Source organism: Prionailurus viverrinus, chromosome E2 (genome assembly GCF_022837055.1).
Source record: "Prionailurus viverrinus isolate Anna chromosome E2, UM_Priviv_1.0, whole genome shotgun sequence".
NCBI lineage: Eukaryota > Metazoa > Chordata > Mammalia > Carnivora > Felidae > Prionailurus > Prionailurus viverrinus.
In genome coordinates, this window is record NC_062575.1 from 2,310,120 (window position 1) to 2,452,607 (window position 142,488).

The 142,488-nt window shown below is 47.4% G+C and overlaps 4 protein-coding genes, 1 long non-coding RNA gene, 1 other non-coding gene and 1 pseudogene across 25 annotated transcripts; 4 read left to right on the forward strand and 3 right to left on the reverse strand.

Annotated features, from left to right (window-relative positions):
- The first annotated feature begins 4,856 nt into the window (after positions 1 to 4,856).
- ZNF835 (zinc finger protein 835) lies at positions 4,857 to 20,655 on the forward strand. 6 transcript variants are annotated; one of them, XR_007147218.1, is made up of 6 exons: positions 4,857 to 5,056; positions 5,970 to 6,060; positions 8,520 to 10,730; positions 13,752 to 13,858; positions 14,315 to 14,357; positions 20,609 to 20,642. XR_007147218.1 is itself a non-coding variant. In XM_047834477.1 (3 exons), exon 3 carries the CDS (start codon positions 8,568 to 8,570, stop codon positions 10,209 to 10,211), a length of 1,644 nt encoding a protein of 547 aa, XP_047690433.1. In that variant the 5' UTR covers positions 4,857 to 5,056; positions 5,970 to 6,060; positions 8,520 to 8,567; the 3' UTR covers positions 10,212 to 11,892. The 6 variants fall into 6 exon arrangements, 1 of the variants encoding a protein (XP_047690433.1); XR_007147215.1 differs by lacking the exon at positions 13,752 to 13,858 and having other exon boundaries at positions 20,609 to 20,655; XR_007147217.1 differs by having other exon boundaries at positions 13,752 to 14,357.
- SMIM17 (small integral membrane protein 17) lies at positions 17,320 to 53,879 on the reverse strand. 2 transcript variants are annotated; one of them, XM_047834533.1, is made up of 5 exons: positions 53,852 to 53,879; positions 39,725 to 39,795; positions 26,027 to 26,262; positions 24,408 to 24,484; positions 17,320 to 17,430 (listed from the first exon to the last, which is right to left on the reverse strand). In XM_047834533.1, exons 3-5 carry the CDS (start codon positions 26,187 to 26,189, stop codon positions 17,320 to 17,322), a joined length of 351 nt encoding a protein of 116 aa, XP_047690489.1. In that variant the 5' UTR covers positions 26,190 to 26,262; positions 39,725 to 39,795; positions 53,852 to 53,879. The 2 variants fall into 2 exon arrangements, with proteins under 2 accessions (XP_047690489.1, XP_047690488.1); XM_047834532.1 differs by lacking the exon at positions 53,852 to 53,879 and adding an exon at positions 44,110 to 44,163.
- Positions 27,765 to 27,837, forward strand: TRNAE-CUC (transfer RNA glutamic acid (anticodon CUC)). Its single transcript has one exon. It is a non-coding gene; the product is annotated as a tRNA-Glu (tRNA).
- An 887-nt stretch (positions 53,880 to 54,766) lies between the features above and the next one.
- Positions 54,767 to 54,921, forward strand: LOC125153843 (uncharacterized; annotated as a pseudogene).
- An 8,664-nt stretch (positions 54,922 to 63,585) lies between these two features.
- On the reverse strand, positions 63,586 to 88,139 carry ZNF71 (zinc finger protein 71). 6 transcript variants are annotated; one of them, XM_047834478.1, is made up of 4 exons: positions 85,762 to 85,908; positions 81,698 to 81,764; positions 72,526 to 72,652; positions 63,586 to 66,285 (listed from the first exon to the last, which is right to left on the reverse strand). In XM_047834478.1, exons 2-4 carry the CDS (start codon positions 81,728 to 81,730, stop codon positions 64,829 to 64,831), a joined length of 1,617 nt encoding a protein of 538 aa, XP_047690434.1. In that variant the 5' UTR covers positions 81,731 to 81,764; positions 85,762 to 85,908; the 3' UTR covers positions 63,586 to 64,828. The 6 variants fall into 6 exon arrangements, with proteins under 6 accessions (XP_047690434.1, XP_047690435.1, XP_047690436.1 ...); XM_047834479.1 differs by lacking the exon at positions 85,762 to 85,908 and adding an exon at positions 85,639 to 85,701; XM_047834480.1 differs by lacking the exon at positions 85,762 to 85,908 and adding an exon at positions 71,173 to 71,703 and having other exon boundaries at positions 81,698 to 81,710.
- Positions 88,140 to 95,540: 7,401 nt separating this feature from the next.
- Positions 95,541 to 142,460, reverse strand: LOC125152479 (zinc finger protein 470). 9 transcript variants are annotated; one of them, XM_047834438.1, is made up of 10 exons: positions 142,210 to 142,250; positions 141,611 to 141,702; positions 141,477 to 141,530; positions 141,145 to 141,275; positions 132,732 to 132,858; positions 132,455 to 132,550; positions 130,496 to 130,659; positions 129,756 to 129,870; positions 128,865 to 128,960; positions 117,798 to 121,988 (listed from the first exon to the last, which is right to left on the reverse strand). In XM_047834438.1, the coding sequence occupies exons 4-10, from the start codon at positions 141,247 to 141,249 to the stop codon at positions 120,286 to 120,288; spliced, it is 2,406 nt and encodes an 801-aa protein (XP_047690394.1). In that variant the 5' UTR covers positions 141,250 to 141,275; positions 141,477 to 141,530; positions 141,611 to 141,702; positions 142,210 to 142,250; the 3' UTR covers positions 117,798 to 120,285. The 9 variants fall into 9 exon arrangements, with proteins under 9 accessions (XP_047690401.1, XP_047690398.1, XP_047690399.1 ...); XM_047834439.1 differs by having other exon boundaries at positions 141,169 to 141,530; XM_047834441.1 differs by lacking the exon at positions 141,145 to 141,275 and having other exon boundaries at positions 117,799 to 121,988.
- LOC125152511 (uncharacterized) lies at positions 109,687 to 113,483 on the forward strand. The gene is made up of 3 exons (XR_007147229.1): positions 109,687 to 109,836; positions 110,682 to 110,761; positions 113,225 to 113,483. It is a non-coding gene; the product is annotated as an uncharacterized LOC125152511 (long non-coding RNA).
- Positions 142,461 to 142,488: the final 28 nt, after the last annotated feature.

The following is a 142,488-nucleotide window of genomic DNA, read 5'->3' on the forward strand; positions in this document are numbered from 1 at the left end:
GTGGGGACCAGCAGTGGGAATTAGATGGGTTTTTCTGGTTTGTAACTCAAATGTCTGTGGTGATCCTTTTGAACGGCCCGTAGAGCAACAGGCACAAAGACTGTCTCTACAGGAGTTTTATGATGTTTACCTCCAGTTGTCTAGTTTGGGCAAACAACAAATATTTCTGGTTAAATATCAGAACTAAAACTTAACATCCAGGGGCGCCTGGGTGGCTTGGTCGGTTAAGCGTCCAACTTCGGCTCAGGTCATAATCTCACGGGCTGTGAGTTCGAGCCCCGCGTCGGACTCTGTGCTGACAGCTCAGAGCCTGGAGCCTGTTTCAGATTCTGTGTCTCCCTCTCTCTCTGCCCCTCCCCTGTTCATGCTCTGTCTCTCTCTGTCTCAAAAATAAATAAACGTTAAAAAAAAATTTAAAAAAATTTGCTACCCTGGAACTTTTTATAAGGAATCTAGATTAAATGTTTAGTAGCCTCTCCAGGCCAGAAGCCAAGCCAGGTACTTACCATCAGACATGCCTGCAATATCTATAGATATGGGGGAATGCCTCTTCACGAGGTCCCCAAGATATCCTGAGGTTCCTGCACCTGCCAGGAAAGAACATTCTTTACTCACCTGGTAAGACTGCTGGGAACTCTGTAAGCAAGGTATCCGGGCAACATTTCCAATGGGCTTTATGGCTCCATGTTTCATAAAGCCAACCTTAGTTCCTCAGAGCTGTGAGGTCATATCTGAGTCTATGCATGGCTCTCAAGTAGGACATTTGAGTCAAAACTTTGATAAATTATCCAGTATTTCTAATGGTGTCCTGTTACCAGATGAGCAGATTCTTGCTGGATGCATGTAACTGTCATGAAAGAAAGAATACTCACTGAGTTTTTGAATTCCAGAGAGTTCAAATGGAGAGGAAAGGTAAATGCTTCTGTGTGTTTACCAGTGAATACTCTATCACATTTCTGTATGTCATAGATATCTTGAAAGAAAGTTTCCTTAATCTGGGAGAGCAAGCATTAGAGACCCAACAATATTTCCAACAAGAGTCACAAAACTATAATCTTCCTCCGTTTATTTAGCCCCATGTTACTAATTCTTGTTCAGTTTGAATGCAGCTTTTTGGTTCTGGAGATTTTTACACATTTGTTTTATGATCTTGAAGACGTCAAATGCCTGTTTGTCCTAAAAGTCATTTTTGTAAATCTCTTTGAAGATGAAACATGTTTTGTGAGAGCATGAGAACAGTAACTATAAGTGACAAAAGGCTCAAAAATGGACATGGTAACAGTCTGATAGGAGTTCATTATGATGCAATTCGCAAGGAAATTCAGTCATTTCTGTGACACATGACACTTTGATAATCAGAGTATCAAGTGAGGACCTTATACCAAACACATGAAATTTTAGGAATTTTATATACATACCCTCTTCCCCACCAGGCCCAGAGCAGCGAGGGGGCAGGAACATATCACACCCCTCTTCACTCTAACAAAACTGCCCTCCGGAAAACATGTCTGTTTCAGTGTATTCCTTACCTCCAGGAGTCTGTGGGGAAGGAATTTTCCTAGGGAAAGGGACCTAAAAACTGCATTTCCTGGGCGGATAGAATAGGACCCCAACCCGGCTAGAGCGACTTCTTGGCTTTCCCCACGCTCCACCTGGCTGTCCCCCACCCCCCCCCATCTTGTCCCGTATTGTTTTAGGGAAAGTCTTTGTTTGAGCAGATTTGATCCTTCTGTGAGGAAACAGTGCCCCCAAGTGATCAGTCTTCAGAGGGGACAGAGGAACATGATTAGATTCACCATGGTTTACACTTGCCCTGTTTCTTTTTTATCTTTTTGGGAATAAGACGTATTGGTGCTTTCTCCAATTATGCTGAGAGCTAACATTGGATATCTGCACCCCACTATTCTAACCCACTTACCCTGGAGGCCCCTGCAAATGCTTGGTTTCACGTGTGGGCCTGGCCAGCCTCCAGCCCCTGTGATTGAATCACATGCTAATCCAGGTGTTTCTGTCCAGGTGTCCTGTCCTTATGGGTGACACCTGCAATCTGCCCCCTATGTGTGTGCCTGCCTGTGAGGTCAAACTCCCCCCCCCCCCCCAGGAAGGACACCGGTCAAATTGCATTAGGACCCACCCTAATGACCTCATTTTTACTTAATTACCTCTGTAATGACCCTGTCTCCAAATAAGGTCTTCTGAGATATTGAGGGTTTGGACTCCCATGCAACTTTCTTTTCTTGGGAGTGCGGGGCACAATTCAGCCGCAAACAGGTAAACATAGCTTTCTAAAGAAAACGGCTTTAAAAAATATGTAGGGGCACCTGGGTGGCTCAGTCGGTTAAACCTCCGACTTCAGCCCAGGTCATGATCTCACGGTCTGTGAGTTCGAGCCCCGCATCAGGCTCTGCGCTGACAGCTCAGAGCCTGGAGCCTGCTTCGGATTCTGTGTCTCCCTCTCTCTCTCCCTCTCCCCCGCTCATGCTCTGTCTCTCAAAAATAAACATTAAAAAATTATTAAAAAAAAAAAAGAACATAGCATCGACTTCTGCTACGGCCAAGATGCAGTAACAGGGAGCAGATTTTCTCTCTCTAAAACAACCATAAAAGGGGCAAAAACTTAGTTTTTAAGCCATTGGAGCTCAGGCCATGAAGGATGGTGATTCCTGGCACGTGGGAAGAGAATAAGGTAAGCCCTATGATTGCCCCAATTTACTGTCTTAGGAGAGTTTCCAGGTCATGGTCCAGGGCGACGAATCCTGGCAGAGCCCTGTAAACACCCTGAGTTAAAGAGATTGAGCTGGGGGCGCCTGGGGGGCTCAGTCGGTTAAGCATCCGACTCTTGGTTTCATCTCAGGTCGTGATCTCATGGTTCATGAGTTCGAGTCCCGTGTTGGGCTCTACACTGCCGGTGTGAAGCCTGCTTGGGATTCTCTCTCTCTGCCTCTCTCTCTCTCTCTCAACATAATTAAATAAGCTAAACAGAGAGAGAGAGAGAGAGAGAGAGAGAGAGAGAGAGATGGAACTGAGTTTCCAGGAAGACCAATGTGGCCAGAGTTTATGGGAAAGAGCACTCGATAGGCCGCACAGAGAAAGAAGTTGGAAAACCCCCAGAGGGTCCCACTTGAGCACTTAGTGGAACAATGACCTGCGACGAGGGCAAGAACCACCAAAAGGATTAGAATGAGTGGTGCCCAGCACTCACACTGGGCAGGGACACATATTATCATAAATGCAGACTCCTCCAGCGTTGAAAGAAGAAAAAACACAACAGTGACTCCCAACTGCTCTCAGGAAATGTTCTTAGTATGGCCCACAAGAAACTGAATCCCTACATCTTCAGCCTCATCTCTTGGCCCTGCCTCTGTCTCAGTCAGCTATGCCACTAAACTGCTGTGTAACAAATAGCCCCCCATTCAGTGGCTTGCTCCTGGATTACTCCTATTGAAGCCCTGAACCACCATATAAGAATTTCTACTATTCTGTGTCCACCATGCTGTGAGAAGGCCAAGCTAGCCACAAGGGGTGTCTGGTCAGCCCCAAAAGACACCACATGGAGAAAAACCCAGGCCCCAGATGGATGGCCCCAAGTGACTCATCCCCAGCAACTGTTCGAGCCACCCCTGGTCCATTGTGGAGCAGAGATGAAGCCCTCCATGCTGTGCCCTGCCTACTTTCTATACCACAAAATAATGAAATGAGCCTAATAAAATGTTGTTCCTCATGATATACATCAGTAGAAAGGTTCTTTTGTATTTGAATAATTCCTGCTTGTTTCTACACCCCCCCACCCCCACAGAGGGGATTTAAAAAAAATCTTTTTAGTGATTAAGAGAATATGCTGCAGACTTATGAGCTCTCAACGTGGTTTATAAAGAATATGTGAGAGGTATTTTTTTAAATATCCAAATATAAAACTAAGCCAGAAAAAAAAAAAAGCCCACCCTTCATGACTCAAAACCACAATCCTTTATTCTCAAGCTCGCAGGTCGGTGGACTAGGTGGGAGACCCTGCTCCACGAGTCCCCCGCTTGAAAGGACCCTGGGCATGTTCTTATTACCGCAAGGCCAGAAGCTTCCAGAAGGATAAGGGAAAACACAAAATGCCTCTTGAAGTCTACATATAAAATGAAAATTTCAAGTGTGAAGAAAGAGTGTGTGATGGTGTAATAGCAGCCTTGGGGGGTGGGGGTGTCCATGAAATAATGTAGTGTCTCACAATCAATGGCATGTCAATTTTGGTGAAATCCATTAGTGTTCCCACCCTACGTTCACCCATTTCTTTGCATTCCCAGGTCAGTAAGTTCTGAATGCTAACAGAGTTCCTACATAGGAAGCACTTCACAATCCTGGCTGGCCAGTGCGTGGCTGTACGCGCTCGCGGTTATCATCACTTGCACAGTCGGTAGGTTGTCAACTTCTTTGCTTTGTAGGGGAATTAGATCAAACTCCCGAGAGAAAGAATAGCTTTCCATGACTTCGTGGTGAGCTGTGGGTGGTCAGCGCCAGCTTCCGCCCTCGCTATGCTGTTCGGCCTGCGTTAAGTGACTTAACCTCTCTGATCCTCAGTTGGTTTTTGTTCCCCTAAGCCTGCGGACTGTGCCCCTCCCCTGAGGAGGCGGAGTTCCAACCCCATATCTCTGGCTCCGCCCCCCACCCTGAGTTCCGACCCCGTCGGGCGGAGCTCGGTCTGAGCACCGACGCCGCACCGACCCCTGAGCATCGACCCCGCAGGCGTCCCCGGGACTGGTTCTTCCAGGACGCCGGCGCAGCGGCGCGGTGCCTTCTGGGAGTTGTAGTTCGCGGGAAGCGGCGCGCGGGATGTAGCTGTGCCGGTGCGCAAGCGCAGTCCGCTCGGGCCTGGCGCTCTGGCCCACCCGCGGAGGTCGCCGTGGTCACCTGTGAGGCCTGCTCGTCCACTCCACCGTGGGACCTGGGGTTACTGGGGTCCGCCTCGGCCGGGTAGGGCCGGAGACTGAGGAGAACCTGACCCAAACCCACCGAGCTCGCGGGGAGCCTCCGAGGCCTTCGAAGGCGGTGCCGGGAGTCGAGGACACTGGTGCGTGGTTTGCGCGAGCGCGAGTGGTTGTGCGCGCGGGTGTCCGTGTCGCTCTGTCGCTGTGTGTTCGTGACTCCAGCGCTGTGTGTATGCGAATCCCGCCCCGCCTGTGCACTTGCCTTTGCACGTGTGTCACTACTGAACTTTGTGTCAGTGCAGGTGTGTGGCCTTGTGCGTGTCCCTGTGCATGTGAGTCCCGCCCCGCATGTCCCTGCGTTTGCCCGTGCGCGACTCCACAACTTTGTGCGCATGCAGCTGTGCGTGACTCTCCGTGTGAGTCCGCCCCTCATGCAACGTGTTTGTACCTGTGTGCCTAGGCAGGTTTGAGCCGTGCGTGTGAGTCCGGCCCTTGTGTGTTTGCATGTGGGTGACTACATCAGTTTGTGCCCTTGTGAGTATGTAACTGTGCGTGTGACTCTGCATGTGAGTACGTCCCCCATGTCACCGTGTGTCTGCACATGACTGAGCCTGCCGGCTGTGCCTGTACAGGGGCCGCAGCACGCATAATTGTGTGTCTGCATTTGGAGACCTGTGCCCATGGGTAACTTTAGGCACATGTGGAATGTGTTCTCCTAGGTGCGAAGTGTGTGATTCTACGTGTGTCTCGGTGTGCAGCTGAATGCAGCGTTTCGATGGGTGTGTCTGCCATCCCGGAGCTGGCCATTCTGTGTGCCTGAACATGACTGTGCGTGTGGAGGTCTGTGCAGGTGTCACGGGATGTGTTTAGGAGACACTGGGCAACCTTGGGGTCACTGCGTTTCTGCACGTGGGGGAGACCCAGCACACATGACTTTGGGCACGTGTGATGCTCTGCCCACTTATGACATACACTTATGACTGTGCATGTGTCTGTGGTGACACACGCCTCGGCCCCAGAATCTTCCTTCATGGTTCCCATTTCTTTCTCTCACAGATGTGGTCTGGACCCACTGATGCATGGTGGCCAGAGCAGGGGCCACAACTTGAGTGACACACACAGGATCTGATGCTCTGAAGACCACAAGGTGGGTACCACGGCCCTGTGTGGAGGCCTGTCTGGGCCTGACAGCCGCCTGTGGAGACGGTTCTGGAACTGGGCCAGGCCTAGCCCGGCTCCCACCAGCCAAGTTCTCACCGCTGCACACAGACCCTGCTTCATGTGACCCTCACCACTGCCATCCGTAATCCCACCTGCCGGCTGCCTCAGTTGTTCTCCACCCCTCCCCCACTGCCCTGCCCCTCTGCTTTTCCTCTGTCGCCCCAGCCATGGTCCTGCTCGGGACCCTCGCCCCTGCTGCTCTCACAGCCCAGATCACTCACTCCTTCATTTCTGGATCTAGTCTCTCTTCTCCACGAGGCCTCGCCTCAGGGGATGAAGGTTCCAGGCAAATGGAACGGCCAGTCAGACTCAGCTCCTGAGTCAGGAGCATGCCTGGAATGTTTGAGGAGCAGCAGGGAGGCCTATATTGGAGAGTATGAGCCCGGGGCAGGCAAGGGTGTTGGAGAGGATAAGCCCCGTAGCCAGGTGGCCCAGGCATGGGCTCTAGCTTTGCCAGTTCTGGGAGCTTTACTGAGGAGCAGGTGAGCTAGTTCGTGGCAAGAGCTTAAAGAAGGCTTGGGGCGCCTGGGTGGCTCAGTCGGTTGGGCGGCCGACTTCGGCTCAGGTCACGATCTCGCGGTCCATGAGTTCGAGCCCTGCGTCAGCTCTGGGCTGATGGCTCAGAGCCTGGAGCCTGCTTCCGGTTCTGTGTCTCCCTCTCTCTCTGGGAGCCCTCTCTCTGTGTCTCCCTCTCTCTCTGGAGCCTGCTTCCGATTCTGTGTCTCCCTCTCTCTCTCTCCCCTCCCCCGTTCATGCTCTGTCTCTCTCTGTCTCAAAAATAAATAAGCGTTAAAAAAAATTTTTTTTAAGAAGAAGGCTGGGCATACGGCTCTGTGCTCAGCGGAGGCTGGTTGTTACCGCTGTAACAGTACTCCCGAGTCGGTGTCAGAGGGGCCAAGACCAGCACCTCTCAGACGTTCCCATGCCCACGAATCACGTGGGGCTCCCATAAAAAGCAGATTTTGAGTCGCTAGGCCTGCAGAGGGGCCTAAGCTCTGAGTCTGTCACCAGCAGTGCCGCTGGGCCCCAGGGCCAGGGTGTAGCAATGAACCTTTGCCACGTGTTCATAATCCCTAAAACGTAGATGGCTGTGTTTGCCTGTTTTTCAGCCTAAATAACATCCTACTTGATACAGCCTGTGCATCTTAACTGTTTGCCAACACTGTATTTGAGGTTCTGAGCCGTTGGGCAGCTGGCGGTCACTCATGTTTATGCCGTGCGATACTCCGCTGTATAAATATATGCCTGTTCGTTCCCTTGTTAATGGACAGGGAGACTGTTTTCTAGCATTTGGCTGTTACACACAACCTTGGACGGGCTTCCTGGTACACGTGTGCACATTTCTCTTGCTTACGTTCCAGAAAATGTAAATTACTGGGGGACTGGGGACATGTGTCTCCAGCTTTCCTAGAAAATGCCAGTGGTTTTTCCAGTGCATGCTCCTACCGGCAGTATATTATGCATAGAGTTTGGGAGCTAGCTGTTCCTTTGTGTACGATTTTTCTCCAGAAAAGAAAAAACCCTCAGCTCAGAGACCCATGACAAAGTACTGCAGACTGGGTGTCTTCAACAGAAATTCATTTCCTCATAGTTCTGGAGGCTGGGAGTCTAGGATTAGGGCATCAGCCTGGCCTGGGTTCTGGTGAGAACCGTCTTCCTGGCTTGCAAATAATCTCCTCCTCACTCTGTCCCCACATGGTGGAGAGAGGGAGCTCTGGTCTCTTCCTCTTATGAGGACACCAATCCCATGGTGGAGGCAGGCATTTAACCTCATTATCTCCCAAAGGCCCAACCTCCAGACATTATCACGTTAGGGCTCTGATCTATGAATTTGGAGGGGACATGATTTGGTCCAGAGCACCAAGTTGCAAGGCTATATTTAAGAGCTGTCAGGTTCATGTTTTTGCAAAGATCTTTTAAAATTGTTTGCAGGGGCGCCTGGGTGGCTCAGGGAGTTAAGCCTCGGACTCTTGATTTCAGTTCAGGTCATGATCTCACAGTTCGTGAGTTCAAGCCCCATGTCAGGCTCTGTGCTGACCATTTGGAGCCTGCTTGGGATTCTCTCTTTCTCTCTCTGCTCCTCCTGCTTGTGCTCGCTCTCAAAATAAATAAACTTAAAAAAAAATTTTTTTTTAATACAATTGCTTTCAGTTAAGTCTGTGATCTTCAGTCAGGGGACACTTGGAAATGTCCAGAGACATTTCTGGTGGTCACAACTTGGGGCAGTGCTACTGGCATCCAGTGGGTAGAGGCCAGGGATGCTGCTAAGTACCCTCCAGTGCATAGGACAGCCCCCCCAACAAACCATCAGCAGTGTGGAGGCTGAGACCCTGCACTAAGCCTTGTCCAACCCATCTGGTTGGTTTTTCTCCTCTTTTCCTTCAGATCCAGGGACAAAGGTGTGAAAACAAGGCAGTGGCTCAGAAAGCAGCGATGGAAGGACTCTCGAGCGTGGCCACCCCCCAGGGCCCCGAGGTGGGGGAATCCCGGGAACAAGAGGGTCGGTTCAAGGACCGGCAGGAGAACCAGAAAAGCTGTTTGAAGCAAGAGGCCACGGCCCCCGGGGAAGAGCCCGCCAGGGACGGTGTGCAGGAGCCGGGCGAGCTCGGCGGGGTGCCGGGAACCGGCCGGAGTCCTCCCCTGCCCCAAGCCGGCGGCCGGCCCCGGAGGCGCGGCGCGCCCAGGAAGAACCCGAAGCAGAAGAGGGCAGGCTCCGGCGAGGAGGAGCGAGGAGGGGGCGGCCCCCGGAAGCCGTGGACGTGCGGGGACTGCGGCAAGGCCTTCAGCTACTGCTCGGCCTTCACCCTGCACCAGAGAACCCACACCGGCGAGAGGCCGTTCGCGTGCGCCGACTGCGGCAAGGCCTTCAGCCAGAGCGTCCACCTGACGCTCCACCGGCGCACGCACACGGGCGAGCGGCCGTACGCGTGCCCCGAGTGCGGCAAGGCCTTCAGCCAGGGCTCCTACCTGGCGTCGCACTGGCGCACGCACACGGGCGAGCGGCCGCACCGCTGCGCAGACTGCGGCAAGGCCTTCGCGCGCCCCACGCACCTGGCGCAGCACCGGCGCGTGCACACGGGCGAGCGGCCGTACGCGTGTGGCCAGTGCGCCAAGGCCTTCCGCAACCGCTCGTCCCTGCTGGAGCACCAGCGCGTGCACACGGGCGAGAAGCCGTACGCGTGCGCGCGCTGCCAGAAGGCCTTCCGCTTCTCCTCGGCGCTCATCCGCCACCGGCGCACGCACACGGCCGAGCGGCCGTACGCCTGCGGCCAGTGCGCCAAGGCCTTCACGCAGCTCGCGCACCTGGCGCAGCACCGGCGCGTGCACACGGGCGAGAAGCCGTACGCGTGCCCCGAGTGCGGCGCGCCTTTCAGCCAGAGCGCCTCGCTGGCCGAGCACCGGCGCATCCACACGGGCGAGAAGCCGTACGCGTGCGCGCAGTGCGGCAAGGCCTTCACGCAGGTGTCGCACCTGGCGCAGCACCGCCGCGTGCACACCGGTGAGCGGCCGTACGCGTGCGCCGACTGTGGCCGCGCCTTCAGCAACCGCTCGCACCTGGCGCAGCACCGCCTCGTACATACGGGCGCGCGGCCCTACCGGTGCCCGGAGTGCGGGGCGGCCTTCGGGCACGTGTCGTCCCTCCTCGAGCACCAGAAGATCCACACGGGCGAGAAGCCCTACCGCTGCGGGGACTGCGGCAAGGCCTTCAGCCAGGGCTCGTCGCTGACGCTGCACCGGCGCACGCACACGGGCGAGCGGCCCTACGCGTGCCCCGAGTGCGGCAAGGCCTTCAGCAACCGCTCCTACCTGATCCAGCACCACATCGTGCACACGGGCGAGAAGCCCTACGAGTGCGGCGGCTGCGGCAAGGCCTTCAGCTTCTCCTCCGCGCTCATTCGGCACCAGCGGACGCACGCCGACGGGAGGCCCTGTCCGCGCGCCCGCTGCGGCCACCCCGCCACCCCCGCTGCCGCACCCGACGGGGCCCCCGGGCTCCCCCCGGGAGGAGGAGCCAGGCGGCGGCAGCGACCCCAAACAGAGTGCCACAGACCGGCAGAAGGACGAGCTGATGCCTAACGGGGACCTCTGACCCGGCACCGCGCCCGGCACTGTTCCACCCCGCTTCCGAACGCTCGGCACCAAGGGGAGGCACCTTCTCCTCCCCGACTCGTCCGTGAGAAAACTGAGGCTCAGGGAGGCCCGGGGACTTGCCCAAGGTCACACAGGGAGGAGGTCACAGGGCCGGGACTGGACTCCGCATCTGCCGGACTGCCCCTCCTCCCAACACACACATTCTGCCTCCTGGTTCGGAACTATAAATGCGACCCACGAAAGTAGACCCAAAGAAGTGTCTGTGCGTCTCTAGCTAGCCTTTGAATGGTCGAAGATTTGATGATCACGTAGGCATTTGTTCAATAAATTTAATTGGATAAAAGGCTCGTCTCCTTTCAAGTTGGCATATTGACTAAGGAAGCGGGGTCTGAAGAAGTATGGATCCTAGGACTGAAACAGCGGTTCCAAAATTAGAACGAGCCAGAGACATCCAGAGAAGGAAAAGCTCTAGAAGAGACTTGCCTCTCCCCTGACCTGCAAAGGGTGAGTTTCAGAGTGCACCCCAGCCTTTTTTAGGATGAGGAAACACTTTCCCCTGCTCCAGCCTTGTGCCCCCCACCCACCCACCATCAAAATCCTGACTTTAATGGTTGTGTGCGTTAGCTGTTGCTGTGTAACGAAGCATCCAGACCTCAGTTGTCCATCTAATATATTTCCCATGGTGGGGGTTTCTGTTGGCCTGGACTAGGCCCAGTTGATCTTGGCTAGATTCAGTGGCGCGTCTGTGGTCAGCTGAGGGTTGGATGGGGGTGGCTGTTCAGGACGGCTCAGCTGGGCCATCTCTGCTGCCTTCCTCAAGACTCTAAGGGTGTGCACTCAGGACAGTAGCAGGGATTTGGAGAGAGTGGGCACACAAGCACAGTTTCAAGCCCCTGATTATGTCAAGTTTGTGTGTAGACCCACTAGCCAAAGCAAGAGTTATAGCCAAGCCCATGGGTAGTGTACAACCATGTGGTTAGAAGTGTGAAATGTGAGAATGATTAATGCAGTCACCTATCACCGTGAAATAAGTTATAGTTCTACAGCATGGTCTTTAGGAAATTTTGTTATGGATAACATTTGTTTGGTCCACAGTTAACAAAGTGAAAAAAAATCTTAGCCCTGTCCTCCTCCATCCCCCCTACCCACCAAGTTCCCCTCCCTAGAGGCAACCATTCTTGAGTTTCTTGGTATCTTTCCAACATAATCTATGCATATATAGCAAATAATATGGGTATTTGCTTATATGTATAAACATGCTATAAAGACGTACAGTATACCTTTCTACACAGATAGTAGCATACAACCCACAGCTTCTGTCCTTTTATTTATTTTATATTTGGAAGCACCGGATGTTATCATTTCACAAAGTTTGGGTGTAAGATTTCTTAGGTAGAGAATCACGTATGTTTGTTTTGATCTCACTGATTTGTTCAGGTCCAGGAAAAAAAAAATGACAAAAATATTTTTCAGTTACGAATGCCTTTTTTACAAGGTTGACCAACAAACGGTCCTGTGTCATGGAACAACATAACTGAACATAACATATCATAACAACATAACATAACCCCCCTCTGCATAAAAAGGAACCCCCTACATAAAGAATTTTTATGAGATTTTTTTCAATTATACAAAATGTACAATATATCCCCACATGCCCATCCACTTTGACTGCCTTAAAAAACAAAGAATTTTGGGGTGCCTGGGTGGCTCAGTCGGTTAAATGTCCAACTCTTGATTTTGGCTCAGGGCATGATCTCACAGTTCATGAGTTCGAGCCCCACATAGGGCTCTGTGATGACCGTGCAGAGCCTGCTTGGGATTCTCTCCCTCTGTTTCCCTTTCTGCTCCTCCCTCTCTCTCAAAACCAGAAAAGAAAAGAAACAATTTTAATAGAATAGGAATGCAATACCTAAAAGTGCTTTCATAACAAAATTTACCATATTTTATGATATATATTTGTTTTTAAAATAGTTCATGAAAATGCCTATTTTTTTTTTCCTGGTCTATTTTAAAGTAAATTACCGACAGGATCTCACTGCTAAATACCTTAGGCTGCATCTCTTAACAACAACAAAAGTACCTTCTATACAACCACAGTATCATTCACACCCAGTGAAACATTAATTTCTTGCTATCATCCAGTGTCCAGTCCATATTCAGATTTCCTTGGGCCCTGAAAAGGTGATGTAAATTATCAGAAAATAACGCCAAGCCCTGAAAATACCTCAAATGTAAATGATCTTTAATGTGTATAATTAAGGAGGAGAGAAATTAAAACAGCCACACAGACGTGTAAAGAGACATCTGTCTCCCTGCCCACCAGCTTCCTCAGCTCTTAGTCCTAGCAAGGAAGCTGGTGAGGGGCCTCGGAGGAGATGCGTGCCTTTCCTTTCGCTCTGGCGTTACCTGCACAGGCCTTGGCAGCAGTAGGTCCTCAGGGAATCTCATGTGAATAAATAAATAAGTGACAAATCCCTGGCCTGCCCTGCAGGGTCAAGACTTCCGGTGTTTGCGCTTCCTCTGTGCTGCAGACATCACTCAGGCCCCAGCATAGAGTAGGTACTCATGAAAGACTGGGTGACTAGTTGTACATCCCAGCATCAGCCCTGGCATCATTCAGGGTCAGAGGCCACACATTCGGTGCCCCCCTGTCTCCCAGGCATTAGCCAGCTCAAGCACCAGCACACAGTGGGTCTTCCGGAGATCTAAATTAATAGGCCAGGTAAATTAATGAATAAGTAAACATCCTCAGCACCAGTCCTGGATCAGAGAACATGCACACTGGTTCCTTCCTGTGACCCCAACTTTGCCTAGCCCAAGCCTTAGCACACAGTAGGTCCTTAAGTAGCTCCAGATAGCTGAATAGTTACACATCGCAGCATCAGGCCAGGAGTTATTCACGGTCAGGAGGGACGACACAGTCGGTTCATGGCTATGCCCCAGACATCTCCTACCTCAGGCCTCAGCGCACAGTAGGTCCTCAGGAAATACTGAGTGACTGAATGAATGGTTGACCATGTCCAGCTGCAACCCTAGAGCCATTCAGGGTCTTGCATGGACTGCACGGTCTGGCTCCTCCTTCCGACCTTCGCCCAGCCCAGGCGCTAGGCACACAGTAGGCCCTCAGGCAGTGCTGCGTGAAGGGATGAATGTGGAATGGGAGCCCAGTTTACAGACATAAGCCTGAGTTCAGTCACCCCAAAGACCGAGGGAAACTGCTCCTCCGCAACGCCAAGGCTGCGGATGCCCCGGCTCTGCGGGGGGAGAGGGGGGAGGGTGCGGGCGAGGTGTGGGCGGGGTCGGCGTCCCGCCTTTGAGCCCTTCTGCCAAGACTTCAACGAGAGCCGGCTAGGTGCAGTGCGCAGGCGCCGGGCGTAACGCCGCGAGCTGGCCCCGCCCGCGGGCGGTTGGTGGGCTGTGCTGCGGGGCCGACGCAGGAGGGTGGACGCAGGAGGGTGGGCGCGGGCGCGACGAGAGTCGTAGCCGGGAGGACGGGCGCGTCCGCGGTCCCTCCTGTTGCAGTGAGAGTGGCGCGCGCGAGCGGTGCCCTGAGTCCACAGCCGTGAAGGAGCTGAGCCCCGGGAGGGGGAGCTGCCGAAAATACCTGTTCAGAGCTTTCGGAATTACTGGTAAGGAAGAGGGAAGGGAGTTGGCATTCGGGAACACGGCAGCGCAGTCAGCCAGCCAGCCAGCCCGCCAGCCCCAAGCCGCTCCCACGGCTCCCGCAAGCCACGGGCGTGCCAGTGTTTGCCTTAGCGGTTTAGATTTGCCATAGTTGCCAACTTACCTGACATCCTCCGTCCCCCACTATGTTCCCCAGATACTGTATGCAGATGCTACCCTGGGGCCAGCGTGTCCTGTTCCAGGGGAGAACCCAGCAGCTTCAAGCGCATAGGGGAGGGGGTCGGAAGGGACCGGGGTCCCACAGGCTGGCGTGCAGGGAATTCCTGAGAAATGCAGGCTGAACTCTGCAGCCCCCCTCCCCCACTCAACCTTCCCAGAACTCAGTTCCTCCAGGGAGACCCGGCAGAGGAGGTGGACAGAGCAGAACCTCAATTAACCATCAATTAACCTGTAATTGTCAGGTGGTGATACAGGCGCTGAAGACCAGGAGAATCACCTGCGGAGGTAAGTGTTATTTGGGGACGGTGGGGGAAGATGTGGGAGCCGAGCACTGCAGGTGAGGGAGCCACGTGAGCGTCTGGGGGAAGAGCATTACAGGCAGAGGTCCATTCCACAGTCCGTGCCAAGGTCCCGAGGCAGGCACGTGGCAGGCACGTGATGGGCTTGTTCAAACAGCAAAGGCCGCGCGCCTGGAATGGAGGGTGCGAGCGCGAGCCCTTACTGCAGGGATGGACGGCCACTGTGAGGACTTTGGCTTTTACCTGCTGAAGTGGGTGGATTGTGAATGGTCTTAATTATGGTGTCATGGGATGTATCTGGCTGTCGAATGGAGAAGAGACCATCAGGGGTGCGAGTCGATATTTCTGTCATCAATGAAATGTGGTTCCTGGCACGTGATAGAACCCAAATGAAGGGCCATTGCTTTTATGGTTTATATTATCATGACTGTTTGCAATATCCCACAAATTTAAGGCACGTGGCACGGTCTGAGCGAATCTCAGCCCACAGCCCCCACAGCAGCCCCCCCGTTCGGGACATCTGGCACGGTCCCCGCAGGCATCTCCCGGTTTCTACCTTTGCCCTGCTGCAGTCCATTATGCTCTGCCCACTCCTGGGACAGCTAGTTCCTGCCTCCAGCTGCTGTTCTCTCCCTTATTTCAAGATTCCAGTTCCTGTGGCAGGGAAGGGCTGGGAGGTGAGGGTGTGAGGAGAATCTATCTCGTGTCCCCCACTGTGCCACGTAGAACAGGGTGGTGGTGGTAGCCATCCTCCCAGCTGAGTGGAGAAAAAGAAGGTCACCCCTGCAAGGGAGTGGAACTCTGAGGTCAGTGGAGAGGAAAGGTCCCAGTGATATTTTTAGGCCCCGGGAACCAGCTATAAATTGAGCCAATTTCATCCCAGGCTTTGGTGTAACATGAATCAGTAATTGATCATTAACAAACTTAAGCTCCTTTGAATCGGCTGCTGTTACTTGCAACTGATAAATCGTAATGAATGTAACAGCTGAGGCTTGTGTCTGTTTGAAGGGACGATTGTTGCTTGTTTTTTGATGCAGTCAGCTGGAGGGAACTATGGGGAGACAGAATCCCATACTTCTACCTGCCCAGATTTTTTTTTGGCAAACCTGGAGAGGCCATTGGAAATCCTATCAAAACGACATGAAGGGTCTAAATACACACACGTGTGCACACACACACAAATTTAAAAAGAGCAGGATGGAAATACCAACCACTAATAGACAAAGTAAAATTTAAGCCTCGGGATTAAATTGGTTTATACACCATCATTTTGTATTTCACAAAGGATTCAGAATCAGGTTTAAACTAGTGTTTATTGCATGGCTACTATTGCCCGGCATTGTGCTTGGTGGTGTACGTATACCCTTTAATTGGCAAAGACATAACCGTGCTGTACCTCATATGCGTCAAATTACATAGTGACTGAACACATAAAGCAAAGTTTATACAAAATATATTGACAAACATAGTCATACTAACAGATTTTCACATAACCTTATTGGTTTTTGACAGATAAGGTGAGCCAAAATTAACACATGAACCTACGCAATATCATTGATAAGACTGAATTCATTAACAGACATGTAGAATTCTGAATTCTACAGACTGAAAATACACATTCGTCTTAAATGTCCGTGAAACATGTACAAACACTGGACACGTTGTAGGCCACAATAAGAGCTTTTAAAAAGCTTTTGAAAGCATATATATTAGAGGCCACATTCTTTGTTCACAGTGCAGTAAATCAGTAAAACTATTTTTAAATAAACCTGATCAGAGTTTCAAAGCACTCTTTATAAACACTACAATATAACATTTAGACAACAACAAACAGGAACACAAATTATCAAATTAAAATGTGGCCAAGGCTATAATCAGAAGTATATTTATTATTAAGTATACTATTTTGGCAAATAATTTTGTAAAAAAAGATTATAAATGAATTATTCAACATAAAAACAGACAAGGTATAGAAATAAAAAATGAGCCTAATACATATTAATGAAAAACAAATTACAAACTAGAGAAATATGGATATACATGAATTCTAATGCTGGTTCTTTGGAAAAGCAATAGTAAACTGGATAAAACTTTGACAAAACTAATGGGTAAACCCACAAGCAGAAGTTGAAAGGAAAAAAGGAGATAGAACAAAATAAAGAGAAGATTTTCATTTAATTATAGAATGGTATTCATAATCTGAAAAGTTCAACGAAATGGAGAATTTTCTAAGCATAAAAAACACTATAAATCATCAAAATTAATGAAATATAATAAACTGGTAACATGAGAAGAAACTGAGAAAGCCGCCCAAGAATTCAGCTGAAACTTCCTCTCCATACCTCCAGGCCCTGATTGCCTTACTGGTGAATTTCTTCAAAATGTCAAGGAAGTGATACTTAAGTTACAGAAACTATTCTAAAGCTTAGAAGACAATAAAGGTTATGTCCTTCAATGATGCAAGCCTAGCCATGTTACCAAAACTTGACAAAGATAGCACCAATCTTACATGTGAAGATAGAGTGAAGAATCGTACATAAAATATCAAGAAATAAGATTCAGTATCTGAAAAGACTAGTGTACCACAACCCTAAGAATACAAAGAGGATTTCATATTAAGAAATCTACCAGATTTCATCAATCCTAAATTGCACATTTTTTCATCGTCTCTGAAGTCCGGATACATCTTCCAGCTGGTAGCATCTTACAATTAAGCATGTTTTTTCTTTCTCAGTGGTATATAAAGCAATATGTGTTTTACAATCAGTGATGTCTTAAGTTCAATGAAATAATGTAAAACCTCATAACAAAAGGGTAAATACAAAAAAAAAATCATCTTGATGGATGTTTAAAAGGCATTTGCTAATATTCAATACTATTCCTGATTTTTAACTATTTCCTTAACAAGAAGCAGGCCATTTATTTCAAAACAATAGCCACCATTATAGTTAAATGTGAAACATCATAGGCATCCCTGTTAAAACCAGGAACAAAAACAGGACACACACTACCAAGACTATGGTCGTTTGTTGTGGAGCTTTTGACCACTCCACAAAGCCCTGAAACAGAAGAAAAAAATAAGTATAAATATTAGAAATGGAGGGGCCACCATTGTTTCTTGCAGGAAAATGTGATTGCATGATTGGGAATGAAATGATATATCAACTGAAAAGCTGAATTCACAACTGTACAATGAAGTGACCAGATATAACATAAATATACAAAAATAAGTAATACACCTATGCTGTATCACAGGAAAGATCAGAATACATGTGATGAAAAATTTCAAGATGACATATACAGTTTCACAGTGTTAAATATCATCTATACACCAGTGACCTCAACTGTGTGTGTGTATGACCCAACCCGTCTCCTAAATTCCTAACTTATAAATCTCACCATCTGCTTGCCATCGCCACTTGGATATCTTTTTTTTTTTTTAATATTTCTTTTGGGGAGAGTGCAAGCAGGGGAGAGTCAGAAAGAAGGGGACAGGATCCAAAGCGGGCTCTGTGCTGACAGCAGTGAGCCCACTGTAGGGCTTGAAGTCACAAACTGTGAGATCATGACCTGAGCCAAAATCAGATGCTCAATTGACTGAGCGACCCAGGTGCCCCTCCACTCAGATATCTAATGGACATCTTAAACTTTACATATCCCAAATACCCTAATATCCCTCCTCCAACTAAAAAGAAAAAAATCTCATGCAGTTTTCCCCATATCTCTCCTTCCGGCCCCTCCAGGCCTCTAACTGTGGCCTTCTTGATGCTTCTTTCTTTGTCACCACACACATTTGAGCCATCAACAAATGCTGTTGGCTTTACCTTCAAAATACATCCAGAAGCTGACTGCTTCCACCCTGGTCACAGCCACCATCACTCTTGATGCTACCCCAACCCCCAATTTCTTCTCCATGGGGCAGCCAGAGTGCTCCTTCCAAAGCTGGAGTCATTCCATGCATTACTCACTCTTCCCCAGCCACTCTTGTCTCCATGCCTTTGCACTTAAGGTTTCTTCTTCCTGAAATGCTTTTTCCCCAAGTATCCGTGAGGCTTTCTCTGTCACATCTCCCATCACTCAGTTTTTGTCACTTCCTTAAAAAATGCTTCTCTCATCACTGTGTTCAGAACTGTACACCCCAATACCTTCCCACAGAAAACCACAGAACTACCCTTGCCCAGCTTTTCTTTTGCTCCACTCCCTATAAGGGCAAAGACTTTGGTTTGCTAATGACTGTAGCCCCAGTGCCTGAACAGTGCCGGACACAGAATATGAATTCTGTAAATATCTGTCAAATGAATACATGAATAGAAAGACCTACCATGATGAAGGATGGGAAGACAGAATGGTTAATGGTGACAATTCTTCTTCAAATTAGTGATGGGTTTAGTGCAACCACTATTAAAAATATCAGAGAATGGGGGCGCCTGGGTGGCGCAGTCGGTTAAGCGTCCAACTTCAGCCAGGTCACGATCTCGCGGTCCGTGAGTTCGAGCCCCGCGTCGAGCTCTGGGCTGATGGCTCAGAGCCTGGAGCCTGTTTCTGATTCTGTGTCTCCCTCTCTCTCTGCCCCTCCCCCGTTCATGCTCTGTCTCTCTCTGTCCCAAAAATAAATAAACGTTGAAAAAAAATTTTTTAAATAAAAATAAATAAAAAAATAAAAAATAAAAATATCAGAGAAGTCTGGGGAATGGATATGACATAATGAGTTATCTAGAAAGCTAGGCAGTGGGGACATGAAAAAAAAACCTGAAAAAGAAGAGAAACAGCATATACTATGAAATGTTACAACATATTAGAAATCATTGATGGAATTCACATCTCTAATCCTTGGAAAAGGACTAACTCTTCCTCTAGCCTGCTGTCTCCTGCTGGATGCCATCACATTTCAAAGCTCCCCTTTACATCCTGGAGAAAATAAACCACAGAAGCAGCTCCCAAGCCTGGCAGAGCATCAGAAAAACTTGGGTGACTTTTTCAAATAACTGGGCTCCACCCTCGGATTTTGTGATTCAGCAGATCTTGGATAGGCCCAGAGAATATGGGTTTTTATGAAGTTCCTCATAACCCATGCTATAGACTAGGAGGACAACTTGACAAATACATATTATTCAGTGGCGGCGGCGACAACCTGATCATTCATCAGTTGAGGAAATGGTCATGACAGAGCATACTACAGAATATTTGGCTGCTGTAAAAAGTAAATTTAAAAAAAACAGTGGCTCCTGGGTGGCTCAGTTAAGCATCCGACTTCAGCACAGGTCATGATTTCACAGCTCCTGAGTTCGAGCTCCATGTCGGGCTGTGTGCTGACAGCTCAGAGCCTGGAGCCTGGAGCCTGCTTCAGATTCTGTGTCTCCCTCTCTCTGTCCCTCCCCCCCTCAAAAATAAACAAACATTAAGTAAAATACAAAAGAACAAAGGACATCAATATGTATCCATATGGAAAGCTATTATATTATGAAAATACCAAATGGTAGGGTAAGCATTTTGCTATAATCTTTTTTGGGTTTTAAGAAATGTATGTGATTTCCTGTAGGATTCTATTTACATGAAGTTTAACCATAGGCAAAACTAATCTATATGAGGCAAAATCGGAAATGTGGTTGCCTCAGGGTGGGGGACAGAGATCAGAAAAGAAGATGAGGGTATCTTCTAAGATAATGGCAGTGCTCATTGGGATGTTACATGGGCATATATATGTGTGCACACTCCCTCATCTGTGCATTTTGTTGGAAATACGACAGTTTTTTTAAGCAGAGTACAAAGTTAAGAAAACGTAAGTACAGGTCATCTGAAGTGTAAAAATTTTAGACACACACACACACACCATACTACTGCTAATAGACCCACCAGTGCCTCACCTGGTTCTCTTTTGTTTCTCTTCCAGCTGCTGTGCATATGGGCTGCTAACTTTCTGGTTTATCACTTAGGTTTATGATTGCCCCCTTCTTAGAAATGCCCTTTGCTAATGGGATCCACCTCCCTAGAGAATTACACAGGCGGTTACGCTCACCCCCAACAGTCGTGCGCCCAGGGATAGAGTATAACAGACTCCCCACTGGCTCAGGGGACAACAAGGACTGTTGATGCTCCAGAGCTCCTTGTGGGACCAGGCCCAGGCTGGACCCCCAATCAAACCCAGCTTCCCCCTGAGAGCACACTCCCTCAATAAATCCCTTGCACAAAAATCCCAATTCAGTCTCAGCTTTTTTTTTTAATGTTTATTTTTGACAGAGCATGAGCGAGAAAGGGAGACACAGAATCCGAAGCAGGCTCCAGGCTCTGAGCTGTCAGCACAGAGCCCGAAGCGGGGCTCAAACTCACAGACCGCGAGATCATAACCTGAACCAAACAAAGTTGGACGCCCAACCGACTGAGCTACCCAGGTGCCCCTGTATTTATTTATTTTTGAGAGGGGGAGAGAGAGAGAGACAGAGTGCAAGCAGGGGAGGAGCAGAGAGAGAGGGAGACACAGAATCCGAAGCAGGCTCCAGGCTCTGAGCTGTCAGCACAGAGCCCGATGTGGGGCTTGAATCCACGAACCATGAGATCATGACCTGAGCCAAAGTTGGACACCTAACCAACTGAGCCACCCAGGTGCCTCCAGTCTCAGCTTCTAAGGGGAAGAATGTCTACTAGGATATATGGCAACTTAAAAAAAACATAAAAACCATTTTACTGAAGTACAATATGCAAAGAGAAAAGTGCACACATTCTAATGGTACAGCCTGATGAATCCTCGGAAGGTGAGTGGCCCATGTCACCAGCTCCCAGAACAAGAAGCACATCATCCTCTGTGCCCCAAATTCCTCCCCTCTCATACTCCCTCCCTCCTTCACCTAACCCCTCTCAAAGCTAACACTATTTAGACTTCTGATGGTGTAGACAAGTTCTGTCAGTACAGCAACTTTTACCCACTAGGAGTTATTTCTGGGGTTTGGCATTTCTCCCTTAACCTCACACACTTAGATGAGGTTTGCATTTGTGACAAATGCTTGCATTTTACAGGACAGAGTGATGGGACCATTTTCTCCTCCCTACTTTCCTGTGGGGCCGCAGAGGGGGAACTTCTGCCCTCTTGGAAATGTCAGGAAAGTAACTCTTCTCCTTCCTTCCCCTCCTTCACTCACTCCCCCTATGAGAGGTGGAGGACATCTGATTCGTGGGATGGACACAGGCCCTTATTCCTTATCCCTAGTCTTCCCTTGGGGGAGGGCCAAGTCCCAGACAGGTAGAGTACCTTAAAATGGTCAAGAGACATACTGGATGCAAATCCCAGCTCCATCATTTACAAGCTGGGTGACCTAGGGAAAGTTGCTTAACTTCTCTGTGCCTTAGTTTCCCCATATTTAAAACAGGACCATAATAGATCCTATCTCAAGGAACTGTTAAAAGATTATCAAACAAAGGGCGCCTGGGTGGCTCAGTCGGTTAAGCATCTGACTTCAGCTCAGGTCATGATCTCACGGTTCATGAGTTCAAGCCCCACGTCAGGCTCTGTGCTGACAGCTCTGAGCCTGGAGCATCTTCAGATTCTGTGTCTCCCTTTCTCTCTGCCCCTCCCCCGCTCAAGCTCTGTCTTGCTCTCTCAAAAATGAATAAATATTAAAAAATAAAAGATTATCAAATAGAGAAAGCTTCATGGGGAGGGCTGTGGAGCCTGACTACTGTTGTTATTATTATTAATGGTCTGTGGTCCCACAGGAGGGAGACTGTGTCCATGCAGGACCCACAGCCTGCCAATGAGAGGTGCCCCCCAGCATAATGCTCCATCAGTGCAGGTAAATGGGTCACGGCTCGGTGAATGAATGAATGAACAAACGAATGAATGTTATTGCAGAGGCCTCTAGGCACCTCCCCTGCCCTTACAGTGCCCTCTGAGAGTTTCCTTATCTTAAGCGAGAGGGGCCATTCTAACTACCTCACAGGGCCTGGGACTTGATAGCGAGAGATAGTGAAGGTTGGTGAATAAATGAATTAATGAGAAGCACTAAGAATCAAGTCAGGCTCACAACGCAACAAGGTGAATCATTCTCACCCATTTTGTTTCCTGCCTGGAGGTTCCTGACTGCTCCCACACCTATCCCTCCACCTCATCCAACCCCCTTCCTTCCACATGGGCTACCAGCGAGACTTCTGTGTATCCGCAAGTCCCTTGAATGGCTCCCCGCTGCCTGTAAGGCTCACCCAACCCCCGTGGCATGGAACCTGGCAGCAAGAGGGCTCCTGTTAAAACCTAAGCTGGAACAGTTCCCGCCTCTGTCCAGAGCTCTCCTATAGCTCTCGCTGCACTCAGAGTAAAAACCAAATATAATTCTTACCATGGTCGACAGACACTACATCATCCATCACCTCTAGGACCTTGTCTCCTCCTACTCTCCCACTCTTCTCCGGCCAACTGACCCCTACTGCTGTTCCGCACACGTGCCGGGCACACTCCTACACCAGGGCCTTTGCACTTGCTGTGCCCCTCGGCCTAGAACCTCTTCCCAGTGGACACCTGCCAGTCTCACTCTCCCACCTCCTTCATGCCTTTACTCCGGTATCTCTCTCTCAGGACTTCCCTGGACACCTTTCCTAAAATGGCAACTCCTACCCCACTCCGTACTCTTGAACCCTCTTCCTGCCTTATTTTTCTCGGTAGCACTTATTACCACCCAGCACGATTTGTAATTTAGCCACTCATTTTGCTTATTGTCTGTCTACCTCAGTGACTGTAAGTCCAATGAAGGGAGGTGCCATTTCTATCCGATCCACTGTTGTGCCTCAGTGTCTTGAACACTGCCTGGCACATAGTGTGTGCTCAAGAAACAGTTGTGGAATGAATGAATGATCTCATTGCAGGCAGATGTTCACCCACATCCCCCACTGCTCTCCCCTCAAGTCCAATACCCCCCCCCCCCCCCCGCCCAACTATGCCATGCTACATCATGCCTCTGTGCCTTTGCAAATGCTGTTCCCTCTGCCTGGTCGGAGGAAAATATGTTTCCTTCCCTGCTCTATAAATTCTTACCCCTAAAACCCGAGGTCTGTTGTTTCCCTATCTCCAGAATATTCTAGAATAAGCCTCTAGGCCCACATCGTTAACTTCTTCCTTTGAGCCTTCCACTGTAGCCAGTACTTGTTTCTGCCCTTTCATGGTTTCCTCCCTCCCCTCAGTGTGAGTCCGTAAATCGCTTTCCTGGCTTAAACTAATCTCAGTTGGATTTCTGACAGATGATTGGGAGATGGGACCCTCGTGTTGCTGAGAGTGGTTGTATGATTTTCCTAATGCATAAAATAAATGAATAAATAAAAGAACCATTGTTAATATTTAACATATTGATGTCTTATGTTCCCCAAAGAAAACATTAGGTGTTTCAATGAAGGAACGTGCTTGATAAATCTGCTTGGTTTCACGAATATTATTGGGATTAAAACCCAGGGAGTGGTTAGTGGATGGACGGGTATACGGACGGATGGCTGAGTGGATCGGTGAGTGGACAAGCGGATGGACAGAGATGAACAGACGAATGGGTAGGCATGTGGGTGGGTGAACAGTAACCAAATCCTGACCACGGCCAGCAGGCAGTGGATGGATACAATGGGTCCGTGAATCAATGGATGGGTGGCTGGACAGGTGGGAATGTGAACGGATAGGAGGATCAGTGAGTGGATGGATAAGTGGACAGACAGATGAGGTAGATGAATGGACGGGCGGATGGAGGCATGGGTGGAACGGGCAGATGTATGAGCGGGCAAATGAAAGGTTGGGTGGGTGAATGAGGGGACAGATGAATGAACGGTTTACTTTGAGTTTATGAGTGAAGGTTTTGGGGTATGTGTGGATGGAGCTACACATCACATGGAGACCCTCCGTGCCATGTCTGACTACCACAGGGATATGTCCTGTTTCCAGGGGGAGGCTTCTTGGGGGCTCACATTCCCCAAACAGACTTTCGGGAGGCAGAGGAATTCTGAGGCAAGGAACTGACGACCCACTGAGATCTGCAGGGCGGGGGTTTGCGAAAGAGGAAGGAACCGTCCAACATACCTGCGAGTCCTCTGACCCGTCATCTACATCCGCCGAGGTCCACTCCTGGGCCAGCCCGGTCTCTTGAGAGGACAGACCTGAGGGAAGGAGAAAGGAGCCAGGAGTGAGTGACCAGACTGGCTGGGGTGGGCTCTGTTTGCTCGCCCCACCTGGCGTCCTGTCCCTTTTCTCCTGACTTCCCACGGCACGTGGCGCATGCGCACACATTCTGGCCCACGTGGTTCAGGTAGGGCAGAGAGAACAGGAGACCTGAATTCCGGTCCTGTTTCTGTAATTACCTGGAAGATTTCAAGCGGGTCACCTGATGTGATCTGCCACCAGAACTTCTGTTCCTGCACCTGTCAAATGGGTAAAACGGTCCCTTCTCTCCAGGCCTCCCGCAAAACCCAGTGAGGTTTAATCCACGGAATGAAACCAGGATGAAGCAGGCTTCCCCAGCTTCCAGCCCCTGGTGGAGCAAACTCCCCACATGAGGACATCAACGTCCTTCTCACTCCTTAGCTGGTGAGAACTGGGGGTCAGGCCAAAGATCGACATTTTCCAGTGTTCCTGCACCCAGGCCCTGCTAGGAGCTCCCAACCCCCTCCCCACTACCAGGACGGACACCCATAGCATCCACGCCTCTGCCGGGCGGCTGTTCCTCCCCTCTGGGAGAAGGGAGGACCCTGCCCCAGTAGAAGGTCCAGTCCCCGTTCTGCTGCGGGGCTGCCTTTCGGGGGTCCGTGTCTCAGCAAATGGCACCACCCCTTGTCCGACAGTTTGAGCCCAAACCCCAGGCATTATCCTTGGTGTCTCTCTAGTCCACCCCTCCTCACCTCTATCAGCAAGAACTCACGTTCTCCCTCTGGTCACCATAACCTCCTGGAACACAGCAAGCTTGTCGCCACGGAGGGTCATTGCATGTGTGGCCCTGGCTTCTTATTTCAAAACTTGTTTGTTGTCGGTTTCTCCACTAAAATCTGAGCTCTACTGTGGCCATCTTGTTTGCCGCTAGATCCTGGCACACAGTGGGCATGCTTGTGGTAGATTTTCGTCCCCAAGGGCCTTCAACTTGTTCATTGATCCCCGCATCCACGCCCCTGGGCGGTCCCCTCCCTCAGTGATGCTGAACTTGACCAAGTAGCTTATTTTGAGCAACGGCCCCTAAGCAAGTGGGTTGCCAGCACAGCTTAAAAAACTGCTTGTGAATGGAGGCCCTTCCTCTCTCGCCCGCAATCAAGAGAAAACTCTCCTGAGACTGACCCCGAGCTGGCCCGGGCGACTCTCGTGAGAACCAGCCCGGGCTGGCCTGCAGGAAACAAGCGGCCTAAAGTCAGCACCGTCAAGCCAGCCAGACGCCCGGGGTCGACCAGCTGCCTCGCCAGCTCGCTGTGGCCACAGGTGCAGATGCAGGCTGGAGAAGCCAGCCAGCGGTCCCCTGAGCCCACATCATCCTGCTGACCTGCAGAAGCGTGAGCGGAGAAATGACTGTTGCCTTAAGCCACTGAGTTTTGGGGCGACTCGCTCCACAGCAAAAGCTGACGGACCCAAGGTCCATAAACATTTGTTGAATGAATGTTAAGGAATGTTGGGTCTTCCCCACCCCACCGCCAACCTCCCATGGGACCCCCGCCCCTCACCTTTCTCGTCACCATCACAGCCGGTGGCCCCGACCTCCACAGCCACCCAGTCTTTGGTGGGGGTGGCACGTTTCTCCCAGGCCCTGCTCTCCCGAGGCAGCAGCGTCTTGGCCCTCTCGGGCTCCAGCAGCCCCCGAATCTGCTCAGGCCTGAGGCTCTGCATCTTCCCGGGAGGCGGGGCGAGTTCGTCTTTCTCCTCTGGTTCCCGTTGGGTTCCTGGGCACAGGACTCAGAACCTGAGGACCGACAAACATTTAGTCATTCAGCAAACACTTAGAGTGTCACCTGTGTGCCAGGCACTATTTCTAGGTGCCAGAGACAGTGCAGTGATGGAAGCAAAGCCCACTGCTCTTGTGGGGCTCACATTCCAGCAGGGGTGGGGGTGGAGAGAGCCAGACAGCGCACCACACGATGGTACGTGCTCCAGAGACCAATGAAGCAAGAAAGGGAATAGCAGTTTCAAGGTGGGGGGCAGAGCGTGGTGCCTAAGTGGCCCAGGGGGTTAAGCCTCTGACCCTTGATTTCAGCTCAGGTCATGATCTCAAAGTTCCTGAGATCGAGCCCCATGTAGGGCTCTGCGCTGACATCTCAGAGCCAGCTTGGGATTGTCTCTCTCCCTCTGTCCCTTCCCTGTGCATGTGTGCTCTCTCTCTCTCTCTCTCTCAAAATAAATAAACATTTAAAAATAAAATACTACAGGGGCGCCTGGGTGGCGCAGTCGGTTAAGCGTCCGACTTCAGCCAGGTCACGATCTCGCGGTCCGTGAGTTGGAGCCCCGCGTCGGGCTCTGGGCTGATGGCTCAGAGCCTGGAGCCTGTTTCCGATTCTGTGTCTCCCTCTCTTTCTGCCCCTCCCCCGTTCATGCTCTGTCTCTCTCTGTCCCAAAAATAAATAAACGTTGAAAAAAAAAATACTCCTTAAGATTCCTATTGTATATACTTTGTCAACCCAAAATTCAGAAGGTTGTTTGCAAGAAGCCGCCTGAACTACGTGGTGTAACCCTTTGAGACTCTAATGCTGGTTTACGTTCTTATTCTAGGAAACTGCATGTGTCATCAACCTTGTGTTATATTAACCTACTGAATGCCCTCGTGAATAGTAATTTTCTTTTTATGTTTTATTTATTTTTGAGACAGAGAGAGACAGAGCACAAGCAGGCAGAGGGGCAGAGAGAGAAGGAGACACAGAATCAGAAGCAGACTCCGGGCTCTGAGCTGTCAGCACAGAGCCTGACGCGGGGCTCAAACCCACAAATCATGAGATCATGACCTGAGCCGAAGTTGGACGTTCAACCAACTGAGCCACCCAGGCGCTCTGAATAGTAATTAAAAATAAAAAAATAAGTTCTCTTGGTGTTGAGGGAAAAAAAAAGCCTTTCAAAGCATTTTCTTCTTTGATCAGGTTTATACAAATAAAACTTGTTACATCAAATTTTAAAACCACAGGGAATACAGTCTAGATTCAAAGAGATATTAGCATCTCCACAATCAAATGCATATGGGAACCATGTTTGGAGTCAGAATCAAAGACACCTGGTGTGAAAAAAAAATTTTTTAAGACAAGAAAATGGATTATGGACTGGGAGGTCAAGGCATTCTCATTGCTTCCATTAGGTGTGGACACGGCCTTATGGACAGTTAAGAAAATGTCCATCTTAATTTTTTAGAGATGTTTTTGTAATATGTCAGAGTAAACTGACGTGATGGCTGAGATTTGCTCTAAAATACTTCTAAGGGGCGCCTGGCTGGCTCAGTGGGTAGAGCATCTGACTCTCAATCTCAGGGTCATGAGTTCAAGCCTCACGTTGGGCATTGGGTGTGGAGTCTACTTAAAAGTTGGGATGGGAAGGGAGGGGAGGGGAAGGGAGGGGAAGGGAAGGGAAGGGGAAGGGAAGGGAGGGGAAGGGAAGGGAAGGGGAAGGGGAGGGAGGGGAAGGGGAGGGGAAGGGAAGGGGGGGAGGGGAGGGGGAGGGGGAGGGGAGGGATGATAAGGTACTTCTGCAGTGAAGTCAAAAGAAGTGGACAACAGGGGGTCAGAACAAACAAATGATGATTTCTCAACCTGGAAAGTGGAAGATGGTGGCTCTCAGACCCATCCTTGTACCCGTGAGTAGATGTGAAATGTTTTCATACAGAAACCAACATATGCTTGTGGATACACAGACTATGTCCTTCGCTTCAACGTCACTAATCATCACGTAGGTCTTCCTTACGGACAGGGGTGACTCACAGACCCTCGAAACCCAAATTCAAAAAAATTTTTTTTTCAAACGTTTATTTATTTTTTGGGACAGAGAGAGACAGAGCATGAACGGGCAAGGGGCAGAGAGAGAGGGAGACACAGAATCAGAAACAGGCTCCAGGCTCTGAGCCATCAGCCCAGAGCCCGACGCGGGGCTCGAACTCACGGACCGCGAGATCGTGACCTGGCTGAAGTCGGACGCTTAACCTACTGCGCCACCCAGGCGCCCCTCGAAACCCAAATTCAAATGCATTTCCCCAGACACCTGTGCCCTCTCTCCCCCACGTCCTGCACATCCTGCCTTCTGGGTCCCCTGCTCTTGACCAGGGCTCCACCATCCATCTTCCCCGCCACTGTCCACAAGCATCACTGTCCACTTGCCTCCTCACCCGCACATCCAAAGGACGGCTAAGCCCACCTGCTCTTGTCTTACAGAATGCTGCCCCTGCTCTGCTCTAGGCCCGTCCAGTCCACTCCACCACTGACCCCACCAATCCTGTTCCCTAACCCCTCACCCCAGTCCATCCCACCAGCTGCACGCACCTCAAGATCTACTCTGGTCACATGGAGGAAGGTTCCTAACGTGGCCTCAAAGCCTCCACCACCACATTCCCTACACTTTCCCTCCTTCAGGACAGTCCAGGAAGTGGTCTTAGACATACCTGAACAGCACTGAACCCCAAAGAGGCAAGGTTCCCCACCTCTTCAGCACCCTCTTTTATTGCTATTTAAAAATTGAGTTAAAATAGGAGCACCTGGGTGGTTCAGTGGGTTGGGCATCCAATTCTTGATTTTGGCTCAGGTGATGATCTCATGGTCGTGAGTTCGAGCCCCATGTCAGGCTCTGTGCTGACAGCTCACAGCCTAGAGCCTGCTTCCGATTGTGTGTCTCCCTCTCTGTGCCCCTCCCCTGACCACATTAAAAAGAACTCTTTAGACACTGTGTCAGTTTCTTATGGCTGCTGCAGCAAATCACCACAAATTGGGTGGCTTAAGAACGCAAACTTATTATCTTACAGTCCTGCAGCTCAGAAGTCTGAAATGGGTCTCAGTGGGATAAAATCAAGGTGTCTCAGGGCCGTGCTCCTTCTGGAGGCTCTGGGGGAGAATCAGTCTCTTTGCCTTCTCAAGTATCTTAGGCCGCCTGCATTGCTTGGCCCCGTGGCCCCTTCCTCCGTCTTTAAAGCCAGCACTGGCCATTTGAGCGTTTTTCACACTGCGTGTGAGACTCTCCCTCACCTCCCTCTTCCACTTTTAAGGGTCCTTATGATTGCACTACCCCCACACAAATAATCCAGGATCATGCCCCCATCCCAAATCTCAGTTGACTAGCAACCTTAATGTCATCTGCAGCCTTAATCTTCCCTCACCCTGTAACCAACGTATTCACACCATCTGGGGGTGAGGGCGTGGACATCTTTCTGCCCACCACAGGTGTCAAATAAAAATGCTAGAAGGGAAAAAAAAAAGGGGGGGGGGATTTAAAGGATAAAGAGTAGGTGAAAGCTGGGTGAATGCCAGGGTGTTGCTGGAGGAGAGAAGAGTCGCAAAGGTAGGAAAAGAATGCATGACACTAATAAGATAGTCACTGCTGCTAGCAGGGCAAGGCACGGGCGTGGCGGCGTGCGGTGAATTTCGGCTCTGCCACACATTAGCGGTGTGACCTTAGGCAAGTCACTTAAGATTCCCCACATTCTGGGGCGCCTGGGTGACTCAGTCAGTTAAGGGTCCGACTCTTGATTTCGGCTCAGGGCACGATCTCCCAGTTGGTGGGTTCGAACCCCAAGTCGGGCTCTGCACCGACAGTGCGGAGCCTACTTGGGATTCTCTCCCTCCCTCTCCCCCTCCTCTTCACCCCCCCCCCCAAATAAACAAACTTGAAAAAAATTCTCCCCATTTCAATGTGCTCATCTGTCAAATGGGGGTGTGTATAGTGGCATCAGCTATCTCACAGACTTGTGGTGCGTTTTCTTCTGAAACCGAAGGAGATGAATGCCCAGGAGTGCCTGATGAGTGGGGGAACCAATTGGTTCTCCCTCTGCCTGACTTGTCCTTGCCCTTCTGTGTCGGCTTCTAGAAACTGTGCCCACACCTGAAGGCTCAGCCGAGACATCACTTCCTGTGGACCCTGTTAACACCTCCCACCCACGAGTGCTGGAATGGAAAGGACTTTTTCAAAGCATTTCTCAGCCAGAACTTTGTGCAAGGCCTGTACTGGGCACCTGAGGATGCACCGGACACCTTCAGTAGCTCCCATTCTCCCGCGGGAGAAGGAGAAGTGAGCAGAGAGGAGCAAGGAGAGCAGCAGACCCGGTGCTGCAGCAGAGGGGAACCCCGGGGGTAAGGCTCCACCTCCAGGAGTTTGGCGTCAAACACAAATGGGATGGATCCAGAAAGCTAAATAAAGGGTCCCTCCCCACCCACACCTCCCGCTTTTACTTTCACTGTTTGAAAGTGAAAATTAACTATGAGGCCAGAGAAACACTTCTCTGTTGTAAGGGAAACAGGGGCAAATGCCAACATGAGCAGTGCATGATATGCGCAGAGGTGATAGGGAGTAGTGGGGACTGTGGCAAAGGAGACTGTGTCTAGGAAGCAGCCTCATTCCGCCCTACCCATATCTGCAGAGTGAAAATGTGGGCCCAGTGTCTCCTAGCTTCTGATTTCTCAAGAGAACACTGGAAGTCTATAGGTTCAGATGACATCTCCCACATTTTAAAATGCCAATACTTTCAAACGTTTAAAAGGAAGACACCAGGCCAGTGAGCCAAAGAGCACAGGTCGTGGGGCTGTGAGTTTGCAATCAAGGTGTGCGCTGGGGAGCGCTGGCGATAGGGAGAGGAGGCCGTGAGCACAAACATTTTCCAAGGGAAAAGAAAATACTGGCCTTCATAGAAAAGTTAGTGAAACAGCACGAGTGGGGGGTCCCGTTTGGTTCTTCTTTCCTTTTCCTTTCTCTCTCTCTCTACCTTTTTCGTTTTTAATATGAATATATAATCCTGTGTTCAGGCTAACGGGAAGGAAGACCCAGGAAGAGGGGTGGCCAATGGAGAAGACAGGAGCCCCAGGATCCAGGTCAGAAGAGGCTGGATCTGGTTAGATGGAGACGGGAGGAGGGGAGGGACAGAGAGAAATCTGCGGGGCTGACAAGGGTGTGTGTGTGTGTGTGTGTGTGTGTGTGTGTGTGTGTGTGTGGAATTCACACCGCACAGCCTCCCTGTCCTCCGAGAAATAGCAAACAGGTCATCCGCGAAGAAGAAACCAGGGGGATGCGGTAACAACAGTAACAGTATCAGCAACACGGGCAGCTACCTTTTCCAGGAGCGCTCCGGTGAGCCAGGCCTGGGGCGCACGCCCCACCCTCTTCCTAACGGATTCGTCTCCATAATTCTCCGCAGCAGATACTGTCACGCCCATTTTGCAGACGGAGAAGGCCCTCGATCAAAGCCACACAGCTCATCGGAGCTGGGCGGGGATGCAAACGTGTCCGATTCCCGCGCCTGTGCGCAGCGCCACTGTAGGGCGGTACACGCGCGCCCAGACACACAACGCACACTCGCGCAAGTGCACACGCGGGTGGGCACAGGGACACGGCGTGCTGCACGCATTGGGGGGGACCGACCGAGATGCCAAGACCCCCGCGAGACCTGGGCGCACGTGCATGCGGCGACCCACGAGGCTGCGCAACGCGGGGTCATTCCCCTCCTCGCACGGGGCGAGGCGCACAGGCTCGGACAAACAGACCCGACCCAGCCCCAGCCCGGTCACTCTTCCAGTAGAGGGGCTTGGAGACCCCCTCCCCGGGCCTGCACCTCTGCTTCCACCCCCAGACACAGACAAGTCGCACGCATTCACACGCGCGCTCCTGAGGTCGCCGCCCGCGCCCCCCTTCCCTCCCCCGCCCAGCCCAGTTTCCCAGCCCCACCTCCCGCCCGCGGGGGTCCCTCGGAGGACTCACCCTCCCCAACCAGACCCAGTCCCGGCACTGCAGAGCGGGCGCCGCAGCTACCGCGACTGCGCAGACGTGGAGGCAGCAGGGGAGGGGGGAGGGGGGAAAGTGGAAGAGGGGGATGGCCTTCTCGCCTCCTCCCCTCTCCGCTCGGCTCCCGGGGAGCAGCGCCTGCAGTAGGGTAGGGAACCGAGCGGAGGGGCCCCAGGTTCCCTACCCAACCGAGTCGGCTGCGGTGCGGTTGCGGGGCTTGTGCCCGGCATGCCGATCGGCCACAGTGGGATGAGCCGCCCATCCTCCGCTGTTGGGCACCGAGGTTCTGTCCTACTTCCCCTGCTGCAGCTGCGTGCCAAGCCCACCAACTTTCTTGGCTCGTGGTGGTTCTCTACTCCACAACCCTGGGTCAGGGTAGGAGGGAGGAGGAAGGACTTGGAGCAGAGGTGTGGCAGCCCCTGGGACCCGGAGGCCAGGCTGCCTAGGGTCAGAGGCTGGCGCTACCATTTGCTCCTAGGGTGTTTTTGGGTGTGTCACTTAGCATGTCTGGGCCTCGGTTTCCCATTCTGTTAAGTGGGAATGATTATGCTTACCACCTCCCAGGTTAAAAAAAAAAAAAATACATATGGTGCTTGTATGGTGTTTAGAACAGTGCCTAACAGTTGCTACTATTATCACTGTTGTTCAAGTTTTAGAATGTAATCGCTACCTGCCAAATTGCTCTCGGGGAAGCTACATCAAATTTTTAGATTTTTGATAAAGCCATGGGTGGGGGGGAGAAAGTGGTTTTCTTTTTGGTCTTATTTTCATTTCATTACGTGTTTGTTGATCAGTTATCTTCTGTTTGTGAATTGGTTGTTTATACCTTCCCTGCCTTACTCTGTGTAGCTTTTGCTTCTTGATTTATAGGCATTCTTTATGTATTCTGGATACTGATCCTTTGCCTGTTACTTTACCTGTGGCAGATATCTTCTCATGGCCTGTCACTTGTTTTTTCACTTTGCTTACACAGTACCTCAAATTCTGGATTTTGATAAAGTAAAAGCTATCTGTTTTTCCTACTTTCATAAACACACTTTCTTCTACAGTCTCATACTTTACAGTCTTGTTTTATGTTTAGTTTGTTGCACCTGCTGGAACTTTTTGGAATAGTGTGAAGTAAAAACTTAACTTTATATTCCAAATGGATAGACAGTTGAATAATTCTGGTTTCCCAGAAAAGCAGTCAAAATAACTGTCATTTATCCAACCAATTTGATGAGCAAAGGCATCAAATGTCCATTATTTCATTTCATTCAAAGGCCCCAAGTGGTAGGTATTATTATCCCCATTTAACAGAGAAGGGAACTAAGACATGAAGGAATTAAAGGATTTGTCCAGAGGACACATGGCAAGAATATGGGAGGATAGAGATTGGTTTCCTTAGGCATTTCCATATTTGCCACATAATTCGGAGGGGAAGCTTTCTTTGTTTAGAAGTTTAGGAGATGATGGGGCACCTGTGTGGCTCAGTCACTTGGGTGTCCAACTTTGGCTCAAATCATGATCTTGCAATTCGTGGGTTTGAGCCCCACCTTGGGCTCTGTGCTGATAGCTCAGAGCCTAAAGCCTGCTTCAGATTCTGTCTCCCTCTCTCTCTGCCCCTCCCCAGCTCAGGCTGTCTGTCTGTCTGTCTGTCTCTCTCTCTTAAAAGTAAACAAACATTTAAAAAATAATTTTAAAAAGTTTAGGAGATGAACTTCCAGCCATGCCCAGCATAGTTCAGTGTGAAGAGGGGATAGGTGGGGGGAGGTGGATTTAGATAAAGGCCCTTCATTCACCCCTTCACCACTTCCTTTGATAGCAAAACGTCCTGTGTAGGACACTAGGGGAGCCGCCCAGCCCATGGAGCCTTTGATGGGCTTGAGAGGTTGGCTTCCAGACCTAGATCCACTGTGCACCAGCTGTGTAACTGTGGAAGGTGAATTAGCTGGGTCTCCGTTTCCTTATCTATAAAATAAGGACAATAACAGTTCCTAACTCATAGGGTTATCATCAACATCAAAGGAGTTAATACATGCACACTGCATACAGATTGAGCCATTGTTATTGATCACCAGATCCTCAACTTGGGGGAAAATTCCAGGTGTGATCCTGATAGTTCAGATGATTAAAGGTTGCTCTTGAGGAAGCTGGGTGGCTCACTTCAGCTCAGGTCATGATCTCACATATTGTGGGTTCAAGCCCTGCATTGGGCTCTGTGCTGACAGCTCAGAGCCTGGAGCCTGCTTCAGATTCTGTGTCTCCCTCTCTCTCTGCCCCCCATTTGCTCACACTCTCTCTCTCTCTCTCAAAAATAAACATTAAAAACTTAAAAATAAATAAAAATAAAAAGCTGTTATGTTGCAGATGTCATTCTGAGTGCCACGACAGTTGAGGCCTGTGTCTTAATGGAGTTTATAGTCTAGTGAAATGAAGCAGACAAACCAATAAATACAGAAAAAAATATAGTTTGTGTTAACTCAATGAATTACATGAAATAGATCGACATGATTGTAACTGTGAGGCCACTTTAGACGAGAGTGGTCAGGAGAGGTCTTTTTGAAAAGGTGGCATTTTGGGATAAGACCTGAAAGGGGAAAAGGAGCCAGTTATGCAAGAATTCATGGCAGAAAGGACAGCAGGGCCTGAGGAACAACAAGGAGGCCAATGTAACCAGAGTGGTCAGACAAGGGAGAGAGTAACAGGATATAGGATCAGTCATCCAGGGTCTTGAAAGCCACAGTGACATCTTTGAATGTTATTGTAAGTGCACTGGGAAGTTACGGAAGGGCATTGAGGAAGGCTGTGATATAATCCAATTTACATTTTCAAGGCATGACTGGAACTGTTGTGTGGGGAAAACTCTAGAAGGGGCAACGGGTAAAATGGGAGTATCAGTTAAAAGGCTGCTGCAATCAACCAGGTAAAACATGATGGTAGTCTGGCAGCAGGGGCGAGGGCAGTGGACAGATGCAGAATACACTTTAGAGATGGGGCTGAGAGGACTCACTAACGGATGGCATGTGAAAGGTAGGAAAAAGGAAGGAATCAAGGCAGACTTTTGGACTTTGAGCCTAAGCAACTACGTGCTCTATGGTGAATGAAGAGAGTAGACCAACTTTGTGTGTGTGTGTGTGTGTGTGTGTGTGTGTGTGTGTGTGTGTGTGTGAGAGAGAGAGAGAGAGAGAGAGAGAGAGAGAGAGAGAGAGAGAGAGAGAATATCCAGAATTCCCTCTTTGGGGCATGTTAAATACCCGATGCCTTTGTTTCTGAGGTTAATAGTAGGAGAGCTTAGGATACCCAGATACCAGCATTCGGAAACTCTGGGGGTGACAGTTGGGTCCAGGAATCTGCTCACAAGGGTTCAGGTATCCAGCAGAGGCAGCAGCAAAATTATGGTCTCGGAACTGTCCGCGGTGCTGAACCGGCAGGGCCTGAGCTGTCCGAGGTGCTGAATCTGCAGCAGACTAGCTGGAAAGGTCTCTCCTCTCTCTCTCCTCTCCCTCCCTCTCTCTCTCTCCGCCCGCCCTGTTGCCGCCCTCATCCTCTCTCCCTCTCCCCTTTTCAAAGATCCTATCTGCATCTGCCTGGGAAAAGCCCTGTCATTGCCTGGAAACAAAACATCTGTGGGGAGCGCAGATGAAAGCAAATGAGGGCAAAAACGCAGTCATTTATATATAAGAAGCAGCTTTGGCTCTTAGGACAGCAGGCCCTTGGCTACATCTGACTAGAATTATTAACACGGAGTTTCCAAAGCACCTGAGGGGTAGGGGTGGATGTACAAAAAGCAGGAAATGTTCCCAGGATTAGAGCTAATGGTTACCTTGCGCTGGGGGGGAAACAGAGGAGTTACTATATAGATATATGTGAATTTTTGGAAAGGCCCTAGTTTTTATGTTGTGAGATGGGGTCACAAGAAGGATATTACTGTAGATTAATACAAATACATCATGGCTATATTTTATGCTAACCTGAATTATAAACATTTGAAATCATGAGCATGGGGGGGGGTGGCATTTTTTTTAAATGAGATGAGAAGAAGCCTCACAATTCAAAACTTCCTCAAAAGTCCATACTTTTGAATATGACCAATTATATACATTGTAAGCTATGCTTGTTATTATAATATCACTCTACCTGGTAAAGAGACATACCAACCACCTTCTGTTAGGATTAGTCTTAAATTAGGTGGGTTTTGAACTGTCCAAGTTTTGGGGCAGGTGGGTGGCTCAGTCAGTTAAGCATCCGACTTCAGCTTAGGTCAGGTCATGGTCTCACGGTTTGTGAGTTCAAGCCCCGCATCTGGCTCTGTGTTGACAGCTCAGAGCCTGGAGCCTCCTTCAGATTCTGTGTCTCCCCTGCTCTCTGCCCCTCCCCCACTCATGCTGTCTCTATCTCTAATAAATTTAAAAAAAAATGAACTGTCCAAGTTCTTCAAGAAAGAGTCCCTGGCATAAACTCCAACCACTGTGGGATTAATGAATAAACAAATGAATAAATTTGTTCTTCCCAAAGATCTGGTCACCAGGAAAGCCACAGCTGCTCCTATCTCTCAAGAGACAAACATTCATAAAGCACCCACTATGTACTGGCTATTGAAGGGGACAACCAGGATGCCTGAGGCATATCCCCTTCCCTTAAGTGGATGGTTTCCACACCCTTTCAAAAGGCAGGAAGCTTTAAGCCTCTGATATGAGCTCTTTGATCACCTCAAAGTCACTGAAGTATGGCTTTTATCCATTTTTTTAAAGTTTATCTTATTTGAGAAAGGGAAAGAGAGTGTGTGAGTGCAGGAGGGTCAGAGAGAGGGGAAGATTGAGAATCCCAAGTAGGATCCACGCTGACAGCACAGAGCCTGATGTGGGACTTGAGCCCATGAACCCATGAGATCATGAGCTGAGCCAAAATCAAGACTTGGGTGCTTAACTGACTGACCTGTGAGATCATGACCTAAGCCTAAATCAAGAGTTGGACACTTAACTGACTGAGCCACCCAGGTGCCCCTGGCTCTTAGTTACTTTTCTATCTTCTCATGGAGTTGTTGGCCTGGTGGGTATTGACATTCCAAATTCCCTAAAGAAGTGGAGCTCATTACATTACAGCTTTTTTTTTTCCTGATTATCTGCCTCACCTTCTAGAATGTAGACTCCATGATGGTAGGAACTCTGTGTTTCTAGTTCATTCCTGAGCCTCTAGCACTTCAAACATTGCTTGGCACATACCAGATATTCTATGAATGTTTTTATTTTTGAAGGATTAAATGAATGAAAGTCCTATCTGTAAACACAAATTATCCCAGTATCTTTTATTTTTTAATGTTGATTTTTGAGAGAGTGCAAGTGGGGGAGAAGCAGAGAAAGGGGGACGGGATCCGAAGTGGGCTCTGCACTGACAGCAGCTCTCAAACCAGGAGATCATGACCTGAGCCAAAGTTGGACACTCAACTGACTGAACCATCCAGGGGCCCCCACCAGAATCTTTAAATTTTTTTAATTACTATTTTTAAGTAATCTGTACACCCACCATGGGGTTCAAACACATGACCCCAAGATCAAGAGTCAGATGCTCTAGTGACTGAACCAGCTTGGTGCCCCAAAATATCCCAATACTTTAACTTTTTTAATGTTTATTTATTTTTGAGAGAGAGAAAGAGAGAGGGAGGGAGGGAGGGCAGGGAAGGGGCAGAGAGAAAGACACAGAATCCAAAGCAGGCTCCAGGCTCCGAGCTGTCAGCACAGCCCGATTGGGGCTCGAACTCATGAACCGCGACATCATGACCTGAGCCAAAGTCAGAGGTTTAACTAACTGAGCCACCCAGGTGCCCCTCCCACTATTTTAATGATGACAGTTCACTAAATTAAAAAGAAGATGAGTGATCCAATACACCAGTTGGCTGGATGCAGCCCATGGTCTGACCAGCTGAGTCATCTAATCATCAATTCTTACTGAGCAAAATTCTGCATGAGAACACTTGATGGGCAGGTGATCTGTTGTTTCCCCACCCTGGTCCTTTGGCTGTGACCCAAAAGACAGGGGTGTGTGGCATCAGACAAGGAATCCTATCAACAAGGATTATCTCACAAAGAAGAGAATCTACTTCATTCTTTTTAACAACTCCAGAGTATTAATCCCACTATGTGGCTGCATCTAGTTATGTGGCCCTTCCCCCAGCTGGCAGATATTAAGGTTATTTCCAGAGTGATCATTTGGGACCCTCACACTTCTTGGGAAAGGCCCAAATTCAACTCGTAAATAGCCAGGATTTAACCCAGGGCAACCTGTTGCCAAAGACCTTTCTGTTTCACTACTACTGAGGATTGTTCAGTTTACTTTACAGGGGAAAAGATGGATGATCGAAGTGAGAAAATTCCCCTAGTTGCCTAAACCCTTGAAGTAGCTAGTCACCTGGGGCAGGGGGCGGGGGGGGGGGGGGGGCAGGTAGGTCTGGGGTGAAATAGTAACAAGGCAGATTTGCCCTTAGAGAAATACGTGCCCTCCTCCGTGCTGTCAGTTGGGTAATCTTACGACCCTCACTTCACAGAATAAAATAGATCTTTGTGGACTGATATGGAAAGGTCTTGAACACACACCACTGCACGGAAATATCGCGTGGAAAAAAGCAGGTTGCAAAACCACAGACGCAGTCTGACATCACTCATATGAAAACCCAACAACATAAAACAATGCTGGATATTTTCTATGCACGCACAGATGTGTACATAAAGGCTTGCCAAATTCAAGACGCAACAGGCATTTAAGAGAAAGGGCTCACAGGATTACCAAGTTTATCAAGGCTACGTTTGTTCACTCGTGATGAAAAACCAGTAATTTTGTTAAATGATTACCCAGCCAGAACATGTATCTTCAAATCTCAGCATGGATAGCCTCAGGGATTAAGTTTTTGGCCATGGATTACAGGTTTACATGAAGTGTTTTATTTTTTGAGGATCAGGACTAGACAGAGTGGTTCTGTTATACTTGGTTAATTTCAGGGTGCAAACTAATTTTTCTTCCTGATGGTGGTATGCTGTGAATAGGACGGTTTTGCCTAAAAAATTAAAATCCTCAAATCCAAAGATATTGACAATATTAAGGCATATTTCAGTGTTAGAGATGTTAGAATGTAAAAAACTAAAAAATGCACCTTAGCATCAAAGAAATATGATACATAGATTTAATTACTGAAATTTATTCAATAATAATAGCATATATATCATAGTTATATATGTATATATATACATAACTATGACATATATGCTATTTTATATATATATATACACATATATATATACATATACATATATATATATCTGGATTTGTTATTATGGGATGGGTAATATTGGCCAGGCTTGTTCTATGGATAAGGAGAGTGAATCAATGCATTTCCAGATATTCTCATAAAAATTACATCTATTTCTATGGGTACAGACATGTACGTCCATGAGAAGGAAACGCATCCTTCCCAGAGCACCCCAAACCCGCAAGGTACTCACCTCCAGAGCAGAGGGCTGGAGTTGATGAAGCGAGATCAGCAGGAAGTCTTGCTTTATCAATATGTTTTGACCTTTGACAAAGAAAATGTGTTTACTTATTAACGGTCAAAAAACAAAATAAAACAATACTCATTAAAAAGGGATTCGGAGGTGAGTCCCCCTGAGAGTCGGGATAAGAACGGCCCTGCTCCCCCGATTCCCAACGCCTTCTGACAGCTCTCAAACTGAGTCACCTGGCTCACACCTCCAGTAAACAGCAGAGTTGGGATTCAGATCTGAGAGACTGACTCTAAAGCCCGCCCCTGTCCTGCTCCCTGGGGCAGACTACTTCTGGGGGTTCTTTGGCACCAGGAGGGACACCTCCCCTCCCCAGTCTCACCCCCAGGAATGCACATTCCCAAGGGGAAGGGGGCTGGGCCATGGCTGCCTGTATCAACTTTGTTCAGTCTCTGCATTGGGTCTCCTCAGGGGTCCTCTTCTCCCATTGAGGATCCTGGATCCATTCTTGGGCAGCCAACCTGTCTTTTCTTGCCATCTGTGAGAGACGGTTGATTGCCATGGAAACCCTCCCTCAGGTGTTAGAGGGAAAGAGGGTCCTACCATTCGATTCCCTTGTTTGCTGGCCCTGTCAGGATCAGAGGAGATGGGGTGTGTGTGTGTGTGTGTGTGTGTATGTATGTACATGTACGACATCTCTTAAAGGCTCCCGAGAGAGAGAGAGAGAGAGAGAGAGAGAGAGAGAGAGAGCGAGCAAGCGGGAGAGGTGGGGGAGAGAGAGGGAGACACAGAACCCAAAGCAGGCTCCAGGCTCTGAGCTGTCAGCACAGAACCCGATGTGGGACTCGAAGCCATGAACAGTGAGATCATGACCTGAGCCTAAGTCGGACGCATAACCAATTGAGCCACCCAGGCACCCCTAAAACTACTTTTTAAAATCAAAGTCACGTACCTGCATAATTAAAAAAAAATTTGAGTGGCAAATACATGAAAGAAACGCTGTCTTATTTCAATACTACCCTGTAGGCTTGTAATATTTCATCATTAGTTTTTCTGAAAGGCACAGGAGGGTCCTGGTTTCAGATAAGATAGGGTAAGTAAGCTCTCTTCTGCCTCTGCCACTAGAGCATTTCAATAAATTAGCAACCTAGAAATAGCAGTGTTCCTTCTCCTACTGTGTGTATTGCTAATCAGGGCTCTGCTCAAAGTTCACCTTCTGAGAGAGAGCCTCCCTGACTGCCAAAGCTGAAGCCGCCTCCCCCACTCCCACTCTCCACCTCATTGCCTCTGATCCCACTCAGAAATTAGCACTAGTGGCTTCAGTTTGCTCACTGCGGGATTCCCAGCTCCTAGAGCTGTGTCTGGCACAGAGGAGGTGCTCAGATATTTATTGAGGGAAAGACTCCCTGCTCACCCCAAGCCTCTTGTCCCCTGAAGTCCCTGCTTATCAAAGGATGCAGGAAATAAAAGTATTCATCCACTTTATTTCTTAGTCTCTCCCCCACTGCTAAAGGGGAAAGAAGGAGAAAAAAACTCAGTCTCCTTCTTAACCCAATTATCTCCTCCCCCTTCCCACCCACTTCGCTCACACCAACCTCCCTGTGCCACATTAAATTCAGCAGTGAGAAACACGCCAGCTTCACACCTGCCTCTCCTTCTCCTCCACTTCTTTCCCACCTCTCACCTTCTCTGGAAAGCAGGTGATCACTTAGAAATAAACATCCACATCTCCATAGGCAGTTTTTAAAGAAACTTGAGCAAAAGAAAGATCCCGCCTATGAATTGGGAAATATTTACTGGGCAAACATCTATGATGAAGGACATGGAAAAATCTATTGAGCTTCCTTTTTTTTTTTTTTAATTTTTTTTTCAACGTTTATTTATTTTTGGGACAGAGAGAGACAGAGCATGAACGGGGGAGGGGCAGAGAGAGAGGGAGACACAGAATCGGAAACAGGCTCCAGGCTCCGAGCCATCAGCCCAGAGCCCGACGCGGGGCTCGAACTCACGGACCGCGAGATCGTGACCTGGCTGAAGTTGGACGCTTAACCGACTGCGCCACCCAGGCGCCCCTATTGAACTTCCTTTAGCGGTGCTGGTGAGGGGTGGGTGAGAGTAGATGGATGGATAGAATTCCCCCCTAATATCTCTCCCTGGTCTTGGGAGACCAATAAGCACTAGGGAAACTTGTTCTGATACTAGGCATGAGCGGAGTTGCACTTAAACCTCACACCAACCTTGGGAAGTGATAACAACGTTATTATGATGCTAATGGCCACACATAATAGAACCTACTTGCCAAGAAGTGCTCTATGTGCTCTGTTGTATGACTCCATTTGTCCTTTGCAACAGCACTGTAAGTTAGATACTATCCCTATCCCCACTGTACAGATGAGGAAACTGAGGTGTAGAGAAATTAAGTCTCTTTCCCTAAGTTCCTTTTATTTTTAGTATTTATTTTTGAGAGACAAAGAGAGAGAGAGAGAGAGACAGAGCACGAGTGGGGAAGGGGCAGAGAGAGAGGGAGACACAGAATCCGAAGCAGGGCTCCAGACTCTGAGCTGTCAGCACAGAGCCCGACGTGGGGCTCGAACTCACAAACAATGAGACCATGACCTGACCTGAAGTCAGACGCTTAACCCACTGAGCCACCCAGGAGCCCACCCCCAACCCCTGCAAGGTTCCTTAACAGGGGTGTGGCAAAACCAGAATCTGAACGCAGCAGGGCTCTGCCTGGAAGCTCTCACCTGATGCCCCCAGAGGCACCTCATTCGTCAGAACCTAGTCGTTCGGCCACACCTAAAACCTAGGAGTTCCAGCGTTGTGGAAGAAGTGGAGACAAGATATTGTGGGGCAATGCATGGTCTCCACCCCCCCCCCCCCCCCCCACTATGATCCTCCATCCAAAAATCCAGGAGCTCAAGGCCACTGCCTCTGATGGGGCGGCAGGCGGGGGGCAGTAATTAAGACAGGCATTCTCATACACTGGTGGTGGGAGTGCCAATAGGGCAATCACTTTGGGAAGGTGTATCTTTCAGCTATTTCAAACTGATACTATCTCTGGGTAGATGGGGTCTCTAACACCCAGCTAGTGTCAGAGAATTGCTTGGTGGCATGCAGGGTCGGAAGGGGGGATGGGGGGAACACAGAATGATGGAATCAGAATCAGAAGATCTAACTTCCACAATCCTACACCATCATTTCCGCCATATTCTATTGGCCAAAGCAAGCCACAGGGACAGCACAGATTCAAGGAATGTGAAATGAGACAGCAGGGGCAGCAACAAATGTGTGGCCATTTTTAATATCCGAAATGAGAAAGTTTTACAAGGAAAAAGGAAAGGCAGTCTGGGGGCAGAGAACAGCAAGGAGCAATGACGTGAAAAACAAAACAAAAAACTAAGCAGAATTCTGCTCTGCCCATCCCTTCTCTGTGAGTTCCAGAATTTTCTAGCTTCTATCCAAATAGAGTGAAAAACACAACTACATGCTACCCGCCCCCCCCCCCCCCGCCATCTTCCTGACCCTTTCCTGCCACCTTTCCCAAATTCATTACCCTGAAGCCTCCTCCCCCTGCAGTTAAATGACATTACATGTGTTAAGAGTTTCTCAGGGCACCTGGCACATAGTACACACTCAATAAGTGATAGCAGTAGTGAGAGCTATACTGTGGGCACAACCCATGGATACATAGTGAGGACCCAATGGGTTAATCCATGTCACGTGCTTAAAACAGTCCCTGGCACTTAATGAAGACCCGGTAAGTGGTAAGTGCCGTATTGCTGTTGTTACTGTTGTTGCTGCAGGGTTTTCAAGAGGACCCATCAAACCGTTACAAAACACAAGACAAGCTTAGTATATACAATAAAAATAGCTAACTAAGGCTCTAGAGCTGCACCCTTGAACACAGCAGCCAGGAGCCACATGTAACTATGACAACTTATATGAATTAAGATTAAATGCAGCAGAGGACCAGCCAAGATGGCAGAATAGCATGGAAGTTGTTTTGCGTCTCGCATCCATGAAATACAGCCAGACCAACACTAAACCATCCTGCACACCTAGAAAACGGATCTGAGGATTCACACGACAATCTGTACAATCTGAACCACAGAATTCAGCAGGTACGAGGCGCGGAGAGGTGAACTGGGGGAGAGAGAAGCCACAGAGAGCAGGGAGCCATTTGTGCTTGTGGAGAGAGGCCGGAGCCTGGGGGGGAGAGTTCGGGGAAAAGCACCTCCCCCACCAAAAGCAGCTGGAGAGAAAGAAAAGTTGAAACAGCCGCAGGGACTGAACTAAAAAGGGAGAAAGGAGAAAGAAGAGGGTTTAAATTCCATTAAGACTCTAAAAACAGGGGGAGTGCAGAGTCAAACTCTGCAGCTCGATACCTGTTGGTGCTCTGGTGGGAAAGGCAAATCCCCAGGAGCAGAGTGAAGTCCAGGCGGTCCTTGGGCCACACGGGGAGAGGCGGTTCCCCTGCTGGGAGGACACCTGGTAGAGGCTGGGCCGGTTCCCCAAAGGCAAAGGAGCCAGTGGACCCAGGAGAACAGCCACATTCGCTGGTGCTGGGACAAGGCCGTTGGGGGTGAAGCCTGGCGTCAGATGTGAGTTGTGATTTTGCAGAATCCCTGAAACGCTGAGTGAACTTTTTCTGGGGCGGGCTGGCACCTGTCCGCGGTCTCCAGGTGTCGGCAGCAGCACGGTCTCGAGAACGTTCCTGGGGGCGGCCGGCACCAGCCATTGCTCGGTGAGACCCTCCTGCAGAAGGTCTGAGTGGGGACAAAGCCGCAGTCCCTCAGAAGTGACAGGCCGGAAACAGCCGCGTCTGAGATAAAATTCAGGAGGGAGGTGCCGCCTGGCAACCTAATGGCTTGGTCACGGACGGTGTAGAAACGGGCGGGGGGGGGGGGGGGGGGACGGTGAATGGAAGCCGGACACAAAGGACCAGTGGCGATAGCCCGTCAGAGAGCAGAGCTCCGAGACCGGGTAGCTGGGTGACGCCATTTTCACTGCTCTGGCGCATGCGCATACGCACCTACCTGCACAACAACAATCCACCCCAGTAAGCTAAGCAGCGCCATCTAGTGGAGAACAGAGCCATTACACTAAGCCTCACACACTGGGCCAACCATGTGCGTCAGTAACACAAGTCTTTCCACCTGCTAGTTAACGGATGATAAAGTGCTTCATAGTTTGACTTCTAGGGGAAAATGAAGTAATTGCAGTCGTATTTCAGTCTGTTTGCCAGTTCATCTATTCATTTTTTTCTTTTTTCCCCCCTTTTTCATTTCTTTTCTCTTGAATACAGAAAAAGAAAAAAATTCATTTTTATTTTCAATTTTTATTAAAGACATTTTTAATTTTTTTCTACTATATTTTTTTACTGTTGTGTAAATTTTTTCAAATTCTATTTCACTTCCATCATTTCATTTTATTCTACTTTAGTGTTCATTTTTTCAAATTTTCAAACGATTTCCTTTTTTTTTCTTTTCCTTTTCTCTAATCTCTCAAGCCCCTTTCAACACTCAGATCAAAACACACCAAGGATCTAGCATCATTTACTTGATTTTGTGTGTGTGTCTTTTCAATTTTTAAATTTTAGTATTTTTTAATTTTAATTTTTTTATCTCAATTCCTTTTCTCCCTTCAAAATGATGAAATGAGGGGCACCTGGGTGGCTCAGTCAGTTGAGCGTCAGACTTCAGCTCAGGTCACGATCTCGCGGTCCGTGAGTTCGAGCCCCGCATCGGGCTCTGGGCTGACGGCTCAGAGCCTGGAGCCTGCTTCCGATTCTGTGTCTCCCTCTCTCTCTGCCCCTCCCCCGTTCATGTTCTGTCTCTCTCTGTCTCAAAAATAAATAAACGTTAAAAAAAATTTTAAATGATGAAATGAAGGAATTCACCCCAAAAGAAAGAGCAGGAAGAAATGACAGCCAGGGACTTAACCAACACAAGCAAGATGTCTGAACCAGCATTTAGAATCATGATAGTAAGAATACTAGCTGGAGTCGAAAATAGATCAGAATCCCTTTCTGTGGAGACAAAAGAAGTAAAAGCTAGTCAGGATGAAATAAAAAATGCTATAACTGAGCTGCAATCTTGAATGGGTGCCTCAGCGGCAAGGATGGATGAGGCAGAACAGAGAACCAGTGATATAGAGGACAAACTTATAGAGAATAACAAAGCAGAAAAAAAGAGGGAGATTAAGGCAAAAGAGCACAATTTAAAAATTAGAGAAATCAGTGATTCATTAAAAAGGAACAACATCAGGGGCACCTGGGTGGCTCAGTCTGTTGAGCATCCGACTTCGGCTCAGGTCATGATCTCACAGTCTGTGGGTTCGAGCCCTGCATCAGGCTCTGTGCTGACAGCTCAGAGCCTGGAGCCTGTTTCCAATCCTGTGTCTCCCTCTCTCTCTCTGCCCCTCCCCCAGTCTCACTTTGTCTCACTCTGTCTCTCAAAAATAAATAAATATTTTAAAAAACTTAAAAAAAAAAAAAAAAAGGAACAACATCAGAATCATAGGGGTCCCAGAAGAGGAAGAGAGAGGAACAGGGGTAGAAGGGTTATGTGAGAAAATCAGAGTGGAAAACTTTCCTAACCTGGGGAAAGACACAGACATCAAAATCCAGGAAGCACAGAGGACTCCCATTAGATTCAACAAAAACCAACCATCAACACGGCATATCATAGTCAAATTCACAAAATACTCAGGCAAGGAAAGAGTCATGAAAGCAGCAAGGGAAAAAAAGTCCTTAACCTACAAGGGTGTCGTAGACTCTAAGTCTAAAGTTCTCTTTTGTCTGGCAAAAGAGCAGACACAGGATTAAAATGAGAGATGGCTAATGTCTGGGAAAAAGACAAGAGCCCCGAATAAGGGTCCTTGCCTCGTATTTATTCAGATCAGAAGGCTTACAAACGTGATGGGCGTGCACAAAGAGACAAAGAAACTTGAACACTAACTTGAGGACATGAGGGGGAAAAGGGGGTCTTGAAAATACAGTATCTGGGGTTTGGGTCAATATAAAACAAAATCCATGGGAATGCAAGCTGGTGCAGTCACTCTGGAAAACAGTATGGAGGTACCTCAAAAACTAAAAATAGAACTACCCTACAACCCAGAAATTGCACTACTAGGTATTTATCCATGGGATACAGGTATGCTGTTTCGAAGGGGCACGTACACCCCAATGTTTATAGCAGCACTATCAACAATAGCCAAAGTATGGAAAGAGCTCAAATGTCCATTGATGGATGAATGGATAAAGAAAATGTATGTGGTGTGTATATATGTGTGTGTGTGTGTGTGTGTGTGTGTACATATATATACACACACATATATACCACATTAAATTAAAATATTTTTAATTTTTTCTACTATATTTATACACACACACACACACACACACACACACACACACACACACACACACACACAATGGAGTATTACTCAGCAATCAAAAAGAATGAAATCTTGCCTTTGCAACTATGTGGATGGAACTGGAAGGTATTATGCTAAATGAAATTAGTCAGAGAAAGACAAAAATCATATGACATCCCTCATATAAAACAGATGAACATAAGGGAAGGGAAACAAAAATAATATAAAAACAGGGAGGAGGACAAAACAGAAGAGACTCATAAATATGTAGAACTGAGGATTACTGGAGGGGTTGTGGGAGGGGGGATGGGCTAAATGGATAAGGGACACTAAGGAATCTACTCCTGAAATCATTTTTTCACTATATGCTAACTAATTTGGATGTAAATTTTTTTTAATTTTTTTTGAACGTTTATTTATTTTTGAGACAGAGAGAGACAGAGCATGAACGGGGGAGGGGCAGAGAGAGAGGGAGACACAGAATCGGAAACAGGCTCCAGGCTCTGAGCCGTCAGCACAGAGCCCGACGCGGGGCTCGAACTCGCAGACCGCGAGATCGTGACCTGGCTGAAGTCGGACGCTTAACCGACTGAGCCACCCAGGCGCCCCTGGATGTAAATTTTAAAAATAAAAAAATTAAAAAATAAATAATAAAATAAAATAAAATAATAAAAGAGGGGAAAAATGTATATATAAAAAACAAAATCCAGGTGCTGGGCAGATGGGTAGATGGTTGTTAACAGCAGACAGGAGGCACCTTGCCTGTTTATCTTTGCCAGCCTAGGGGATGAGACAGTTAGGGGGAATAACCTCAGGGTTAACAAGACACCTTTTTGTTTGTTAACCATCTGTGCTCTGGGCTGCTTTACCTGCATCACAGCAGTCCAAAGTCCAATTCACCAATTTACCTAACCTGGCCCTATTCTCCTATGAAAGCAGCTTTCTGCTATAGTACTAAACTTGGGGTGCTTTCACCCTGAATATCTAATCTTGTTATTCCTATGTATTGGGCACCTTTGCACCAATTCTGTTTTCAGGACTTTGACTCTCCCTCTCTATTTTGGGGGGTTCAGCACCCCCTCCCTATTTGGGGGTGCCTTTTCACCCCCGCTATTCTTGGCACTTTTGTGCCTCCCTATTCTTAGAGTGCCAATCTGTTTTTCCCGAAATTGGGTGTGAGCATTTTATGACTTTGTGTTTCTTTTTGCCTTGTTAACCCATTGGCGTAGGATTCCTAATCTTCTCCCCCACACCAGGGAAGACAGATCAGGTTTGCAGCAGACCTATCCACAGGAACTCATCAGGCCAGAAAGGCAGGATATATTCAATGTGCTGAATCAGAAAAATATGCAACCAAGAATTCTTTATCCGCAAGGCTGTCATTCAAAATAGAAAGAGACATAAAAAGTTTCCCAGACAAACAAAAATTAAAGGAGTCTGTGACCACTATACCAGCCCTGCAAGAAATTTTAAGGGGGACTCTCTGAGCAACAAAGACTAGAAAGGACCAGAGAACACCACCAGAAACTCCAACTCTACAGGGAACATAATGGCAATAAATTCATATCTTTCAGTACTCACTCTAAACGTCAATGGACTCAATGCTCCAATCAAAAGACATAGGGTAATGGTATGGAAAAGAAAACAAGATCCATCTCTATGCTGTTTACAAGAGACCCACTTTAGACCTAAAGTCACCTTCGGATTGAAAGTAAGGGGATGGAGAACCATCTATCATGCTAATGGTCAACAAAAGAAAGCCGGAGTAGCCATACTTACATCAGACAATCTAGACTTTAAAATAGAGACTGTATCAAGAGACGAAGAAGGGCATTATATCATAATTAAGGGGGTCTATCCACCAAGAAGACCTAACAATTGTAAACATTTATGCGCCAAATGTGGGACACCCATATATATAAATCAATTAATCACAAACATAAAGAAACTCACTGATAGTAATACCATAATAGTAGGGGACTTCAACACCCCACTCACAGCAATGGACAGATTAGATAATCAAAAACTCAACAAGGAAACAATGGCTTTGAATGACACACTGGACCAGATGGACTTAACAGATATATTCAGAACATTTCATCCTAAAGCAGCAGAATATACACTTTTCTCCAGTGCACATGGAACGTTCTCCAGAATAGACAACATACTGGGACACAAATCAGCCCTCAGCCAGTACAAAAAGATCGAGATCATACTGTGCATATTTTCAGACCACACTATGAAACTCGAAATCAACCACAAGAAAATATTTGGAAAGGTAACAAGTACTTGGAAACTAAAGTACATCCTACTAAAGAATGAATGGGCTAACCAAGAAGTTAAAGAGGAAATTAAAAAGTTCATGGAAGCCAATGAAAATGATAACACCACAATCCAAAACCTCTGGGACGCAGGAAAAGCAGTCATAAGAGGAAAGTATATAGCAATCCAGGCCTTCCTAAATGAGGCAGAAAGGTCTCAGATACACAACCTAATCTTATACCTTAACGAGCTGGAAAAAGAAAAGCAAATAAAACCTAAAATCAGCAGAAGACAGGAAATAAAGATTAGAGCAGAAGTTAATGCCATAGAAAGCAAAAAAACAGAAGAACATTCAATGAAACCAGAAGCTGGTTTTTTGAAAGAATTAACAAAATTGATAAAACACTAGCCAGTTTGATCAAAAAGAAAAAGGAAAGGACCCAAATAAATAAAATCAAGAATGAAAGAGGAGAGATCACAACCAACACAGCAGAAATAAAAACAGTAATAAGAGAATATTATAAGCAATTATATGCCAATAAAATGGGCAATCTGGAAGAAATGGACAAATTCCTAGAAACATATAAACTACCAAAACTGAAACAGGAAGAAACAGAAAATTTGAACAGACCCATAACCAGTAAAGAAATTGAATCAGTAATCAAAAATCTCCCAAAAAACAAGACTCCAGGGCCAGAAGCTTTCCAGGGTAATTCTACCAAATATTTAAGGAAGAGTTAACACCTATTCTCTAGAAGCTGTTCCAAAAAGATAGAAATGGAAGGAAAACTTCCAAACTCTTTCTATGAAGCCAGCATTACCTTGATTCCAAAACCAGACAGAGACCCCAGTAAAAAGTAGCAGGACAGACCAATTTCCCTGATGAACATGGACACAAAAATCCTCAACAAGATACTAGCCAACTGGATCCAACAAGACATTAAAAAAATTATTCACCACGACCAAGTGGGATTTATACCTGGGATGCAGGGCTGGTTCAATATCCACAAAACAATTAACATGATTCATCACATCAATAAAAGAAAGGACAAGAACCATATGATCCTCTCAATAGATGCAGAGAAAACATTTGACAAAATACAGCATCCTTTCTTGATAAAAAAAAAAAACCCTCAAGAAAGTAGGGATAGAAGGATCATACCTCAAGATCATAAAAGCCATATATGAATGACCCAACGCTAATATCATCCTCAATGGGGAAAAACTGAGAGCTTTCCCCCAAAGGTCAGGAACAAGACAGGGATGTCCACTGTCGCCACTGTTATTCAACATAGTATTGGAAGTCTTAGCCTCTGCAATCAGACAACACAAAGAAATAAAAGGCATCCAAATCCGCCAGCAGGAGGTCAAACTTTCACCCTTCGCAGATGACATGATACTCTATATAGAAAACCCAAAAGATTCCACCAAAAACTGCTAGAAGTGATTCATGAAATCAGCAAACTTGCAGGATATAAAGTCAATGCACAGAAATCAGTTGCATTCCTACACACCAACAATGAAACAACAGAAAGAGAAATCAAGACATCGATCCCATTTACGATTGCACCAAAAACCATAAAATACCTAGGAATAAATCTAACCAAAGAGGTGAAAAATCTATACACTGAAAACTATAGAAAGCTTATGAAAGAAATTGAAGATGACACAAAAAAAAAAAATGGAAAAAGATTCCATGCTCCTGGGTAGGAAGAACAAATATTGTTAAAATGTCAATACTACCCACAGAAATCTACATATTCAATGCAATCCCTATCAAAATAACACCAGCATTCTTCACAGAGCTAGAACAAATAATCCTAAAAGTTGTATGGAACCAGAAAAGACCCTGAATAGCCAAAGCAATCTTGAAAAAGAATACCAAAGCAGGAGGCATCACAATCCCAGACTTCAAGCTATACTACAAAGCTGTAATCATCAAGACAGTATGGTACTGGTATAAGAACAGACACTCAGATCAATGGAAGAGAATAGAGAACCCAGAAATGGACCCACAAACGTATGGCCAACTCATCTTTCACAAAGCAGGAAAGAATATCCAATGGAATAAAGACAGTCTCTTCAGCAAGTGATGCTGAGAAAACTGGACAGCGACATGCAGAAGAATGAACCTGGACCACTTTCTTACACCATATACAAAAATAAACTCAAAATGGATGAAAGACCTAAATGGAAGACAGGAAGCCATCAAAATCCTTCAGGAGAAAGCAGGCAAAAACCTCTTTGACCTCAGCCACAGCAACTTCTTACTCAATGTGTCTCCAGAGTCAAGGGAAACAAACGCAAAAATGACCTACTAGGACCTCATCAAAATAAAAAGCTTCTGCACAGTGAAGGAAACAATCAGCAAAACTAAAAGGCAACCGATAGAATAGGAGAAGATATTTGCAAACGGCATATCAGATAAAGGATTAGTATTCAAAATCTATAGAGAACTTATCAAACTCAACACCCAAAAAAACAAATAATCCAGTGAAGAAACGGGCAAAAGACATGAATAGACACTTCTCCAAAGAAGACATCTAGATGGCCAACAGACAGATGAAGAAAATGCTCAACGTCACTCATCATCAGGGAAATACAAAGCAAAACCACCATGAGATACCACCTTACACCTGTCAGAATGGCTAACATTAACGACTCAGGCAACAACAGATGTTGGTGAGGATGCAGAGAAAGAGGAACACTTTTGCACTGCTGGTGGGAATGCAAGCTGGTGCAGCCACTCTGTAAAACAGTATGGAGGTTCCTCAAAAAATTAAAAATAGAACTACCCCAGGACCCAGCAATTGCCCTACTAGGCATTTATCCATGGGATACAGGTGTGCTGTTTCTAAGGGACACATGCACACCAATGTTTATAGCAGCACTATCAACAATAGCCAAGGTATGGAAAGAGCCCAAATGTCCATCGATGGATGAATGGATAAACAATATGTGGTATATATATAAAATGGAGTATTACTCGGCAATCAAAAGAATGAAATCTTGTCATTTGCAACTACATGGATGGAACTGGAGGGTATTATGCTAAGCACAATTAGAGAAAGACAAATACCATATGACTTCACTCATATAAGGACTTTAAGAAAACAAAACAGATGAACATAAGGGAAAGGAACAAAAAATAATATAAAAACAGGGAGGGGGACAAAACATAAGACAGTCTTAAAAATGGAGAACAAACTGAGGGTTACTGGAGGGGTTGTGGGAGGGGGATGGGCTAATGGGTAAGGGGAATTAAGGAATCTACTGAAATCATTGTTGCACTATATGCTAACAAATTTGGATGTAAATTTAAGAAATTTGAAAAAGTCAAATGCAGCTAAAAGTTCAGCTCCATGGCCCGCAGCAGCCACCACACAGGGCAGTGCAGACACAGAGCATTTGCACTTGTGCATGAGACCTGAGGACAGCGCGGCTTTATGGGGTCCCCTTAGAGGTCCTCGGGTAAGGAGGCTGCGTGAATTAACCCCTGCAACCCACAGAGCAGCCCTACAGGGTAGGTTTCCCTACGGGGAACCTCTCTGCAGGTGAGGAAACTCAGGCTCAGGAAATGACATTAGTCCAAAGATGCACAGCTGGGATCTGAGCCCAGGCATACCTGGTGCCAGAGACCCTGCTCCCCCCAGTTTCTGACGTGTCACCTTCTTACAGTTCCTTTTTTCCCCCTTCCTTCCCCCTCCCCCCTCCTCCTCAGCTTCACTGTCTACCTGGCCTCCTCCCCTCCCCAGCTCCTCCCCAACCCCCTTTCCGGCTCCCCTTCCTTCACCTCCTCCCCTGCCATTCTTCTCCAGCCCTCCAACTTCCGCCCCCTCGCCCCTCCTCCCTCTGACTCTACCTCCTTTCCTCTCTTCGTTCCTACAGCTGAGCTCCTACCCGGTCCTTTCCAGCTGCCCCTCTCTTCATCCTCCTTCTTCCAACCCTCCCTTCCCTCCTCTCCCGTTCCCTCTTTCTCACTCCTTTCTCTGCACCGCCCTCCTCCCCACTCCTCCCTCTCAGCCCCTCCCTGCCTACCCTCCCTTTCCCGCTCCATCTGCCCTCTTCCCGCTCTAAGTCCCACCCCTTACCTCCTCCCTCCAAGCCCCTTCCCCCCTCCCCACTCCCTCCAAGCCTCTCCTTTTTTTCCTCCCTCCTGCCCTCAGCTCTTCCCCTTCCCTTCTTCCTCTTCCTTCCCTCCCCTCCTCGTCCTCCGTTCTCCCCCACCCTCTGGAATCCTCGCCACCCACCCCCCCAACCTTCTGGAATTGGGGAGGGGGGCGTGGTCCCGCGAGGCCGGAGCTGGAGCTGCGAGGTGCGCAGGCGCAGTTCGTGTTCTCCCGAGACCCACCGAGGCCCGGCCCCAGGTTTTCATGGTGGGGTGGATCCCGCACCAGGGATCGGAGGAGGGACCCGGAAGAGGCTGCAAATCCCCCGCCTCTCCCTGCCTCAGTTTCCCCGCCCGGACAGTGGGTCCAAGGACAGCACCTGTGCGGGGGTGGTGCGCGAGCCTCCCTCCGTCTGAGCTGCTCTGGTTGCCGCTGTTGTTTAGGTAATAGTAACTGCAGCGCCGCGCCGCCGGCAGTTTCGGAGCGTGCACTTGCCGCGCCTGGGTCAGCACCCCACCGAGCGGGGTCCCCCTCCCCCGCAGCGCCGGAGCTCCTCCGAGGTGCAGACCCCGACCCCGCCCGGGAAGGCCGGCCCGGAGTCGCGGGGGGGCGGGGCCCGGGGCTTCTCGAGCTCCCGCGAGATGCTGCCGCGCAGGCCTGCGGAAAACGGAGAGATACACCTGTTATCTCCCTAAACTCCACGGGAGCCCCCGCACTAGGATCCCCCCCCCCCGTTTGCAGATGTGGAAACTGAGGCACAAAAATGAAAAGCCCCTCCCCGCCCCCTCCAGTGGTGGAAGAGTTAGTGCGATTTAATTACCACACCTACGAGGCGTTTGCCCTGCACCGCCTTACATCGACCCTATAGGGTAGGGTAGTAGGTTCCTCACCTTACAGATGAGAAAACAGGTTTATATGCCCATGTATAACAATGACATATATATTATCAGTTTACATATATCTTACATGTATACACAGTATTTAGTATGCCTGTTTACATGCCAAATACAGGTATATAAGGTATTTGGCACCATAGCACACATATATAGAGGTATCATTTGTCATATGGAGGTATATGTGGTATTTAGTGTACGACTGGACCACATATGTATATGATATTAGTATGTATAAGTCTCATATACATATCATGTATATTAGTTCATATATATCTTATGTATGTGTATATAGTATTTAGGGTGATTACATCTCATATACACACAGGGCAATATGGTATTTAGAGTATGTGTGCAGGGCGTTTAGTGGGAAGGAAGACTGGTTAAAAACGCAGGTTCTGATCACTTCTCAGCCTTTTGGCTAAGATCAAGTGTAGTATCTGTTCTTATCAGTTTAAAACGCAGGTTCTGAGACCCTGTGGCCCCAGATGACCTAAAAGACCCTGGTCTCCACTTTTGTATTTCCAGAGTTTCTTATAATTTAAAAGGACCTGTTGTTGCTGTGGAAATGGCAGTTCAGTTTGGTGATTCCTTGGTAAGTTGAACACAGAATTAGCACACGACCCAGCAGTTCCACTCAGGTATGTGTATACCTCAAAGAATTGAAAACAGGGACTCAAACCCTTGGCCGTGCATATTCACAGCACTATTACTCACAATCGCCAAAAGGCGGAATGGAAACTTCATGCTCAGTGAAAGAAGCCAGACAGGAGGGCCATGAACCATGTGATTCTGTTTACATGAAATGTCCACAGCAGGTAAATCCGTGGAGACACAAAGCAGATTGGTGGTCGCCAGGGGCTGGGGGAAGGAGGGAGTGGGGAGAGACTGCTTCGTGTGTATAAGGTCTCCTTTTGGGGGTGGAGATGTTTTGGTTCGGAAGTGGACAGCAATGATCCGGACACAGCACTGTGAATATACTAAATTGCTGCTGAATTGCACCCTTTAAATTTGGTAAAATGGTAAATTTTATGTTATGTGTATTTGACTATAATAAACCAGGGGGAGGCTTGTTGTAGACCCAATCCTATGTAGAGTCCTGGGATAAAGGCTAATAAAAGGAATCCCCCCCCCCAGTTTGGGGGTGGGGGGGATGTTCTATATACATATGGTAATAATAAAATAGGGGCACCTGGCTGGTTCAGTCAGTAGAATATGCAACTCTTGGTCTCAGGGATGTGAGTTCAAGGCCACATTGGGCATGGAGCTTACTTAAAAAAAAATTAAAACATTTCCATACTCTTACCATATGGCACATGCTTTTTTACTCACTTGTTGAAATCTCATAATGACCCTGTGTGATGGGCACCTTATCCTCATTTTCCAGAAGAGGAAACTGAGGCACGTGGAGGGTAAGTTACTTGCCCAAAGACACACAGCAGGTAAGTGGCAGTGCTGGGAGTTGAACCCAGGTTTCAGGCTCCTGTGGCCTCACAGCTCACCAGCCCAGGGTGACATCTGTCAGAGAAGAGCTGTGAACAAGGTCTGGGTCGGCACAAAGGAAAGAGGCTCTGCTTGTCTCCAGAGCCCTGTGAGCTGGGTCCAGGATGGTGGGGGTGCCAGGCAGGGTGGTCCTGGGTCTGATCCTGCCTCGGAGAGATGTCTCCACTGTCCACCTCCCCAGCCACACTGGGGGTGTCTGGGTAGTGGGAGCCCATGTGGGGTGGCTGCTGTGTCTCTGTTTCTGTGGATGAGAAGGAACGGGGTGTGCAGCCCGCTTGGGATTCTCTCTCTACTCGCTCACTTTCTCTCAAATAAACATTAAAAAAAAATACTGGGGTGCCTGGGTGGCTCAGTCGGTTGAGCGTCCAACTTCTGCCCAGGTCATGATCTCGCGATTTGTGAGTTCAAGCCCCGTGTCAGGCTCTGTGCTGACAGCTCAGAGCCTGGAGCCTGCTTCGGATTCTGTGTCTCCCTCTCTGCCCCTCCCTGGCACGCACTCTCTCTCAACAATAAACACTAAAAAAAATTTAAAAAAATTTTAACCATCTAGGCCTTCACAGAAAGTTTGCCAACACTTGGCCATCAGCCAACTGTAATCTGCGAGAATTAGACTCTTTTTCACCACGATGTGCCGAGGTCTCCACTTGGTCTCACGGTCTTTGGTGGCTCTCTCTGGGTGGGCTCCTCCACATCAGGTGGCGGGATGCTGAGATGGGATGGCTCCATTCTTTCAGCTCTAGGCCTCCCTGTGGGCCAGACCGGCCACTGTCCTTGGTGCTGAACCCCGCCAGCTGTCTGTGTACCCGGCACTTCAAGAAGGGAATGGATGTGATTCTCTGTTCAGTGGCTGCTTGTTTGCAGCAGGATCTGGGGACTCTCCTGCAAGGAAAGTTTGCTGGATGGGAGCTTTGTGTGGCTCCCTCTATTCACTGTATTAGTTTACACTGGCAGCAATGGAAATCTATTTTCCCCCGGTTCCAGAAGCTGGAAATCTGAGATCGAGGTGTCTGCAGGGTTGGTTCCTCCTGAGGCTCCTCTCCTTGGCTTGCAGACGGCAGACCCCTTGCTGCTTCTTCACGTTACTCCGATGTGCCTATGTGAGCCCCTGCTGTCTCTGTCTCCTTATAAGGACACCAGCCATTGGATTAGGATAATGATCCCGCTAAGGCCCTATCTCCAAACACAGTCACATTTTGAAATTACCAGGCATTAGTATTCCAACATAGAAATTTGGGGGGAACCTGTGCAATCTGTGACATCCCCAAAAGGTAGAAATTTGACCTCTGATAACTGTGGCTGATGTCTATGTGGTATTGGCAAGCTGGGCACTCACCTTGGGCTCACTCTCCTTTCTTCCTTCCTTCCTTCATGGTGTGCAGTTGGTCTGGGGACACAGCAATCCTGTCGGAGACCACCTTTCCCACTTGCATCCAGGAGGGGACAGGGACCACCCCTCACCTGTGGATAGCGAGGAGAGGGATGTGTTCACACTGCCACTTCCCCTTCCCCGATCCATCCCCTGGGTGCTGTACCCCACGTGTCTCCAGGCATGGCGGTGCAAGATAGTGGAGGGAGCCACCAAGAAGCAGAGCCTCCTTGTAATTGGCTGGGAGGAATAACGTCCCAGGCCTTTGGGGCTTCTGGCTGCATTTAGTCCACGCTGACCCGGGTCTGCGACCCCACCCATTGCCTCCACCCTCCGTGGGCGGTCAGGCACCGTTCCTGCTTAACGGACAAGGAGGCCCCAAGGAAGCTCACTGATCACCACCTAGTAAGTGTCGGGACCAGCAACTTAACCCAGGATCTGCTGACCCCAGAGCTGACTCGATCACCCTGCAACACCACACAGGCTACAGGCCAGGGGTCTGGTCTGCTTCTTCCCCACCCCCAGATGTAGCTTGTGTGGTCTGTCCCGTTCTGGTCCAAATAGCATTTCTTAAGTATGGAAACTGGGTGCCATTTAGAAAACAAACATTGCAAATAAAAAGTCTGTCTTTTCGGCTCCCAGGTCCCAATACTCCCAAAGTATTAGTGCTTTGAGCCTCAGTTTCCGCCCCTGGAAAACTGGGATAAGAACAGTACTCTAGATATGAATTATTTATTTATTAATAAATATTTTATTATTGATAATAGAGCACTATTATGTTTATTTACTATTTATTGTTGACAATAATAGAGCACAATCATCATTAATAAAATAATAGAATTTTATTAAGGTTGTGGATGACGTAGGTATTGGATAACCATGTGCTTAACTCAAAAGGCTTCATGGTCACAAGAATTCCATCCAGCGTGGTAGGGTTGGCGGAGAGAGTAGCAGTTAGTCTGCGATTTGAGAGAGGATTGTTCTTCTCCCGTACTTCCAAAACTTCCAAGAGATTCCCGGCTTTGCCTGGGAAGGCTCGCCGCCACCCCCCCCCCCCCCACACACACACTGGGTTTCTGCAGAATGAGCCTCCTTCTAGCCCATCTCTGAGGTGGTGACTTGGGGCCCAGTCTCCTGGTCTGACCATTCCCAGGCCAGGAATCTGGGGCGGTGAGGGGCAGTCGGCTCATCCAGCAGACCCCTTCCTCAGATTCCGGGACACGTGTGCTGGGTTCCTGAGGTTCTGACAGGGTTCCCAACAGCAGGGCAGTGTCTAGGCACATGAGGGCAGAGGGGCCACCCCCACTCTGGCCTGATTGTCCTAGGGCTGCAGCTTGGCCAGAGGCCAGCAGGGAGCCCTGTCCAGTCACCATGGTGAGGCTGAGTGACCGTGGCTTTTATTTCCTGATGCTTTGACATCTTGGGGCCTTGATGACGCTGGAGAGACTGCCCCCTCCCAGACCTAGCTAATTCCTAGAGACAGGAAACGACTCATCCGTAAATATGCTTTCCAAACACCAATCAACCCATCCAGAGCCCCCACCCCAGGAAGCTTCTCCATCAGGCTCTCACGTTCCAGCCGCCATCGGCCTGCCCTCCTTCCCCAGGGCAGGTACCAGACAGTTCTGCAGCACCCACGTGCCCCGCAGCCATGACGTGATTCAAACCAGGAGATCCTAAACCTGCTCACCCTGCCTCCCCCCTTCCTTCCTGTGGGACTAAGGGACACAAGCCACATCCAGGTCTCCAGGAGCCACGTCAGGTCTGGAATGGAATGGGCTGGGGCCTGAGAAGACTAACTCGCTTATCCACAGTCCAGCTGGCTAGCGTTTATTGCGTGCCATCCCTGACTCATTCATACGGCAAACATTTATGGAGTGCCCACTGTGTACCAGGCACTGTTATAAGTCCTGGGGAAACAACAGTGAGCAAAACAGATGAAGTCAAAGCTCTGCCCTCATTCCTGAAGACAGATGACTAATAAAATCAGTACTCAGACAGACTGTGGTCTGTGCAATGGAGGAGCACGAGGCCACGGACGGAGCTACGATTTCAAAGAGGGAAGTCAATAAGGTGATGTTTCAGCAGGGACCTCGTGTCATCAGGCTCCTCCAGAAAAACAAGCCCTATCTTATTATACATGTATATCATATTATATATACACGTATATCATATTATATATACACATGTATATCATATTATATATATAAACGCATATCATATATACACACGTATATCATATATACACATGTATATCATATTATATATATGTATATCATATTATATATACACGTTTAATATTATATATACATGTATATCGTATGATATATATCTTTATCATGTATTTTATTATATATCACATATATCCTATCATACCTCATTGTATATGTATCTTATATATACTTCTAAAAGTATCTTATTTTAGGGGAGCCTGGGTGGCTCAGTCAGTTAAGCTTACGACTTCGGCTCAGGTCATGATCTCACAGTTCATCAGTTCGAGCCCCACATTGGGCTCTGTGCTGAAAACTCGGAGCCTGGAGCCTGCTTCAGATTCTGTCTCCCTCTCTTTCTGCCCTCCCCCACTCTCTCTCTCTCAAAAATTAAAAAAAATTTAAAAATAATCTTATAACTATTATACATATATTACAAAAAATATATAATGTACATTATATAGTATATAGTTATAGTAATTATAGTATAATTATATAATTATATATTATATGTATATTACATGTGTGTAATATTTAAGTATAAATTTATATATTAAATATGAGTATAAAAACATCCACTTCTCCTGGGTACCAGATGAGTGGGGATTTGCCTAACACCAAAACAATGTGTCCTACAATTTGACTCAACTGTCTACCCGGAGGCAACATCAGATCCCACAGGTTAAGGGCTCGGCCCACAAGACAGCCCCCCGCCCCACGGTTTCAGATGCCATTCACAAGTCCAGACTGTCACCTGCCCTTCTGACTGGGTGACTCAGTCAGTTCAGCATCTGACTCTTGATTTCCACTCGGGTCACGATCTCATGGTGGATGGGTTCGAGATCCATCAGCACAGAGCCTGTTTGGGATTCTCTCTGTCCCTCCCCTGCATGCTCGCTCGCTCTCTCTCTCTCTCTCTCTCTCTCAAAATAAATAAATAAACTTAAAAAAAAAGTTCCACATCCCTATCCTTGGGTTTGGTTAATGTGTTAGAGGGGCTCACGGAACTCAGGAGCATTTCACTCACTAGGTTACGGGTTTATGCTAAAAGGATGTGATACAGGACGCAGATGAAAAGCCACATGAAGACGTACACAGGGCGGGGTCTGGGAGGGTCCTGTGGAGTTGGGGTGTCACCTCCTGGTATGTGGATGTGGCCACCGACCTGGCAGCTCTGTGAATGCCGTGTTTTGGGACTTTATGGAGGCTTCCTCACGTAGGCATGGTCAATCATTAACTTCATTTCCAGCCCTCTCCCCTCACTAGAGAATGGGTTGGGGGAGGGGTGGTGCTGAAAATCCCAACCTTCTTTAAAAAAAATTTTTTTAACGTTTATTTCCGAGACAGAGAGATAGAGCATGAGTGGGGGAGGGGCAGAGAGAGAGGGAGACACAGAATCCAAGGCAGGCTCCAGGCTCTGGGCGGTCAGCACAGAGCCCGACGTGGGGCTCGAACTCACAAACCGTGAGATCATGACCAGAGCCGAAGTCGGTCGCTCAACTGACTGAGCCACCCAGACACCCCTGAAAATCCCAACCTTCTAATCGTGGCCTGGTCTTTCCATGACCAGCCCTCCAGGGGCCCACCCAGAGTCACCGCATTAGAACAGGAGACACTGCTATCACCCAGGAGATTCGAATCGATTTAGGGGCTCTGTGCCAGGAACCAGGGGCAGAGACAAATATATACAAAATGTTTCTACTATCTCTCCAGGGGGCACAAACCATTCAGTCTACAGCACTGTTTTCCGTCATGTATTTTACGAATGAGGAAAATGAGGCACAGAGAGGTTAAGAAACTTGCCCAAAGTCACACAGCAAGGTCAGAGTCTGGGTCTGAACCCAGGCAGGCAGCCTGGCTTCGGAGCCTCTGTCCCTGTTGGCTCCAGTCTTCTGCCCCCTTCCTTCATTCGTGGAGTGAGGGCCTCGTGTCTCGCTGCAGGGGTGGCAGTGACAGCAGGTACTTGCTACATTATGGAGTCCCACCTGCCAGGTGCCGTTCTAAATTTTTACAGGTATTAACTCATTTTCACTGACTCAGGAAATTTGTGTAAAATGATACAAAAAATACTACTTGTCTTCCTGTTGGGGGTCGGTGAGGGCCGCAGGAGTGGGGGTCCTGCCTGAGACAGCCCCACGCCCAGCCCCTCACGCCCAGGCAGTGTGATCTCACTGCAGCCTCTGAGCGTCTGGGCCTCGGCGCCCCCATCTGCCGCCCAGACAGCGTGGGGAGGACACCAGCGTGGTGTCGGGCCCGGGGTGCGTGCTAAGCGCTCCATAAACACTAGCCGTCATATCGTGTCCCCTCGCCCCTCACGCAAAAACGGTGTTGAACTTCCCATCCGTCTTCTGGGCCCTTCACGGGGAGTCTTCACCTGTCTGCCTAAACCTCTCCTGAGCAGCCTGGCTGGCCACCCGGTCTGGGCCGGCCTCAGCCCCGGCTGGCTCTCCTGCTCTGCACTCCTCTGCTCCTCTACCTCACCCCTGCTGCCCCGTGGCTCTTGAATGTAAGCTCCACCACGCACGAGCCTTATCCGGGCTCAGCGTGGCCCCCGTCCCACGCCCAGGGGACATAGAATGAGTGCCCACCGGGGCCTGACAGCCCCCATGGGGCCTGTCTCTGTCCCCGGCCTCAGTGTCCCCCATCCCATCCCAGTTTCACGGACAAGGTGGCAGTGAGTGAAAGGGGAGCCACCGCCCCTTCTCGCCTCACCCCTCCGCTCCCTGATGTTCTGGGAGAACTGGGAGCATGGAGCAGGGAGACATGGATGGCCTCATCTCAGCAGCACAGCGAAGGTGCCAACGGAGTGTGGACCCGGGACGGTGCCGGCGGCGGAAGGGGAGGAAGCACAGGGGCGTGGGGACGACCGCTGCTGGCTCCGGCCGCCAGACCCCCAGCCCCTCCGCACCCAGCAGGACAGGCTTCCGTGTGCCCCTCCCTGACACACTGAGAGGCCACCGCCCAGCTGGCACGCAGATGGGAGGGGAGCCAGCCACCAGCAGAATCCCAGCGGGAGCCACGTGGGCCATGTCTGGTCCCGCTCCGAAGGGCAGACCTGCCTCAGAGCGGCGTCTCCCGGGCTGCTGGCTGGAACACGTGTCCCCAGACGGACCTAGCTGACCACTTGGGGTAGGACCCGGTTTGTTTTCTTTGTAGGAGAGAGAGACAGAGATAGAGGGGGGCTTTGTTCTCGGAGGCCCTGTGTTGTCAGGTCCGCTCGCGATGCCTGAACGGCAGCCCCGGAGGCCTCACTGCCCCGTTTCAGGCTGCGGCAGCTGCAGTCAGGGCTCGGTCCCCATCCAGCCACCGTTCACGCTTGTCATCGCTCGCCACAGGGCCTCTGCATGCGCTGCTGTGGATTTCAGTCACCAGGGACAGCTGTGCCCCCCGCCTCCCAGCCACCGCCGTACAGATGCCAGGCATGAAGTGTGAGGATAGGAACAAGCAGACGTGAGGCTGAGTCTCAGCTGTGGGGGAAGGGGGGGCCCCTCCGACAGGCCCCATGCTGCCCTGCGTCAGGGTTAATGGGAGGATGGAAGATGGAGGCGACTGAGGGCCCTCCTGGTGGCCACGGCAGGGACAGCACTTCCTGAAGGAAACGTCCCCTGCTGCAGCGCGGCCTCACTCTAAGGATGAGTGCCAGGGAGGCCATGAGATTGTAAGCCCCGTGACCCCCCAGGGCTAACGACATGGGGCCGCCTTCTCTGCTCGCTCCCCACTTCCCCCGGAGTGAGGTCTGGACGGGAGGACGCCATGTCCACATCAAAGACACACAGCGCTCAGGCCCATCTGGGCTCCTTGCTGCCACTAGGACGAGGGCAAGACCCAGACCCAGGCCAAGCAGCATATGCCATTTCTCTGGTCACGGGAGTCAGTTTGTGGGGGAGTGACAGAACGGAGCTCAGGGTGTGTGTCACTGATTGCCAGAGCCCTGTCTCCACCCAGACGGCCGGCACAGGAAGGGCGAGCCAGACAACCAGAGCACCAGAGCTGCGGTTCCAATGCCACACCTGGAACAAACCCACCCTGATGCCCACCCAGCTGCCAGACACCCGAAAACCTGTCCGCCTTGATTACGTGCTCCCGAGCAGTTGCGTTTCCTACTCACGACACAAAGTGCGTACTGATAGAAACTGATCTCTCAAAGTGAGTTGTTTATTCTTTGCGGACACCGTCAAGAAGCGTAGGACGTTCGGAAACACCAGAACAATTTGGGGCAAGTGGCATCGAATGTTAAAAGAAAAAAGGGCAGCATCAAAGTCCCCCGAGAAAGGAGACCCTGGGGGAGCTCTTCACGTAAACAAAGCATCAGGTCAGCCTTAGGAGACTCACTTGGAGCTACCTTCAAATTCGACTGCAAAAAACAGCTATAAAAACAGGCAGTCTGTGTTACCAGAAATGCGTACTGACTAAACCCAGTTAAGTATTTAAACCTGAATCACCTGCCCTCCCCCTCTCCCCACAAGCAGGAGACTGATTTTGATGGCGGAACTGGTTCCTGTATCTTCTGAACCCGACGACTGTTTAAAATGACACTGGTCTCTCAGGGCGCCTGGGTGGCTCAGCCAGTTGAGCATCCGACTTAATTTGGGCTCAGGTCATGATCTCACCGTTGATGAGATCCAGGCCTGTGTTCCGCTCTTTGTTGACAGCGTGCAGCCTGCTTGGGATGCTCTCTGTGCCCCTCCCCCACTCTCTCCCTCTCTCTCTCAATAAATAAACATTTTTTAAAAATTACACTTTTAAAAGTTTTATTGTAAAAAAACCTAAACGACCACTATGAGAAACTTCAGCATCCCAGTGCTTACTATTATTTCCTGACTCTGAAAACCACCTCCTCCCTGTCACACAGCTTGTCAGCTTCTGCCGCGTTAGTGGCTTGGGGACAGACAGAGGGATGGAGGGGAGCGGGGCTCTGGCTTCCACCCCAGGAGGAAACTCAGGAGGGTGCCCACCTGGCATCTGCACTAGATCTAGGGTCCCAAAATGTCCACATTCACTTACGGAGTCCACCTCCCCCTCTCAGCCCCCTCCTCCGGAGTGTCCCCCCCCCCCCCCCGGGACACTAAGTGCTCTGTCCCAGCCCTTACAGTCAACTCCCACGGCCTAGAACCCTGATGCCCCGGTTCCTGGGGCTCCCGTGAGTGTCCAGCCACAGCGACCCTGACCATGTTCCTAAGCACATCAGACACGGAGGGACTGGCTTCCTCCTTCGGCCCTGCGGGTGCCCCCTAGCAAGAGGACCTGTGCACAAGTCCCCATTCGTAAGGCCCGCCTGGGGCGCGCTACCCGGGGGCTCCCGCGTCTGCACCGCCCGTGCTGGGGGCTCAGCACCCCCCCCCCCCAAGGCAGGTCCCAGGACCAGGCGCCCCCCGCGCCTCCCCCTAGGTGTGGATCCTCAGGTGGCGCGTGAGGTTGGTGTTCCGGCTGAAGGTTTTCCCGCACTCGCCGCACCTGTAGGGCTTCTCGCCGGTGTGGATGCGCTGGTGGACGGTGAGCGAGGAGTTCTTGATGAAGGCCTTGCCGCACTGGGCGCAGCGGTACGGCTTCTCGCCCGTGTGGATGCGCTGGTGCTCGATGAGGTACGCGCTCTGGCTGAAGGCCTTGCCGCACTCGCCGCACGCGTACGGCTTCTCGCCGGTGTGGCCCGTCTGGTGCACGAGCAGGGACGAGCGGCCCGTGAAGTGCTTCCTGCACACGGAGCACTCGTACGGCTTCTCGCCCGTGTGCACCCGCCGGTGCTGCGTGAGCGACGAGTTCTTGCTGAAGGCCTTGCCACACGCGTTGCACTCGAAGGGCTTGACCCCGATGTGGAAGCGCTGGTGCTGGATCAGGTAGGAGCTCTGGCTGAAGGCCTTGCCGCACTCGCCGCACACGTACGGCTTCTCGCCCGTGTGGTTCCGCCGGTGCAGCGTCAGCGACGAGCTCTTGTTGAAGGCCTTGCCGCAGTCCCCGCAGCGGAACGGCTTCTCGCCCGTGTGCGTGCGCCGGTGCTCGGTCAGGTGCATGTTCTGGCTGAAGGCGCGCCCGCACTCGGCGCACGCGTACGGCTTCTCGCCCGTGTGCGTGCGCCGATGCACGGTCAGGTGCATGTTCTGGCTGAAGGCCTTGCCGCAGTCCCCGCACGCGTACGGCCGCTCGCCCGTGTGCACGCGCTCGTGCTGCGCCAGGGACGAGGTCTTGCGAAAGGCCTTCCCGCACGCGGCGCACGCGTACGGCTTCTCGCCCGTGTGCGTGCGCTGGTGCACGGTCAGGTTCATGCGCTGGCTGAAAGCCTTGCCGCAGTCCCCGCAGCGGTACGGCTTCTCGCCGGTGTGGACCCTGCGGTGGATGGTGAGGGACGAGCGCTCGATGAAGTGCTTCCCGCACTCGTCACACTCGAAGGGCCTCTCCCCGGTGTGGGTCCTCCGATGCTTCACGAGGGACGAGCTGCGGCTGAAGGCCTTGCCGCACGTGGCGCACGCGTAAGGCTTCTCCTCTGCGTCCAGTCTGGAGGGCTGGCTGAGGTCTGCGCCGAGCACCACACGCGGCTGGGACCCTGCTTCCGCCGGACCCGCCGATGGTGGCGGGCGCAGGCTGGAGCTTTGGGGGGTGAGGACCTGAGGTTCCCGACGACACTCGGGGGCGAGCTCCTGAGAAAACTCCGACCGCCCCAGGCAGGTCCTGGCGCCCCCCTGCTGCCTCCTCTCCACCCAGTCACCCAGGGTCCACGCGCCTTCAAAGGCCAGGCCGCAGGCACCATTTCTCGTGGGTCCCTCGGCCACCGCCCCGACGGATGGCCTGTGTTCCGCAATGTCCTCCTTTGGACCCGATTCCTTCATTTCAGGTCTAGACTCCAAGTCTGGGGGAGGGGAGAGAGAAGACGAGACACATGGAGTTAACAAGGCTGGGAGCAAGGACCTTCCAGAGCGCGGGATGGGCAGGTGACATCGGAGACCGCCCTGCCGAGCGCAAGGGCAGCGATGAGCGGGCCGCAAAGGTGGTCTGAAGAAGCAGGGCCCACATGAGGCGGAGGGGGGTGGAGGGGACAGGACCTGTCCCTTCGGGGGAGCGGAGACAAGGGCAGCCCAGCCCGCACACAGGAGCTCAGAGGAGAGCCGCCTGTACAGAAACAACAGGAGGTACCGGGCTTGGACCCAGCGGATCAGCTCGAGGAAACCCGAACAAGTTCTGCAATGGGCTCCTTGCTTCCAGGGACCACCCCGAACACCCCCAACCGCGGAGGCTTCTCAAAGCATCAGGCGTTGTTAGAAACGCTAAGGTGACAGCTGACACTTATGGGGGTGTGCTGCTTGTCCTCTATCCCCCCCACCTGCCAGCCAAGCTCCGCCCTTCCCTGCCCCTCCCCCCCTCCTCCGCTGCCCAGACCCTCGCGCCTCTGCACATCCTCCCCCCCCTCCCCGCGCCGGAATCACAGCCCCGCTGCGGCTCGAGTGCCCGCCTACATGGACCCTGTTGGTTTGTAAATCTCTATTTCCAGTCCAGGAGATTCTCCTGAGTTCCAGACTCTGTATCACGGGTCCAACGGCTTCATTCCCAACATGCAGAAGCTGTGAGATCTTCTTCACACAACAATCTCCACGTGGAGCCCTCCTTCCCAGGAGGCGACAAGACCCAGCAGGGGAGGAGCAGCTGATCCCGCTCTCCCACTTGAACCCCCACCTAGCCCGCAACCCCTGGAGTCTGAGACCCCTCCCCTAAATCCTGCGGCTGTGCCACATGGCAGTCTGGAATTCAGGGTCTTCTATATGCTGATGCCTCCCCCATTTACCCGTCCAGCCCACACCCTGAGCTCTGCTGGAATATTCGAAAGCCTACCTGGTGCCCCCCCCCCCCCCCCCCGTTACTGCAAACCTAGTGCATCTGATTGGGGCCCCTGCCCCTCCAAGCACAATGATAAAAAGAAAGGCTCATCAAAGAGACTTAGCGAGTAAGTGAGACACAGAAGAACCAGTACTGTAGGAATCCAGTGACGTGACGTTCCCGGGGGCATCACGTCCACAGAGACAGAAAGCAGACGGCGCCAGGGGCTGGGGGAGGGGGGGGGGGGAGAGGGAGTTGGCGCTTAAAGGGCACAGAGTTCCAGTTCTGCCCGGAGAAAAGAGTTCTATGGATGGATGATGGCGGCAGCACATCAGTGTGAATGTACCTAATACCACCAAACTGTACGCCTAAAAACTGTTAAAACGGTAAACTTTATGTTTGTCTTACCACAACAGAAAATAAAATAAAATAAAGTAAAATAAAATGGAATTGAATGAAACAAAAAATGAAATGAAATTAAAAAATAAAAAAATGGGGGCGCCTGGGTGGCGCAGTCGGTTAAGCGTCCGGCTTCAGCCAGGTCACGATCTCGCCGTCCGTGAGTTCGAGCCCCGCGTCGGGCTCTGGGCTGATGGCTCAGAGCCTGGAGCCTGTTTCCGATTCTGTGTCTCCCTCTCTCTCTGCCCCTCCCCTGTTCATGCTCTGTCTCTCTCTGTCCCAAAAATAAATAAACGTTGAAAAAAAAATTAAAAAAAAAATACAAAAAAAACCATGAAATAAAATAACATGAAATGAAATAACATGAAATGAAATAAAATGAAATAAAATAAAATAAAATGGAATGAAATAAAACAAAATAAAAAATAAAATAACATGAAATAAGATAACGAAATGAAATAAAAAATGAAATAAAATAATGAAATGAAATTTAATAAAATAAAATAAAATAAAATAAAATAAAATAGATGTGGCAGTCATCCTTGATTCGCTCCTTCCCTCCCACCCTCCAGACTTAACGAGAGCCACTGGACGTGCACAACAGACTGGACCGGATCCAATCTCGCGTCGCCCCTGCCCGCGATCCAGTTAGGCACCCTGGATTTCTTGCCTGAAATGCGGCAAGACCCGCCACCCTCAGCCCTCCGCAATGGATTCTCCGCTCAGCAGCAAGAGGATATTCTTAGCAGTCAGACCACACCGTCCAGCGCCTTCCTGGTATGCTGACACGTGAAGCCAACGCCTTCCCCGGCCTACAGGGTCCTTGGGACGGAGCCAGGGCCCCCTCTCCTGAGCCGTCCCCCACTCTCCATCCCCTGCTCACTTGCTGGCAGCCACACTTGCCCTCTCGTTCCCGTTTTACTCCCTGCCAAGTTCTTCCTGCCTCAGGGCCTTTACATGTGCCGCTGCCCCACCCTTCCCACTGGTGCTCATCCTTCGGCCCTCAGCGAACACTTCTCCACAGGGAGGTCTTTCCTGTCCATCCTGTGGTGGAAAGGAAGACTCCTCCTGCTAGTCTCTTGCCGGTTTGGTTGTGGGCACTCATCATGGTCTATGGCAACTTTTGTCTGTCCCTGGACCTGCTGATTGCCAGCGCCCCCCCGCCCCAACCCCACTGTGGAAAGTGAGCTTGTCTGGCCCAGCTCCTGCGGCAGTGCCTGGCACACAGAAGGTATCAGATGCACATTCACTGGGCACCTGCAGTGCTAAGCAATCGGCTTGTATCGTTCCATGTGACCCTGACCACCACATGCGACTGACGTACTCTTAAGATTGTGCCCATTTTACAGAAGAGGACACGGAGGCTCTGAGAAGGAAGTCACATACTCAAGGCCACAGAGCACTAGAGGCAGAGCTGGGATCCAAGTGGTCTGCTCCCAGAGCGGTGGCCCCCAATGAGTCACTGTTTTGCTGTGAGTTGTCTTCCTCTCCCAGCGGGAAAGATTTGAGAAATACTTAAGGTAGAGGAATGATTGTGGTTTAGTCACCTTGGGGTGTGGCGTGATGCTGAGATGTTTGGGCAGAGTGTGGCACGGGACGTGACGACTGTGGTGGGGGCAGGGAGAGGGTAATGGTGGATTTCGGGGGCAGTGGGGGGGCGATGGGGTCTGAGACATGCTGGGACAGAAGCTGGCTGTGGCTACAAGCTCACAGCGGGCAGAGGGTCAGCTGTGAGAATAGCTGAAAGTCTTCTGCAGCCAATACTCCGCTCTGAGCCATGACAAGCTGTGAATACACAGCTCGACGGCAACCAGATGAACCCAACCCGCCACCGGGCATTTCACCAAAGAGACTGGCAGGGAGCAAAGTGCTGATGATGCGTGGCTGGTGGACACAGGCATTCTTGCCTACCGTTGAGGAAATGCTAACAGCGTCTGCTGAGGTCACTCTGGCAAACAGCTGCTAATGTGCAAAATGCTATTTGTTCCTTTTGGTCTAAATATGGAGGTACTGTTTGTTTGTTTTTTTCGTGTGGTACTCGATTTCTTGTCCTTCAGTTTGTTTTCCTGTATTCCGGATTTCTACGATTGTTTCTGATCACAAAGTAATCCACACTTGTCAGTAAAACACCAAACATCAAAAAATAACATAAAACGGAAACCTCCTGCGATCTCCTCTGTCTGTGTTAACTGTTTGGTGTGTACTTTGAAAGAACTTTTTCCCCAGTGCCTACCTTTTTATTATATTTTATTTTTTAATGTTTATGTATTTATTTTGAGAGAGGGAAAGCACAAGCAGGGGAGGGGCAGAGGTTGAGATGGAGAGAATCCCAGGCAGGCTCCACACGATCTTCGGAGAACTCACGAACCATGAGATCATGGCCTGACCTGAAATCGAGAGTCGGATGCTCAGCTGACTGAGCCACCCAGGTGGTCCTACGATCACCCAGTTTACTCACGGGAAAGGCTGCAAGCTGCAGCACCGAGGAGTAACCTGAGGCAGAGCCCAGCAGACCCCCTGAGCAGAGAGACTGCTTTGGAGATCTGCAAGGTCCTCCCCGCAGCATCAGATTACAGATCACAACATGCATACATGGAAACTACCCACGCTCGCAGAAGAACCCAAAAGGATTTGAAAGCAGTACCCAGAGCCCGTCAGGGCTGGGCACAGAGCCTTCTCACACCAGCCAGCCAGGTAACCCACACCATCGAATTCACGGGCAGCGGGCAGGGCCCTCAGGGGGTTGTGGGGACAGCAAGCCGTCTAGACTGAGCACAGGTCATAACGGCAGAAAGTGAGAGCAGGTCAAATGACACGGGGTTGGTGTCAAAACAGATACAGAGGAAGGACACAGAACAGAGTCGGGAGTTCGACCCACACACGCGCACACGGACAGCTGATTTTTGACGAACATGCAAAGGCAATTCAGTGGACAAAATTCAGTGGAAATGTTTCCAGTGGAACAGTTCGGCCTTTTTAACAAAGCCCGTGGAACGACCAAACTGAGCTTCAATGAACACTTTGCATCATTACAAAAATTAACTCTCTAGGGATCCCAGAAGAAAACACAAAACCTAAAAACCCTATGACTTATGGAAGAGAACCTTTGTGGCCTGTGACAGCCAAGATTTTGTAGATATGGTCCCAAAAGCATGATCCTCGAGGAAAATGATTGATAAACTGGACTTCGCCAAGTTAAAAACTTCTGCTCTTCAACAATTAGTTGACTGTGGGGCACTTGGACACCTGCATTCAACAGTGACGTCAGGCCCCTTTCCTACACGGTTCACAAAAACTCACTCAAAATGGACCAACAACCTAAACAAAGAGCCGAAACTATAAAAGTCTTAGAAGAAAACACAGGAAGGAATCTTAGCGGCTTGGGTTGGGCAATGGTCTCTTAGGACCCCAAAAGCATGGAAGATCCCCAAGAAAGGCTAAAATAACAAAGATTGCACATCCAAAATTTTGACAGATCACAGAGTAGCCGGAACTCCTAAGCACGGAAATGTGAAATGGCACCAACCGCTTTGCAAAGAACGTCTGGCGGTTTCCTGAAAGGTCGGGACACATCATTGCGTGGTTCAACTGTTCTCCTGGTGTTTGCTCAAGAGAAAGGAAAACACAGGTCCTCGGTGAGAGCTGTCCGCACGTGTTCACAGCAGCTCTATTTCTATCAGCCCAGAATCGGAGACAGCGCAGATGTTCGCCAACAAGCGAAGGGACACGCAGACTGTGTTCTATCCAGGAAGTAGACTGTTACTCGGCAATTAAGAGGAGTGAACTACTTGTACACGCAACATGGCGAACCTCAAAATACTTCTGCCGAGTGCAAGGAATCAGACCAAAAAGACTACTGGCTGTATCAGTGCATCTATATAAAGTTGCAGAATGCGCAGATTAAACCAAAATGCCGTAAGGCTGCCCAAGGAACGGAGGTACGTGCAGGAAGCACTGGCAGGTGCTGGAAATGGGTAATGGATATGTTCGTCATCTGGACCGTGGTGATGGCTTCCCCCCGGGTGTAGACGGGTGTCAGGATGCATCCAATTGTTCGCTTTAAAAAAGTGCAGTTAACTATAGGTCAATTATACTTCACAAAAGCCATAAAAGAAGTGAGAACATATTCTAGTTCTGAAAATTAGTGGGTTTTTTTTAACCTAACACTATTATCAAGGGACATCTTTCCACGTCAGCGTCTACAGAGAGCCCTCATCTTTGAAGAGCTATGTGGTCTCCATCTCACTGGTATAATGGGATATGTTTAGCCAGTCTTGTGTAGGTAGGCATTTAGGCCTTTTATCCTTTTCCTCCTATGTAAAACTTTGCACACTTACAGGGAGATATCTTACAGGGAGATCGCTAAAGACAGAACCGTTAAAAATGTGGTTGATAACGCCAAACTGTCCTCCAAAAGAGCTGTCCCAACTTTATGCTCCTAAAACGAGAAAGTCCTTTTCCCTACACTCTCATAATACAGGCTATTTTCATTCTTTTTCATCTCTGTGTACCTCATGGGCAAAAACTAGATTTCTTTGACTTGATTTGTATTTATTTCTCTGACTATTGGTAAGCTTTAAAAATTTTTTATGAAGGGTAATTTTGTATATTTCTACATTCATGAACTGCCAGCTCATAGGTTTGGTCTACCTTCCTATCATCCTTTTTCTTGTTTTATTCTTGTTTACTCCTAGGAGCTCTTTATATAATTATAATCCTTTGACCATTATACAGGTGGTAAATATTATTCCCCCATTACCTGTCAACTTTATTTTTATCTTTGAGTCATTTAAACTTCCTACATAGTCAAATCTGTCCATCTTTTTTCTTATTTCTTTGCAGGCCGGCGGTGAGAAATTCAGCAAAGCTGCCCCCTTACCCAGAGAAACCAGGTTCCTGTAGTTCTCCAGCATCACATCTCTGTACAGGTCCTTCTGGGCAGGCTCCAGCTGCTGCCACTCCTCCTGCGTGAAGTCCACGGCCACGTCCCTGAATGTCACTGATTCCTGTAAGAGGAAACCCACAACCACTCACCGCAGGGCCCTGCTCACAGAGGTCTGGAGAAATGGCCGGAAAAGCCAAGAGGACTTAGGGAAGGCAGACAAATCTGGAGTGATTTCAACAAGGTTCAGAGTTCTGAAGGGACCAACTGCTCAGTGTCCTTGGTGCCTACTTCTATTGGGATGGTCCTCGGACAGAGAAACAAAACAAACGTAAGATTGTTTAGAGCGGAAAGTGACACACTTGAGAAGCAGAGAAGGAACCAAAGGTATAATGACCATAACCCTGTGAATCGCCCTGTGCATGAGTTGCCCATCAAAGGCAGAATCCTAGATGGGATCCAGTAGTTCAACAAACTGTCCTGAGCCCCTATGGAGCTGCAGGCACTGAGCTGGGTGCTGGGCAGGAAAGTTCAAGAAACCAGGTCCTCGTGGACGAGGCAGGAACACACACGGGACAGACCGGCCATCTGCTCAATACCACTGTGAAGGTATGAACGAGATCCTCCAGGCGCCTGAGCAAAGGCAGCCTGAGGGGGTGTCCAGGGAGATTTCGGAAAGTTGACACCAAATGTGGTCTGAGGGGACAGTTAGTGGTTGGGTCCGTGGGATGAGATTCTGGAGGGGAGAGTGGCTGGGATGAAGACCTGAGGCTAAAAGGCAGATGGGCCCAGGGCGGGGGATGGTGGGAAGTTCACGGGGTGGAAGCCTCAGTGCCTTCCCAGCTGATGCCGTGAGCCCCCTGGATATAAAGAATATCCCATAGCACGGGAGGTAACGACAGGGGTGATGGCGGCCATTACAACGGTGACAAGACCTATCACTTGTTATGCAGACGCTATGGGCCGGGTCCCATTCGAAGTGCTTGTTATAGGTCGAGTTCTGCCCACCCCCAAGTCCTAACCCCCAGCATCCCCGAATGGGACGTCATTTGGAACTAGAGACAGTGCAGTTGTAATTAGTTAGGAGGAAATCATACTGGGGGGGGGGGGGTCCTTAAACCTCCAGGACTTGCATCCTTATAAAAAAGGGAAATTCAGACCCGCACGGGCACACAGGGAGAACACCCTGTGAAGTGACCTTATGCTGCCACAAGCCAAGACCTACCAGCGGCCAGAAGGGAGGCCCGGAACGCATCCTTCCCTAACACCTTCAGAGGAAGCACGGCCCTGCCGACACCATGACCTTGTGGCCTCCGTCCTCCAGGACTGTGAGGACACACAGTTACGTTGTTTAAGCCCCCCAGTCTGGGGTCGCTTTTCTTAGGGCAGCCTTAGCAAACCAACACATCCGTCTTGTTCTCTGTGATCCCCAGTGCTTTGTACCATGCCTGGCATACAGTAGGCACTCACTAAGTAGCTCCTGAATGAATCCGTGGATCAGTGAGTAAGGAGGGCATGAGGACTGAGGAAGTTAATCCATGTCTGAGGCTCAGAACATTGCACGTATACAGTAAGTGCTCAAACACCGTCAGCCACCGTTACTGCCGCCCACTCGTCCTCGACTCTCTCCTCGGTCCTCTGAGCACCTCTGCCGGCTGGACAGTGAGAGACCCTCTCCGCGGGCCACTCCCTTCATTGTCCCGAGTGCCTGCCCGGTGCCAGGGCTCACGCTGTGCCCCCCATCTCAGTCTCAGCCCTCCACCACTTGACGTGGAAGCAGCATAACCCTGTGGTTATGGGTTTGGACTTGGGAGCCGGGTGGCCTGCAGCGAAATCCTGGCTCTGCCCCTTCCTGTGTGTCCTTGGGCTGTGTGTCCTTGGGCTACTGTCTTAACCCTTCGGTGTCTTGTTTGTTCAGCAGGCTTCAGAACAACAATGTCGCCCCCCCCCCCACTGGTCACGAACTTCAGAACAACAATGTCCCCCCCCACAGTGATCATGGACTTCAGAACAACAATGTCCCCCCCCCCGTAGTGGTCACGAACTTCAGAACAACAATGTCCCCCCCCCGTAGTGCTCACAAACTTCAGAACAACAATGTCCCCCCCCCATAGCGATCATGGACTTCAGAACAACAATGTCCACCCCCCGTAGTGGTCACGAACTTCAGAACAACAATGTCCCCCCTCCTTAGTGGTCACAAACTTCAGAACAACAATGTCCCCCCCCCATAGCGATCATGGACTTCAGAACAACAATACCCCCCCCGTAGTGGTCACGAACTTCAGACCAACAATGTCCCCCCCCCATAGTGGTCACAAACTTCCGGACAACAATGTCCCCCCCGATACTGGTCACGAACTTCAGAACAACAATGTCCCCCCTCCTTAGTGGTCACGGACTTCAGAACAACAATATCCCGCCTCCTTAGTGGTCACAAACTTCAGAACAACAATGTCCCCTCCCTGTGCTGGTCACAAACTTCAGAACAACAATGTCCCCCCTCCTTAGTGGTCACGAACTTCAGACCAACAATGTCCCCCCCCATAGTGGTCACAAACTTCCGGACAACAATGTCCCCCCCGATACTGGTCACAAACTTCAGAACAACAATGTCCCCCCTCCTTAGTGGTCACGAACTTCAGACCAACAATGTCCCCCCCCATAGTGGTCACAAACTTCCGGACAACAATGTCCCCCCCGATACTGGTCACGAACTTCAGAACAACAATGTCCCCCCTCCTTAGTGGTCACGGACTTCAGAACAACAATATCCCGCCTCCTTAGTGGTCACAAACTTCAGAACAACAATGTCCCCTCCCCGTACTGGTCACGAACTTCAGAACAACAATGTCCACCCCCCGTAGTGGTCACAAACTTCAGAACAACAATGTCCCCCCCCCCCCGTAGTGGTCACGAACTTCAGAACAACAATGTCCCCCCTCATTAGTGATCACGAACTTCAGAACAACAATATCCCGCCTCCTTAGTGGTCACGAACTTCAGAACAACAATGTCCACCCCCCGTAGTGGTCACAAACTTCAGAACAACAATGTCCCCCCCCCCCCCGTAGTGGTCACGAACTTCAGAACAACAATGTCCACCCCCCGTAGTGGTCACAAACTTCAGAACAACAATGTCCCCCCCCCCCCCCCCGTAGTGGTCACGAACTTCAGAACAACAATGTCCCCCCTCATTAGTGATCACGAACTTCAGAACAACAATGTCCCCCCCCTGCAGCGGTCACGAACTTCAGAACAACAACGTCCCCCCCTCCGTACTGGTCATGGGCGTTAAGCGAGGTAATGTATGTATGCTTCCGGCACAGTCTGGTACAGCTAAGTATGTGCCTGGTTCATGTCAACTTTTGCTATCATCATCTGATTAATTTTGGCATTTCATATATATATTCTCTATATATTTAGTATTAATAGTGATTATTATCATTGTAATACTATTATTTGATTCTTTGAACTAATAGGACCTTTGGCCAGTCCTAATAATAATTCCTTCTTTATTTTTTTAATTTATTTTTAAGTGTTTATTCATTTATTTTATTTTATTTTATTTTTTGAGAGGGACAGAGCGTGCATGGCGGGGGTAAGGTGCAGAGAAAGAGAATCTCAAGCAGGCTCTGCACTGTGCGTGCAGAGCCTGATGCGGTTCTCGATCCCATGAACCGTGAGACCATGACCTGAGCTGAAATCAAGAGTCGGACGCTTAACAATCTGAGCCACCCAGGTGCCCCAATAATTCCTTCTTTAAAAACCCCTGCTTTATTGAGGTACGGATGACATCCAAAAAGCTGTGGATATTAATTAAATTTGGAAAGTACACACCCATGTAATCACCACCGCAATCAAGGCCATAAACTTATCCATCACTTCTAAAAGTTTCCTCCTTCCCCTTTAAAACGTGTTTTATTTTTTAATATAATAATCCCTTCAGAAAGTCTTCCCTAAACATGTTCCCTCTCAACTCACTCACTAGGTAAACTCTTTTTCAAGCAGGTCCCACACACCCAGCCTGGGCTGGGGGTGCACAAAAATGCTTGAAGCCAAAATGGACAGTCTTGAAGTTTTGGACCCTACACCTTACAGCAAAGGATGCTGGGAGGGCAGACAGCAGGGGATCGAGGAGGCTTCCCCTAGAACTGAGGCTTAACCCCCCAACACACACAAGCTCTTGCAGTCCTCCTAGGTAACGCAGGTAAAAGAAATCAAGACAACCACCCCGGACCAGTTATAAATGAAGACATCACGTGCGGCTGCTTTGGGAAACAGTCCGACAGTTCCCTAGATGGTTAAACAGAATCATCACATGAGGCCGCAATCCTATTCCTGGGTATATACGCTGGAGAAATGCGGACACGGGTGCAAACCAAAGACTTGGAATGTTCACTGCAGCATGACTGAGAATGACCAGACAGCGGAAACAACCCAAATGTCCATCACCCGCAGAATGGGGAAACAAAATGTGTTTTTTCTAGCCACACAGTGGAGTATTACTCGCCCATGAAAAGGAAGGAAGCGCTAGCCTGTGCTACATGAAGGAACCTCAAAATCAGGATGCTGAGGGGCGCCTGGGGGGCTCAATCAGTTAACTGTGTGACTCTTGACTTGGGCTCAGGTCATGATCTCACAGTTCATGAGTTCAGGCCCTGCATCTGGGCTCCGTGCTGTCAGTGTGGAGCCTGCCTGGGATTCTCTCTCTGCCCCTCCCCTGCTGGTGCTCTCTCAAGTAAATAAGCATTAAAAAACAATCATGATGCTGAAAGGCAGATACAGAAGACCATACAATGTGTGATTTCATTTACATGGAATGTGTCAGATATGAGAATTCATGGAGACAGAAAGCAGATTCGCGGCTGCCAGGGGCAGGGGGCCAGGGGAGGAAAGTGGGAATAACTGGTAATGGGGCACACATTTCCTGTTTGCATTATGGACAGGGTTTTTTGTCACGTTTATTTATTTTTGAGAGAGAGAGAGAGAGAGAGAGAGAGAAAACGAGCAGGGGAGGGACAGGGAGAGAGGGAGACACAGAATCCAAAGCAGGCTCCAGGCTCTGAGCTGTCACCACAGAGCACAACATGGGGCTTGAACCCACGAATGGCGAGATCACAACCTGAGCTGAAGTCAGACACTTAACCAACTGAGCCACCCAGGCGCCCCTGGACTATGACTCTTCTAGCCAGCCTCTGTTCCTTGCAGACAGACCTTTAGGCTGTTTGCACCCATTGCTATTAGAGTGGACCCCCCGCCCCACCAAAAAGAAGAGGTGCCAAGAATATCCCTGTAAATAGATCTCAGTGCTCATGTGTCAACAAAACTGTAGGATCAATTCTTAGAAATGATATGCTGGGTCCAAGGAGAAGGTGAGGGTTTTGTTGTTGTTGCTGTTTTTTAATTTAAAAAAAAATTTTTTTTTAATGTTTATTTATTTTTGAGACAGAGAGAGACAGAGCATGAGCGGGGGAGGGTCAGAGAGAGAGAGAGACACCGAATCCGAAGCAGGCTCCAGGCTCTGAGCTGTCAGCACAGAGCCCGACGCGGGGCTCAAACCCACGGACCGTGGGATCATGACCTGAGCCGAAGTCGGACGCTTAACCGACTGAGCCACCCAGGCGCCCCTGTTTTTTAATTTTTAATGTTTATTTATTTTTGAGAGACAGAGAATGAGCATGGGAGGGACAGAGAGAGAGGGAAATACAGAATCCGAAGCCGGCTCCAGGCTCCGAGCTGTCAGCACAGAGCCCAACGCAGGGCTCAAACCCACGAACTGTGAGATCATGACCTGAGCCGAAGTCGGACGCTTAACTGACTGAGCCACCCAGGCGCCCCCGTTTTTTGTTTTTAATCCAGTTTTAACAAAAACGTGACAGATTTTTTAAAGTGTATTTATTTTAAAAGGCAGAGAGAGTGTGTGCACGCATGTGTAAGAGTGAGGGAGGGGCAGAGAGAAAGGGAGGGTGAAAGAGAATCCCAAGCTGGGTCTGAGCTGTCAGCGTGAAGCCCGATGCGGAGCTCGAACCCATGAACCATGAGATCATGACCTGAACCAAAATCAAGAATCAGATGCTTAATTGACTGAGCCACCCAGGTGCCCCGAGACAGATTTGGTTTTAAACATTTGAAGCTCTTTTGTATTTTATTTTATTTTATTTTATTTTATTTATTTATTTATTTATTTATTTATTTATTTATTTATTTAAAAAAATTTTTTTTTAATGTTTATTTATTTTGGGGACAGAGAGAGACAGAGCATGAATGGGGGAGGGGCAGAGAGAGAGGGAGACACAGAATCAGAAGCAGGCTCCAGGCTCCGAGCCATCAGCCCAGAGCCTGATGCGGGGCTCGAACTCACGGACCGCGAGATCGTGACCTGAGCTGAAGTCGGATGCTTAACCGACTGAGCCACCCAGGCGCCCCTCTTTTGTATTTTAAAATTATAGAATAAATTAAGAAACATGGGGTGCCTGGGTGGCTCATTCGGTTAAGCATCCGACTGCAGCTCAAGTCGTGATCTCGCCATTCGTGGGTTCGAGCCCAACGTATGGTGCTGACCGCTCAGAGCCTGGAGCCTGCTTCAGATTCTGTGTCTCCCTCTCTCTTTGCCCATTCCCCAGTCCCACTCTGTCTCCGTCTCTGTCTCAAAAATAAGTGAATATTAAAACAAATAAAAAACAAAAAAGCAAGCCTGGGAAGAATACCCCCCCCCCACACACACACATACACATACCTGTTTAAAATTGCAAGAATACAGCAAGTCCTGTAGGCTGACTATAGCACAAGACAGATAATTCCCCCGCCTGCAGAAATAGCTAATAACATTTTCTGGAAATAAAGCCTCAGTAATAACACAAACAATGCTACTCAGAAAGAGCCCGTGGGACACCTTCGGCCACCACCTGTCACGCTCAAGGTTTGTACCACTTGTCACTTATACCTAAAGTGCAGAACGTTAACTTCTGACGACGGCCAGCCCGCCCAGGGGAGGCCTCTCCTCCATCCTGTGGGGAACACATTCTGCCACCACGGGTTGGGGACTCATGGAAGGCCTCAGAAGTATCCAACCATGGGGGCGCCTGGGTGGCTCAGTCAGTTGAGCATCTGACTTCGGCTCAGGTCATGATCTCACAGTTTGTGAGTTCAAGCCCCACATCGAGCTCTGTGCTGACACCTCAGAGCCTGGAGCCTGCTTCCAATTCTGTGTCTCTGACTCTCTCTGCTCCTCCCCTGCTCTCTCTCTCTCTCTCAAAAATAAATAAACATTAAAAATTAAAAAAAAAAAAAAAGAAGTATCCAACCATGGATTCCCCGGATTCCTCTCCAAAAATCGCTCCTGAGAAATCGCACGAGATGCAGGGCAAGACTTCTGCCCATGTCCCTCCTGACATTATCTGTAACCATGAGTAACTGGAGACAGATACACGTCCTACAACAGGGCAACCACTGAGGAAGCCAGCGATAGCCCTTAGAGAAAATCCTCACATAGACATTGAAGTTGATGTTACAGGCTGTTCTGAACCACACAGAGAAATGCTTAGGATGAAATCTTTGACGAGAAAAAAAAAACAGGATATAAAAACTGCTTAGCCAGGGTGGTTCTTATTTTTGCAAAACACCACGTGTGCAGGGAGAGAAAGGCTCACAAACATTCCAGAGAGGTTCTCTCCTGGGGTAAGATCACAGGTCATGCAGACTGTCTTAGCTGTGTTCTTCTGGATCTTTCTAAGCCTTTTATAATGATCATGAATGTCATTACCTACCAGAAATTTTCTTTGATTTTTATCATAGACTATTTACAGCATCAAAAAATTACTAAAAAAAAGAAATCAAAGTCACTGGATGAACATTTAGGTACAACGATAATGCAAGCAAACAAGTGATGTGTGTAAAGTTTATGAAGTTTCAAAATAAGGGAAATCCTTTTTTTTTTAAGTTCATTTTATTTTTTGAGAGAGAGAGAGAGAGCATGCACAGAGAAGGGGCAGAGAGAGAGGGAGAAAGAGAGAATCCCAAGCAGGCTCCACACCCTCGGTGCACAGGCTGCTTGGGGCTCAAACTCCCAAAACCGTGAGATCCTGACCCGAGCGGAAACCAAGATCAGACGCTTAACCCACTGAGCCACACAGGCGCCCTGGGAAATCCTTATTGATTAAAGTTGGATGGGGGAAAAATACCAATATTAAAACCGCAAAGCCAATACTTGGTCAGTTTTTAAAAAGAATCATCAGAGGGGCTCCTGGGTGGCTCAGTCGGTTAAGCGTCCAACTTCAGCTCAGGTCATGATCTCACGGTTCGTGGGTTCGAGCCCTGCATCAGGCTCTCTGCTGACAGCATGGAGCCTGCTTGGGATTCTCTCTCTACCTCTCTCTCTGTCTCTCCTCTGCTTGTGCTCTCTCTCTCTCACAAATAAATAAATAAACATTAAAAAGAAGAGTAATCAGAATAAATGAATACACAAATATCCATATGGTTATCTGTGGGTAGAGGGACTGTGTATGGGTGAATTATACTGTCTTACCTATAGTTTACGGGTTCTTCCTGTTTTCTAGAAGGAGCATTTATTTATATGCTATTTTTTTAATTATGAAATATCTCTGGCATAAAAAGAAGTTTGGAGAAAAATACAACAGCCACACACATACCCCCCTCTAAAGCATAAAGCACAGTTAGCGGGAGCCACAGACGCCCAGGTACCCCTACCCCTCCAGTGTCATCCCTGCTCTCCCTGAAGGTGACCGCTGTCTTCGATGTGCAGCCTTGTTCCAGCCCGTGTCCTTCACCACGCGTGTGGATGCTCATAAGGGACATTCACACGTGTGGGACGGTGCTGCCCAGGGGCATTCGTCACACTGGATGTGATGTGTTTAAACCACCACTCCCCAGGCGCCCATCAGTGTCTCCAGAAAGCCCTAAGGACAGAGCTGGTCACCCTGAAGCTGGTCCGTCCTCCTCGGCCGACCAAAGCCAGTGTCGCAGGGCAGGCAAGAGGCTCCTGGACCCGGAAAGGGCCGAGCAGAGAGGAGCATCACCCATGCAGGCCACCCCATCCTCGGGGCAGACACAGCCCTCAGGAGACAGGGCCGAGTATGTGAGCCCTGCAGGGGCCCTGCCCTCTGGCCTTAGCCTCTGGAATGCAGTGCGAGAGGGCCACATGACTCACCAGGGCCTCGTCAGTCAGCAGCTGGGTGGCCATCCCTCCAGCGCCCAGGGTGACAGGAACGGGCCGACTGTGGTTGGGAGAGAGAGAGTGAGGGTACAGTGAGAGACCAGAGACCAGGCCTGGGCCTGCTTCACAGTGCAGACAGGACACGTACCCAGCAGGAAGCAGACAAGGAGGGACACACACACACACACACACACACACACACACCAATAACAAATGCTAACCACACTTACTGCATGCAAGGGCCCGGACACACGTCTCTCCTTCAATCCTAACGCTCCTCAAGGTGAGTCCTATTTCCACCCCATTTCACAGATGAGAAAACTGAGGCCCGAGAGCTAAGCCACGTGCCCAAGATTCCACAGGGAATGGAGCTGGGCAGGGTACGTCCAGGTCCACCCACGTGCTCGCTGCCTCTCGAAGGCACACCCGGACACCCACCCACAGCCACTCACCCAGCATGAGTGTGCGAGTGTCCGAGTGCTGGTCTGGGGCCCCACTCCCCACCCCTGGGGGAGCTTCCCCACATTTCGTGGAGTAACTGTGAGGTTCAACTGACACACACACAGAAGGAACCGGAGCCTTACAGCTCACGGTAAGAGCTCCAGACATATCAGCGGTTATTACTGTTGTGGGTCCAGTGGGAAGCTGTCAGCTTTGTTTCAACGGGTCTCCTTTTTTACAGCAATGCCCCGCTTCCGTTTACGGCAGTCACACAGAATGCCCTTTGAAACGCAGCTGATTTAAGTAAAATAAATAAATAAAATTTAAAAACCAGTGAGCCAATTTAAATAAAAGACAAAGTTTTACTTTGGACAGGTGGCACAGGTTAGGGCAAATTCCTGGGAGTTTAGGGTATGTTGGTTCACTCTTGGTTCCATGGTGACCTGCCAGGACTTGCATGCCTCCCGTGATTGGGAGCTCACTACCTATGTTGCCAATACCTCTGAATAGAAACATGTTTTCCTTCTGCTAGAAGCCAAAAATATGCCTCCCTAGACCTCCCTCAGGATCACCTGGAAGAGGCACAGACGGTTAGCTACTGTGCCATTTCTCCAAGTGCCAGAAATCACTAGGGATGTTTATTATTATTCAGAACACACATCCCTAGGCCCCTGTCCAGACACTCTGCATCAAACCACATGGGATGGGGCTCCAGAACCATAATTTCCAAACGGAATTACTAAAGTGTGTAATTTCCAAACGAAATTCTTAAGGTGTAAGAACCACAAAGAAGGGTCTTTTTGAGGCCAAATGGCCCCCCACTTTCACAAGCAAAAATTTGTGATTTTAACTATGCAGGTCACACATAAGACAGGCTGGCAGAAACCTTTAGAATACCAGTTCTCCCCCGGGGGTGATTTTGGCCCCCAGGAGACATTGGGCAACACCTGGAGACATTTGTAGGTGCCACAATTTGGGGGCACGTGACGCCATAAGCATTTGGTGGGTGGAGACCAAGGATGCTGTTCAATCACTGCACGAGACGAATGTCAACGGTGTGGAGGCTCAGAATCCCCACCGTTGATCACAAAGGCGTGGGCACAGGTCTCTTACGACCCACGACCCACGTCCGCAAACTCCATAGCACGGAGTCTGGCCTACAGCAAGCCCTCAAGAAAAACATCCTCCAGCTTAAAACTCTCCAATGGTTTGCCACAGCATCAGAGATCATCCACAGTCTTCCCACGCAGCCCAGACCTCGAACACTTGGCCCCAGGCACGTCGGCCTTCCCGTCTGCCTCCCTCTTCAGAAATGCTCATCCCGTGGCTAGCTCCTTCCCACGGTCACCTGCTTGGAGAAGTCCCCCACCCCCAGACCCTTGAGCTCAAGTGGCAACACTCTCCCCGCCTTTCTACCGTCTTCTTACAGCAGACATCATTATTGACAACTGTCTTTTCAAAAAGTTGTTCTCGGGGTGCCTGGGTGGCTCAGTCCGTTAAACGTCTGACTTTGGCTCATGTCATGATCTTGCGGTCCATGAGTTCGAGCCCCAAGTCAGGCTCTGTGCTGACAGTTCGGAGCCTGGAGCCTGCTTTGGATTCTGTGTCTCCCTCTCTCTCTGTCCCTCCTCTGCTCACGCTCTGTCTCTCTCTCTCAAAAATAAACATTAAAACAAACAAACAAAAAAGGCAGCACATGTGGGTGGGTGTGCTCCCGTGTGTCATTTCTGAGCCCTGGGGCAAGACCAGGGAATGAAAGACACCAGGTGGCGCCTTGCGGGGACCAAGTGGGGATGAGAAGGAGTTGTGCATTTTTTCCTTTGTATTCTTTTGTTTCCCTGGATGCAGTATCAAGGTCATCGTTTTTGAAACACAATTTAATTTTTAAAAAGGTATTCTTTCTGCACTGGCAGTCTCTGGCTCCCATCCCCATACTGTGAGGTCAACCACACTGGCTCGTCTGGCTGGACAGGGACGTAACCAGACCCAATTCACCCAAGAGGCACAGCGAGCCGAGGGGCCCTGATATCAAAAAAGGTGAATCTAATCCAACCCAGATTATATTTGTCCTTATGGCAGTGGAATCACAAACTGTAATTTTTCAAAAAAAATTTTAAAGGAGCCCACAAAGTCACAGTGGCCCTGTAAGGTGACTTGTCCAGGGGGGCTGGTAACGGCTGAACCCAGTGTGGCCCAGGGTCCGTGCTTCCGCAAAGCCGGTGGCTCCCTCTTTCCTCCTCTTCCTCTCAGCTTTCTGGCATTTCCTTCCTTCCATTGTTCCTAGGGGACAATCCCATGGGGAAAAATCATGGAACTTTGTCTCAGATGAATCCAAAAGAAAAAAGAATTTCCCATTTGTCTGTTGATTGAGCATGGAGGCTCTGAGACCCGGATGACCGGGTGTAGAGCTGGATGACTGACTTAGTCTGAGCTCAGTTTCCCCATCTGTAAAATGATGATGATGACGGCTCCCACCTCAGAGTTCTGGAAGGCCTATAAAGGAGGTAGTCCCTGCAAAGTGCCCAGAACACGTTCCCTGAACAAAGGAACCCCTGGTCAGGATGGGGCAGGGGTTTCGGACTCCCCTTTAAGATGGGCCTGGGGAGGAGGGAGGAGAAGAAAGAGCAACCCTCCTTAGCCCCACATGCTGTCAGCCACACACTTTGCGGTCCACAGGCTCCCAGCCCCTCCAGAGCCTTCTACGGGCCAGACGAGGCAGTGAGGGCGTGCAAGGAGCTGGGGAATCTGGTGGCCCCAGGCTAGGTCCCCCTGTCCGGCCACACACGGTCTCTCACACAAGCTTTTGGGAGGAGCACACCCGGACATACCCACACACACACACCTAGGAACGGTCAAGCCTAGACACAGGTGGACACACATGCACACACACACAGGTAAAGGCAGTGACGGAGGGGGGCCTCAGAGAGACGCATGGAGACAGGTCCAGAGGCAAAGCCTAGACACAGGTGGGCAACCGATGGCACCTCCACAGAGACACTCTGGCCATACTGATAAAGGCAGACAGGTACAGGTGGACAGGACAGTGACCCCCTCCCCCCCATTAGAGGCAGGCCAGGACTCAACACTGGTGGGTACCCTGAGAGGCCACCGCAGGGAGGTGCACGCGAGCACATACACCCACGCACACGCAGGCACGTATACACGCACACACCACGCACACGGTGCACACACATGCACACTGCGCTCACACGCAGGCACACTACGCACACGGTGCACACACATAGGCACAAAGTACACGCACACCGCACGCACAGACGTGCAAATGCACACACGAGTACACACACATGCACACGCACCGAGAGGCCAGGCCACAGGAGGCCGCCCAGACTCACGCTGACTTGCACACGCGCTACAGCCACACAGACGCGCCCCCTTTCCGGTCAGACCTCCCCACTCCCACCACAGCCCTCAAATACCGTCCCGGTGCCAGCACACCCTCCTGAGTCCGCATGCCCCCTGCCCTCGCCCCTCACCTCGGCCCACAGGTCCCCTCCCCGGGCGAGGGTCCGTCCCGGCCTGGGGAGCGCGCAGGGGCCCCGCCCCCTCTCCTCCCGCCTCGCCCCTCCCCTCCCCGCCCCTCCCGCAGCGGGACTCACCCGCGCAGCTCCGCCAGGACAATGACCCGCGCCCGCGGGCCCCGCCCGGCCGCACTGAGCCTGCGCGGAAGGGCGGACTACACTACCCAGAGGCCCGCGCACCACCGCCTCCGTCGGGCCTTGCGCTGGAGCCGAGCGGAGCCGAGCCCATCCGAGACCCCATAGCGCCCCTCCACCTCCCGGAGGTCCCAGCAGCAACGCGCCAAAAGGGTGCGGTGCGGGTGCGGGTGGGAGGAACGAGGAAGAGGGCGGGGCGGGAGCGAGGGGGGAAAGGGAGGAGGGAGAGAGAGGAGGGGAGGGAGGGTATGGGGAGGAGGGCAAAGAAGGAGGGGAGGAGGGTGAGAGGGAAGATGGGAGGGGGAGTCAGGGAGGAGAAGGGAAAAAAAAAGGGGAGGCCTAGTTAGAAGGAGGAGGGAGGGGGACGAGGAGAGGGAGGAGAAGGGAAGAGATGGGAGGAGGAGGGACCCGGAGGAGGAAGATCTGGGAAAGGGAGGAGAGAAGGAAGAAGAAAGAGTGGGAGGAGATGGGAGGAAGATCTATAAGGAGGAACAGGGCAGGGGGAGAAAAGAAAGTAGGGCTGAGGAGGGAGAGCAGGAGGGAGGACAATGGGGAGCAGACAAGAAAGAAGGGGGAGGGAAAATTCCAGAAAAGGAGGAGTTATGGATGCAGGCAGAGAGAAGGAGCCTCAGCATATCTGCAGACAGACATCCTGCAGCCGGGCCAGTGGACCACAGTAGGGGACAACACTGGACAGCTTTCTTGAACCTCAGGATCACGCTGATTTGTAGGAAAATTTGTAAAGCATGCAGGGATGCAAAGAAGCAAATGATCGTAATTTTAAAATAAAGTATTGACCCTTCTTATATTATGTTTCCTATGTGCCTGCTTCTGTTCTTGCATTTTAGGATTTATGAACTCACTTAATCATCGCAACCAAGCTACTTTCCACATAAGGAAAGTGGTGCAGACAAGAGAGGCCACATAAGAGGAAAGTGGGAATGGGGTGTCTGGGTGGCTCAGTGGGGTAAGGGTCTGACTGCGGCTCAGGTCATGATCTCATGGTTTGTGAGTTCGAGCCCCTCGTGGGGCTCTGTGCTGACTGGAGCCTGCTTCAGATTCTATGTCTCCCTCTCTCTGTGCCCCTCCTCCACTTGCACTGTCTCTCTCTTCCTCTCAAACATGAATAAATATTTAAAAATAAATAAAAACAGAAACCACAGAGAGATCCCAAGCACCCTTTATTTGTTCCCCCCAAGGATGAAATTTTGCAACATCAGAACTAGGATATTGATGTGAATGTTGTCAAGATACAGAATATTCACATCACCACTAAGATTCCTTCAAGTTGCTCTTCCATAACCACCTCCGTTTTCCTCCACACCCCATCCTTCCTTAACCCCATCACTAATTTGTTCTCCATAACCGTAATTTTCTCTTTTCAAAAGTTATATAACAGGCCTTTTTTTTTTTTTTGTCAGCATAATTCCAAGTTGTTTTATGTATCAATAGTTCATTACTTTTTTGCCAAATTCTATTCCACAGCATTGACATACTGTAATTTGGGTATCACATCTGGGATGTTTCCAGTTTGGAGCTATTCCAGGTTGGGGTTTTTTTTCTTTTCATTGTGGCAAAAACACATATGTTTTGGACATTAACCCTTTATCAGATATTTAGTTTGCAAATATTATCCTGTTGCATACGTTGCCCTTTCACTGTTGTTTCCTTATGACAGTTTTTTTGTGTGAACATAAATCTTCACTTCTCGTGGATAAATACCCAGGAGTCCAATTTCTAGGTAGTATGGTGTTTGCACTTTAAGTTTTTTCTTGTTTAAACAAACCGCTACACTGTTTCCCAGGGTAGCCATACCATTTTACATCCCTTCCAACAATTTAGGAGATACCCAGTTTCTCCAAATCCTTGCCAATATTTAATGTGGCCATATTTTTAAAATTTCAGCCATTTTGGTGTGTATGGATACTGCATTTTGTGGGGGGTTTTTTGTTCTTGTTTTTACTAACAGACATTAGTTTTTAGAACAGTTTTAGGTTTACGGAAAAATTGAGCAGATAGTACAGACAGTTCTCATATACCCACCTACCTACCCATAATTTCCCCAACTATTAAACACTTGCGTTGGTGTGGCCTATGTGTTACAATTAATAAACCTATACTGGTACTTTACTAATAAAATGCCATCATTACATAAAGGTTACTCTCCGTGTGGTACACTTGGTGTTTTGGGCCAATGCATGATGCATATTCACCATGACAGTCACATACAGGATAGTTTCACTGCCCTAAAAATGGTCCTCCTGTTCATCCTCCTCCGTCTTCAATGAGCCCCTGGCAACCACTGATACCTGTTCTGTCTCCATAGTTTTGCCCTTTCCAGAATGTCATATAGTGGGAATCAGACAATACACAGCATTTTCAGACTGGCTTCCTTCGCTGAGCATTCCATACGCATTTAAGTGCCCCCCCCCCCCGTTTTTTTGTTTTTTGTTTTTGGCTCGACAGCTCATTAGTGTTTATCACTGAACAATAATATACTGTATATACCACAGTCTATGCATCCATTCACCTATTAAAGGACATCTTAGTTGCATCCATAAACCTGCTATATACACCCACATGCAGGTTTCTGTGTGGACACAAGTTCTCAACTCACTTCGGTCAATACCTAGGAGCATGATTGCTGGATGGTGTAAGACTAGGTTTAGCCTTCAAGACCCTGCCAAACTCTCTTCCAAAGTGCATTCCCACCAACAAGGAAGGAGAGCTCTGTCACTCCACATCCTTGCCAGCATTTAGTATTGAGTTGCTTCTGGATTTTTGCCATTTTAATAGGTGTGCAGTGATATCTCATTAACCTGTGGTTTCCTAATGACACGATGGTGATGACCATCTTTTCCTATCCTTATTTGTCATCTGTAGATCTTTTGTAAGCTGTCTTTTCACATTCTTTGCCCATTTTTCACTTGACTTTTCTTATTTTTTTTAATGTTTATTTATTTTTGAGAGAGAGAGAGAGCGCGCACAAGCAAGGGAGGGGTGGGGGTGGGGGGGACAGAGGATCCAAAGCAGGTTCTGTGCTGACAGCAGAGAGCCTGATGTGGGGCTCAAACTCACAAATCAACAGATCGTGACCTGAGCTGAAGTCAGATGCTTAACCGACTATGCCACCCAGGGGCCCCTTATTGTTGGGTCTTAAGAATTCACTGCAGATTTTGGATAAAAGTCCTTCATCAGACAGGTGTTATGTCCCTCATTTGCTTACAAAATGTAGAGGCTTTGAGTGAGAAATCTGAGTCCCTGGGGCATGAAGGAGCCACATGGTGAGGTCTGTGTCCCTGCAAGACTGAGTAGAGCAGAGTCCCCAACCCTCACTGCCGTTGAGAAACTAACTTTTACTGGGACAAGAAACAAGTTTCTTTTTTTTTTTTTTTTTTCCAACGTTTATTTATTTTTGGGACAGAGAGAGACAGAGCATGAACGGGCGAGGGGCAGAGAGAGAGGGAGACACAGAATCAGAAACAGGCTCCAGGCTCCGGGCCATCAGCCCAGAGCCCGACGCGGGGCTCGAACTCACGGACCGCGAGATCGTGACCTGGCTGAAGCCAGGCGCTTAACCGACTGCGCCACCCAGGCGCCCCAAGAAACTAGTTTCTGAACTCACATCAGAGACATTTCAGAGAACCTGAATTCTGATGTGAAGGGCTGGTTTGCATCCTTCCAAAATTTATATGCTGAAGCCTTAACCCCCAGGACCTCGGAAGGCAGCCATGTCTGGAGATAAGGTCTTTAGAGAGGTGACGAGTTAAAATGAGGCTTTAGGGCGGGTCCTAATCCAATCCGACTGCTGTCCTTATAAGAGGTTAGGACACAGCACAGAGGAATGACCACATGAAGACACAGTGAGGATGTGGCCACCTACCATCCAAGGACAGAGGCCCCAGGAGAAACCAATCCTGCCCCCACCTTAATGCTGCTGCTTTTCTGTGTGTGTGAAGGGCGAATGGGCCCAAGGGAGGGCAGACAGGGGGGAACCAGTGGGGGCTGCAGATGGGCCTGTGTGTCCAGGTGTCCTGCACCTCTGCCTATCCCTCAGGATGTCTTCTCTCTTGCATTCCTAGCTCACGACTACTGGTTCCATGATGGGGCTCATTTTTGTTTGAATGATCCACAAATGACCCAGACCAAAAAGTGCAGGAGGAGATCCAGAGCCAATGTGCCTGCTCAGGGATGGCCCTGAGCATCAGAGATGCCCAAATGGGGGCCATCCTACTTTCAGGAAGAGAGAGAGAGACAGAGAGAGGGAGGGAGGGAGAGAGGACCCACTGTCAGACAGCATTACCAATAATACAGGCTCTCTGTGCACATGCCAGGTATGCAGTTGGTTTTGGGGAGATGGACACAAGGGATGGAGTGTGCCCCCACCCTCCCCCCCCACACACACACTCCCTGAGCTGGGCTGGCTGGTGTCCCATTCATGAGGACTCCACCCTCACCACCTAGTCACCTTTCAAAGACCCCACCTCCTGATACCATCACCTTAGGGATCAGGTTTTAACATAAGAATTTGGAAAGGACACAGTCTATAGCACTGTCCCTGGAACAGGGAAAGCTCTCGCCCCAGGTCCTCGCCCTGCTTAGCAGACTGGCTTCCTCATCACCTACTGCCCCAACTGGATCCTCTACACCAGCAGAGCAGAACCTTGTCCCCAGGACTCTTTCCAGAACCTCCACAATCCTAGAGGGCCTGTATTCTTTGGGGCCCGTGTTCCCAAATCCAGCAACCAACTGTCCCTTCTCATTTAAGAATTGTGTGACTTCTGAGAGGCAGAGGTCGTCTGGGGAGATCTGGTGGCCGGGCTGAGTGGCCCTCAGAACCAGGAACACGGGATGAAGAGTCTAGCAGGTACCTAATTTTTGCATGCAGTTCTTTTTTCTCTCTTCACCTAAAAAATCAGGTTTTGATGTGGGTTTTTTTTTTTTTTTTTTTACTTTGTCATTTTCTGGAAGTCTAGAACGACTGGCAACGTTTTGTGTATGTAGACATTTACAAAATATTCATGCATTTTAAAAGATTACTTCATCTACTTTATTTTTTGTTTAAAAATTTTTTTTAATGTTCATTTTTGAGAGAGGGAGGGAGAAATAGTGCAAGCGGGAGAGGGGCAGAGAGAGAGGAAGACACAGAATCCGAAGCAGGCTCCAGAATCTGAGCTGTCAGCACAGAGCCCAACATGGGTATCAAACCCACAAACCGTGAGATCATGACCTGAGCTGAAGTCCAACGCTTAACAGACTGAGCCACCCAGGTGCCCCACTTCATCTACTCTAAAAGGTCACTTCATCTTGAGACTTGTTCTCAAGACCCTGTTCCTGTCCTATGACATTTTCAGGGTATCTAAAATTTTGTTTCTCAAAGAAGAAAATACTGAAGCAGATTAAAAAAAAAAAAAGTTTCAACTGATAAATTTACATAATTGATTGACTTTATGGACCCCAAGAAAAGCCTGTTTCACATGTTTTCAAAACAATGTGTGTTTTCTAAATTACTTTGATTTTTCAACATTAACATTAATTTTCAGCCACTTAGGTCTTAATTTGCTGAAGCACATTTTCTCTTTTGATAATTTTTCCTTTAAAATTATTTGGAATTTGGTTAAAGTCTATTATTTCCTCTGAAAACACTAAAATTTAAAATTCCAATACTCTATGACAAAATATGGAATTTAACCAGCATCCCACTTTAGCAAACCATAAAAGGAGTCTCTCAATTTGGTTGAGCAGTCTTAACCCTATGACTTCAAATAATATAAGACCTCTTTCCACAATATCCAAAAGACCTTTAGTTGAAATTGTTTGCCTTGATGCTAGAAGTTCAAGATCTGAGTTTTAAATTATCCAAAGCAATTAGATAACAGCATCCTATACGCTCTTTGGACTCAGCATTCCTCTTCTCTAAAATGCCATTATCCAGGACCCCAACCCCTATTCATCTCAGGTGACTACAAATACTGATTCACTCGGATGTTTACTCAGTGCACACCAAGAGCTCGTGCTCTCTTAGGCTAGAAAAAAAATAGGAGTCTTACTTGCCCATCTCACCCAAAACCAATCCCTAACACCTCACATTTTCCAAAGATTCTACAGCCTGTCACCCAGTCTTCATACCAAACTCTGTACTGGCTGTTTCCTTAACTGCAAGCAAGCAAGCGATATACGTAAAAAATGAAGTACTGGAAGCACAGCGGGTAGTGTGGGGAGTTACAGCCATAGGAAGCACAAAGATCCCAGCCAGGACAACACCTGCGTCACCCCTAGGGGGAGCTGCCAATGGATGACACAGACACAACTGCCTTTCAAACTCCAGACAGAATCTGATTAGTCAAGACCACCAAAGCCGTTATGGTCCAGTATGGTATGGTAAGGTCAGCTGCTCAAAGGAAAGGAAGAGACGGTGTAGTCCAAAGAAGGAGGCAAGGAAAACTGGGCAGAGTAAAACAGAAAAATACATATTTTTACATTTTATTTTTGATATTACAATTATGAGTTTATACTAGAATACAGTCTGAAAATTTTTTTTCATTAGGTATAATACAACTATCTATGGCCATATACACATTTATATTTCTTTTTTTCAACAGGTGCATAAAGTTCTATTGAATGAATGCACCATAATTAACTTACTCATTTACCCAGGACCCTAGTAGTTTCTAACAGAGTTCACCATTAAAAGTTATTTTTGCCATTATACAGTCACTTACCTTTGTACACTTTGGTTTCTGGGAAATAATGGTTCAAATGGTATATACACATATACATTTATACACCTGACAACGGAATTGTCTTGGCTTTGACACATTCACCACTAGACATAATCACTCCTCTAGGATTTAACATCAACCTACTAGGGAAAGAAGTGTATACAACATCACTATATTTTACATTTCCTTATTAGTAGTGATACTGGGTCATTTCCATTAGCTGTTTTCTCATCTTCTTTGAACTGGCCATTGGTTTTGTCCATTTTTCTACCGAATTGCAGATGTTACTATTATTGATTTCTAAGAATGCTTTGAGTATCAGGATTATCCTTTGTTATATTTGTTTGCAAACATTTTCTTTCAATCTTAAATTTGTCTATTAACTGTGACTCTGATCTTTTCCACACATACATGTTACTTTAATGTCAGCTCCTGGGTTATGTATAATACCTAAATAGGTCTGCCTCAGACTTACAGAAATACCGTTTTTCTTGTACTTTAATATTGTACATTTAGATCTTTGCTCTTTCAGAGCTTCGTTAGTGTACAGGGTATAGATCTTTGTCTTTCCAGGGAGCTACGTGTCCCAACACCATTTGATCAATCTATCTTGCCCCCACTGTAGTGAAAAATCCCTTTTATCATACATAAGGGGAGTCTAATAAGACCACTCACCCCCTCCTCTCTATCCCAAAGTAAAGGGAGCCCCAAAGCTCCATTTTCTAGCACTCATGTCCTCCGGACAAGAGCTCCCCTCAAATAGCTTTCTATGCTGCCACAGGCAGCAGTCGAGAGGGAATCCACAAGCACTAGGTGCTTCAAGTAAGAGTACTCCTCTGGGGGTGAAGGTATCCTGTTTTTAGGTAAAGAAATGTGGTAATGTTTGCACAACATTGGACATACGAAGTCACTGAACTGTATACTTTAAATGGGTGAATTCTATGTTATGCAAACTACATCTCAATAAGGCTGTTACAAACAAAACAAAACCTCCACCAGACTCGAAATCACCGTTGATAAAGAGTAAATAGAACTCTCATGATCCTTGTTAAACCATCAATTCTCTCTTCTTGCAACACTGAAAGTGTAATTATCTACCTTGGAACAAGACTATTCTCATTATGTCCATTGTGTCTGACATTATCTCCCTTGTCCCCTGCTTCTAATGCCCATATGTTCTGGGAATAGTAAGGCATTCCTTCCCATCACTCCTCAGCTCCCTCTTTCGATGATTTCTCTTCGTGGTACATATTACACACTTATAGTATATACAGTAAAACCTTGGTTTGCGAGCATAATTCATTCCAGAAACATGCTTGTAATCCAAAGCACTTGTATATCAAAGCAATTTCCCCATGAGAAATAAAACACAGATGATTCGTTCTACAACCCAAAAATATTCATGTAAGAATGAATATAATATTTTGTAATATAATACAAAATCATAAAATACAAAATATAAAAAAAATAAGCAAATTAACCTGCAGTTACTTTTGAAAACCTTTGTGGCTGGAGTGAGGGAGACAAGAGAGGAGGGTTATTGTGTAGGATGACTTTCACTATCACTAACAGATGTTGACTACACTACAGCATTAATAAACTCTTGTCATATACTGTATTTAATGTAACTGGCAATAAGGCAGCAGAGGAAAGGGTCTATTATCTGCAGGCAGCCTGATCTACAATGAAGCAAAGCCTTCCTAAGCTCACTCTTGTATGGAAAAGTAAAGGATTGTTCATAGGTGCTTTGAAGAGACAAAAAATACACTAGTGCCAGTGGTGGGCACCTTCCAACGTTCTGAAAAATCACTGATTTCTGCCAAACACTACAGCCTGAGAGTGAGCATCCAAGCATGGGAGATGATCACCCACAATCCCACAGAAAGAGAGAGAGAGACAGAGAGAGACAGAGAGAGAGAGAGAGAGAGAGAGAGAGAGAGAGAGAGAGAGAGAGAGAGACCACTGGCTCAGTTGTGATCATGTGATTATTTGGCATTACATACTACGTGTATTGCAAGACATTGTTCATTTATCAGGTTAAAACTTATTAGAAATGTTTGTTCATCTTACGGGAACTCTCACGGAACAAGTTACTCGCAACCCAAGATTTTACTGTATTTCAACTTCTTTTGTTTTCTCTCACGAGATCTGGAAGGGCAAAAACTTTTGTGTATTTTGCACTCGGCTGTGTCCCCAGCACCTAAAACAGGGCTTGGCACATTGGCAAATGCTCATTTAATGTTAACTGAATGAGGAGTACATTCCTTACTATAATACCACAACTCTATAGATGGTCAGAATCAGCTTGTCAACTTCAAAATATATTGGGATTTTTACTGGAATATCAATTAATTTACATATTTAATGTCGAGAGAAATATCCTTGCCAGACTTTCTATACAAAGACATGTCTAGCTTTCCACTTACTGTACCTTTTAAAATTTTTAAAATAAGTTTACGTTTTAGTATCTACATTCATAAGCTTATTGTAGCATATGTTTTTGTTTTGATGTCAGTCTTAGTCTCAGAATAAGATGGGCAGTTTTACCATATTTATTTTATGCTTTAGAACAATTTAAACATCACAGGAATTGTCTGTGGTGCTTTTCTACAGGTAAAAGGGTTATACTACCAGGGCACCTGGTGGCTCAGTCAGTTAAGTGTCCAACTTCAGCTCAGGTCATGATCTCAAGGTTTGTGGGTTCAAGCCCCACGTCAGGCTCTGTGCTGACAGCTCAGAGCCTGGAGCCTGTTTCAGATTCTGTGTCTCCTTCTCTCTCTGCCCCTCCCCTGCTTGGGCTCTGTCTCTCTCAAAAATAAATAAACATTAAAACAATTTTTTTAATAAAAAAAAAGTGTTAGGGGCACCTGGGTGGCTCAGTCAGTTAAGCGGCCAACTTCGGCTCAGATCATGATTTTGCGGTCCATGAGTTCAAGCCCCGCGTTGGGCTCTGTGCTGACAGCTCAGAGCCTGGAGCCTGTTTCAGATTCTGTGTCTCCCTCTCTCTGACCCTCCTCCATTCATGCTCTGTCTCTCTCTGTCTCAAAAATAAATAAACGTTAAAAAAAATTTTTTTTAATTAAAAAAAAGTGTTAAACTACCTTTTTCAGTTTATTTCATGGTTGTTACTCTAATCAAGTCTTCTAGCTTGCTTACTTTGTTTTCAATACCTGCCTAGTCCTACATGCTACCAAATGCCTTTGTTCTGACTGGCCTATTCTCACTTCTGCATGCCAGGTGAAGCGGAGAGTTCCTCATCAGCAATCCTACAAGTCTTTGTATTTATTCACACAGAGAGAGTGGTAAGCCACCATGTTACCTTGTCCATCACAGAATCTTTTAATTCTGAATGTGTTCATTTCCCTACCTTCTGGGAGAGTGAAGAGTCCTCTGCTCTAAAATCCTTAGATTTCTTAGTCTTGACCTACTGGATTTTATTTGCGGCTGAAGGTATTCTAAATGGGAAAATAGCATGACTACTGACTCCTATTTTTAAAAGATTAAGCTGGCTACAGTGTTAAAAATGCACTTGAGGGGAGCTAGAGGGAAAATGTTTGTAACACTGTTGTAAACATAAAAATGAGATGGTTACCGCTTAGACTATGATAATGGGACATAGACTGGGAAAAAGTGGATGGACTCTAGAGGCCTTCAGAAGATTGAATCTAGAGGACTTGGTGGTATGGGAGTGAGGAGGAGGGAATAATCGAGGATGACTCTCCAGTATGAATTCGTTGATGATGAGTGAGATGTACACTCTGCCTGAAGGCTTTCCCACATTCTTTACATTCATAGGGCCTTTCTCCAGTATGAATTCTCTTATGCAGTGTAAGATGGGCAATCTGGCTGAAGGCTTTGCTACAGTCCTTACACTCGTAAGGTTTCTCTCCTGTGTGAATTCTTTGATGTAGTGTAAGGGATTTACGATGGCTAAAGGCTTTCCCACAAACATTACATTCATAAGGTTTCTCGCCTGTATGACACCTCTGGTGACAAATCAGGGATGCCCTCTGTCTGAAGGCCTTTCCACATTCAAGACATTCATATGGTCTCTTGCCAGTGTGGAGTCTCTGATGTTGAACAAGATAGGAGCCATCACTAAAGGCCTTCCCACACTCAGTACATTCGTAAGGCTTCTCACCAGTATGAACTCTCTGGTGTTGAACAAGGTGTGCAATTTGACTGAAGGCCTTACCACAGTCCTTACATTCATACGGTTTCTCTCCAGTGTGTATTTTCTGATGTTGTGCAAGGTGCGCATTCTGGCTGAAAGTTTTGCTGCATTCCTTACATTCATAGGGTTTCTCTCCAGTATGAATTCTCTGATGATGAGCAAGATGTGTGCTCTGCCGAAAAGCTTTCCCACATTCCTTACACTCGTAGGGTTTTTCTCCAGTATGAACTCTTTGATGAAGAGTAAGTGAGCCACGATGGCTAAAGGCTTTCTCACAGATGTTACACTCATAAGGTTTCTCTCCTGTATGAATTCTCTGATGTACAGTCAGGGATGAGCCATGGCTAAAAGCCTTCCCACACACATTACATCTGTAAGGTCTCTCTCCAGTATGAATTCTCTTATGCTGAATAAGTCCTATGTGATCAGTGAAAGCCTTCCCACAATCAATACAATCAAATGGTTTCTCTCCAGTATGATAATATCTCCGATGACGTATCAGAGAAGCATTCTGCCTGAAAGCTTTCCCACAGTCAATACATTCATATGGTCTTTTTCCAGTGTGAATCCTTCGATGATGAGCTAGGGATGAACAATCACTAAAAGCCTTCCCACATTCAATACATTCATAGGGTCTCTCTCCAGTATGAACTCTCTGATGTTGAGCGAGATGTGCAAGCTGGCTGAAGGCTTTGTTACATTGCTTACATTGATAAGGCTTTTCTCCAGTATGAACTCTCTGGTGCTGAATAAGATGAGCATTCTGACTGAAGGCTTTCCCACATTCAGTACATTCAAAGGGTTTTTCTCCTGTGTGAACTCTCTGGTGTTGAGCAAGGTGGGCACTCTGGCTGAAGGCTTTCCCACATTCGACACATTCATAGGGTTTCTCTCCAGTATGAATTCTCTGATGAAGGGTAAGGGTTGAGATTTTGCTGAAAGTTTTCTCACAGTCATTACATTTCAGAAGTTTCTTTTCTCCCAAGACTTGCTTATGTTTTTTGACAAATGAATGTGTTTTTAAACTTTTCTTATCTGTGTCAAAATTATATATTCTCTCTTCTATGGAAAATACCTGCTCTAGATAAGATAATCTATTCAGATGTAAAAGTGTCCCCGATTTGTTAAAGTGGTCTCTTTTCTCGATAAGGGTACCAATACGAGTGACTGTCTCTTGACTAAAAGGTGTCTTCTGACTTACCAGCTCCTTCTTAAACAGGTTTTCACATTTCAAGTTTTCCCCTAATGTGGAACAGGTAAGGTCACAGCTTGTAAGTCTTTCCAGTATCACTGCCTGGGATAACTTTCTTTCATAAATGTCCCGGTTTGGAGATAATTCCTTGGTCATCCAAACATACTCCAAGTCTGAAAGATATTGAGAAAGCAAATGTCTCCTTTACTTAATGTTAGAAGAATGGAAACTTCAAAAGTGAAACCATGTGAATCAAACAGTTACTGAAGATCACAGAGGTCTCTGACAATCTTATATAAAGTCAGGCAAGGCAGTGCAGCCATCCTTGCATTTCTGGAATACACCCTCCTTGGCTCTGGTGTATTATATCAATATGACAGATTCTGCACCAGTATTCATAACTGAGATTTGTATTTTCATTTTTTGATGCTATTTTGGTAAGATTTGGGCATCAAATGTTATGCTGTCTTCATAAACAAAACTTTTTAAAGTTCTTCTTTTTATTCTCTGTCATGGTACATTTTAAACAATGTTGGTATTTTTTTCTTACAAGTTTTACAGAATTTGTGAATTCTTGGAGGAGGCAGTTCTTAGCTAACTTTCTACATTTCTTCAATGGTAAACAGTCTATTTAAAATTTCTATCTCTTCTGGTGTCAGTTGCTGTTATTTATTTATTTATTTGCTTATTTAATTACTTACTATTTATTTAATTTGAGAGCGAGAATGAGGGGGAGAGGGGAGAGGGAAAGAGAGAGAATCCTAAGCAGGCTCCACACTCAGCACAGAACCCGATGCAGGGCTTGATCCCATTACCCTGGGATCATGAGCTGAGCTGAAATCAAGAGACGTTCAACCAAGTCACCCAGTGCCCCAGTTTCAATAATTTATATCCTCTAAAATATTACCTATTTCATCCAGGTTTTCAAATTATTTAAAGACAGTTGAGGGAAACAGATTCATATGATTCTTTTAAGTACTTAGGCATCAATGGTTACTTACTATCATTTCTTTTTTTGCCTTTGTTTATACTTGACAGTTTATACATTTTACTAGTTTTTTTTTTTTTTTAAAGTAGGCTCCACGCCCAGTGCAGAGCCCAATGTGGGGCTTGAACCCATAACCCTGAGATCAAGACTCAAGCAGAGATCAAGAGTTGGATGTTTAACTGACTGAGCCACCCAGGTGTCCCAATTTTATTGGTTTTCTAAAGAAGCACCTATTTGATTTATTTTCATTAAATCTACTATTTTCTAGTTCATTTATTCCTACTTTTATCTCTAGCAGTATAAATCACTATACCTAACTTATTTTAGTTCTCCTTAGACTTACTTTGTTCTTTTTCTACTATCTTGAATTGGATACTTTATTTCTTATTTATTAACGTATATCATTAGGAGTATAAGTGACCTATCAACAATCCTCTTCTTGAAACTATGAAAACTGAAAGCAGGAAGAGGCTATACTACAAGCTACAGAATGAAATGTAACCATCTCACTTGAGGCTGATTCCACTGTAATATATAATCTATAAACTCTTATCTACCTTTCATGACAGAAAAATAGCTTTCAAGCAAGGCAGCGAAAAATAAAATATAAACTGGGCCAAAAATCCCATTGAGTGCAAGAGAAGCGGAGAGGTGATGGACGAAGAGAAAAGAGGTAATAGTAGTTAGCTCATTTATTCATCTTTTGTAGGAGTATTAAAAGATGAGGTTTTGAATCTCAAGTGGATGAATTTTAAAATACAGATATAAGGGGCACCTGGGTGGCTCAGTCAGTTAAGTGTCCAACTCTTGATTTTGGCTCAGGTCATGATCTCACAGTTCGTGGGATTGAGCCCCATGTCGGGCTCTGCACTGACAGCATGGAGCCTGCTTGGAATTCTCTCTCCCTTTCTCTCTCTGCTCCTCCCCATTCATGTGCATGCACGCTCTCTCTCTTTCAAAAAATAAACGTTAAAATACAGATTTAAAAAATATAAAGACATGAAAGTAACAACTTGTAAGACTAAAAACCTTTCTAATTCAAGGGGTGGGATAGTATTGTGTGTGTGTGGGGGGGGAACATACACAAACAACAAAGGAAAAATACATAACAGAACAGAAAACCCCAGAGACAAAAATAATTAAAAGTGGAGGGAAGAACATAGCTAATAATAATTGTTAACCTGATAAACTCAAATTTTAAAGAAAGGAAATTTTTAAGCCACTTCAAACTAAAAACAAATTTGTCTAAAGAATTCAGGAATGTTGAGCTTCAGGGATGACTGTAACACTATGGTACTTGAGAACTAGGTAAACATCATGGAGTATAACGAAGTTCACAAACAGACTGTACTTTATTTGCAGGAAATCAGTACAGATAAAAGTGTGGTGGAGAAGAGAAGATCCATTTAAAATATGGTGTCAGGACAAAAAGTTTTACTTTGAGAGGGATTTTGAGGGGTGTTTTCCAACAATTATCAGAGAAGAAAGATCTTGAGAATAGTTTCCCCACTCTCGTTATCTGCACTTACCTGGGCAGAGGCCTCCTGTCCTCTCTCCCTTCATCATCCAGGGGTCTTCACCTTGCTCCAATAAGGAGATCACATCTGGTTTAGAAATGCAAAGACCTGCATATAAGAAAAGACAGGAAAATTAGCTATTTTGTGGATATTGCAGAGCTATGACACATTCTAAGAGGTACTGAGAGAAAAGGGACATTGTAGGAAAATGCTGATAAAGGCATGAAAGACTACTGAGGTGGAAAGACTCCAATGGGGGGGGGGGGGTGGAAGGAAGAAGATACTCTTACCCAATGAAACCAGGTTCCTGTAGTTCTCCAACATCACTTTCTTATATAAAGTCCTTTGAGCAAGATTCAGCCATTCCCATTCCTCTTGAGAGAAATCTATGGCCACATCCGTGAAAGTCACTGAATCCTGAAATGACACAAATCTCATCTTACTCAGTGTTCGTGCCATTACTTAACCGGCTCTAGGGGTAAAGACTTATGCTGTTCACACTATGAGGGAAAAAAAAAAACCCTGCACTGGGCATAAGTAATTATACTGGAGTCTAAATCATCCAGGTTGTATGGTTAGTTACTGGACAACTTTTCTGCCTAGTTATATTGTACATATTAGGAAAGTGAAAAAATATGAGACATTCTCTCCTCTTTGAGCATTTACAATTTTACGGTGGTGAGAAGACATTCTCATATGAAAAAATACTGATTGCATGTAAGATAGAACGTCAAGTACTAAACTGCAGCTGACCCTTGAACAACACAGGTTTGAACTTCGCAAGTCTAGTTACGTGTGAACTTACGTGTGACTTTTTCCAATAAACAAGTACAGTATTGTAAGTATATTTTCTCTTCCATATGTCTTTTAACAATTTTTCTCTAACTCGCTTTACTCTAAGAATATAAATATAATACATATACAATATATGTGTTAATCAACTGTTTGTATCATCAATAAGGCTTCCAGTTAACAGTGGACTATTAGTAGTTAGTTTGGGGGGAGTAAAAAATTATATGCGGATTTTCAACTGTGCAGGAATCAGAGCCCTCCACTCCCATGTTGTTCAAAGGTCAACTGTATTTTATCATGTTAGGAGCTAGATCGTTTTTCTACGTGAAGAAATTAAAGAGTTCTGAGACTGTAAGGGAATTTCAAGGAAGGATGCTGATCTGATGAGCAAGTTTTCAACTTCCACAATATATTCTAAGAAATCCTAGTGCTCTGAGATGTTAACAGGTATGTCTAAAAAAAACAAAAGAAAAAAACCCCTAGCAAGATTTTTTCCTTTTGTCATAAAAATATGTTTTGCATTAAGAGAACACATTTGGAAAGCTGGTTTTTGATAATTTGCTGAGAAGTACCGAGAGAGATCATATGAAGTGAGCACAACCTGTTTTGTTACATGGGCTGAATTTCTTAACCAACCAGCAAGAGATGCCAGCCATCCATTCTGTGGTTGGTGGGAGATTTTCCATTTCTTACTCTGTGATTTCACTTGTTATCAACATCTACAAATGAGTTCTGAAAAACCCACCAGTTTTGAATAAAATCAGAGAAAAAGGTCAGACTATTCCAAAGAATTCAGACTCTGGCACTGACTAACTAGGTGATCTTGGCCAAGTTAATTAACTACATATGCCTCAGTTTCTCCACCTGAGAAACAGGAACAATTTTAGTACTATCTAACAGCTGTACTGTGAGAATTAAATGAAGTAACAGTCACAGTACCTGGCTAAGTGCTCAAGAATTGTTACCTATGATAATGATGAAGGAGGGATAGAAAAGAAGGAAGAGAAGGAAGGGGCAGCCAACAACAGATGAAAACATTTCATTTAATACATCAATAAAGGTTTTACTTTTGTTTTATTTTATCTAATTGCAACATGTTATAGTAGTTAAGAACATGGTCTCTGAAGCCAGACCACCTATGTTCAAATCCTGTTCTGTTCATTAAACCGAAGATATTAGTTTTGTTTTCAACCTTTGAAGATCTTTTAAATAACCCAGAAGAATAGCCTACTGTATTTACACATACATATTTACCATTTCTGTTGCACTTTCTTCATTCCTGATGTCTCAGTTCCCTTCTGGTATAATTTCTATCAGAAGAACTTCCTTTTGCAATTCTTTGAGAAATCTGCCAATGAATTTCCTTAGTTTTCCTCCATGAGACACTATTTCACATTCAATTTTGAAGGGTATTTTTTTGCTGGACACATAATGCTGGGTTGACAGTTCTTTCCTTTGAGTACTTTTTAAAAGTTGCTCTACTTCCTTCTGATTTGCATGATTTCTGATGGAAAACCCAGAATTGAAGTTGCTGCTACCCTATATGTTAAGCATCATTCTTCCCGGGCTGTTTCCCTTGTCTGTGGTTTTTAACAGTCTGATATCAGAGCCGCCAGGCAGGATGTCTTTGAGTTTATCACGCTGGAGTTTGCTGAGCTTCATGGATCCACAGCTTTATGTCTTTCACTAAAGTTAGGAATTTTTCAGCCATTATTTCTTCAAATATTTTTTCTACACTTTCTCTTTTCTGGGGCTTCAATGATACAAATGTTTAACATTCTGGTATTGTCCCACAGGGCCCTGAGGCTCTGTTCAATCTTGTATCAATTGTTCAGATTAGACAATTTCTCTGTACCTTCAAGGTCGCCAACTCTTCCTACTGCCTTTCTCACTGTGCCGCTAAGCCCATCCAGTGGGTTTATTTTGGTAATTATATTTTTCATTTCTTGCTGCTATCTTCTATTTCTTTGCTGAGGCTGTCTGCTTCAAGAGAGTTCACTTGTTGGAGATTATAATAGCTGCTTTAAAACCTTTATCAGATAATCCCAACATCCAGGTCACATCAATGCCAGCGTCTGGTGATTAGCTTTTCCCCTGTGAATTGAAATTTTCCTAGTTTTTCATCATTTGAGTAATTTTAGATAGTATCCTGGACCTTCTGAATGTTATGAGACTTTACGTCTTGTTTAAATTATATGGAGAATGTTGATATTTTGTTCCGGTTCCATTTGCAGAGCCTATGAAGTGACAGTTGCCTCTGTCCTACATGTGTCCTGCTTGGTGACCAGCAGTCTATCCCTCAGTTCACTTCTCATTGACTGGGGCCAGATACTCGCATGAGCAGGCTAGGGTGAGCCTGGGAGTTCAGAAACAGCTTTATACGGTTGATTCCCAAAGCTCCTCTTCTCTGTGATTTCTCCAGTAGTTCCTACCTCCTAAGGGTTCCCCTTCGCAGTCCTCTGGCCAGATGGCTGGGGCTTATTTATTCCACTTGACTGTGCCCCTGCCCTGACTGTTCCCACCCCTGGAGCCAAGCAGGGAGAGAACAGAAGCAAGAAAACAAAGTAGTAAGAGTTTACTCCACCCTCTGGGGGACACAGCTTCTCAATCACAGACATTTCTCCTCCTTCAAAGTTTTAGACGCCTTTAGACCCCACTGCTACTGTCTCAGGACACAAGAAAACATAATTTTTTTTTTTTTTAAGGTAGAGTCCCATCCACCCTTTCTGAATATTAGATCCCCTTCCTACTTCTTGAGCCTGAACTAGGTGTCTCCTGCAGTTCTTTTTATCCATGCCAAAACCCCTTGTGGGTTTTGTGCTTGTTGAATCCATGCTAGGAGATATTGGGAGGTAAAAAAAAAAAAAAGGTAAACACATTGCATTCTGGGTTTCTTTCTCCATCAGCCTGCTGTTCTTTACCGCTTACAGACCTCAGATGGCTGCTCCGTGCCTGCTGTCCTGGTCCTACAGCAGCTTCCAGCGGAAAGACAGGGTGACATGTGCTCAGTCCATCTTTCCCGGAATAAGGGCTCTCCCAATTTCAGCGTAAATTACTGTTAGTTTTAAAATCAATATTCCGTTGGAAATAAAAACCTCCTGATGTTCAGTGCTTCTTGTGCATCAAATGCCATGTTGTAGGTTTTTCCCAGGTCTGTTAGAGTGTATACACGTGCGCGCGCGCACACACACACTATACATTATATGAAGAATTACACGGGCATACAGGCAGACAGCAGCTGTCCAGGCAAATAGCGGCATATAAAGCTGATGCTTATACAGTGCTTATTACGTGCCACTTACTTTCCTAAACACTTAAAGTATATTAACTCACTAACACTTACAGCAGGACTATAAATTAGGTACTAGTATTATTCCCATTTTGTGGTCAAGGAAACCAAAATTAACGTGCTCTATCTAGTACACAGTGGAGCTACAATTTGTAGCTAGGCAGTCTGGTCCCACAGTCACATTACTTTTTGCCATACTCTGCCACTCTCAAAAAATTTTCCTCTGACAAGTAACAATATTGATTTCATCTAAAATGTTTAAGTGCTGGGGCACCTGGGTGGCTCAGTCAGTTAAGCATCAGACTCTTGATCTCAGCTCAGGTCATGATCTCACGGTTGGTGGGATCGAGCCCCACGTTGGGCTCTGTGCTGACAGCATGGAGCCCGGTTGGGATTCTCTCTCTGTTCCCTGCACGCTCTCGCTCTCAAAATAAATAAATAAACATTAAAAAAATATATAAAATGCTTAACTGCATAACAAATGAGTTCCATTGGTAGTACATGTTTTGTAGTGTTGAATCTGATTAGAAAAGGTGTTTTGCTTTGCTATAAGCTGCTCACTGATATAAAATAAAGACAATTTTACTATGCTGTTATTTTTTATTTGATTAGTTTTTAAAGTTTATTAATCAGGGTCCCTGGGTGGCTGAGTTGGTTAAGTGTCTGACTCTTGATTTTGGTTCAGGTCAGGTCTGTGAGTTTGAGCCCTGAGTTGGGCTCTGTGCTGACAGCATGGAGCCTGCTTGGCTTTCTCTGTCTCCTCTCTCTGCCCCTCCCCAGACTTTGCACACTCTTGCTCGCTCTCAAAAATAACTCATGAACTATGAGATCAGGACCTCAGCCGAAGTGGGACACTCAGCCAACTGAGCCACCCAGGCGCCCCTAAATAATAATTTTTTTTAATTTTTTTAACGTTTATTTATTTTGGAGACAGAGAGAGACAGAGCATGAACGGGGGAGGGTCAGAGAAAGGGGGAGACACAGAATCCGAAACAGACTCCAGGCTCTGAGCTGTCAGCACAGAGCCCGACGCAGGGCTCAAACTCACAGACTGTGAGATCATGGCCTGAGCGAAGTCAGCCGCTTAACCGACTGAGCCACCCAGGCGCCCCAATAATTTTTTTTAAAAAGCCATTTTAAGGTTTATTAATCAAATTTTGGGGTTCCTAGGTCATGGTCTTGCCATTCCCAAGTTTGAACCCCGCATCAGGCTCTGTGCAGACAGCTCAGAGGCTGGATGGAGCCTACTTCAGATTCTGTGTCTCCTTCTCTCTTTGTCCCTCTCCTGTTCACACTCTTGTCTCTTTCTCTCTCAAAAATAAATAAACATTAAAAAAATAATAATAAAGTTCACTAACCAAATTTTATAATTTCTTACAATAATTTGTTCATCATCCTCATTTAATGGCAGTCCACTTTAATCAAAATATGAATTATAGTTCTTAATACTATTATTGATCATAAAAATATTAAAATTAAAAATATTCCGAAGTTTGAGAAACTCTAATCCATAAGAAATGAAAAATGTGGAATTTAGTCCAAGAAAATAATCAGTGATGAGGGCAAAAGATGATCAATAATCTGATCGATAATCTCTATTAAATAGTAAAACATGGCAACAACTCAGCTATGGAACAAGGGGCTGATTAAACAGATGAGGATGTTCATCTCAGAAAGAAAAAAGGAAGTAGAACATTCCCTGGCATTTTAAGATGTTCATGGCTCCAAGTCACGTGGGGAGGGGACAACTCCACACCCTCCGACCCAAATCACGTGTGCCTGCTTATCTCCCCTTCCTTCAAGATGCACCTCAGGAGTCACACCTCCCTTGCCTCCTCGCTCCAACAGGGAGTACAACTGTGTAGGCTTTATTCCGTACCCGGATCTGTCACCAGGGAGGCAAAAAGGAGCTAAAAATAAAGTAGATTTCATCCTGCTAGACTGTGGCCTGTCCCAGAGCTTCACCGGGCCAGAGGAAAGGACACCTTTTTCTAATTCACCCAAAGGTATTCATGTGGACTTGCCCACTACTCCACAGCAAGTCCACTCCACACCTACAGCACTGACCACACTGCACAAATAAATGTTGGTTGCCTTTTCACTTCTCCAACAGATTGTAAGCCAGGACTGGTACTTAGGGACTAGGCAGATCATGGCTCTCAAATTGCCTCTAAGGACTGTATTTCTGTGTTGTCAGATGCATACAGGAAAACTGAGCACAGGGAAAGAAGGGCTCAGAGTGGTCATTTCTCGAATGAAGACTAAACAGCTGTAGGAAGAAGAGGAAGCTGGGCCAGGGCGCTGGGCTGAGTCTATCTCTGTGGCCCCATCACTCATCAGAGAGGGAAGAAATGGGAGCCAGGCCTCAGGGTGCAACTCTTAGGCAGACAATTTTCAGAAGGAGACAAACACTCTCAAGTCCTAGAAAGCAAGACAGTATTTTAAGAAGGAAAGAGGGGGGGCGCCTGGGTGGCGGAGTCGGTTAAGCGGCCGACTTCAGCCAGGTCACGATCTCGCGGTCCGTGAGTCCGAGCCCCACGTCAGGCTCTGGGCTGATGGCTCAGAGCCTGGAGCCTGTTTCCGATTCTGTGTCTCCCTCTCTCTCTGCCCCTCCCCCGTTCATGCTCTGTCTCTCTCTGTCCCAAAAATAAATAAACGCTGAAAAAAAAAAAAAAAGGAAAGAGGGAAGACTAACTCACCAGGGGCATGGCTTTAAGAAGTTCAACTCCCATCACCTCTTCCTCTTCCTGGCTCCTCGTGAGAAGTGCTTTACCCTGAGAGGGCAGAGCTGGCAGAGAAAGGAGCAGTGAGAGGCTGAGCGGCTGTAATAATCACAGCCCAGAACTCTCTCCTCCCTTCAGCTCCCTCTGTTCCCCCACTGCCACCCCCACATCCCCTCGCCACCAGGAGCTTAGTGGGAGACCTACTCTGCTCTGGGTGTTCAGGCTGAGTGCAACCTCCTTCCGTCTCAAAGCCACCCATCATTAACAACAGAGACATACCAGGGGTGCTGCCTGAGTGAACCCTCACAGACTATTTGCTCAAGCAGACAACTGTGCAACTGACTAGCCAGGGTCGGTCCAGACTCTACGGGATCTAGAAACAGTCATCTTCCCCAGAGAGAACTATCACCTCTGTTACAACAAAGGGTCCACATGGCTTCCAGATAACTGGACCAAATAAACCCATCAAGAGACCCATTTTGCTCTGTGACAAACCATGTCTCTTGTGAGCCAAGTTTCTTCAATCAGAAAGAGGATAAAAGTCCCTGACTTAACTCTGGTTTCTTTCCTCAAAACTCTGGTTTCCTCGAGCCTTTATTAAAATGACGACAGGGGGCGCCTGGGTGGCTCAGTCGGTTAAGCACTGACTCTTGGTTTCGACTCGGTCTCGGCTCAGGTCACGATCTCGTGGTTCGTGAGTTCTCACGAGCCTCAGCTTTGGGCTCTGTGCTGAACGTGCAGAGCCTTCTTGGGATTTCTCTCACCTCTCTCTCTGCCCCTCCACGGCTCGCTCTCTCTCTCTCTCTCTCTCTCAAAAAATAAACATTTTTTCAAAAATGACAATAAGAATGAACACTTATTGACCACTTACTATGTGGCAGGATAAGTGTTTCACAGGCATGAGCTCAGTGAACCCTGATAACAGTCCTATGAGGTACACACTCTCCTCTCCATGCCACGTAGGAGAAACTGGGTCAAAAGTTTGAGAAACAAAAACTTGCTCAGTGGGGGTTTTGGGGATCTCAACCCTTGAGATTATTTAACCGTCTGAGAGTCACTTCTTCACCTGTCCCCAGTAGTTAAGGATACTGACCTCAAGCCGTTGTAGAGAGGATTACATGAGAGTCAGTACCGGAGGGACTGCGGAGCCCTCCAGTCCTGGACCCGAATCCCCGCTCTTCCACACACTAGCTATTACCCGGCCTCTGTCTGCTTCAGTGTCCTCATCTGTGAAAAAGGAGGGACCAGAGTTTCCGCTTGCTGAAGTGACATTTGGTGTGACTGTCCCCAAAGGGTCCCAGAACCCAGAAAACAGTGGCTATAATTATTGCTGCAGCAAAACAGGAAAGAACAGTCTGGCTGTGAGCTGTGCTTCCTCCCACTCTTCCCCCTCCCCCACCCTCCCCCGCCTCCTTTCTCTGGTGGCGGGGAGAGGGCGCGACAGAGAAGAGTGAAGCAGGAATGGGATGGGTTCTGTGACCACACCCTGGAAAGGCGGGGTCCCTCTCCACTTCCAGAGGAGCCCACCCCTGCGAACCCCATCCCACAGTGACCTGCGGGGCAGGACCTTGCACCAGGTCAGGTGACTCTGGGCAGGTCAGCCTCACACTCCCGGCCCCCGACTCGCTGGCCTCCTGGGTCCGCCAGTCCGGGAAGGAGCCTGTCGGATCAGGGGACCCATCTCACACCCCGGCCTGAGGGACCCCACCCCAGACTCCGGACTCCTGGGACTGCCAGCCCAGGAAGGAGCGTGTCAGGTCAGGGGACCCCCGTCTTATACCCAGGCTCTAGGGACACTACCCCCGACTCTGGACTCCTGGGTCCACCAGCCCGGGAAGGAGCCTGTGGGTCAGGGGACCCCTGTCTCACACCCCGGCCCGAGGGACCCCATCCTCAACTCTGGACTCTGGGACCGCCAGCCCCCGCGGCCGGGGCCGCCCTCCGCCAACACTGTCGCGGCCGCGCCCCAGCCACCTGTCACCCTTACCTCCGACATTCGCTCCGGTCCACCCCTCCAGCCTCACCGCCCCAACCGGGCCCGCGCCGGCCTCGCGGCGGCGGCGGCAGCTGGAGCGCACGGGGCCGGCCTCCCCGGGGAGGCTGTCCGGAGCCCGGGTTCTAGCCGTCATTCGTTCCCTCACGCCAGCCGTTCACGCGCCGCCAGAACGCGCGCGATCGCCCCGCCGGGTCCGCCTTTCTCTTAGACCCCCGCCGGAAGTGGGCGTGTCGTCCCGCCGCAACGGCCCCTGGGGAGGGTAGTCCAGACCCGGCGGCGCGACTGCTGGGCTTGGTTCCCCGACCCGGCCTCGGGGCCGCTACACTCAGCCCCCTGCTGAGGCCCCCAGAGGTGGAACAGAACCGCCCAGAAGCCTCTCAGTCCCGACTCCAGGCGCCCAAAGTACAGGCCGCCTCCCTGAAGCGAGCCGAGTCCCGAGGATTCTGGGAACCCCCGCCAGGCTCAGAGTGCGCAGGCGCCGCCGTGAGGCGCACAGCGCGGAGGCCTGGGTACTGCGTCCCCGCGCCTGCGCCTATAGTATCGCTGGAGGCGTGCGGCGCGCAGGCGCTCGGAAAGTGGGCGGGGCTTAGGGCAGGCGGGGCCAGAAGCGGATCCTTATTGATAGGTGAGTAGAGATCTGAGTTTTGACTGTTTTGTGTCCTTGTGATTTGTGACTCTGTGTTTGTGTGTGTGTGTGTGTGTGTGTCTGAGTTTTGACTGTTTTGTGCCCTTGTGATTTGTGAATGTGTGTGTGTGTCTGAGTTTTGACTGTTTTGTGCCCTTGTGATTTGTGAATGTGTGTGTGTGTCTGAGTTTTGACTGTTTTGTGCCCTTGTGATTTGTGACTGTGTATGTGTGTGTGTAAAGAAATAAAATTCCCAAGTGTGCAGAGGCTGGTCCACTACCTAACACTCCCAACTTAAGCCACTCTCAGACACATCCCGTCACTCGAAGCAATACAGCCCCATCGAGGCGCTGGTTTTCCAGGATCCAATCTCTCTGACTTTGTGGACCCCGCCATGAAGTGAATTGTAGCTGCGACGACGCCATCTTTAAGTAACTGTAAATGGAAGCTTAGTGTTTGTAATAATTTGTGGTTAGAATCAGATAAAGACGATACTGATAGTTTCCATTTTATTTTAACTTTTTAACATTTATTCATTTTTTTGAGAGACAGAGCATGAGTGGGGGAGGGGCAGAGAGAGAGAGAGAGAGAGATACACACACACAGAATCCAAAGCAGGCTCCAGGCTCTGAGCTGTCAGCACAGAGCCCGATGCAGGGCTCGAACTCACCAACGGTGAGATCATGACCTGAGCCGAGGTTGGCTGCTTAACCGACTGAGCCACCCAGGCACCCCTGATATTCTCCATTTTAGAAGTAATGTATAAAGAGTTTGGAAACCTTTACTGACATCTTCACAAGAAAAACATTCAACAAACTGAAAATCAACAACTTTTTTTTTTTAAGACCCATCAGAAAATAGAAGTCACAAAAGAAACCACACCCCAAAAATTGGAAAGACCGGCAAATACTGAAAATCATGGCAGGTATGAGCTTACCTGAAGCAGATGCTGCTGGAATCATAAACTGTTACACACTCTTCACTGGTAATTTTGGTGAACTGGAGGTTTAGTGTGGACTACACTGTGAGTTTAAAACTCCTGGAGCCCTATGGGGCGCCTGGGTGGCTCAGTCGGTTAAGCGGCCGACTCCGACTCCGGCTCAGGTCATGATCTCGCGGTCCGTGAGTTCGAGCCCTGCGTCGGGCTCTGTGCTGACAGCTCAGAGCCTGGAGCCTGTTTCCGATTCTGTGTCTCCCTCTCTCTCTGCCCCTCCCCCGTTCGTGCTCCGTTCCTCTCTGTCTCAAAAATAAATAAACGTTAAAAAAAATTTTTTTTTTTAACTCCTGGAGCCCTAGATGGGCTCTCCTACTTTCATGGATTTTACCTCCAGGAACTCCACCAAGTTTTAACGCTAAAGGTCAGGGTGGGGGAATCTTCTTGAGTTTTGGGCAAGGGGAGGGGAAAAGTAAACATTTTGTAGTACACTCAGAGCATTTTCCATAACAAAACCCTGCACTTAGGAAAACTACATACCAGAGACTTTTTGGACTTGAGGGAAGGCATTTGGGCAGGTCCAGCCTCTCTAGTCTTTCTGCCTCAGTAAAGGCTAAGAAGCACTTCTGAAGGTCAGAGTCCAAGTGCCCAAGCCCACTGAAAAGCTGAGATTTAATCATAAGATTATACAATAGTTCCCCTTCCCCTTAATAGACTGCATACAGCTAAGGAAAGAGTGAGTGAGTTTGAGGACATGCCAATAGAAACTCTTCCAACTGAGATACAAAGAGAAAAAAAGAATGAAAAACACTCAGGGGGTGCCTGGGGTGGCTCAGTCAGTTGAGCATTGGATTCTTGATTTAGGCTCAAGTCATGATCTCACTGTTCAGAGCCTGCTTGGGATTCTCCACCCCCCCCACCCCAATTCTCAAAATAAATAAAACTTTTAAAAAAGAGTACCAAAATAACAACCATCAGAATATCCAGGAACCATGGGACAATTACAAAAGGTATAACATATGCATAATTGTAATACCAATAGAAGGAAGGAAAAGAAATATTTGAAGTAATAACGGCTGAGAGGTTTCTAAAGTTAAAATGACAGACACCAAGCCACAGATCCAGGAAGCATAGACAATACCATGGCAGGACAAATATATACAAAAAACATATACACCTAGGCATATCATATTCGGATGCAGAAAAATCAAAGATAAAATCTTGGAAGATTGCCAGAGGGGAAAAGACACCTAAGGGAGAAAATAATAATATAAAAGTCTCCATTAAAACCAAAGATGACATAAAGAAAAGGGGAAACAAAATATTGATTATGTAAGGTGACTGTCAATCTAGCACTCTTGCTAATGCCCTTACAGGTTCTAATTGGTTTTTATAGGTAAATCTTCATATCTACCAATAATAACAGTTATATCTACTCTCTCCCTATCACTGCGTCTCTTAGTTCTTTCCTTCCTTACGGGATGGCTGGACCTCCAGTACCATGCTATTTGGTAGGAGCAATACTGGATGTACTTGTCTTATTTTTAGTGTCAAAGTGAAAGCATTAAGTACAGTTGTACTTACTATTTTTTTATGTTTATTTATTTTTGAGAGAGAGACAGAATGTGAGTGGGGAAGGGGCAGAAAGAGAGAGAGACAGAGAATCTGAAGCAGGCTCCACACTCAAACCCATGAACTGTGAGATCATGACGTGAGCTGAAATCAAGAGTCAGTCACTTAACCATCTGAGCTATCCAGGCACCCCCAGCAACCCTCAGTTTTTCTCTATAGTTACGAGTCTCTTATGGTTTGCCTCCTTCTCTGTTTTTATCTTATTTTTCCTTCCCTTCCCCTATGTCCATGTTTTGTTTCTTAAATTTCACATATGAGTAAAATCATATGGTATCTGTCTTTCTCTGACTGGCTTATTTCCTTAGCATAGTACCCTCTAGTTCCATCTGTGTAGTTGCAAATGGCAAGATTTCATTCTTTTCCTTTGCAGAGTGATATTCCATTGTGTGTGTGGGGGGGGGTATATAAATATATATATACCACATCTTCTTTATCCATTCATCAGTCAGTGGACATTTGGGCTCTTTCCATACTTTGGCTATTGTTGACAGTACTGCTATAAACATTGGGGTGTATATGTCCCTTCGAATCAGCATTTTTGTATTCTTTGGGTAAATACCTAGTAGTGCAATTGATGGGTTGTAGGGTAGTTCTATTTTTAACGTTTTGAGGAACCTCCATACTGTTTTCCCTAGTGGCTACACCAGTTTGTATTCCCACCAGCAGTGCAAAAGAATTTCCCTTTCTCCACATCCTCGCCAACATCTCTTGTTTCCTGAGTTGTTAATGTTAGCCATTCTGGCAGGTGTGAGGTGGGATCTCATTGTGGTTTTGATTTGTACTTCCCTGGTGATGATTGATGTTGGCCTGTTCACTTTCAAGGAAGCCAGCTGCCATGTTGTGAGCTGTCCATGTGGAAAGAATTGATGTGTCCAGACAAAAGCCAGCAAGGACCCCAACCCAGCCAACAGTTTAAATGAGTGCGTCTGCAAGATGATTGTCTTCCCATGAAGCCTTCAGGTGAATGTCGCACTGGCTAACAACGTGCCTGCAGCCTTGTGGGAATTGAGGCACCCAGCTAAGCCACACCTGGACTCCTTACCCAAAGAGTGAGATAATAAACATGTTTGTTTTAAGCCACTATGCTTTAGTGTAATTTGATACACAATAGCTAACTAATTTGCCACTGTACCTCTTAAACTCTATGATACAGTAAGTTAAAATAGGGATTCTCTTAGTAGTCATGGATATCACAGGGATTAGAATGACAGTAACTACTGTTACTAACACCCATGTCATTCTTCATTCATATGAGGACTTTAAGACACAGAACAGATGAACATAAGGGAAGGGAAGCAAAAATAATATAAAAACAGGGAGGGGGACAAAACATAAAAGAGTCTTAAATATAGAGAACAAACAGAGGGTTGCTGCAGGGGTTGTGGGAGGGGGGATGGGCTAAATGGGTAAGGGGCTTAAGGAATCTACTCCTGAAATCATTGTTGCACCGTATGCTAACTAACTTGGGTGTAAATGAAAAAAATAAAATTAAAAATACAACAAAAAAACACCATGTCATTAACTTAACCCATATGAGTTAATTTTTCACTCCCATAATAATCCATTCCTGGTGTTCTTCAGTGACTGATGGCTTTCATCCAAATAGTAGTTTAGGGGCCTGGAGTTCTTCCATATTGCAGTTTCGCCATTTCCATGTTATCAAGATTCTTCTTCCAGCTGGACCATACAGCCGCATCATAACAAAGCCCCAGTTGACATATTCCTATCCAAACCACACTGAAGATTAGTCTAATAGCCATAACTAGAAGCAAGAGTGGCTGGGTAATGTAGAACATACCTGGATATTCACACTCCAGAATCAACTCCAGACAATAGAAAAAGGGGTGGTCATCTAGTCATAACACAGGTAGCATTAACAAATACCCAGGACCTTGGAAAATAATCATTACAGGTTTTTGGTGACCGGACCTGCTATAAACTACATGTATAAATGCAAGTCTTGGGGCGCCTGGGTGGCGCAGTCGGTTAAGCGTCCGACTTCAGCCAGGTCACGATCTTGCGGCCTGTGAGTTCGAGCCCCACGTCAGGCTCTGGGCTGATGGCTCGGAGCCTGGAGCCTGTTTCCAATTCTGTGTCTCCCTCTCTCTCTGGCCCTCCCCGGTTCATGCTCTGTCTCTCTCTGTCCCAAAAATAAATAAACATTGAAAAAAAAATTAATAAAAAAAATTAATTAAAAAAAAAATAAATAAATAAATGCAAGTCTTTTAGGAATTCCAGTGGAAATGTTCATAGTGATTTTTGTTACACTCATTCAAGAGTACTCAGTCCTTTTTCTTTCTTTTTTTTTTTTAATGTTTATTTTTTAGAAAGAGATAGAATGCGAGTGGGTTGGGGCAGAGAGGGAGACACAGAATCCGAAGCAGGCTCCAGGCTCCGAGCTGCCAGCACAGAGCCTGACGTAGGGCTCGAACTCGCGAGCTGTGAGATCATGACCTGAGCTGAAGTCGGCCGCTCAACCGACTGAGCCACCCAGGCGCCCCTACTCAGTCCTTTTTCTATTGACACAAGTCTGTGTGGGACTTGACAGCCATGCCATGAAGTGTTTTTAACTAAAACAAAACCCTAATGCGGTTTCAACCCTGGAGATCAATGATTAAATATGGTGGAAAGATCAAGTATTAGAACATCCTTGGAGTTCTGCGGTTTATTACAACGATTTCATTTTCTTCCTGTGGCTAACAGTTACCCTGTAATTCAGCTACAACACATGACATAGTTCAGTACTCCCCTTTCAAATGCAATCTGTCATGAGAAGTCCCAATACATAAAGGAGGAGGCTTGAGGAAAATTTTAAGATGTTAGTGCTTCACGTCAAAAGAACATAGAAAGGCTACCGGCCCCTGACAGGGGCCCTTGCAAAAGGTGAGCCAGAGGCTTAGACGCAAATAACCCAAGCCAGCATTTTAAACCCCTGAATTCTTTTGTCTTCTGTCACAAAGGAGATATGGTAAGGAGGATGAGTAGGGAGGTTTCTTAAGGCTTGAGAGAATTCAAAGTTTTCTAAGATGCTTGAATCCTTCATGATGGCTCCATTTTAACAACATAGATTCAGAGCTTTCTTAAGACCTCAGTTTCATTTAAGAGACGTGACAAGTTGGGATTCAGTAAAAAATCATAGCTCAACAACTAACTGGACCCACTGTGGCTTTCATGGTTAGAGAGTAAGATGATTACCAACATAATCACAAAAAGGCCTTGATTTTAACTCTTTGCTTAAGGCCACAATCTCAAGTGGCCTTTTAATGATCTAATTTCATTATAAACAAGCATCACACATGCTTTTTGGACTAGGATTCCTCATCGCCTTTCGTTGTTGCTAAGAGCTACCTAGTCATTAATGTGCCATGGGCTTATAATCCTCCCCTATCAAAGAGAGCCTTTCTGAGGTGCCTGGGTGGCTCAGTCGGTTAAGTGTCTGACTCCTGATTTCCACTCAGGCCATGATCTTGCTGTTCGTGGGATCAAGCCCTGTGTCTGGCTCTGCCCTGACAGAAGGGAGCCTGCTTGGGATTCTCTTGCTCTCCCTTCTCTCTGCCCCTCGCCTGCTCTCTCTCTCTCTCAAAAATAATCATTAAAAAAATAAATAACAGCCTTTCCTAGGGTTGAATGCATCACTGTATTTATAGCAGCATTATTTACTGTAGTTAAATTATGGAAGCAGCCTGTGTCCACTGATAGATGAATGGGTAAAGAACATGTACACACACACACACATACACACACACACACACACACACAATGGAATATTAGCCATCAAAAGGAATGGAATCTTGCCATGTGCAATGACACAGATGGAACTAGACAGTTTATGCTAAGTGAAATAAGTCAGAGAAAGACAAATGCCACAATTTCACTCATATGAGGAATTTAAGAAACAAAACAAATGAGCAAAAGGAAAAAAGACAAACCAAGAAATACTCTTAAACCAAGGAGGTGGCTGGCAGGATGGGTGAAATAGATAAAAGGGATTAAGAGCACGGTTCTCTTGATGAGAACTGAGCAATGGATAGAACTGTTGAGTACCTATATTGTACATCTGCAACTACTATAACACTGTATATTATCTACACTGGAGTTAAAATAAAATTGAAAAAAGAATAGCCATTCCTAATACAAAAGTTTCTCATCTTTTGATCTATCTCAGCAATCCTTAATATTCTGCTTCCCTATTGTTTGATAATCATTTTCTTTCTTTTTTTTTTTTTTTTTTTAAGTTCATTTATTTTTGAGAGCGAGCACATAAGGGAGGGGCAGAGAGAAAAGGAGACAGAGGATCCAAAACAGGCTCCATGCTGACAACAGAGAGCCCGATGAGGGGCTCAAACTCACAAACTGTAAGATCATGAGCTAAGCCAAAGTCAGACACTTAACTGACTGAGCCACCCAGGCGCCCCTGATAATCATTTTCTAGTATCAGTTGCCACATGGGCTAGCTTTGGGAACAAAAAAGGCAGACTTTAACTTAAAATTAGAATATATTTTTTAAAGTAGGCTTCGTGCCCAGTGTATAGCCCAACACAAGGCCCAAACTCACGACCCTCAGATCAAGACCTGAGCTGAGATCAAGAGTCAGACGCCCAACCCACTGAGCCACCCCAGGCGCCCCAGAAGTTAAATATTGGAAGAATACCAAGTACTTCACAGATTTAAAAACCTGGACAGGAATGGTTTTAGTGGATCAGACTGGCATGTAGGGGTGCAGAAATCTTCAGGCTGCTGTCAAAGAATGGCTCACTTCCAACGATGGTACTTCCTTCCGCTGGTACAAGGGCCCCAGCCCATCACAATGGACACCGACTATGCAAGGCTGAACATTGGCCTTTTAATGATCTAATTTCATTATAAACAAGCATCACACATGCTTTTTGGACTGAACATTCAGCAGGGCTGAACATTGGCCCTGCTCCTGTCCCTGTGTCTCCAAACCACAAATGGGAAATCTGATTGGCTTAATTGCAGCCACGTGTGACTGGCAGTTCACCAGAGCACCACAGAATGAAGAAAGGGAACGTGCCAACAAAGAGCTAGAAGTGGGTGTGCGAAAGACAAAAAACAGATTTTGGGCACCTGGTGGATCAGTTGGTTAAGCCTTTGACTTTGGCTCAGGTCATGATCTCATGGTTCATGCGTTCAAGCCCCACATTGGACTCTGTGCTGACAGCTCAGAGCCTGGAGCCTGCTTCGGATTCTGTGTCTTCCTCTCTCTCCACCCCTCCCCTGCTCATGCTGTCTCTCTCTCTCTCAAAAATGAATACACATTAAAAAAATACTTTATAATACAAAAAAAGACAAAAAAGGTTTCAACATTTATACTGAAAAAACATGTATATATACACACACACACACACACATATACACGCAAACATATATATATCCAATATTAATTTTGACTCTATGGCTACAAGATGAGTTTACATATTAGGTTTTGCAAGTCACATGTTTCTTTTAATATATTGTGGATGGACAACTCTCCATAGAGGCATACATAGAATTTAATCTCTTTCTCTAACCAGACAATACAGTATTGGATAATCACAATTTAATGAACCTGCTTGGCAGGATGCTGAAATCCAATTTATCATAATTACAACAATTCTGCAATAAACATTATTTACATCTATTTATTCCAACGGGACAAAACTCCTAGATCCAGAGTTACTGTTGCAAAAGGAATGCACATTTATAATGTTGGTAGGTCATACTATATTGCCATCCTGAAAGACAGGAGACCGATTTACACTGCTGATGATCAAGTATCTGTTTGCCACACTGATGCCAATAGTGGATATTATCCAAATGTTAAACTGAAATCCATTGGAAAGCCAAGAAATTTTGTTTTAACTTGTAATTTTCTGATGAGTGAGACTAAGAACTTTACAGATTGTCTTTACTCATTTGAACTCTGCAACTGACATGTCTGTTGGGAATGCACTATTTTTTCCCACTGCTTTGTATGTGTAATAGCTCTTTGTTCCTAAATGACTTGTCACATAACTTGTATTAGTCTGTCAATTATCTTTCACATCTTTTGGGGGCCTTTCACCATTCTGAAGTTTTAGATCTTTGTATAACCCAACTTACTCTCTTGCCCATGTCTTCTAGGACCCGAGTTAGGAAAGATTTCCTCTTTTTTAGGTTGTTTCTTGCATATCACTTCCTAATTAGAAATGTTAACAACAATTTAAGTGTGTGTGTGTGTGTGTGTGTGTGTGTGTGTGTGTGTGTGTGTGTTTGACAGAATGGATAACCAATTGTCAAAACATAATTTCCCCCATAATGAAAAACCAGTCTTAGTTTATATCAAAATCTGAAATGCTAAGAAACCTATTTTTAAAATGTCCTGCTTATGCTTGCCACATTAGCTTTCCTTGTGCTGTTTCAACTAGAACTGTCAAAGTAAACATATCCTACGGGGACTCTGTTGTGAATGACAATTTACAAACACTTTAACAGTACTGAGTATTTCATCTAGAAAAACAGATTTCTCCTCTACTGACATATTCTTATATTTCAATAATTCCTTTTTATGTCTATTCATAAGTTGCCTTGTAGTTTGTCTGGTTTTTGAAGTGAGAGTTGCATTATGCTCATAGAAATGATTAGAACTTTTTGTATATTCTCCGTGCTACAGCAGGGTTTGGCAGACTTTTTCTGTAAAAGGAAAGAGAGTAAATATTTGAGCTTTGCCTCAATACTGACTCAACTCTGCCATTGTGGAGTGAAAGCAGCCACAGGAAATATGTGAACAAGTGAGTGTGAATGTACGGCAATAAAATTTTATTTACAGACACTGACATTTAAATTTAATGTAAATTTTCACGTTGTCACAAAATCTTCTATTCACTTGTTCAACCATTTAAAATTTTAGACCATGGGCCATACAAAACTAGTCAGTGAGACTTTGACCGTGAGTCACAGTTTGCTGAGACCTGCTTTAGATCAGCTTAGCTTATCAGTTGACAGTTCCTTAAAAGTTTAATGAGTTCATAGGGGCGCCTGGGAGCTTAGTCGGTGAAGTGTCCGACTTCGGCTCAGGTCATGATCTCGCGGTCCGTGGATTCGAGACCCGCGCCTGTCTCTGTGCTGAAAGCTCAGAGCCTGGAGCCTGCTTCGGATTCTGTGTCTCCCTCTCTCTCTCTACCCCTCCCCCACTCATATTCTGTCTCTCTCTCTCAAGAATAAGTAAACATTAAAAACAAAAGTTTGAGTTCATTTCTGAGCTCAGGTGATTTTAAATAGATCTTTCCAAATTTTCTAAGTCTTGAGTACCATGTCAACAGTTTTAACTTTGTGCGTATAAATCTTGCATTTTTTTTTTTTATTGTTTCAGCTCTTTTGTTCCAAGCGGACAACTCATCCATGTTCTCTACACTAAGACTGTTCTCAGATGGATAGTAAAGCTGAATTTCCTCACCAATAAAGTCGCATCACCTCACATTTATGCAGATGAGCTGGAAAGCCACAGTTCTCACTCAACATTATGGAACCGAGTTTTAAACCACTGCTGGCCAAACCTCACTGACTACCTGTAAGCTACCTCGATGGGTGTCTCCTGGCCTCCTTCTATGCACTGTTTTATTCAGAGATGACCCTGATGACTCTTCAATGTTCCCAAACAATGTTTTTTCAACACCTGGGATGAACCAGGCACCGTGCTAAGCACATCTTACGGATTAACCAGTTTAAAGGATCCCAACGCAAGTTTTTATATGAGGAGTGATCTGTATTTACACTTTAAAAAAAAATCAGGCTGACTGCAACGTGGAGAAGAAACTCATAAAGGAAACAACAAAACCACACTGAACAGACAGAGGGGCCCGTGTTTGAACTACTGGCACAGTCCAGCTGAAATAACACTGAGACTAGGGGGACGACAGTGACGGTGGACCCCAGAGGAACCTGGGGAGAAGATCCACAGGACTCGATGTGGAAGGGAAAGACGGGCGTGCTGTTGCCTCTCCATTATGAGTTCTTGGGTGAGCAAGGTGTGCGCTCTGCCTGAAGACTTTCCTGCTTTTCTTGTAGTTGTAGGATCTCTCTCCAGTGTGGACTCTTTTATGTTGATTAAGGTGTCCGATTTGGATGAAGGTTTTCCTACATTCTTTGCATTCATACGGTTTCTTTCCAGAGTGAATTCTCTGATGTACACTAAGGGACTGGCGATGGCTAAAGGCTTTGCCACATGCACTACACTCGTAAGGTTTTTCTCCTGTATGACTTCTGCGATGACAAATAAGGGATGACTTTGTCTTGAATGCCTTCCCACATTCAATACATTCATAAGGTCTTTGGCCAGTGTGAAGCCTCTGATGTTGAGTACAGGATGAGTTATCACCAAAGGCCTTCCCACATTCGACACATTTGTAGGGTTTCTCTCCAGTATGAACTCTCTGGTGTTGAATGAGGTGTGTGGTTTGGCTGAAGGCTTTACCACATTCCTTACATTCATATGGTTTCTCTCCCGTATGAGTTTTCTGATGCTGTGCAAGGTGAGCCTTCTGGGTGAATGCTTTACTACAAACCTTACATTCATAGGGCTTCTCTCCAGTATGAATTCTCTGGTGAGTAGCCAGCTGTGAACTGATGCTGAAGGATTTACCACATTCCCCACATTCGAAGGGCTTCTCCCCAGTATGGATCCTCAAATGACTAGCAAGGTGTATATTCTGCCTAAAAGCTTTCCCACACTCTTTACATTTAAAAGGCTTTTCTCCAGAATGCACTCTTTGATGTTGAGTGAGTGATGCATGATGGCTGAAGGCTTTTCTGCAAACATCACATTCATATGGTTTTTCTCCAGTATGAATCCTTTGATGCACAGTAAGGGATGAGCCATACCTAAAGGATTTGTCACATACATCACATTTGTAGGGTTTCTCTCCAGTATGAATTCTCCTATGTTGATTAAGTCCTATGTGATCACTGAAGGCTTTCCCACAATCGATGCAATCAAAGGGTTTCTCCCCAGTGTGGTAATATCTCCAATGACGTATAAGGGATGTGTTCTGTATGAAGGCTTTCCCACATTCAATACATTCATAAGGCTTCTTGCCAGTGTGACATCTCTGATGTCTAGCAAAGGATGAGCCGTCACTGAAGGCCTTTCCACATTCGTTACATTTATAGGGTTTCTCTCCAGTATGAATTCTCTGATGAACAGTAAGGGATGAGCTCTGGGTAAAAGTTTTCTTACATTCATTACATTTGAAAAGTTTTTTTCCTGCATAAATTCCTGTATGTCTTATTACCACTGAATTTTTGGGGAAATTTTTCTTAACTGAATCATGATTATGAACTCTCTCTTCTGAAATGTCCAAATGAAACCATCTTCCAGATTTGTTAAAAGTACGTTCTCTTTCCTTCGAGAGCATCTTGTTATGAGTGATTGTCTCTTGCCTGAATTGTGTCTCCTGACCTACCAGCTTCCTTTCAAACACACCCTCAGAATCCCAATTTTCTCTGAAAGTGGAACACTCCAAATTAGTGTTTGAAGTTCTGTCTGTTACTTCAGCAAATGAATCCTGCTTTAGAAATAATTCCTGGGTCTCATGTATAGATTGTTGACCTGAAAGATATCAAGAAATAAATATCTCCTTTATTGTGTGCTAGAAAAAAAAAAGGAATTTGTTAAAAGGGAATTGTGAATGAATTCAGTGGTTGGTGAATTAAACCCTAATTAAACCACATAAGCTAGGTGCCTCTAACATGTAAACATGGGGTCTACAAAGTATGTAAGTAAGCCCCAGGAGCCTAGGAGGGGCGAGTAGAAAAGAATTAAGTGTTTGTGGAATCAGTTACATATTAGGGGAAAGGAACTAGGAAAACGTTCTGCAATCACACCACCTAAAAATTCTCTGGCATTCATTGCCTTTACTCTCTCTCCTGCCCTGTGCATCCTACTTCAATGTCAGAGCAGTCATCACATCACAAAAGCTATTCCAAGAAGCAAACCCAAAGCACAAAGAGGAGAGCTTATTCTTCAACATTTACCACGATTATCTGAAGGCTTATTCCCCTACAACCAGCAAATGGTGTTTCTGCTAACTGCATCTTCTTTGAGTAATTTTAACAAAACCTACCTTACCAACTGACAGCAGAAGCTCAGTGGACATAGAATACCATTTTTACACCTACCTGCATGCTTTCCCAGGCCTGACACTTCTCTGGACCTTGCAATTTAAGTTCTCGGTTTGAAGCAACTGTTTTTACAAAAACAATGAGCACTACCATTTATATTTCATCACACCACATACACAACTGGACAGTCGTATGTCTTACCTCGGACTCTAACGCTTACGTGCAGGAGTGTATCTGCCTGAAGTCCTTTTGCTAAAATCACTTAGCATGCACCCAAAATTTGTGCACGTATAGTTATATCTCAATAAATACATGTAGACGAAAGTGGTATTGCAGAGATGATGCAGAGAGTCAAATGTCTGGGAAAAAAGTGATCTTAAAAAAGGGAAAATAAACTCTTTTTAAATGACCTCTAAACACTAAAAGTTTTCCTTCTTAGATTGGTAACAAGACAAGGATGCCTGCTTTTCCAACTTCTACTCAACACGGTACGGGAAGTTCTAGCCAGAGCAATTAGAAATAGAAAAGGCATCCTAGCTAGAAAGGAAGAAGTAAAACTGTATGTGTAAATGGTGTGATCCCATATATACAAAACCCTAAAGAATCCATGAGAAAAGTATTAGAGCTAATAAATCAATTCATCAAAATTAAAAGATACAAGATCAACACAGAAAAATCAATTGTACTTCTATACACTAGAAATGAACAATCTGAAAAGGAAATTATGAAAGCGATTCCATGAAAGATAGCTTAAAAGAATGAATTATTTAGGAATAAATTTACCCAAGGAGGTACAAAACTGTATGCTGGCAACTATAAAACATTGCTGAATGAAATCAAGAGGACATAAATGGGAAGACATCCTGTGTTCATGGATAGGAAGAGAGCAAGCAAGAAAGAAGTAACTCAAAGAAGACCAAATTTGTGATGTGGTACAAATGGATGAAACACATATTAATAAAAAGAAAAAACTATCAGGAAAACAAAAGGTCAACATAAATAAAGACTTCTACAAAAGCTTCTGTGAATAAAGACACCACCCGACTTAAACTACTGCATAGTGAGAAGAAACAGCAAGTGCGAACTAACACACTACACAAAAGCGGGAACAAAATGTATCACGTTTTTGAGACAGGGTTTATATTCATACTATATAAAGGCAAGAAAATGTGACCCAACAGAAATGTAGGAGATGAGTATAAAGACACCATTAACAGAATATGAACTCCAAATGGACTTAAATTTTTTTTTAACGTTTATTAATTATTGAAAGACAGAGAGAGACAGAGCACAAGCAGGGGAGGGGCAGAGAGGAGGAGACAAAGACTCCGAAGCAAGCTCTGGCTCCGAGCTGTCAGCACAGAGCCCGACACAGGGCTCGAACTCATGAACCGTGTTATCATGATCTGAGCCAAAGTCGGTCGCTTCACCAACTGAGCCACCCAGGCACCCCTGAACTCTAAATGGATTTAAACTGCCTATTTCTCAACATTACAAGTACTTGGGGAAATGCAAATTAAACGAAACCTCCATTTTCACCCAAGAGTTTCGCAAAACGTAAAAAAATACAAAGTACTCGCGACTGGTGAAGATGCCTAGAAACAGGTATTCTTATATACTGTTCCAATGGTATAGCATTATATCCATGAAACTTTTTTTTAAAGAAAATGTATACTTTGATCATGTACAAACTGGACCACAGCTTATTATAGGTAAAAACAGGAAAAAACCTAAATGTTCAAATATCCTTAACAGTAAACCAGTTAAGTAAATCATGGTATATCTACTTATTGTTATACTAGGCATCCATCAAAACAATGATGTAGGGGCACCTGGGTGGCTCAGTCGGTTAAGTGCCAAATTCAGCTCAGGTCATGATCTCACAGTTCGTGAGTTCGAGCCCCGCATCAGGCTCTGTGCTGACAGCTCAGAGCCTGGAGCCTGCTTTGGATTCTGTGCCTCCCTCTCTCTCTGCCCCTCCCCCGCTCACACTCTGTCTCTCTCTCTCTCAAAAATAAATAAACTTAAAAAATAAAAATAAGAAAAAATACAAAAATAAACTCAAAATGGATAAAGGACCTGAATGTGAGACAGGAAACCATCAAAACTCTAGAGAAAGCAGGGAAAAAACCTCTCTGACCTCAAATGCAGCAATTCCTTACTTGACACATCCCCAAAGGCAAGGGAATTAAAAGCAAAAATGAACAATTGGGACCTCATGAAGATAAAAAGCTTCTGCACTGCAAAGGAAACAATCAATGAAACTAAAAGGCAACCAACGGAATGGGAAAAGATATTTGCAAATAACATATCAGACAAAGGGCTAGTATCCAAAATCTATAAAGAGCTCACCAAACTCCACACCCGAAAAACAAATAATCCAGTGAAGAAATGGGCAGAAACCATGAATAGACACTTCTCTAAAGACATCCAGATGGCCAACAGGCACATGAAAAGATGCTCAATGTCGCTCCTCATCAGGGAAATACAAATCAAAACCACACTGAGATACCACCTCACGCTGGTCAGAATGGCTAAAATGAACAAGTCAGAAGACTATAGATGCCGGAGAGGATGTGGAGAACGGGAACCCTCTTGCACTGCTGGTGGGAATGCAAATTGGTGCAGCCACTCTGGAAAACAGTGCGGAGGTTCCTCAGAAAATTAAAAATAGACCTACCCTATGACCCAGAAATAGCACTGCTAGGAATACAGTGCTATTCCTAGGGATATATAGCCTATATTCCTTAGGCTATATCCTAAGGGATACAAGAGTACTGATGCACAGGGGCACTTGTACCCCAATGTTTATAGCAGCACTCTCAACAATAGCCAAATTATGGAAAGAGCCTAAATGTCCATCAACTGATGAATGGATAAAGAAATTGTGGTTTATATACACAATAGAGTACTACGTGGCAATGAGAAAGAATGAAATATGGCCCTTTGTAGCCACGTGGATGGAACTGGAGAGTGTGATGCTAAGTGAAATAAGCCATACAGAGAAAGACAGATACCATATGTTTTCACTCTTATGTGGATCCTGAGAAACTTAACAGAAGACCATGGGGGAGGGGAAGGAAAAAAAAAAAAAGGTTAGAGAGGGAGGGAGCCAAAACATAAGAGACTCTTAAAGACTGAGAACAAACTGAGGGTTGATGGGGGGTGGGAGGGAGAGGAGGGTGGGTGATGGGTATTGAGGAGGGCACCTTTTGGGATGAGCACTGGGTGTTGTATGGAAACCAATTTCACAATAAATTTCATATTTAAAAAAAATTTAAAAATTTAAAAAATTAAAAAATAAAAAAAAACCCAAAAACAAACAATGACGTAGAACTATACACATCAAGTTTCCGAGGACAAAAATGGAAGGACAATTTATAAAAGAATATATTAGACTACATAAGAATGTTTAAATTTTTACAAAATTACAAAAAGGTCTAATTAAACAAAAACTCATTACTGTATATGAAAAAGTTTGAAACAATACATCAAAGAATTAGTATGCTGACATAAAAAAAAAATCACTGGAACTTTTAAGAAGATAAGTTCTGTTAAGATAAGTTCTGGAACTGTTAAGACAAGAATAGAGAAATAATATAAATGAGGAACATTTTACAGAAGGATAAAGAAAAGAAACAAATGTATAAAAAGTATTCAATCTCTTTCACAATAAAACAAATAACTTTCGGGAATAGTCTTTCACCAGATACTAAGCAGGCAATCCCACCAGCATAGCCAGTGCTATGAGAAAGCAATTACACCCAAACATCAAGTCATCCCGTCACTGTTTAGAGTTGCTGAAAGCAAACGAAACCTTCAGAGCCTAAAAGACGTTCATACCCAGAGATGCAGCAATCTCAGAAAGGTATAGCTTCCACTTACATAAAGATACTGTTGCAAGTATATGTGTGTGTGTGTGTGTGTGTGTCGTGTGTGTGTGTGTGTGTGTGTGTATACATACATACATATATTTTAAATGTTTTTATTTGAAAAAGAAAGAGAGAGAGAGACAGCAGTGGAGGAGCAGAGAGCCAGTGAGGGAGAGAGACAGAATCCCAAGCAGGCTCAGCGCTGTTAGCACAGAGCCCAACATGGGGCTTGAACCCATGAACGATGAGATCATGACCTGAGCTGAAATCAAGAGTTAAATGCTCAACTGCCTGAGCCACCCAGGCACCCCGCAAGTATATTTTTGATACTAGAAATGTGAAGTAACCTAATTGAGACATGGGAAAAATGACATGGAATGCATGTGAAAAACATCTGTATGCATGGCTGAATGTACATACTGTAATTCTGACTACATGAACGATACGTGTTATCATGACTTGAAGAAGTCTACAGTTGCTTTGTTAACATATTGTGATTACAGGTCATGGTTTAATATTGTTTCCAAACAGGTGATGGGATTACATTTTCTACAAATCATTTTCTTTTTTCAAGTTTTATTTATTTACCTATTAAATATTATTTTATTTATTTTTTTATTTTAGAGAGAGCAAGCGCTCATGCATGTGCAAGCAGTGGGGAGAGGCAGAGGGAGAGAGAAAGAATCTTAAAGAGGCTCAGTGGGGAGCCCAATACGGGGCTCGATCCCATGACCCTGGGACTGGTTGCTAACCAACTAAGCCACCCAGGCGTTCCTCTTGTTTTTTTAAGATTTTATTTTTATAATCTATTTTTTAGTGTTTATTCATTTTTTTAAAGTTTATTTTGAGAGAGAAAGAGGGAGAGTATGCATTTGAGTGAACAAGGGAGAGGCAAAGAGAGGAGACAGAATCCCAAGCATCTGAGCCATCAGCACAGAGCCCAATGCAGGGCTCAAACTCACAGACAGTGAGATCATGATCTGAACTGAGATCAAGAATCAGACACTTAACCAACTGAGTCACCCGGACGCCCCTTAATGTTTATTCGTGTGTGTGTGTGTGTGTGTGTGTGTGTGTGTGTGAGAGAGAGAGAGAGAGAGAGAGAGAGAGAGAGAGAGAGCGAGCACGCACGCGTACAAGCAGGGGAGGGGCAGAGAGAGAGGGGGACAGAGGATTGGAAGTGGGCTCGTTGCCGTCAGCACAGAGCCCAATGTGGGGCTTGAATGAACAAACCTTGAGATAATAACCTGAGCTGAAGTCATATGAGTAACCAAGCCACCCAGGCACCCCAAAAATTTTATTTTGAAGTGATTTCTACACCCAATGTGGGGCTCAAACCCACAACCCCAAGATCAAGAGTGGCACACCCCATCAAAATGAGTCAGCCAGGCACCCCTACCTACAAATGATTTTTTTTTTAATGTTGATTTATTTATTTTTGAAAGAAAGAGAAAGAGAGAGAGAACAAGCGGGGGAGGGGCAGAGAGAGAGGGAGACACAGAATCAAAGCAGGCTCCACACTGTCAGCACAGAGCCCGACGTAGGGCTCGAACTCATGAGCCATGAGATCACGACCTGAGCCAAAGTTGGACACTTAACTGACTGAGCCACCCAGGCACCCCACAAATCATTATTTTCTGAAGAAATTTCTTTTCTCTCCCTTCTACATCAAAAGAGGAAGAGAGGGGCACCTGAACGGCTTAGTTGGTTAAGCATCTGACTCTTCAGCTCCGGTCACGATCTCATGGTTCATGAGTTTGAGTGCCGCATCGGGCTTTGCGCTAAAGGTGCGGAGCCTGCTTGAGATTCTCTCTTCCACTTTCTCTCTGGCCCTACCCTACTTGATCTCTCTCTCTCTCAAAATAAATAAACCTAAAAAAATTTTTTAAAAAAAGAGGAAGAGGCCCTCCACATATATTCTTGCAATCCAATTTCTGCCCCCCCCCACTCCCCGACTGAAACAAGGAAGCTACTAGGAATCAATCATCTCTGCCTCTGCAATGCCCTACCAGAAATTCTGCAAACTCTACTTCATTCATTCACCCATAAACATGTCTCATCCCTTCCACTGGAGGGACCATCTGCAACTTCAACGTATGCGTAACTTCCCTCCCTCTCCAACTACCTTCCAACGCCAAGCAGGATGGCACCCTCAAATAACTCTCAATTCGTGGGTCTTACAGGAGCAGATGCTCAATGAAATGAGTGGGCCATGTGATCACAGAAGATAGCTCAGAAGTACGCTGGGGTCAGGACAGGGACGTGTAAGGGACTGAGCACCTCTGAGTAGCCAAGCAGAAGAAGAACATACGAGGAATGAACTATCACCCGAGAGACAGCAGCAAAGAGGGAAAGAGAGTACTTTTGAAGCCCAGACCTCCATTTCCTGCCCAGACCCGGAGAACTCGGTGAAGTCCTGTGGGTCTCCTGAACCTCGGTGAGGACCCGGCCCCACCCGCAGCAGCGATTCGGCCCAGGCCTGCCACACTCACCTGACCCCAGCCCCTTCGGCAGCTCTCTGTCCACCATCCAGGGCTCCTTCTCTTGCTGCAGCAGAGAGACCAAGTTGGCCTTAGACACACAGGGCCCTGCACATGGAAACACATAGGTTCTGTCACACACATGACATTCTTCTTTTCTATTAAAAAAAAATTTTTTTTTAATGTTTATTTATTTTTGAAAGAGAGAGAGACAGAGTGTGAGCGGGGAAGGGGCAGAGAGAGAGAGAGGGAGACATAGAATCTGAATCTCAGGCTCCAGGCTCTGAACTCTCAGCACAGAGACCAACGCAGGGCTTGAACCCACGAACCGTGAGATCATGACCTGAGCCGAAGTCAGACGCTTAACCGACTGAGCCACCCAGGCGCCCCTTTTATATATATTTTTTGAAGTTTATTTATTTGGAGAGGGAAGTGAGAGAGCGCACACAAGAAGGAGAGGGCAGAGAGAAGGAGAGAGGATCCCAAGCAGACTTCAAGCTGCGAGCGTAGAGCCTGACATGGGGCTCAATCCCATGAACCACGAGATCACGACCTGAGCCGAAATCAAGAGTCAGATGCTTAACTGACTGAGCCACCCAGGGGCCCCTTGACACTCTTAAATCGAGAACCAGTTCCTTGGTTTTGAAAGAAAAGTGTTTAATTATAGTAAGAAGTATAAAGGGAAGTGAGCAGTATGTGAGACTCACTGAAGGCGATGCTTCAAGCACAATGAAGATGCCAACTTCCAACTCTACAAATGTCAAGTTCTCATCTTCAGAATCATGACAGAAATTTAGCTCAACACTTCAGAAGATCCCTCCCTGACCTCCACAATTCAAAACCAAGGAAAGGAAGTGGCGGATCCTGAAGACGGGTCCAGATTGAGGAGAGGGACATCCTTACCTACGGACCCCAGGTCACTACGATTCTCCCACATCACATTCTTACAGAAACTCTTCTGAGCTGGGTCCAGCTGCTGGGAGAAGTCTACGGCCATGTTCGTGATGGTCACCAAGCCCTGAAACGGTACAAACACGCTTTCGGATCAAACGGGCTCACAAGCCGGCAGTGGCTCTGGGAAGGTGTGTGACAGAGGCTGCCCGTGCCAAGAATTCTCACTCAGGTCCTGAGTGCTCCGGGTCACATAATGACCGGGCCCGGTCATACTGTATACGTTTGGGGGAAAAAGACAAAAATAGGAGAATCTGTTTCTGCCATGGGTGATCTATAATCCTGCAGAGGAGGATGAACTTACACACAGTATGAATTTCCCAAGGCTGACTGAAGGTCTCCCCACCTTCAACATGGCCGACTCAACAAGCCTGCAGGTTTTTTCTCCCACATAATCTCTGATGACAAGGGAGGGCGGAGATCCTGCTCCAAGTTTTCTCACGTCACGGCATGTTGAATGTTTCTGATTGAGACACGCTGGTGTGTGGCTCATGACAACTGAACCGCCCCCCTCTTCTGCTGCACATCAAGACCGCGTGCTCTTCCTTCTGGCCAGATCCTCTGTCTACAGGAAGCACCCTGTTCAAATGGAAACTTCTCCCGAACTTACCGGACTCGTGGTCTCTCCCTCAAGAAGGGTCTCTCTAGGAAGGCCACTGTGTCTTAGCTCAGTGGTTGATCTCCTGACTTACCGGTGGCCTCTCAAGCAGAGCACCGTAATCCAAGTCTTCCCCTAATATGGAGCATTCCAGACTGTGGTTTGTGAGTCTCTCCATGATCACCACCTGGGACAACTTTTCTTTACAGATGTCCTTCTTCGCGGGTAACTCCTTGGTCTCCGGCCCTGCCTCCAAATCTGAAAGGCATTAAGAAACCGAACCTTTCTCCATCATGTAGTAGAATGAAGAAAAATTCCAAAATGTAAGCAGAGGAATTAAGATCCTCAAAATAACACAATGTATTCAAAACTTTCTTTTTTCTTTTTTTAATTTGTTTTTTTTAATGTTTCTTTACTTTTGAGAGAGACAGAGACAGAATGCGACTGGGCTAGGGGCAGAGAGAGAGGGAGACACAGAATCTGAAACAGGCTCCAGGCCTCGAGCTGTCAGCACAGAGCCCGACGCGGGGCTCGAACCCATGAGCAGTGAGATCATGACCCGAAATGAAGTCGGACGCTCAACCGACTGAGCCACCCAGGCACCCTGAAAACTTTCTTATATGACTAACCAACCTTACAATCCCTTGTTTATGTAGCTTTAGTCCTAAAGGATACAATATGAGCTTTCTCACGTAGATATAAGATACCAGGTGGCTGATATAAACAAAGAGAGAAAGGAGGCTAAGGGAAAAAAAAACTGCTATACGATCCTTATTTCAGCAGTATTAAGTAAAACTCACTTTGACTCTTTCTCCATTTTTCCAGCAAAAATTTCTTCTCTCTTTTTTTTAAACAGTGCCTCTTTGATTACAATGCTAACTAACAAAAGTTCCAATCCCGGCTTTAGAAGTTCAAGTCTTCATAACCAACTAGAATCTCAGCAAGACATGAAGGATTGACAGAAGGGAAAAGCCATTTTGTTTTAGAAAATCCAGGGAACGTGAGCTAGTATGTTAAATGGAAAAGTTTCACAAAAACACCCTCCGAGCTCTCCTGTGCCACAGGACGACCCACGAGAGTTGTCAGAAGTTGTATCTGCACAGCCTGTCCTGTTCTGTCGATGCAAACCCTTCCCTTGAAATATGATTGGAACAAAGGTATCTTACAAGAGTCTCAATTCTTTGGAGATTACTGCCATTTCCTGCTGTAGTGACCTCCAAGAGCAGTCTAGAATTCCGATCTCTTGTCTTACTCAATCAATTTGTTCCAGAAGTAACACAGTAGTTGAAATACCTGTATCCCCACATGATAGAAATATCATTACGGTATCTGTAAGACTCGTCCCCTGAATCAGAAGCAGTGCTCCTGTCCCCCGAGAGCCAGTCACCCAGCTGTCCGCGCCTGTCTGATGACAGCCTTCCAGACCCATCCCCTGGCCTGCCGGTCTCTCTTGTATTTCTAACGTTTCTGCCAAAGACTGTACTCTCATTCTGGTTTCCCTGGCTTCAAACTGGGAGTGATTTTCCTTCTTCCTCTTACATCCCTATTGATACTTCACATACATGGGACAGCACTTTCTCCTTCACGTAAGCCATGGATATACACCTTACTTCTCATGCGACACGGTTAATTCTTTAAGAGCTTACAGTCATCTACCAAGCAGCATCTGATGGCCTCCCTCATAACTGACAAAAAAAGTCAATGAGAGAAGTCTATACAAGAAGTAGCCTTTTGATCAAAGAGAAATAAGATAGTAAAAATGACACCGGAACCAGCCAAGGATTTTCCAAAGAACGGACATGATTATGTAAGCCTGAAAGACAAAAGGTCTTAGAAGGAGCGAGGAAGAAACGGGATCCAGGGCCGAAGCAAGAAGTCATGTTCGCAGGGAGGGGAGCAGAGGCAGAGAGGAGACAGGGGAGCCCGTGCTCCAGAGGCCTCAATGCTCCCCCCACGCCCGGAGGCTCAGGAATTGCGTGCTGACCATCCTACGCGCCTAGGGCCTGAGCTGTGAGCCGCAGGGGCCACACCCCAGGAGGTCTCCCACACTCACCTGGGCCCCGGCCTCTTGTCAGCCTTCTCTTCACCATCCAGGGCTCTTTCCTCTGTTCCAACGAGGAGATCATATCGGGCTTGGAAACGCAGAGTCCTACGTACACAAGAACAGGAGGCGGTCATGCTGTGCGTCAGTGCAGACCCAAGGTGCGGGCCCCTGGGCCTGAGGAAAGGGAGACAGAGCAAGGCCCGGTGCTAAAGGAGCAGAGGGCTCTGAGTCAGGGCAGCGGCCGGGGCGAGAGGTGGCAGAATGAGGGGTGGAGGGACACCCTTACCCAGAGAGGCCAGGTTCCTGTAGTTCTCCAACATCACACTCCTGTACAGGTTCCTCTGAGCCGAGTTCAGCCACTCCCACTCCTCTTGGGAGAAATCTACGGCCACATCCCCGAACGTCACCAAGCTCTGAAAGGACAAAACCGCAGTCTTGTTCAATCAGTGCTGATGCCCTGACAGACTGGGCTTGTTATGGGCTACTTGTGTCCCCCAAAGTCATACACCGAAGTCTAACCCCCAGTACCTCAGAATGTGATGGTATTTGGAGACAGAACCTGAAAAGGGGTTGTTAAAAGTTAACTGAAGTCATGTGGTCGGGCCCGAATCCACTCTGACAGGTGTCCTTGTAAGAGGAGGAAGCCCCACGAGGGAGGCAAGTGCACAAAGGGAAGACAGGACGGGGACACGGCAGAGAGGGCGGCTGGCTGCAAGCCAGGGAGAAGTCTCAGAGAACACCAACCCTCCCGGCACCGTGACCTGGGACTTCCGGCCTCCAGAACTGACCGGGAAGATAAACGTCTGCTGTCCAAGCCTCCGGTCTGCAGGATTTTGTTACAGCAGCCTGAACAGACTAAGACAGGGGTCTAAGGATTACCTTCTCCTCATCTGGGGTAAGAGACTATACAGATAAGGAAAAACATGCAGAGAAAAGAGAAAAACATGGAGGCAATTTTGTGCAGGTGCACACACAAGAAAAACGTGATGTCAATTCAGATCAATGAATATGGAGGCTCAACTGTCCCCATGTACAACGGGTGTCAGAGTATTTTTTGACACGAGGGCACGCGAGGGACCTGGATCAGCACAAGAATGGGGGGAAATAAATCTGAAGATGAACCTCAAAAGGCACAGAGGACTAAACCCCAAACTAGGTTCTAAGGATTTCTATTTCACTTTCAGTGCTCATTAGATGTGGAGCATTGGTGGTAAAAACAAAAAGTAAATAAATCCACTAACAAAATCCTCTTTTCCGTTTTCTGAAATAAGGAGGAGTGTTTAGTAAGAATGACAAGTACTACAAATGCCTTTAAGAATCAAGGTGTAGGGGCGCCTGGGTGGCACAGTCGGTTAAGCGTCCGACTTCAGCCAGGTCACGATCTCGCGGTCCGTGAGTTCGAGCCCCGCGTCGGGCTCTGGGCTGATGGCTCAGAGCCTAGAGCCTGTTTCCGATTCTGTGTCTCCCTCTCTCTCTGCCCCTCCCCCGTTCATGCTCTGTCTCTCTCTGTCCCAAAAATAAATAAACGTTGAAAAAAAAAATTAAAAAAAAAAAAAAAAAGAATCAAGGTGTCACTGGGGCACCTGGGTGGCTCAGTCGGTTATGTGCCCAATTGTTAGTTTTGGCTAAAGTCATGATCTCACAGTTTCATGGGTTCAAGCCCCACGTCGGGTTCTGCACTGACAGTGCAGAGCCTGCTTGGGATTCTCTCTCTCCCTCTCAATCTCTGTCTCTCTCAAAATAATTAAAAGGAGAATCAAGGCGCCACCTTCGAGAAGCTGGGAAGTGTCGAGGACGAGGACATACCAAGGAGGTACATGAACACATTTGTTGCTCATCTCATCCAGAGATGGTGGATTTTTATGTAGCAGATTTTTATGATTTCAGCACAGAATTTGGACACATTCCAAGGTATTTTAAACATTAATTTAATTCAAACTGTGACCCCGGCAATCTGTGGCTTTGGCTTCCCACTAGCGGCTGTCCTCTAAGTTTAGAGGGCCAGGAGCCCTGGCATTTTAAAAGTCTATACTCAAGCCAGTAAGTGAGCAAGTCCGACCACCCACAAAGCCTGAACCCAGACCGCAGCACACCCCAGCTCCCCAGCTGTATGACAGAAAAATCAACAAAACCCCACATTGTGATGTGGACTAAATAAGGGAGCACAGGCCCAGTGCGGAAGGGCCACATGTACGTGAACGTTAGCCATGATGCTGCCAACCGGAGGGTGAGCCTTCTCGCTTACAGCTTCACGTAATTCTACTGGAAACAAAGTTCCTTGGAGGTGTGGTGTCTGTTGAATAATTTCTATCGTGCCCTCTTTGACCCGCACCATTTCTGAAGGTATTCTTAACTGAACTGTGTCAAGACAAGTCAAACGGGTTCTGTATTGTAACCTGCGTGAAGACAGTAACCTTGACGCATAAATCTCCTAAGTGGGAGGCTGACAGGGCCCCCACCACAGAAGACACCCGGGAATACTTGCAGCAAACAGCCCAGAGCTGCTTGGTGTGCTCTAAGCAAGCGACACGCTCATACACCCACCTGAGCGCTAGTCTAAAACGAATGCTGGCCAGCTCTCAACAACAACTTTGCGACAATAATTTTGCAAGTTGGAGCATCTGACTTGAAAGCGGAGGAACTGATTTGCTGGCTGAATAAGTAATAAGAGCGCTAATTCGGAGCACCCGGGTGGCTCAGTCAGTTAAGCAGTTGAGCGTCCAAGTCTTTTTTTTTTTAATTTTTTTTTTCAACGTTTATTTATTTTTGGGACAGAGAGAGACAGAGCATGAACGGGGGAGGGGCAGAGAGAGAGGGAGACACAGAATCGGAAACAGGCTCCAGGCTCCGAGCCATCAGCCCAGAGCCCGACGTGGGGCTCGAACTCCCAGACCGCGAGATCGTGACCTGGCTGAAGTCGGACGCTTAACCGACTGCGCCACCCAGGCGCCCCGAGCGTCCAAGTCTCGATTTCAGCTCAGGTCATGATCTCACGGTTTCATGAGTTGGAGCCCTATATCAGGCAACGTGCTGACAGCATGGAGCCTGCTTGGGATTCTCTCTCTCTCCCTCTCTCTCTGCTCCTCCCCAGCTTCCATGAGCACTGCCTCTCAGAATAAAGTTTAAAAAAAAAAACAAGAGTGCTAATTTTGCTGAGCTCTCTTTCCCTGGGTTGTTCATATCCATGTGCGCCAGCATGTAAATGCCTTCAAATTCTGAAAACTGTGCAAGGCTCGGTGGAATCTTCGAGTATACTGAAACTCAAGCATTTCGAGGCAGGTGCGAAGCGAAATAAGCCAGACACAGAAGAACAAGCATTGCACGATCTCAGTTATATGTGAAGCTAAAACAGTCAAACTTACAGAAGCAGAGAGTAGAATGCCGGTGGCCAGGGGCCAGGGGAGGAGGAAATGCAGAGGTGGTGGTCAGGCGAACAAAGTCTCGCTTACACAGGATGAATGCGTTTTGGAGACGTAATGCATAGCATCACGCCCGTAGCTAACAATACTATGTTGCGTCCTTAAAATTTGCTAAGAGGGCAGATGTTAGGTTGAGTGTTCCCGCCACCAAAAATAATAATGATGACGATGATGAGGGCAGGAGGAAACTTTGGAAGGTGATGAATAAGCTTATGGCCTTGATGGCGGGCACGGTCTCACCAGGACACACTTTCCCTCAAACTCATCAAGTTGTACACATTAAAAATGTGCAGCTTCCTACATGCCAATCATACCTCAACAAAGTGGCTTAAACACACACAAAAAACCCTTTCCATACAAATATTTTAAACTGTGTTCAAAGATACAGGTGCTCGGACATATGCTACTGCTCTGCTTTTCTTCTGACCTGATTCTAGAAGCCGGGTTCTCACGGATTCCAGCCTTACAGTTCTAACTACACGCTCCCTCCTTGCGGTTCTTTATTTTCCGGACATTCAAATATTTCAAAAATCTTTCAGATATCTTTTATTAAATGAAACGAATTACATAGAATAGAGTATATGAATGATACACAAATTACAACACCTTTTAAAAATCTATAGTATCTTTACAGCATCTTTACAATAACTTCGTAAGTCTGTTGGTACAAGAGAAAATGGTGCCCATTTTTCTAGCCTTTGTTACTACTTGGTCATCGGTAACAAAACCGGAATTGGGAGCTCCTACAAAGAAGAGTGTAAGTTCCAGTATTTTCTCATATTTGCCAACTGGGTTTTTTGGGGTTTGATTTTTCTTAGTAAGAAATGTCCCCTTATCCACCTCTCTACTCCTATGTTCCAGAGAGACCTAACATTATCAGTATAACCTTCCAAGTAAGACATTTTCTCAGTTTATACAGACTGCCCTTTATGTACAGAATCAATGGCTTCAGTTAGTGCTGTGGTCTGAATGTTTGTGTCCCCCCAGAATCCATACACTGGAATCCTAACACCCAGTGTGATGGCATCTGGAGGTGGGGCCTTTTGGGGGTGCTTTGGTCATGAGGGTGAACCCTCTCAAATGGGCTGCGTGTCCTTATAAAAGAGACCTAGAGGGCTCCAGAGCCCCCCATGTGAGGACACAGAGAGAAGGCGCCAGCAACAGAACAGGAAGCGGGTCCACATCGGGCACCACCTACAATCTGCCAACAGCGTCATCTTGGCTCTTCCCAGCCTCCAGAACGTGAGAAATGAATGTGTGCTGTATAGAAGCCTCCCGCTCTGTGGTGATCTGTGAGCACAGCCCAGAGTAAGAGAGCTAACAAAGGTCTTTTACTGTACACAGCAACAATTATCGCTCACAACACTTGTAACAGTCCAGACACAACTCTGAACTTACTCAACCCCACAACCCTGAGGGTTGGTACTATCACCATTCCCCTTTTACAGATGAGGAACAGAGAGCTCTAACTTGCCCAAGATCGTGGAGTCAACTGCAGAGCCAAGATCTGGAACCCAGCAGTCTGGCTCCATAGTCCACACCCTTAACCTTGACATCAGGGATCAGCAAAGGCTTTCTGTAAAGGGCCAGAGAGCAAACGTCTTAGGCCAGACAGCTTCTGTCACGACTCAACTCTGCTCTTGCAGCGTGAAAGGTGCCACAGACGATACCTAAACCACAGTGCTATGTGCAAGGAGGTTTCGTTTATGGGCACCAGAACGTAAACTTCTATAATTTCCACGTGTTATGACATACTGTTTGTCATTTTTTTTCAATCACTGCAAACGGAAAGACCATTTGTAGCTCACAAGCTATACAAAAAGAGGTGACGGGCCGGATTAGGCCGGTTTGCCAACTCCCGTCCAATGGTTACATTAACGCACATCATCTAAGGCGCTGGTGTGTACGTTTCTAAACCACCATGACACGAGGGTGCTGAGAGCTAACACTTCCTGAGATCTTGCCAAGTGCCAGGCACCTTTACTCTGTTCCAGGCACGGTATCTATACTAACTTAGTTAACCCTTACAAGAACCATACTAGGCTGGCGCCATGATCGTTCCCTTTTCTTACAGACGAAGAAAACGTGGTCGATTAAGGGGCCTTAAGGTCACACAGCGATCCAGTGTTAGAGCTAGCTTCCGAACCCAGGCAGCCTGGCTCCACGGTCCACATCACACTATCACGCCTCTAGTAAAAGGTTCCACGGTGACACCAGCCATAACGCTGATGACAGTGAAACAGGATCCACAAGGCAACTCGGCTCTCAGATAAAACAAATTTTCTTCAACTCGTGTCCGGGTCAACCCACTTCATTCAAGGGGACACAGCACTCTCTCAAGTGTGGGGGTCATGTTCTTACTCCCGTTGTTAGCGTGCAGACTTCCAAAAGGGTTTTGACATGTCACACCACACCATAGAGAAAACACCAAGATACACCTGATACAAGAATCAGATCCGGTGGTCTGACTCTTAATACGGGACAGGGATTAAAACAAACAGAAAAAAGCGATGCTATCCTTACACAAAAATACTTTGTATTAATATGCTATAGGAAAAAATGAACATAAATATTCTATAAGAAAAAATGCATTAAAGAGGGGTTTTTTTTTGTACAATTCAATTAATTTTTAAGGTACATGAATGAAAAACTGGTCGTTTTGGGGGGGAGTGGTGAAGTCTACTCCCCCCCCCCATACCATAACAGAAATTCTACTTTTTTAGGCTCTGTTGCTGTTCCATCCAAATACAGCTGCTGAAGCATTCCAATTTCGTGTAAGTGTAACAAACTTTAATCCACAAAGTAAGAAAAAGTTTTAGGAATGTATTCATAGGAAATACTCAGGGATGAAGCGCATTCTCAGGTATAAAAGTTATTATCATGCTACATTAAACAGCAAAACATCAGCTACAAGAGAAATTTAAGACTTATTCACACACTCCCCCACCAAATATTTTCTGAATCCAGCACTGGGGTGAAACTGCCCACAATCGCTGCCTGTGTCATATGTACTCAGAGCAGAAAACCAGATATATTAAGTAAATATATAGTGCGTTCAAATGTGCTAAGAATTAAAAAAAATAAAAAGAGTAAAGCCGGGGGGGGGGCGGGGGGCGCCTGGGTGGCTCAGTCAGTTAAGCGTCCGACTTCGGCTCAGGTCATGATCTCACGGTTCGTGAGTTTGAGCCCCACGTCGGGCTCTGTGCTGACAGCTCAGAGCCTGGAGCCTGCTTCAGATTCTGTGTCTCCCTCTCTGCCCCTCCCCTGACCGCTCTCTCTCAAAAATAAATACTTTAAAAAAAAAAACAAAAAAGAGTCAGAGGTCCAAAAGTCCAGAGGCAAAGTCATGCAGGGCCCCATCAGTACATTAAGGATCTGGCCTTCATTCAGGGAAGCCACCGGAGGGTTCTGAGCACGGAGTGACACAGCAGTTGGGACACACACACACACACTCCCTGGTTGCTACACTGGGATATGACTGCAGGAACACACGTGGGAGATGTCACAGAAGCGGAGTCAAGGGGCCAACAGTAAAATAACCACTGAGGCTGTGATGGGGGCAGTGGGCATAAAGATAACCATCAGATTCTGAATACAATGTGAAAACCTCAGGTTCGAATACAATGTGAATGTGAAAACTGCACTGACAGGGTTTGCCACAAGCCAAACATGGGAGGCAGAGAGAGGAGATAAGAATCACCACTGAGTAACTGGGAGCATGAAACTGCCACTGGTCTGAGACAGAGACAACGGTGGGAGCAGCCAGTTTGGGGGAAATCTCAGAATTCGGGTCTGAATGTCTTGGGTCTGAGTTTTCCGCTGGACATTCAAGAGGAGGAGTCAGGTTGGATACACAGGCCTGGAGCTCAGAGGAGAGGCTGGAGCTGGAAAGGCAAATATGGGAGAAGCCTGCCTGTGGCTGGTTTTTACAGATGAGAACTGACCTCCTCAGTAGAAGGTGTGCAGGTGGACTAGGAGAGCCAAGAACACAGTCCCAAGGCATGCCGACAGGTGTAGGTCAGGGAGATGGGGAGGAACCGGCAGTGAGAACAGAGCGGTCAGGGAGGTGGGAGGAAAGCCAGATGTTGTGCCCTACAAGCCAAGGGAAAAACGGGTCCCACCAGAGAGCAAGGGATGAGCTATTTCACGGGTTGGCAGCCAACTGCTTTTGTAAATAAAGTTTTATTGGAACGCAACCCGGCCCATTAATTTATATCTCATCTGTGGCTGCCTCAGCTCTAGAAGGAGTGGAGCTCTAGAAGGCAGAGAGGAACAGCTACAGCAGTTACCATAAACCTAAAATATTTACTACCTAGCCTTTTACACTGAAAGTTTGCCAATCGCTAAGCTACTTCAAAAGCCAATGATAATCGAAAAAGACTGAGGACGGGGGCACCTGGGTGTCAGTCGGTTGAGCGTCTGACTCTTGATTTTGGTTCAGGTCATGATCTCACAGTTCATGGGATCAAGCCCTGCTACGGTGCAGAGCCTACTAGGAATTCTCTCTCCCATTCTCTCTGCCCCTCCCCTGCTCACACTCTGTCTCTCTCTAAAAAACAAACATTAGGTTGGGGCGCCTGGGTGGCTCAGTCGGTTGAGCGTCCGACTTCGGCTCAGGTCACGATCTTGCGGTCCGTGAGTTCGAGCCCCGCGTCGGGCTCTGGGCTGATGGCTCAGAGCCTGAAGCCTGCTTCTGATTCTGTGTCTCCCTCTCTCTCTGCCCCTCCCCCATTCATGCTCTGTCTCTCTCTGTCCCAAAAATAAATAAACGCTAAAAAAAAAATTAAAAACAAACAAACATAGGGAAGGGTGGGTGATGGGTATTGAGGAGGGCACCTTTTGGGATGAGCACTGGGTGTTCTATGGAAACCAATTTGACAATAAATTTCATATATTGAAAAAAATAAAAATAAAAATAAAAAACAAACATTAAAAAAAATTTTTTTTTAAAGACGGTAACTGGGCACTGCATTTGGTAATATGGAGATCACTGGTAACTTGCTTAGAAGCAGCTTGGGCGGGACAATTGGAACCCAGTGCATGTATGTATGAGCTGGCTCTCCTATTTGTGAGACACAGATGACAGACACAAACAAAACTATCTGTTAGCACTTTAAGAAGCCACACAATCAAGTGAGAAAAAGACAGCCTTCCATACTGCACCCGTGCTGCCCTTCCCTCTCCCTTCAAACTCTGGCTCAAAAACATCACCTCCCTTCCCAACCCCCCACCCTCCCCTTGGGCAGGTAGGAGCCAAGAGCTCCTCCAGGCGGCTCTCACCTGCACTCGGCTCTCACCTCTCACCTGCACTTGAGGACCTTGTTTGCTTCCAGGACTTTCCACAGGTTGTAAGCTCTTGGAGAGCAGGGACTGGGGCTTAGCCATCTGTTTCTCCAGGGACTGGCACAGAGCTGATACCAAACAAACCAGGTTCGGCACAAGCTACTGTCGTGCTTGCCCCAAGGAGCACCTCTGGGCTCCATCAGGGTCCCTCGGAGAGAAGCGGCCCAGCGAGGGGCTGAGTCACTTCACCAGTGAAGAATGAACACTAAATGGGATGCAGAGAAAGCAGGGAGGGAGGCCCTGGGCCACCCCTGCAGCCCACCACTCACCAGAATGTGAGGAAATGGGAACCAGCTCCCAGGACAGGCATCTTAAACTGAAAACTTGTAAAAGAAAATAAACGTTATTAAGTCCTGAAAAGCAGGACTACATTTCCGAGAGGAGGGAGGAAATGCCAACTCACCCGTGACAAGGCTTTCAGTTCAGGTCCTGTCCCCGCGGCCTCCTGCTTCTGCCTCCTGTCCTGGAGAAGAGCAGGGCCTCTGGAAGGCAGAGCTGGGGGAACAGAAGGGGGTAGCCAGAGGCCGAGTCTACACCGCGCCCCTGACCACCGGCGTGGAATCGGTCCCTTCCTGCTGAGTCTTAAACCACAGCCATCAATCAATCGGAAAGGGCTTCAACAAGTGCAGAATCGAACGCTCGGGCACGAACAGGACAGCACTAATTTGGAAGGGGGTGATCTGCCTACTACTACTACTCTCCCCGGGGGCTGCCACGGAGCGGAGAGGGGTTCCCCTCTCTGGGAGCATGAACTGCGGAAGTGTCCGGCTAGGCTGACCCGGGGCAAGTCAAGGTCCTTCCCTGCACCGCTGCTTGATGCTCGGACTCAGGGTAAACTTCCAACCCGGTGGGTTCCTCCGACCTACCAGCCTAGAGCCTAGGGACAACCACTCACCCGCATTCGGGCCCCAGAAGCCCCTGGCCCCACGACCTCGCCCTCCCCGCCCTCTGAGGGGGATCGCTAGTCCCCGTCCATCAGGCCCGACCACCTGTCACCCTCACCTCGGTTCTCAGGCCCCGTCGTCACCGCTCCTCGCTGGCCCTTGGACGGGAGCCCATTCCTCCCGCGCGGCCTTCCCCGGGCGGGACGGACGAAGGCAGTCGGGGTCCCCGCAGTCCGGCCCCGGCCCGCCCCGGGCTTTGTGCTGGGGGCGCCGCGCCGCGGCGGGGACTCCTGCCCGCGGGACCCCGCGCTCCTACCCGTGCCCGCCTCCCCCTGCATGTCTGCACGGCGCGCGCGCTCGCTCCCCCTCCCGCCCCGGGCACGCCCGGCGTCCAGCC

Bases quoted from the DNA above. Each gene is read 5' to 3' on its own strand.
- ZNF835 (XM_047834477.1), top strand. From the start codon at position 8,568: ATGGAAGGACTCTCGAGCGTGGCCACCCCCCAGGGCCCCGAGGTGGGG.
- SMIM17 (XM_047834533.1), bottom strand. From the start codon at position 26,189: ATGCAGAGCCTCAGGCCTGAGCAGATTCGGGGGCTGCTGGAGCCCGAG. The intron at 24,485-26,026 runs GTGAGGGGCGGG...TCCTTCCCTCAG, and splicing joins CTGTGATGGTGACGAGAAAG to GTCTGTCCTCTCAAGAGACC. The intron at 17,431-24,407 runs GTATGTTGGACG...CTTCTGTTTCAG, and splicing joins ACGGGTCAGAGGACTCGCAG to GGCTTTGTGGAGTGGTCAAA.
- ZNF71 (XM_047834478.1), bottom strand. From the start codon at position 81,730: ATGGCCACCCAGCTGCTGACTGACGAGGCCCTG. The intron at 72,653-81,697 runs GTGAGTCATGTG...TTCCTCTTACAG, and splicing joins TGCTGACTGACGAGGCCCTG to GAATCAGTGACATTCAGGGA. The intron at 66,286-72,525 runs GTAAGGGGGCAG...CCCCTCCCCCAG, and splicing joins CAGGAACCTGGTTTCTCTGG to ACTTGGAGTCTAGACCTGAA.
- LOC125152479 (XM_047834437.1), bottom strand. From the start codon at position 142,429: ATGCAGGGGGAGGCGGGCACGGGTAGGAGCGCGGGGTCCCGCGGGCAG. The intron at 141,703-142,209 runs GTGAGGGTGACA...CTGTTCCCCCAG, and splicing joins GACGGGGCCTGAGAACCGAG to CTCTGCCTTCCAGAGGCCCT. The intron at 132,859-141,610 runs GTGAGTTGGCAT...TTGTCCTTTCAG, and splicing joins AACTGAAAGCCTTGTCACGG to AGCTTGGTGACGTTCGGGGA.